The sequence below is a fragment of the Meles meles genome, chromosome 9, assembly GCF_922984935.1.
Source record: "Meles meles chromosome 9, mMelMel3.1 paternal haplotype, whole genome shotgun sequence".
Taxonomy (NCBI): Eukaryota; Metazoa; Chordata; class Mammalia; order Carnivora; family Mustelidae; genus Meles; species Meles meles.
In genome coordinates this window covers 76,935,747-77,066,871 of record NC_060074.1, presented here as the reverse complement: position 1 = coordinate 77,066,871, position 131,125 = coordinate 76,935,747, and the positions used below count along the sequence as shown (strand labels likewise).

General features: G+C 37.7%; 1 protein-coding gene and 1 pseudogene across 3 annotated transcripts; one reads left to right on the top strand and one right to left on the bottom strand.

Moving 5' to 3' along the window:
* The first annotated feature begins 9,175 nt into the window (after positions 1 to 9,175).
* On the top strand, positions 9,176 to 12,513 carry LOC123950432 (annotated as a pseudogene).
* A 26,577-nt stretch (positions 12,514 to 39,090) lies between these two features.
* UBE2E3 (ubiquitin conjugating enzyme E2 E3) lies at positions 39,091 to 127,283 on the bottom strand. 3 transcript variants are annotated; one of them, XM_046019848.1, is made up of 6 exons: positions 126,906 to 127,283; positions 125,636 to 125,854; positions 123,793 to 123,843; positions 45,359 to 45,491; positions 40,921 to 41,068; positions 39,091 to 39,727 (listed from the first exon to the last, which is right to left on the bottom strand). In XM_046019848.1, exons 2-6 carry the CDS (start codon positions 125,827 to 125,829, stop codon positions 39,630 to 39,632), a joined length of 624 nt encoding a protein of 207 aa, XP_045875804.1. In that variant the 5' UTR covers positions 125,830 to 125,854; positions 126,906 to 127,283; the 3' UTR covers positions 39,091 to 39,629. The 3 variants fall into 3 exon arrangements, with proteins under 3 accessions (XP_045875804.1, XP_045875805.1, XP_045875806.1); XM_046019849.1 differs by lacking the exon at positions 126,906 to 127,283 and adding an exon at positions 126,490 to 126,595; XM_046019850.1 differs by lacking the exon at positions 126,906 to 127,283 and adding an exon at positions 126,300 to 126,448.
* Between the last annotated feature and the right edge of the window lie 3,842 nt (positions 127,284 to 131,125).

Genomic DNA, 131,125 nt, shown 5'->3' with positions numbered 1-131,125 from the left:
GTGGGTAAATTTCTAGAGAATTGTCCCACACTATAGAAACTACAGATATACTGGCCTAAGATGATACAATTATTTGTGAGAGCATCACCGTTGATCAGTAGAGTTGCTTGCATAACTTATGGCACAGACATAAAGAATAAAATAGATCTTTATCTTGTTATGGAACAATCTCAAGTATTGGGTAAGTGGAGGAAAAGCAACATGTAGAACAATGTGTTTTGAATACTACCACTTGTATAAAAATATAGGCCTTCGTTAACGAGTATACAGTCTCTCTGGAAGAACAGAAAAGAAGCCAGAAAAATTACATCCACAGAGGGGAACTGGGTGAAATGGAAACCAAGGTGGAAAGGAGACATTTTGTAGTTTAAACCGTGTGGATATATTCCCCATTCAAAACTACATAAATTTTAAACATCAAAAATAATAAATTATTAAAAGAAACTATTACACGTGGCTTTTTTTTTTTAAATCAATGAAACCACCTGTGAAATTTTTTATTTGGAGAAATATTTGTCACATTGAATGTGAATGTAAATTTAGTGTATCGGTGACAAAAACTGGCTGTTTTCTTCTATAAAAGGAAAAGACTACTATAGTTCAGAGGGGAGAAATTATCTGTAAAGGGCATAAAATTAAAGTAATGAAATACTAGAACCATCTCATTCACAGTTTGACAAGCTCTGCAAAGCTGAGTTGAGGCCTACTCTTGCCAGGAGAGTCAGGAAGTTTGGGGGCCTCCATGCTCTGGGCTGAACTGCATGGCTGGTTAGGAAGCTATGCTGGAGGAGCCCTAATGGCTCGTCAGATGTCTCAAGGTAGAAAAGTGGCGAGCGATTAGGAAGTAGGGAAGTAGGGAAGGTGTATGAAACCTTAAGTAGAGGAGAACTGAGACCAGGCCCATTTGGACTCAGCTCAACCTCCCCCAGGAACTGTGCTCTTTGAGGTCAGCCATTATCCTCCCAATGGGACGATGCCCTTAGCGGCAGAGAGAGGTGGATGTAACTGGCAGAAGAATAAGGTCCATGGTAAGCTGCTGTGTTAAAATAGTCATTCGTTAAATAGACACATGAACGTATATCATTTCTGTGCTCCTGACTTAGTTCTGTTGTCTTTATTATTCTGGTTGCCTCACAAAAAGAAAATCTCGAAGAAGTCCTGGAGAAGATCCTGAGTACTCAGGAGAAGCTGGAAATTAGATTTAGAAAAGGCAAAAACCACAGGTTTCAGATGAGATCAGAGAAACTGAGGTCACAGGCCGAGAGAAGGGCGGGCTTATGGGAACACCAAAGGAAGGAAGCCCAGCGCAGGCCAGGGAGAGGAGAGGACATGCTGCTTCTGCCCACTGCCCTCCTAAAAGCAAAATGCATCAGAATGCCTGACTTTTCTTTCATGACCCATTAAAAACTTTCTACTCTTGATTTGCCTCTTTTGTTTATATTCATCGTATTCACTAGATTTGAAAGGTCACTATCGGCCTAATTTTATGTGCCAACTGGACAGGGCTGTGGGGTACCCAGATATTTGGTTTGATATTATTCTGTGTAGGTCTGTGAAGGTGTTTCTAGATGCGATTAATGAGTAAAGCAAATTTCCCTCCTAGTGTGGGTGGCCCTCATCTAATCACTTGAAGGCCTGATAGAATAAAAGGCTGAATAAGAAAGAATTTTCTGTGCCTGTCTTTGAGCTGGGACATCAGCTTTCTGCCTCCAGACCCAAATTCAGAATGTACATTACTGGGAGAAACTTGGCATATCTGATTCCACATTGCTCCTATTTCATCTGCTGCTGTGACTTTTAGTTTAAAAACTTTTTAGCCCTGCATGTAGTCATGTTACAGATGAGATTTACAAAAAAACATTCTTTACCCAAAACCTACCTTGCCCAAGGAGAAAAGGAAGTACGTCCAGAAATGACTACACCATGTTAAGATTTACAGGAACAACAAGACCAGACTTCCACATGCAAAGGTCACCAAGGACAAAGTTGCACGACATTCCTCAGATGTCTACAGACATCAGTCACCTTTTCACTCCAACCCCTTCCCTCTTTCCCCCTTTTCAGACATAAAAGCAACTTGGATTTCCTGCCCAAGGCAGGTGCTTCTTTGGGACAACAGTCAGCCATCCCCTCGGTTTGCTGGCTTTCAGAATAAAGTTGTTTTTTGTTTGTTTGTTTGTTTGTTTTGGCCTCTCAGCTCATTGGACCATCGTGCAGTGAGCAGAATAAGTCTGGGGTCTGGGTCAGTTACATTATACCCTGGGCTCTCCTGGGTCATAGCCCTGCAATTTCAGACCATAACTACACAAGGCCCTGGACTTCTCAGCCTCCATAATCACATGAATCAATTCCTTATAATAAACAAACACCTACATACCCACCTACAAACACACACACATGCGTGCGTCCTATTTCTGTTTTTCTGGAGAACTCTAATCAGGTACTTTTGCACGTGTTAAATTCTATAGAAAATTCTTAAATAAGTAAACATGTAAAATACTTGGACTTTGAACTACAAATAGTTTCTGGGACTTGGCATGAAATAGGTACTATATCCCATTGAAGGTAAAAAATATCCTGCATTAATGCATTCTGTAAACCTAACATTTGAAATACTGAAATACTGAAAAGTATTACTGAATGTTTTAGAATTCAATAATCAGAAGGGACAGGTTCTGTTCAGGCAAAAGTATGGGGAAAAAGAAGATGTGTTAAAGAAACAATACCACAAAGCGAGACATTCTCACCAGTCTAGTACAGCCTCAAAGCTTTTGGACAGAAATGCATCAGAAAAAAAAAAAGCATCACTGCTCACTACCACACGTAATGAAAATTTGAAAACAACATAACAAATGTAGTTCTCCATTAAATTTACACTCTTTTCAACATGGTTTTTTAATTTTAAAAAAATCACGTTTTTATTTTGAGATTTTTATACATTAAAGCACAGTTGTGAGAAATAATACAGGAGATTCTGTGTACCCGTTATCGAGTTTCCCCTAATAGCAACATACTACAAAACTGTAGCACAAAATCACAATCAAGATAGTGACATAGAGTTGAAATAGAGACTATTTTCGTCAAGAAAAACACCACTCAGGCTACCCTTTCATGGCCACAACCAGGGCTCTCCAACCCCCACTACCTTCTTAACCCCTGGCAACCACTAATTTGTCCTTGATTTCTTAATTTTATCATTTCAAGAAGGTTATATAAATGGAATCACGCACTATGTAACTTTGGAGGACTGGTTCTTTTCACTTGGCACAATTCTCTGGAGATCCATCCAAGCTGTTGTCCATACTCATAGTTCATTCCTTTTAATTGCTAAGTAATATCCCTTCATACGGATGGCCCATGGCTTGTTTAAACACACACTGCACGACCTCTAGGTTGCTTCTAGCTTGAGGCTGTTACCAATAAAATTTCTCTAATTATGTGTGTACAAGCTTTTGCACGAATATAACTCTTCCTTTCTCTGAGATTAATACCCAGGAGTTCAATTGCTGGGTTGTATTGTAGTTGCACACTTGTTTTTTTTGAGTTTTGTTAACAAAATGTGAACTGCTTTCCAGAGTGGCTGTACCATTTTACATTCTCCCCAGCAATGCATGCATGATTCAGTTTCTCTGACTCCTTGCCATCATTTGATATGGTCACTGTTTTATTTTAGCTGACCTACTACTGTGTCTAGTGACATCTCACTGTGGTCTTAATTTGCATTTCCCAACTAACTAGAACATCTTTCCCTGTGCTTATTCGCCATTGGTATATCCTCTTCAGTGAAATGATTCTTCGCACCTTCTGTTCATTTTCATTTTGGATTGTTTTAAAGGTTGACTTTTGAGGGTTCTTTATGTATTCTACATATCAGTTATTTGTCAGTTATGTTTGTAAATACTTTTTCCCAGTTTGTACTTGTCTTTTATCCTCTTCGCAGAGTCTTTCCCAGATTGAAAGATTTATTTTTTAATTTTGATGAAATCTAATTCCATTTAGGGATTGGGATTGCCGAGTTTAAGAACACTTTGCCTAGGGGCGCCTGGGTGGCTCAGTGGGTTAAGCCTCTGCCTTCATCTCAGATCATGATCTCTGGGTCCTGGGATCGGGCCCCACGTCAGGCTCTCTGCCAGGCTCTCTGCTCAGCGGGAGGGACTGCTTCCCCCTCTCCCCGTCTGTCTCTCTGCCTACTTGTGATCTATCTCTGTCAAATAAATAAATAAAATATTAAAAAAAAACACACACACACTTTGCTTAGCCCTGTATTCCAAATTTTCTTGCATTTTTTTTTAACCTGTAAGTTTTAGGGGCGCCTGGGTGGCTCAGTGAGTTAAAGACTCTGCCTTCGTCTCGGGTCATGATCTCAGGGTCCTAGGATCGAGCCCCCAATCAGGCTCTCTGCTCAACGGGGAGCCTGCTTTCCTCTCTCTCTGCCTGCCTCTCTGCCTACTTGTGATCTCTGTCTGTCAAATAAATAAATAAAATCCTTAAAAAAAACAAACCTGGGGTGCCTGGGTGGCTCAGTGGGTTAAAGCCTCTGCCTTTGGTTCGGTCATGATCCCAGAGTCCTGGGATCAAGCCCCACATCAGGCTCTCTGCTCAGCGGGGAGCCTGCTTCCCCCCTCTCTGTGCCTGCCTCTCTGCCTACTTGTGATCTCTGTCTGTCAAATAAATAAATAAAATCTTAAAAAAAAACACCTATAAGTTCTAGAGGTTTATGGTTTAAGTACATTCTCCAATTTAATTTTTCTGTAAAGTGTTTTTTGTAAAAATATTTAATTCAAATTTTAATTTTTGGCCTACAGATAGATGTTCAGTTGTTCTAGCATCCTTTGTTTTTTTTTAACATTATCTTTCCTCCATTGAACTGCTTGTGCCCATTTGTCCAAAACTAGTTGGGCATATTTCTGTGAATCTATTTCTAGGTTCTGTTCCTCAGCCAGTACTGCAGTATTGATTACCATAGCTATATAATGTCTTGAAACAGGGTACACAAATTCCTCTCACTTTATTCTCCTTTTCCAAAATGGTTTTAGCTTGGAGCACCTGGGTGTCTCAGTTGGTTAAGCAACTGACTTCAGCTCAGGTCATGATTCTAGAGTACCAGGATCAAGTCCCACATTGGGCTCCCTGCTCAGTGGTGAGTCTGCTTCTCCCTCTGACTTCTCCCCTTTCATGTTTTCTTTCATTCTCTCTCTCTCTCTCTCAAATAAATAAATAAATAAATATAAAATAAAATGGTTTTAGCTATTTTAGTTCCTTTGCTTTTCCGTATTTATTCTAGAATACTATTTCTTATGTCTACAAATAACCTTGCTGGGATTTCGATAATTGAATTAAAACACAAATATCAATTTGGAGAGACTGGACGTTTGCTCATTAAGTCTGCCAATCTGTTAATATGGTGTGTCTCTGCATTTATATAGATCTTTGATTTCTTCCATCAGTGTGTAGTTTTCACCATAGAGATCCCCCGTGTTTGGTTAGATTTTTGCTTTTGAAGACACATCTTGAAAAAAGTTGCTGTGGCCAATGTCAAAGAGGCTACTGCCTATGTTCTCCTCTAAGAGTCTGATGGATTCCTGCCTCAACAAAGAGGCAACCCATGGAATGGGAAAAGATATTCGCAAATGACAGTACATACAAAGGGCTGATATCCAAGATCTATAAAGAACTCCTCAAACTCAACAACACAAAACAGATAATCACATCAAAAAATGGGCAGAAGACATGAACAGACACTTCTACAAAGAAGACATACAAATGGCTAACAGACACATGAAAAAATGTTCATCATCGTTAGCCATCAGGGAGATTCAAATCAAAACCACATTGAGATACCATCTTACACCAGTTAGAATGACCAAAATTAACAAGACAGTAAACAACATGTGTTGGAGAGGATGTGGAAAAAGGGGAACCCTCTTACATTGCCGGTGGGAATGCAAGTTGGTGCAGCCACTTTGGAGAATAGTGTGGAGATTCCTTAAGAAATTAAAAATAGAGGGCGCCTGGGTGGCTCAGTGGATTAAGCCGCTGCCTTCGGCTCAGGTCATGATCTCAGGGTCCTGGGATCGAGCCCCGCATCGGGCTCTCTGCTCCGCAGGGAGCCTGCTTCCTCCTCTCTCTCTGCCTGCCTCTCTGCCTACTTGTGATCTCTCTCTGTCAAATAAATAAATAAAATCTTAAAAAAAAAAAAGAAAGAAATTAAAAATAGAGCTTCCCTATGACCCTGCAATTGCACTACTGAGTATTTACCCCAGAGATACAGATGTAGTGAAAAGAATAACAATCTCAGGGTGCCTGGGTGGCTTAGTGCGTTAAAGCCTCTGCCTTCGGCTCAGGTCATGATCCCAGGGTCCTGGGATCGAGCCCCGCATTGGGCTATCTGCTCAGTGGGGAGCCTGCTTCCCCTTCTCTCTCTGCCTGCCTCTCTGCCTACTTGTGATCTCTCTCTCTCTCTGTCAAATAAATAAATAAAATCTTTAAAAGAAAAAAAAAAAGAAGAAGGACCATCTCTACCCCAATGTTCATAGCAGCAATGGCCACAGTCGCCAGACAAATGGATAAAGACAATGTGGTCCATATATACTATGGAGTATTATGCTTCCATCAGAAAAGATGAATACCCAATATTTGTATCAACATGGATGGGACTGGAAGAGATTATGCTAAGTGAAATAAGTCAAGCAGAGAGAGCCAGTTATCATATGGTTTCGCTTACTTGTGGAGTATAAGAAATAGCATGGAAGACATGAGGAGATAGAGAGGAGAAGGGAAGCTGGGGGAAATTGGACGGGGAGATGAACCATGAGAGAATGTGGACTCTGAGAAACAAACTGAGGGTTTTGGTGGGGAGCAAGATGGGAGGTTGAGTGAGTCTGGTGGTGGGTATTAAGAAGGGCACGTATTGCATGGAGCACTGGGTGTGGTGCATAAACAATGAATTCTGGAACACTGAAAATAAATTAAAAAAAAAATAAAGGCTTCTGGGCCAGGAGATTTCTTTTTTGGAAGTATTTTAATTATGAATTAAATTTTCTTAATAGTCATAGGGCTACTCAAGTTATCTATTTCTAATTGAGTTGTAATTTTTTTTTCCTAAATTTTTCCAAATCTTCTAAATTTTTCTAAATTTGTTCATTTCATTTTCATCCAACTTGGAAAATTTATGTCTGTAGTGTTACTGATAGTGTTCTCTTTTGAGATCTGTAGGGTGCGTAGTGGTATCTCTCATTCCATTCCACCTGACATTGAGCATTTGTGTCTTTTCTCTTTGGGGAGGGTGGTCAGTCTTGCTCGAGGTTTGTAAATGTTATTGAACCTTCCAAGGAACCAGCTATTTTATTTGTATTGATTTCTCTCTTTTCAATACTATTGATTTCTGCTCTTTATTATTTCCTTTCTTCTTGCTTGGGTTTATTTTGCTTTTCTTTGGTTTCTTGACACTTATATCACTAATTTATCATCGTTATATCCTTATATCACTAATTTAATACTTTTCCTTTTTTCTAATATATTCGAATATAAATATTTAACGCTATAAACTTTCCTTTCAGCATTGCTTCAGCTGTGTCCCAGAAGTTGTTACGTATTTATATTCACACAGTTTGATGAATTTTTTGAAATCCCTCCTAAGACTTCCTCTTTGATGCGTGCACTATTTAGAGGTGTATTGTTTAGTTTCTGAGTATTTTGAAATGTTCCTGTATCTCTTTTGTTCATGAGGATACTTGCTATAGACTTAACTGTTCACGACCCTGAGATCATGACCTGAGCTGAAATCAAGAGGCAGTTGCTTAACTGACTGAGCCATCCAGGTGTCCCTTGGGTCATGTTTTTTAATCTACTCTGCCAATCTTTGCCTTTAAATTGGTATAGTGGTTTTATTTAGTGTATTTATGGATATGACAAGGTGTAAGTCTGTCATTTTATTTTTTGTTCTGTTTCCAATTTCTTACTTTTCCTTTTCTTGCCTTCCTGTGAGTTACTTGAACATTTTTTTAGAATTTTATTTTGATTCATCTATTGTGTTTTTGGGTTTCTCTCTTAGCACATCATTTTAGTGATTGTTTTATATCAGCTACACATAACATCACAGTTTACCAGTGTCAACCTCTTACCAGCTCAAGTGAAATATAAAAAACTTATCTCCCTAAAACATCACTTTCTCTTCCTGTTTATAATTGCTTTAAACATTTTCTCTGCATACATTTAAAACCACACCAAATGGTGTTATCATTTTCACATTAATCATCAAACATAAATTAGAAAACATAATAGGAAAACGAAATTATATATATGCATATATACATATATATACACATATATATATATATATTTTGGCCTATGGGAAGGCCTCAGAACTAAAAGCATCTGGTACCTCTGAAGGCAGAAGCCTGGTCATGTAGCATTGAAAGTTAAGTTTGTCCAACTGGCAATTAAACACCTAGACTCCCACCACTACCCTGTGCAAACCTTCCACTATTCGCATACTGTAAGTACATCCAGGACAACCACAACTAAAGAAAGGGTAAGATATCGATGGAAAATAGGGATACTAAATAAAGTATTTGCCTATCAACAGTAGCAATAGTCCATTCCTCACCCCACCCCAACATCACCATGCTCCACTCTGTACTCAGATGCTGGCAAGCAAGATTATCCTCCTACTGAACTGGAAGGTTCTTTGGATTAGTAAACTAAACCCAAAAGAAAAATCCTACATATACCGGCCCTTTCACCAGTTTTTACCATTGAAAATCCTGATCATCCTCTAGTGAAATCCACACCGTCAAGAAGCACAACCACACACGAAAAAATTTCCTATCAGCTTTTTAGTGACTGACTCTTAAATATGAACAGTCAAGAAGCACGAGGCATTTAAGGGAAGCTTCTGATGTGAAAGACAGAAACCAAAGCAAATAAGCGGGAATGGTAGAGTTTTGAAGAATCAGAACGAGGCAGTAAGCACTGCAGTAAGAAGAATGCAAGGAGAGAGAGAAGACAGTGCAGTCATGAAGAGGATACCAGAAAAAGAAAGGAACATACAGAGAGTAATAAGGAGCTCCTGAAAACTAAAAAATATAACAGATATAAAAGATTCAACAAAAGCCAGGAGGTAATGTGGAAGACTCCTGGAAAATAAAAACAGCTTTGCCTCTGAGATCCCGACATGCCATCCCGACTGAGGAAGACCTGGAAACATCGGGGCAACGTGAGCTAGGGACTCGTTGGCAAACACAGGAAGTACCAAGCAGGCTGGGGTAATGTTGGTGGCAGGTGTCACCACAGGGTCAACTTCGATGACTATCACCTGGGTTACTCTGGAAAAGCCAGTATGAGTCATTACCACTGAAAGAGGAACCAGAGCATCTGCCCAACTGCCAACCTTGATAAACTGTGGCCCACAGTCAGCAAAGAGATGCGGGCAAATGCTGCCAAAACCAAGACTGGAGCTGCACCTATCACCGAGGTAGTGTGATCAGGCTACTGCAGAGTTTTAGGGAAGAGATAGCTCCCCAAACAGCCTGTAGTCACGAAGACCACATTCTTCAGTAGAAGAGCTGAGAAGATTAGGGGTGTGTGTTTGTGTGGAGGGGAGGGTGCGCTGTGTCCTGGTAGCTCCAAGCCCCAAGGAGGGAGATTCATTAAATGGTAACAAGTGCATTTCGAAAAAAAGGAAAAAAAGAAAAGAAAAAAACAAACAGAAAACCCCTGAAATTAACAGAGAAGAAATAACAAAACAAAACAAACAAGAGAGGAGTTCCCATATCCATTAATAAGAGTTCCAGAAAACTAATTCAGATAAAATGAACGAGGAAGAAATTATTAAATGATAAGTACTATATGATTCAGACGGGAATGGAAGACAGAGTCCAGGAGTGTGGATTTTGAAGGGAGAATGGAAACTGATCCATTAGCTACGTGCTAAATTCTAGAAAGAGTTTTAGAGAGCTACCGAACAGTTCAAAAATGAGTTAACAGTAAGAACGTAGAAAAGTAAACCATATACAATTAGGGAATTCTCAGGGAGAAAAGTTGTATAAGAAAGGAAATGTAATCATACACTATTATAGAGCTTTGCTGTGGAAACTGCCATAATACTTTAACACTGAAGAGATAGTTAAGCCAAATGTGATATGGTCTGGGGAGAATGAAATGAGGGAAACCCGGAGAGGGCCTGCGGGAGGGTGATGGTAAACTCCATGTTCCACGATAGAACGTCCTGTCAGGAGATAATGTCTCAAACTGGAAAGCCAAGAAATAGCAGTATAAATGTGCTATTGGAAACAGAGTTCAAAACCAGAATGAAAGAGTTAAAAGTCAACGTCTATGGGAACCGGGAATCGGGGGTGGGGAGGGGTAGAACAGAGGCCTATGAAATTCCCCATTAGCTTTGTAGTATTATTTTACCTTAACGATATGTATGCGTTATTTTGACTCAAAACTAATTTGAAAATATAACTAATGTTAATCCCAATGCATTCTTAAAAAAAATCGAGCAATGCAGAATGGTACTACCAAAAAAGTAAGTCTCTCCCCCTTCCCCCCTGCCCAGGGTGACAAATCCTCTCTCGTTGCAATGAATCTGGTGTGGATGTTTCAGGACTTTTTTTTTTCTTTTTTCTACTTTTTTTCTTTTTTTTTTTTTTTTCCTGTAACCTGAGTAAAAGCAACAGCTCAGGGGTAAGTAGCTGTTGTGGTTAATTTTATGTGTCAACTTTGTGAGGCCACAGTACTCAGCTAATTGGTTCAACGGTATTCTAGATGCTTCTGTAAAGAAATTTGTTGGATGGGCCTAATATTTAAGTCAGTAGACTTTGAGTCAAGCAAATAACCCTCCAAAATGTAGGTTAAAAATCTTTTTTTTTTTTTAAGATTATTTATTTATTTGATAGAGATCACAAGTAGGCAGCGAGGCAGGCAGAGAGAGAGTAGGAAGCAGGCTCCCCACTGAGCAGAGAGCTGGATGCGGGGCTCGATCCCAGGACCCTGAGATTATGACCTGAACTGAAGGCAGAGGCTTTAACCCACTGAGCCATCCAGATGCCCCGTAGGTTGAAAATCTTAAGAGAAAACATTCAATCAGTTGAAGATCTTAAGAGAAAACAGGATGAGATCCCCAGAAAAGGCACTTCCTCCCTGGGTCTCCAGCCTGCCAGCCTCCTTGGCAGATTTTGCCTTTGCTACCCTCCCGAAAATCATGTGAGCTAATTCCTTAATATAAACCTTTCTTGTTTTTGATCTATCTGTGTGTTTCCCTACATCATATTGGTTCTGTTTCTCTGGAGGACCTAATACTATAGTGTTTTAAAAGATATACTGAGAATAGATGTGAAAGCTGAGAGGAAGAAGTCTGAACTGAATAACAGAAGATACACTCTAGGAAAGCCTTAGAAAAGGGAAAAGCAAAGATAAACTGGTTAGGTGCTTTGTGTGATTTTGGTGCAGAAAAATGCATAAAAAGGATCATTAATATGAGGCATGTTTGTACAAGGATTTAAATTTTAATAGTAATTCCAGAATGACATGCTGGTGGTTATACTCGCATTCACACAGCTACAGTTCTTCTTTCACTCGGGCAAAAGACTGAGGAAAAAAATTGGAAGAGAAGTTGAAATAGTAGAAAATCGTTAGGAATCATATGAACTTACTTCCAAATGCCTGGAGACAGTGGGTTTCAAATCCTTATTTTGCCTTGATTTTGCTGTACTGTCTTAGACCCGTTTTCCCATTTGGGTTCCATCTTATATTCTCACATATATTCAGATGGGGATAATTACACCTCTCTTGCATGATTATAGAAATGATTAAATAAGAGGATGCTTGTGAATATAAAACTCACATCATGTTGGGCAAGAAGTCATTAACAAGTAATGAATATTAGCTGCTTCCAGGGACCACTTTAAAGGACATCAAGTCTTAAGTGACTTTCGCTGGCAGGGGGAATTTCATAGCTCTCTTCTCAGCACCACACAGACAGAAGGGAGACAGGAAAGGGGAAGAGGAGAGAAAGAAGAAGGAGGGAGACAGAGGACCCCAATCACCCAAAATAAAATGACTGCTGCCTAGAAAAAGAAAGTAGGAAGAGTGTACAAGTTAGTGGAGGCAGAGAGCTTGAGGTACAGGAAAAGGTGAGGAGGAAGAAGAGAAAATACATTTTGTTATAATCCTTGTTTGACATTATAGGTATAATGAGGTTAATTTTTTTGTAGGACTTTAATAGCAGGCATCAGAATTTCTCCTCAGGAGAGACTGTCTTTATTCAGGAAAATGTGCTTGTGTGGTTATTCCCGCCTTGGCACAGAGCACGGTGTTAGCCGGCAACACCGCGTGAGGACAGGGAAGCTCAAAGAGAAAGATTTCTTGTTTTTTTCCCCTCTAGGTGGAATGAGGAAAGGTCAGAGTGAAGGAGGATGGGGAAATCAGCAAGATGGGAAAACCTGGGAGGAGGTGAGAGGAGTCAGCAAAGCCCTCGGATGGTGGCGTGACCAGAGAGGGAATGCCTGATAGGGACCATGCAACTTTAGGGGATTTGCTTTGCTGCTATAGACAGCAAGATGGTGTCACTCATGTCAGGCAGCGGTGCAGGCCGCCAAGGGCATTGCGGCTAAGACCAGCTATCTCCAAAACCAGCCCAGGCTGAAGATACCCAGAACAACGCACAGAACCACAGAGGCCTGCAAAGGCCCAAGACTGACAAAGCTCCTTCAAAGAGGGAGAACTTCTGCAGCACACTGTCAGACTCTCCAGATACAGATCCTTTCACTTCCGACCACATCAGAAAGGCAACTGCCACTGGGGGCTCCGCCCAAGTGATCTCTGAGCAGAAGAGACCCTCCACGGCTTGAACAGAAGCAGCTGTAAGTGCCAAGAGCCGTCCAGGACACAGAAACCAGGCCTCACCTCCACCATGCATGCAGGGACCCACTTCACATTTGGTTAACTTCCTAGCCCTTGCTCTACCCTGTTTGTTATGCGACTTTGTATTGACCTTTGCTTTGTGTGATGGGTAGGAAGCCAATTTAGATGTGTAGTGAGGGGGGCTCACGCAGAAGAGCGTCGACTCTTGACCTTGGGGTTTTAAGTCTGATCCCACAATGGGTGTACAGGTTACTTGCTTATTTACTAAATAAATAGCCACACTGAAATGTCACTGAGTTGGAAATACTGAAACTGCTTTACAATTACGTTAACGTTGCCTTGCGATCGAATAAAGTTGATACTGTAAGAAGACACAACAAACACGTGTGCCTTCGTAGCATGCTGGAGACCGGGGTACTGCAAGTCCCTACTGGCACTGTGGCCCCTCTCAACCTTTGTGGGAGGAACATAAGCTCATGGACGTTGAGAGGGACTTCCCTCTGTACACTGGTACTTTTATTCTCAGGAGCATGTATTTTGAAGACCCTGGGGTAGAAGGAGTTGGATGTGCCCCATAAGTCTCAAGGAAACTACTGGTTTTTAAGAATGCACTTTTCCCGAGGAACTTGGGTGGCTCAGTTGGTTAAGCGTCTGACTCTTGATTTTGGCTCAGGTCATGATATCAAGGTCATGAGATCAAGCCCCTCATTGGGCTCCATGCTAGGTGAGGAGTCAGCTTTAGATCCTCTCATTCCCTCTCCCTCTGTCCTTCCTCCTACTCAGGTGCTCTCTTTCTAATTTAAAAAAAAAAATTCACTTTTTCAGACTTATATCTCACTCCTTCTCAATGCAACTGTTCTCCTACAACTATTTCTCAGTACATCACCTACCAAATGCACCTTTTCTATTGTTATAAGTCTTACCACTCATTGTCTTCTCCTTATTTAATTTTTAAGCTAGTTTCAGCTCAATGGCCCCTTCTTCACTTCAGCCTTCTTGGTACTCCAACAGAGCCCCTATCGCCACTCCTACCCCTCACTTTACTGTCTTCAGTACTTCTGTGCATATCATTCATTTGATGACCAATCCTTGTCTTTTCATAATCATATACCTTAGTCTCTAGACCACTGCAGAGATGGGGCAGGAAATCCAGTAAAAATAACCCATAACAGGTAACCTGTAATTGTTTAATGTTGTAGAGACAAACGTCAACTTGTCTAAGTTTTTCCAATTTTCAGCTGTATGTTTTAAGCAAAAACTATTCATGAAGCATAAAATCAGGTTAGCTCTCATTTGAGATTTTATACCAATTCCATGTCACATGCTTTGGCTAATACTTCCAAATTAACCACCATAATCACAAAGAACAAAATGTACTATTTGGGAAAAGCAGGACTTGGGCTCCCCTGGTGAGTAGAATGAATCTACTGTATGTACTGATTAGATGCTCAGTGAAGTACCTCTTGGAAAGGACTCCCTACTAGTACTAAGTATAGTTCTCTGTGCACAACATGTTTTTGGCTGAGGGTCCTCAATCAACATCTCACACCTATAACAACATGGATAGGTGCATCAAATTGTTTTATTGATCACTCTATAAATACAGAAATAATGAAATTCTGGAGCCACAAAGCTGTTCACAGAAACACTTTGCTTTGCTTTTTCTTGGTCGCTTTTGGTGCCCTATGATACTGTTCAAGAAATCAGAGTGCTGGTGGCACTCTGTGTTCCCTAGAGACATATTTTTGCTTCCAGGGGCACTGGCTGAACATTGTATTGGGGTACCACTGCACAGCACTGTAATAGAGCATTAATTGGGGGGAAAATATTCTTGGCTAACTCCAACAAAAACCACTGCAGATTACAACTACAGAAATTAAATCATACCATGAAAATTCAACACAATATGATACATCCCCTCACTAAAATACATAACCCTTTAACCAGCGTATTAAATGTATTAAAATGCATTAAAATGTATTTTAATTTTTTTTTTTAAGATTTATTTATTTGAGAGAAAGAGTGAATGAGAGAGAGAGAGAGCATAAGCAGGGGTGGAGAGGTGGGGGTGGGGGGAGAGAAGGAGACTCCCTGCTGAGCAGGGAGCCAGACCTGGGGCTTGATCCCAGGCAGACACTTAAGTGACTGAGCCACCCAGGCACCTCAAGACATCTTTTTAGAAACTGTTGCTATACTGTAGGTATCTTGACTGCAGCAATGATCATAAACAAATAAAAAGGAGGACTTTTTGTGTTCCAATCTATCTCAGGATGTTTATAAGAAAATGAATGAGGGGTGTCTGGGTGACCTAGTCAGTTAAGCATCTCTCTTCAGCTTAGATCACGATCTCAGGGTCCTGGGATCAAGCCCCACATGGGGCTCCCTGCTCAGCAGGGAGTCTGCTTCTCTCTCTCTCTCTCTAACCCATCAACGACCCTCACGTTCTCTCTCTCAAATAAACAAAATCTTAAAAAAAAAAAATGAATGATAGGTGGTCATAGAAAAACATTTCTATAGGCATGTTCTCTTCTGTTACCCTAGGAGGAATGCATCCAGTCAATGACACTATACTCCAACAATGGCCTATCTACAAACTTCTTGACCAGTGGTTTTAAATGTTAGTGTACATGAAAATCATATTGGACATTATTAAAATGCAGATTCTTGGGCCACTCAGCAGTAATTTCTGTTAGAGTACCTTTGGAGTGGGGCCCAAGCACCCACAGATCAGCTCTCCAGCCAGATGAGTTGTGGGACCACACTTTAAAGAAACACTGCTTTGGATCTTGGATAACATAGGTCCTATGCTCTCTATAATGAGAAATGGAAATAATGTTGCTGGGTCTCCCCTCTCCATCCCAGTATCATTCTGGACCTGAGCCAATCTGGGCTCTGAGGCAGTTCATCAGGTCAGAGACCGAGTGCTGCACTAGCAAAGGAAGGATGTCGGTGCCGTATTTTTAGTGATTTGACTGTATGGGTAAGTTTCTCTTCAATTAAATAGTTAGCATTTGATGCAAATTGAGGAAGTATGATAGGTTTCCTGGCATTTCAGTCCATAGGATCATTCTTAGAATTGGGGCTCGGTACAAGAAGCATAAGAAGCGTCCTCTCTAAGATAGGGTAGCTTGTGTTCCTTTTTGTTATGGTATTACAAAAGGCCATGCCTTAGCAGTTATAGGGCCCTGAATATGAATCCGGATTCTGTCACTTTAGCATTGCCACCTTGAGCAAATTCAGCTCAATAAGATCTCTTGCACTGTGTTTTTTTTAAGGAATCATAGAAATCTCATATGGACAAGGCACGGAAGTAGTGAGCGCTCACTTTCTCTCACTCCCTTTCTTAGTAGCATTTCCTTTCTTGACTGGCAGTATGACTATGTAGTAAGTCTTCCAAACTAGCAGGTTCAGGGTCATTTTTAAAAATCCACCCTTTCCTCAAGTTTCTTTTTTTTTTTTTTTTTTTTTTAAAGATTTTATTTATTTATTTGACAGAGAGAGATACAAGTAGGCAGAGAGGCAGGCAGAGAGAGTGAGAGGGAACCAGGCTCCCTGCCGAGCAGAGAGCCCGATGCGGGACTCGATCCCAGGACCCCGAGATCATGACCTGAGCCGAAGGCAGCGGCTTAAACCACTGAGCCACCCAGGCGCCCCTTTCCTCAAGTTTCTTATCCAATTAGTCACCAGGTCTCTCAGCTCTGGTCCTGAAAACCTCATCAAATGCCACCTGTTCTAGCAGGCCTTTATACTTGACACCTCCTTTATCTAGAATGTTCTGCCCCTTCTATTCCTCTGTAGGAGAGGGGTGTCTCATGCTGTCAGAATGTCACAATGCCTTTGATCACTCAGGGCTGCATGGGCTTTCCAAGGGTCACAAGGCAGCTGAGCGCCACACAGTGCTACAGTCAAAGCTGTGATTCTCTCTCTCTACACGTGGATTCGTCCCTAAGATGGAGCTCCTTCCTCATCTGGATCCCTTCTGGAGGGGTTACAGAGTGACCTTTTCACATAAACTCTGGTGGAGTACTGAAGATAAATGTCATCCTTAATGTCTGTCACCAGTAACTGCATCTGCCCTCTTGAGGCTCCTAGGGCTGCCTATGCAAAACAATGCACACTACCTGCTTACCCCGGGCTCACCTCTTAGGAAAGACACCTGAATCTCCCCTTGCACAGATCTCTTGGGTCAGATAAACGAAGTCATTGTTTCAATTTGAGTAAGGGGCTTTTCCTTTGAGTGTATGTTAACAAAAGGAATTGAGATATAAAGATCATCTATGCTAATAAGAAACAGACACACCCAGACAACAAGAAATCAAGAGACATTTCCAGAGAAAAATATTTCTTTCTAATACCTGAATTATGTATTTAAGAATGAAAGGGGCGCCTGGGTGGCTCAGTGGGTTAAAGCCTCTGCCTTCAGTTCGAGTCATGATCCCAGGGTCTTGGGATGGAGTCCCACATCAGGCTCTCTGTTCAGCAGGGAGCCTGCTTCCTCCTCTCTCTCTCTCTCTCTGCCTGCCTCTCTGCCTACTTGTGATCTCTGTCAATAAATAAATAAAAATCTTAAAAAAAAAAGAATGAAAAACATTTCAAATGATTTATCTTGAAGCACAGCTACTCTACCACCCTTCCTGGGTTTCTGCAAATAGTTACTCAAAGCTGAATGCCAAGAACCATTGTTAGGAAACCAATAAATCCATAAACATTTGTTAAATAAGTGAAGTTCAGAAATCAATATATAGATGATAGAACTAGGTATTTAAGAGTACAATTACATAAAATATAAAGTGATGGTAAAAAACAAAAACAAAACCCAAGAAGAATTTTTTTGCCTTGGTCTTGCTGCTGCCTGTTCCACGAACCAAGTTTTGAAGGCTCCAATGTCCATGACTGACAGCATAGTCATACAACCAGCAATGGCCAACTTGAAACTAGCAGGGAAAGAAAAGCAGCAGGTGTAAACCCCAGGGACTGGTCCATCATGTGCAGTCCAGAAGAGCAGTCTTCAACTGGGTTAAACACTTTCAGGACTTTATAATGACTAAGATACTTATTCAAGCATTTGCCTAATAAAAGACAGCTTCATGAGGTTACTACAAGAATGTGTTCTGGGACTTTGGTGGAAGCATTGGTGCTTCTGCAAATTCATAAGGAGGATTTTGTAGGACACAAGTTACCTACTGCTTTATTATCCTTTGTCGTATTTTTTTAAGTTCATTTATGGTTGGAAATGCTTATGGGAACTAAAGAAACGAGCCTCCTATGAGGGGGTGAAGTAGGTACAGTTAATCATGAGAGCAAGGCTAGTCAGGATGTCTGGGAAATAGGGTGTCTTTTCTGCAAATAAGACTCTCAGAAGCCATTTGATATTGTGTACATTCAAAACCCATAACGGGGGGCGCCTGGGTGGCTCAGTGGGTTAAAGCCTCTGACTTCGGCTCGGGTCATGATCCTAGGGTCCTGGGATCGAGCCCCGCATTGGGCTTTCTGCTCGGCAGAGAGCCTGCTTCCCTTCCTCTCTCTCTCTGCCTCTCTCTCTGCCTACTTGTGATCTCTGTCTGTCAAATAAATAAATAAAATCTTTAAAAACAACAACAACAACAACAACAAAAAAAAACCATAACGGACATTGACGGAAAACCTGCCATGTGCCGAGTGAATGGTAGCTCATTTGATCCTTACAGAGTAAGTATTACTGTTATATACATTTTACAGATGAAATATTTAAACCACAGAGAGGTCAAGTAATTTACCAAAGGTTAAACAGCTAGCATGAGGTAGAGAGGCCATTTGTTAACTGCCACACTATATGGCCAGTCTTACCATGTAATACTGAAATTCCTTTTAACTAATCACCTTTGTCTTCTTCTCAAAGTAGCTAAATGAGACACAATCTTGTTAAAAGCTTTAAGGTAACTATCAACTCATTCTTTCTCCTGAACATAAAACTAAGGATATAATTATCCAGATAAGTGAATTATAGTGTGAAAAATATACCAGAAGAATAGAGAAAAGGGAAGTGCTTTCTTGATGAAAATGAGGGTATGAGCCAACAATGTTCCTAAGGTCTAAAATAAAGTTGTCCTACTAAAAACAAAAAGAAATTAATCCTAAGCAAATGGACCAGGATAGTACAAATGTAAGACCTAGTTAACATCTTTTTATTTTAAACTCATAAAACTCTTAGAACACTTTATATCTACAACCCTTGCCAAATAGCAACAATACTAAATGCAGAAATAAATTTGATGCAAAACGTTTGCTTCTATCTATTTCCTTAATGTCACATTTTAAGATATGAAAGAGCACCTTTGTAATCAAAAATCTCCACCCCCTGTCCCACAGGAAACTATGCCAGGGAATGAGAGACACGTGGCCGGCCCGGGAGAGGATTTGGGACACACTAGGCAGGACACAGCCTGACTGAGAACACCTCCCTGGAAGGGGAAGAAGAAAATGCTCAGGCTGGGTTGGGTTGAGAATGGTAAGAAACAACTCCTCAAACAGCTTCAGAAGCACCGTGAATACTGTGCCTCATTAGCTAGCCTCTCTGAAGACTGGCTCTCGGGGGTGCAGGGGGTGTTCAGTTTTACCAGAAGGAACAAAGCCAAAGCCTCAAGTTCCTAGCACTGAAGTAGAAAATACACCCCCCTCAATTATGCTTCATCCACAAGCATTTATTAAAGGTACAAAAATATGACAGTCATCAGGTTAGACACAGTCCAGAAAAATGACAAGTCTGTTTCCTAGGAGCCTATTTATCGTCTAGGAGGAGACCAACATGATTTTTAACAGTCCCCAGCACCAGGGGACTGCTGAGTTCACCAGGAATGGAAACAGAAAAGTATGGTTTCATGATATGCCAGAGAAAGCTGGCTCTGCACGCCTCGAGAGCTCCCACCTCCATGGAGGAGGCAGCCTTTGTGGGAAGGGCCGGCACCCAGGGCACAGGGGCAGGTGCTGGGGGGACGGGGCAGCGGCAGCCATGGCTCTGGGAGGTGAGGTAGAGAAAGCCAAAGGAGTCACATTTTAACAAAAGTCTGTTGGGAGACTTCCCAAGCAATCATCTCTCCTTTACTAACTAGAGAGAAATCTGAGGAACCAAGAGACAAAGTAACTATTAACACACATTTTGATTGGCCCCCAATGCCAAGGACCTTGGGAAATAATACCTGTTACACAGGAGTGGAGAGGCACTTTGAATAGCAAATAACTGGTAAGTATTTCTTGAGCTATCACCATGCTAGGCCCCAAGCACGCCATGAAGATAAAGAAGGCCAGTCCTTGTGCTCACGGGCTTCAGATGCTCAGGTGGGGAAGATCTACAGCCACACAGATGCACGTGGGAATACAGCCTAACTACGGACTGAAGTGATTTCTGCTAAGGAAAGAGCCTGGTTATAGGAGAGAATATAACAGAGAAAATTGGCCTAAGTGGGTTGGTGTGGTGATGAGGGTTTCCCATGTGAAAATCTTTTATGGTAATAGGACAGTACATAAGTAACTGAACTATTAGCATTGAAAGTTATTTAAGAAATCCATCCACTACAGTTGATGACCTATAGGTTTCTGTAAGGAAGGAAGGAAAAGAAATGTGATTTGGATTTGTTCTGATTAGCACTGCTAAGCACCAGCGTCTCACAATATTTGATGAATCTTATTATTATAGTTTCATATAGAAGTTGTTATGAAACCAGGGTTTCTTAACTATTTCCAATTGTAATACCCAGCTGCAGCTCGGGATACTTTATTATTTATCAGTTGTCTCACAAATTACTGATGAGGAAAGCTATATGTTCTTAAATTCATGCCCACTGAGATTTCACAAATCGCAGCACACTGTATAGTTCAGTGGCTATGTATAAACGAAAGGAGTAAATTTCCCTTAACGTTTTATAATGTATTTTTGAACATTATATTTACCATATTTACCATATTTAATCTTTGAAACAAATTAACAAATTTGTTAAAAACAAATTAAATTTTGATGACCCTTAAGCTGAAGCAATTATTATCAAATACTGCTATGTAAAGTTTAAAGAACTGTAACCATATTTCTCGTGATGATGGTGATAGCACATTCAAAGACAGTGAAGAAAAGAGCTGATTAAAATGGAAAGGGAAATGCTACTTAGAAAATAAAAATCTGAGTAACCGTTTAGTGTTTTAAGTCGTCCCAATAATGATTAAGACTGAAATTCCTTTCAAGGTAACTTATTTAATAAGTTACAATACTTTTATATTTAGCCTCATCCTTATCCTTTAACTTTAGAATAAGCCTTGTTCCAAGAAGATACAAACTTCTCAGCAGCTTCTCTACGGATCTTTTTTTCCCCAGTACTTTCAAAATGTTGAATTCTTAAAACATTTCTATCGAAGTTTCGAAGAGATTTTGCCATGAAAAGCCTGAAATATTTAAAACAGTATCATTCATAACTCCTGCCGAATATCCTGAAGCAAGGTGTGGATTTTAACCAATTCGCACCACCACGGTCAGGCAACCGCGACTGACGTAGCTTTGAGGTCCTGTGCCTACTGAAATTCTATTCTTTATCCTCCTATAACTCAGTATGCAAGGCAATAATACAAAACCGTGACCTTACTGCGTGTGGCTAAGCTTACAAAGAAAAAAACCAAAAACCAAAACCATCATGAGCGTTTGAACGATGAGCTCTCCTCGCTGGTATTTTTTTGGCAAAAACACGAAAGCTGGGCTCACCTCGGCAGCATGTCTAGAAACACCCAGAACCCGGAAGGTTGGCACATGGTGGGGTATCAGGCGCTCTCCCAGAGTCGCAGACACGGCTTGTGAGCGCGTGAGCCCGAGCATGGCGGCTCCAAGTCTGTTCTGGGCCTCAGAAGCTACACCGACTAGTTCCTGGTCCTCACTCACGCCGAGTCTCTGTGGGAGGGGCCAGCAACCTCCCCACGTGATTCCTGGTCTTGCCCAAGCGCAGGAACTTCCGGTCTAGCGGAACGCTGAGGGCCAAGGCATAGGTCTCCCTTACAGACACGCAGGTGAAGGAGTTTGGGAGCGTGTTAGACAGGTGGAATCTCTGGCCCCCGCCCTGGGGAATCAGATTCTGCGTTGTAGTTGACAGTCCATCTCCTCCGTTCTCCTGGAGGTTCCAGTCAGCCATGCTGGCTCTTGAGCAGTAGCGGGGGTGGGGGGGTCTCTGGGCTTGTTTCATGCTCTCCTGTCAAAAAACTCCATTTACCCAACAGCTTGCTTAGCCAGTGTGGACGGGGATAGGGGGTGATTCTTCTGAGCTCATGAGCTTTAATGTATAGTCACTGATAAACTCAATGTGCTACTGATTCCTGTAGTATCAGTAGTAAAAAGAAAAGATTTCTGAGATGATTATAAGTTAAGCCAAAGAATGAACTTCTAATGGTGGGATTCAAAGCACAGTGAGAGACCAGTAGAGAAAATAAAGGTTTTGTGGAAGTTACAGTTTTGATATGCCACAGATCAGACTGGAGGTAGGCTGAGCGGGTCTTAGTCTTCCTTGCATTCTTTTCCTTTATGTCAAACAAAGAATTCACCCCCATTGGGAATCCAGTCACCTCTACTAACCTACCACCTAGATATATTCCAACGATCTCCTAACTCCAGACGACTGTGAGCCCCATATTCACAGTGTTTTAGGCCAGTAACATTCTAGTGGCTCCCAGGGCCCAAGAATTAATTTAAACTGAGCATACACCTGGGGTGGGGTGATTTTGCACGAATAAATGCGTATACTACCTGCACCAGTACTTGGCAGCACCCTGAAAAGTCCTGGAATTGCACATTCTTGCTTCCTCCATCTACCTACCCCAGCACCACATCTGGAAATCCAGGTTTCCAAATGTCCGGGTTATAGGATGGGGCTGGTGGCAGGGAAATACATAAAGTTTAAATTTTCTAGGTGATTCGGATACACATGCCCCAGTTCTCCAACTGATAATCACTGATCATTTGTGTAAGTTTTACTATTGTCCATGAAATCTTCATACATAATTCAATGGTGACTACTGTTATTACTTGAAATGAGATGTACCATAAGAGTACAAGTTTTCTTTCACATCTGTCAAGTTACTTTATATTTCAATCTGAAATCCATGTATGGTCTGATATATACAAATTCTAAATCAGAACATAGGTCCAAGCATGTAAAATCAGCAGCTATTGTGATTTTTAATTTTGAAAATTTTTCTAACCTTACTGTAACTCTTCTTGCACCTTTCAAAATGAAAACAGACTGAGGAGAGCTACATTTATTCAACACGTCTTCACTGCTATTTAGTTAACATTGAAAGCACACTAAATACTACAGCAAACAGCCTGCTGGGATTTGAACAGTCATTTATTTTCAATTAAAATTCATAGTTAGGTTTAAAAACATGACCCTGTACTTCTGCCAGTTTAAGCTTGATTTCTGATTTAACTGACACAGTTGAAGTAAACCAAATCAAATCTTGTTGAATTTTGTTTGTTTACAATGTACCTCATCGATATGAAATAAGCCTTTCTAAAATTGAGATCACAAGAAATCTTTACAAGATGGACAAGAAAGGAGAAATCATTGTTTCTCTATTTTTATTTATTATAAAAACAATATTACCACATAAAGGGAAAGATTAAATTTACCCACAATTCCACCACCCTAACATCTCTTCTGTGGATTTTTAAAATCTTTATCCACAAACATAATTTTTACATAGTTATAACCTGCGTATTTACACAATTTAGGGAAAATCACTATTTAAATATTAATATACAGGATTATATGTAGATCTTTGAGGAAATTATACAGTGTAAAACCTACACTATGCCTTGTAATCCCCAAATACCCAAGGGCTTAAAACTTGATGACCAAATTACAACTGCCTTTCTTTCCTTCTCCACTTGCCTACATGAATGAAGATGAGGCTCACATTAATCTGAGTTCATCCTCTCTAAAACAGGATATGTAAAATAAAGCTGTTAACGTCTTGGTTATTGAGCACATTGCCTTTGTACAATCTTGCCACAATCGTAAAATTACATCTCTGATATCCCCATACTAACCTAACCAATAACCACAATGATCATTTTTCCACTCTTTTCGAACTCGCTTTAGAGGCAAGGTAGTGAATACAACCAACAGACAAAGGGAATCTGCAGCTAAATACACTTTCACACCTAACCACTACTTAGGTAGACTGGGTGAGATGACAACTACGTGATCTCGGGCCAATCATTCTGTCTGTCCTCATGTACTTCAGCTTATGCTACTGGAAAACGTGAAACAAATATTTGCATTCTATCGCTTTGAGGATATGATGGCAAAACGAGAATACAAGGGAAGAAATCCTCAGATAAAAGGTACTGGATTTTTTTAAATAAAAGAATTCACTTATTAATATTGACTAAGACAAATATAACTTATTACTAACCTGTATACTAAAAGTTCTCTGTATCATTCTGATTACAAATCATAAAGGAGTTCCTTTCTGATGTGTTTCAAGAACAGATCTGGAAAGCATGCCGAACCAGTTTCATTTAGTGACACACTGACATCTAGTGGAGATTTATGGTGCACGATGGGATGGGATGCACACCCCAAATTAACTTCACAGTCCTAGTGGGGCCAGAGAGAAACCAAAAGCTCTTTTTGGCCTTTATGCAAAGCATCAAGAAAAAATATAAATGAATTTAAAAATAAAGGTACAGCTCTTATATATTTATATTTTGCTTGTTACCAAATTAAAAACACTGTCCAGTTCACAAGATACTGAAAAGTTAGGGGATGATAGGAGAGGGTGGCAAAGAGCTGGTTAGCATTGCAGTCGTGAGATATCCCCAAAACCCTTCCTCTGACTCAGTTTGAAAGAGCAAGTGTGTGTTCGCCTGCACTTTTCTTTCTATAGTGAGTGCAGGGAAGGGTTAGGGAGAAGAAGTGATGGGAAGGGAAACATGGAAGAAGTTAAGTTTTCCAGGTTTTTCATTACATCCCTTCAATTAATTTCTGTACCTCTCTGTGGTGAGAATTTTATTAAATCCAGAGGTAAATTTCCTTTAGCAAATACATGTGTAAGCTTTTTCACCTAACACTAAGAATTTATCTAAACAGGGGCACTTCATGGCTCAGTGGGTTAAGACGCTGCCTTCAGCTCAGGTCATGATCTCGGGGTCCTGGAATCGAGTCCTGCATCGGGCTCTCTGCTCAGCAGGGAGTCTGCTTCACTTTCTCTCTGCCTGCCTCTCTGCCTACTTGTGATCTCTGTGTCAAATAAATAAAATATTTTTCTAAAAAAGAATTTATCTAAACATGCTCATTTAAATATATTGCATTTACTTTGTAGTAAGTATACAAAATGTTTCTATTGCCCTGGGCTTTCACAAATGTCTAGCATCATCAGTGAAGTTACCTTGTGCTATTGATAATTTCCAGAGGCAAATAACTCAGTTCCTCAAGCCCTCCCCTCCATACACAAAACTGAAGGAGGCGGAGGTAGAAGGAAATGTAAATATAGTTAAATCTCTTCTGAACCTAAATCTCACTAACAAAGACGCTTGATAGCAGAATTATGACATCCCACCAGGAATCTCCCAACTATCTTGATGTTAATAGCTTGCCAAAAGACAACATTGAGCAAGCCGGAAGACCTCTGGGATACTCCCGGCACCTTGTAGACCCTCTTTAGCATATGAAAACTCCGTTAAAACCTCCTTTTCCCTCACCTTCCCCCAACCGCAGGGTACAGAACCTGCCATCCCTCACAACCTGGGGCAGCAGCTCTTTCTGCCCACGGGTCCTGTCCCCATGCTTTAATAAACCACCATTTTGCACCAAAGGTGTCTCAAGAATTCTTTCTTGGTCATCGGCTCCGGACCTCAGCCCACCGAACCTCACCTAAGTTCTAGAACTTCATCATTAGCACAAGCAAAAACGATGTTCTGATAGTGAAGCTTAATGCTGCACTCAAACATATAATTATTCATACAATTTGCAATTGTCTTTACTGCTTAAAAAGTTTTTACAGGGGCACCTGGATGGCTCAGCCTCTGCCTTCAGCTCAGGTCATGATCACAGGGTCCTAGGATCGAGCCCCGCATCGGGCTCTTTGCTCAGCAGGGAGTCTGCTTCCCCCTCTCTCTCTGCCTGCCTCTCTGCCTACTTGTGATCTCTCTGTGTCAAATAAATAAAATCTTAAAAAAAAAAGTCTTTCCAGATTCCTTATAATGCTGTGTTTTACCAATTTTTTTCCATCACTATAATACTTCCACAGTGTTGTTCATTATTTTTTGCTCAATCATATAATTGAGAAAACTCAGGCCCAGAGAAGTAAAAAAAAAAAAAAAAAAAAAAAAAATCCTCCTTAGAGAACAAGACAGTAAGAAAGGAATTTGAAAGCTTACTCTCCTGCAGGCTGGTGGTTAATTAAACTTATGACTCTAGAGTTCAGTATCCTAAAGACCCACAAGTTGCAACTGAAATTATTATTATTTTTAAAGATTTTATTTATTTATTTGAGAGACAGAGAGCACAAGCAGACAGAGAGGCAGGCAAAGAGAGAGGAGGAAGCAGGCTCCCTGAGGTGAAGAGAACCCGATGCGGGGCTCGATCCCAGGACACTGGGATCATGACCTGAGCAGAAGACAGAGGCTTTAACCCACTGAGCCACCCAGGCGCCCCGCAACTGAAATTATTATTGGGTGTTTTACTCACACACAAACTGTTGTGATAAATCACTGACTTCTATTTACTGTAAGTGATAATACAACTAAAATTTGAAAGTTGTGATCTCCATATTCATTTCTTTCAAGAGAAAGTGTCAAAATATGTCAGGCTCCAACCCTTGGTAATTCACTCTCGTATATGTGTAATACAGATTTCATTTGATGATATTTGAAATTATTTTAAAGATTCCTGGGCAGGACCCCAATTTTGGAGCTAAGGTCACTAACCCTACTGTACTGTGTAAGCAGAGTCCAGTGATTTTCAGAGAAGTCATTGGTCATTTTGCGTGTTTCGGGGGGAGGGGTGTCCTCATCAGTCACTCTTCTAGTTCCGTGCTCCCAAAGTATGCATATGCCAGTATGTAATAGATAGGAACGGAATCTTCCAGACATGCGCAATGCTGTAGCTGCTCAAGAACAGGCAATTTACTAGATCAGTCCATGGGTATGTAATGTGACACAAATCTTAAGGAATGGCCAGTGTATAATGTGTGCACAATACACTTCATGTTAAAAAAAGAACTTACAGTAACACTATAGAACCAATACTAATATTCCCACCGCCAGGATCCACCAGTCTTTGTGGGCTTGACTTCTCAGGAAATGTAGAGAAAACAGAGACAAGTCTGATGTACAGAATCTGAAGAAATTTTTATTGATCTCATTATCCTTCCAGTGTTATGAGAGCAGGCAATACAATATTTTTGACCCAATCTCAAAAGAGTATGTTTTTTCCCAAAGCTTAAACGGTCTGGCGTTTTCTTCACCGTACAGGACCTTCTCCTAAGTCAACTATTATTGCTCTCCATCAACATCATAACCCACAACCACGTGCAGAATAGGGGTGCTTTGGCTCTTTTTCTTCAGAGATCCCCACTGGTGTGTCATCTTGTGGGCTTCTGGCATCCTATATTTAACACCCAGTGTTCCCCAAAGGATAACCAGTTACATAAGTCCTACTTTGAAAACACATGAAGAAGAAAAAGTACATTTCTAGCTAATCACCAAGAAGGCTCTAACAAGCTGCACATCAAAAGGAATACAAAATGATTTCTAATTTTAAGTAACAAAATATAGGGCTTTAGAGACGTTTCTCATTCCAGTCTTCCAGCCGGGACTTAAATAAGGAAATGCCATCTCTGCAAGGGGCCTGAGAAGAGGTGTTAACCAGGGGACAATGAAACCGGGGACAATGACCAACAGGAGACTTCAAAACCTCTGCTCCTTTAAACTCGTGTCCCTATCCTTTGGGAAGCTTCCCTTTAGATCTTCACTAACATTAGCCTAGCTAACAGTTAACTTTAAATCTGCAAAGTTTGATATGCCTGTGTTTAAATGTGGCCAAATACTTGTTAATCTTACTGGAAACAAATCACTGTAATGAAAATAAAAACAAGCGGTGCCATATGCCAAACTGACACACAGCGCTTATCCTTTGGTTATGTACTTACCTGCACCTGTAACGTCATCTGAGGAAGCCGCTTACCGTTAATATATAAGCTAAAACACTTCCAAATATTCAAATCCAGCAGAAAAAAAATGTACAAAGTTGCCCACTCATCACTGAATTATTCTGGACCGAACAGAAGGCTCAATTTCAGCACTGCCAAATGCTCTTAGCACAGAAGCAATGCACCATCTGTCTTGAAGCACCAAGTGTATCAATTCAGATTTAAAATACTGGTGCGCCCAGCAATGTCTCTTAAGCAATCCCTTTTCTGAGGCTTGAAACTTAATATGGCCCGCAACAAGGTTACAGGCATCCATACTCTGAACTGCTAGTTGTAGAAGAAATTATAAAAATGTCAGAGCATCAAGCGTTGCAGTTCTAGGAGCAGAAAGCCTTGAAGAGGAAGAGGATTAAGGAAGAGTTCTCAATGAGTCACTATTGCTATTTCTCTGAGAAAATATTTTTAAGTGGGAGATAGCACCGCTGCTGTTGGCCAGAGTAGCTCTGGGATTTCACTACGAAAAGCTGGGACTGAAAGTGGACCCGGCTTCATCACAGGAGCATACTGCTGTCCGGGACCGAAAAGCAAGGCTTCTAGGAGTTTGCACTTTGTAAACAATAGGCAACCATTTGAACTAGTCTTAGTAGCAAGGCGTGTCCTGATAAAGCGCTTACTCTGGGAAGATTAAAGTGTTAGGGGTGTGAAGGAAACCACGGAGTCCTTTGTATGGGCAGGAGGGTAACTTAAAAGGCTCCTAGAGATAAGGGATGACTGTGAGAGCCTGAATAAAACAAGGACAGGGACAAATGGCTATCTAAATTTAAATAATACATTAAGATAATAGGGGCACCTGGGGGCAGGGGCACAGTCCGTTGAGCATCTGACTCCTGATCTCAGCTCAAGTCTTTCTCTCGGGGTTGAGAGTTCAAGCCTCACACTGAGCTCCACACTGAGTGTGGAGCTTCCTTTAAACAAATAAAATAGACATTAGAACTGGAAAGGAGAACAGAACATGAAAACATGTCCTCCAGAAACAAGGAGAAGTGACAGCAACCACTAGCCCGTATAGGATATGTGAAATACTCTAAAAGACATTGAGAAAGAAAAGTCATGCCCTATTTAATTTCAGATCGTTAAGTATAGCTAGGTTTAAATGTGCAATAATCACAGCAAAGGTACTGTCCCAGAAAGACTCAATCAGGAAAAAAACCTGCAACTTGTAACAATTTGTTGACTCTAAGAAAATTAAGTGGTTGAACCAGTGATGAATCAGGCCTGACTAGGTTTTCAGAGAAAATAAGCTAAGCTGCGCCCCGTCTTAGGTATGGATCCTTGGGAAGCAGGAAGTCAGAAGAGCAGCAGGAAGGTGGGAGTCCTAGTTCACTGCCCCTTTGGTTCTCTAGAAATGAAACCTGCTCTTCAAATTCTCTAGTTCCTGGGCAAGGGAAGGCTTCATCCAAAGGGATGCAGCTGGAACTGAGAGTGTCTTACCACGAGACTAGCGTAGAAGTGAGGGTAATAGGAGCTGGTGTTACTATGTCTTTCTCTGACCATCACATCCACAAAGCTGACCTGGGGTAATGCTCAGTTTCTTAGAATCATCTGAATGGTCAAGAAGGGATCTCTGGTAAACCATTCTGCTGTACCAATTAAGAAAAGTCTTTTGCAAAACAAAATGTTTAAAAAAAAAAAAAAAAAAGTGGGGGGGGCGTCTGCCTTCAGCTTAGGTCATGATCCTGGGGTCCTGGGATGCGATGGAGTCCCACATAGGGCTCCCTGCTCAGCGGGAAACCTTTCCCTCTTCAGCTGCCCCTCTCCACCTCACCCTGCCCATGCTTATTTGCTTACTCTTTCTCAAAAATCAAATCTTTTAAAAAAAAAAAAAGAAAGAAAAAAAAGTCTTCTGCCCCATCATCTCTCCAAAGCTCTCTGTACTTACCTAAGACATCCCTTTTCCTGATTGAACTATGATGAGCTCTTTAAGACACCTAAGTTTCTTCCGCTTCCAACATGTATAGCAGTATTAGTTTGCAATAAACACTAAAATTCCTCTAGTTAAACGGGATGTCAAAGTAGATTCTTCAGTGACACAGGGAAAATCACTCGAAGGAAAGAAAATATTAAGGTGCTTAAGACTGAAACCAACTAAGTTGCTGAGCATACTTGGTGGATAAAAAGAGCTGTTCCAAATGCTATTGGAATTTTAAAATACTTCATTCTTATCATGTTAACCATGAAATTAAAGGCCCATCTAGATAAACAAAAATCACTTAGTCATACATTGATTCTCCAGGGCACAGAGGAGTCACACAAACACATGAGCTCTCGTCCTCACATCCCGGTTTTGGTCAATAACCACCTCTTAGTCCAGGGAGGCGTGGGAATAACGCAAAAGCTTGGCGGCTGCATCTCCTCTCCAACCTGGCCCTATCCTCGTGTCCTCTGCCTCCTCTCCAGATGGGATGAGATGTCTGAATTCCCAGCAAAGGACAACTGTTTCACTTGTGTCTTAGATCTCATCCCCTCCTGCCTACCCAGGAGAATTCAAGAATTTTGTGAAGGCTTTGACTGCTGTACGTGGGGATACTGTTCCCCAAGGGGTTCTTCAGTCAGAAAGAGAGGAATGTTCAAGGCAAGTACAGAGAGCTTTGGAAACACTCGCAGGGAAGAGTGGAGCGGACGTTTGTCTCCAGGATATTGCTTCTCTGCCCCACTCACTCATTTCTTCCTATTTAATCTTTCCCATTAACAATCAGTCGTTTTTTCCTAAAACAACCACCCTCCAGAAAACTCCAATTATTCCCTATTTCTCAACTTCACTACAAAATTGTCAGGTGTTTCCAGTTTCTCTCTTTCCATTATCTTTGGCATCCACTCCAGTGCAGCTTTGGTTCTCCCCACTCCACAAGTCACAAATAAAAGTCACAAATGTCCACTACCCACCAGTCACTAAATAAAATGGACAGTCCTTATCTTAGCTGACTTACCAGTTGGCACTAGATCCAGAAGATCATTCCCACCTCCTCCACGAGATTCCTCACTCCCTTTCCAGGTACCCACAAGCCCCGGGGTTTTCCTCTTACTTCTCTGATTGCTCTCTCCCAGGTTCCTTGACTGATTCATCATCTCCTGGCTTCCAAAGTTGGAGGGCCCAGACTTCTTTCTTCTCTAGCCCTCATTTCCTTGATGAATCTCATACAGTCTCATAATTGAATCACCTATGCACGCAGGAGTCCCAGAACTACTCCTAGCCCAGAACTACTCCTGAATTCCAGATTTGCTTATCTACTGCTCTGACACCTGCATTTGCACACTGAATAGGTATTTCAAACTTCACCTGTCAAAAACTGAGCTCTCAATTTTCCCTATTCCTGCTCCACCTCCAGGTTCCTCATTTTGTTAATTACAACTCCAGACTTCTAATTTGCTCTGGTGCCAAATGGATTTCTTTTCCACACCACGCAGTTAAATGCATCATCAGCCAATCTTGTTAGCCCCACCTTCAGCCAGCATCTGTTCATTTCTCACCACCTACTATTACTAGCACCTGCTACTGCTACCCAGGTAGATGTCATCACGTATCTTTTACCCTGCTCCCTCCTCTTTCTCCCCTCCACCAATTCTCTTCCCTAACAGTAATCAGAGATTTTAATAAAACACACCATGTCCTATCACTCTGGCTAAAAAACCTTCCAATGGCTTCCTCTCTTACTTAGAAATCTACCCAACTCCCTACGATGGATTACAAGACCCTATGGAGTCTGTCCAGCTGTCACAGTCCTGACCTTGCCTTCCACTTTCCCTAGCTGCTCACTCTTGTCCACCTTCCACAGCCCTTGCTGGTTTTTGCATGCACTGGGCATGATCTCACCGCAGGGTTTTACATTTGCTATTCCCTTTGCCTGGAATACTCTTCCCCCATGCAGCTTCCCTCTCCCCATCTTCAGCTCCTGACTCACCTTTTTGGTCAGATCTTCTCGGACTACCCATTTTATAACCACAACGCAATCTCCCCTTCCTCCCGCTCAGCACACTGCCTCTTTTCCTTCCCTGCTTTAGTTTTCTCCACAGCACTTAACCATCTAATACATACACACTTTTTTTTTCTTTTTTTACTTTTTAAAAACTTTTGTCTGGGGGAGCCTGGCTGGCTCAGTTGGTTAAGCTTCTGCTTTCAGCTCACACAGTGACCCCAGGGTGCTGGATGGAGCCCCGTTATCAGGCTCCCTGCTTTTCGGAGAGCCTATTTCTTCCTCTCCCTCTACTGCTCCCCCTGCTTATGTGCTCACTGTCAAATAAATAAAATCTTTAAAAAACAAACAAAAAAACCCCCACAAACTTTTGTCTGTTTCCTTCCAATGGCAAATAAACACCATAAAGAAAGGGATTTTCATGTGCTTTGTTCACTATTTCTAAGCGCCTACAATATTTAGGTGAGTATATAACTAGTAACTTATTGACTAAGTGAAGTGCATTGGATCCTTGATCTCTAGGAGCTCATGATCAAAAAAGATGACACATAAACACAAATAAAATGTGTCATTAAAAAGAACATCAAGGTGCCTGGGTGGCTCAGTCGTTAAGCATCTGCCTTCAGCTCAGGACATGATCCCAGGGTCCTGGGATCGAGCCCCACATCAAGCTCCCTGCTCAGCAGGAGGCCTGCTCTCCCTCTTCCACTCTCCCTGCCTGTGTTCCCTCTCTCACTGTGTCTCTCTTTCTGCCACATAAATAAAATAAAAATTAAAAAAAAAAATCGCCTTGGGGCACCTGGGTGGGCTTAGTTGGTTGGGCATCCGACTCTTGGGTTTCAGCTTAGGTCATGATCTCAGGGTCCTGGATCGAGTCCCACATCAAGCTCTGGGGCTCTGTACGGTATCTGCTTAAGACTCTCTGACCTTTTTGCCCTCCCCCGACACATTCTCTCTCCTCATCTTTCCAAAATAAATAAATCTTTAAAAAAAAAAAAATCATCTCACATGTGTATTTTAAATGACTTTTACCATCTGGGAGTTGAGTGGCCAGAGAGTTTAGCAGAGGGGGAAAGTGCTCGAAAAACATGATAAAGGAAATCAGGGAAGGGGTGCCAGTGATCCACTGACATAGAACTTTATTTTTCACTGCCTTGTGTTCCTAAGTTACTTTTCTTCATCACTTTGTAGATGAAAACATGAAATGTTTATATAAAGACCTGTCAAAACACTGAACTTTACCTACTAAGGAATCTAATTTTCCTTACAGCCCTGGCCCCATAATTGTCAGGATTTCTCTTGGTGTCAATATCCCCTTGGTCTGAGCTGGGTCTGGAGTAATGGGCAGCTAGCCTACCTGAGCTTACTCAGCTGACCTACGAAATACTCTTGTTACAATGAGTGAGAAGTTGCTGGAATTACATTTCTGGATTCGGGGAGCTTCTACCCACTCACCTTTCAATTATACCTACTGACCTTACATGTTACTCAATGACATACGGCAACAAAGGAAAAAAATAGCCTCTTTGATTCTTTATCCTATTCCCTTTCTCACAGAAGCTAGAAGTGGGGAAGACAAATAAATGAGAAGACAGAGATAATATTTCAAAAACCAACTTGCAACACTCCTCAAGGACTGCCCCTCCATACTACTGTATAGTATACTAGTTCCTTTCCCCTGAAATATTTATCTTAACAGATTTTTTTCCAAAGGCCGTAACTTTTCATTTTTTTCTTAGATTTTCCTAAAAGAATACTGTAAACAGATACATGTATTCATTTGTGTCTTTTTTCTTTTTACCAATAAAAAATACATCAATTCAGGAAGAGAGTAGTAACATGGAAAATTATGTAAACTCTATAGGACAATGCATTTTGGTATATTTAAGGACTATAAAATTATAAGATTAAGTTATTCTCCATTTTAAACAAGCAGACATCAAGTAGGTTATTGGAACAACCCATTGCTACTTCAGATATTTCGAGTTAACAGGACTATATCCAACACAAACTACATATTAAGCACTGAATCAGTACGACAGGGAATTAAAGAAGACATAACTGATTTGTTTCATATGGTCTCTGGATAACCTTCTGGAAAACTTATACCTATGACATAATATTAATTCATTCAGCAAACAAGTATCATGTTAGATATTACACTGAGATACAGAGACAAGGAGTATAGATATTATCCTCCAAAAGCTCATGTACAGAAATATGTGGAAGGTATTAAACTGAATGTAATAAAATGCCAAAATGCACGCTATAGACACTGGGTACTAAGAGTAGCCTGAAAGAAAATTAATTATTTTAAAAGTGCCAAATAGTATTAAGTATGTTTAATATCATATAGATTGGGTAAAACTTACAAAATTATTATACCAATATTTTCATAACTAAATCAGCAGGGACATCTGCTCAATCTCTTATTCAACAGAAAATAGATACACATTAGCAAAGATGTGTTCTCCTCGGCTAAGATGAGGGAAAAATCTCATCTGGAGAGGAAAATGATAAACTATTTAAGGATGTGACAATGTATTCATCTCTGTATGCATCACTGTGCCTGAAAGGATCTTCAATTAGCAAGCACCTAAAATGTGTAGAACGAACTGGAGGTCAGTTAAGGGTTTCTACAGCATAACCAACCTAGACCCCCTCCAACAGAAAAAAGATAAAGAGAAAGAAGAAAGTATTCTTGCTAAGAAAGTCTCCTGGCTTGTTCCTGGCACTTGGAAATACACACATGCTTAAATTCTTTCTATTATATCTGAGGTTTGTGCACATGGTTTCGCAGGGAAACAGACAGACTAAAAGTACATGATAGTAAAATGCAAGGGTTTCATGGAAGGATCTGGACTTGAGATAAACTTTAGGGATTGGAGGATTTAGGGGAAAAACTGCTTTTAATGTTCTGTATTGGGATGACTGGCATAATCGGCTTTAGCCTTAGTGGATTTCAACAAGGTAACCAATAGCTGTGGAAGACTTAAAGTGAATTTAAATTATCTCCAAATATACTCATTGGTAATATCTAGATTTGTTGACCAATTCCTTTCCTCTGCCATAGTTCTGTTTATTTCTGAATATATCCAGGGCTAGGACCCAGAACTCTGCTGCCTAATCAGAGTTAAATCACTCTTTCTCATAGACAATGAAATTAATGATAATACTGTCAAATGATAAATGTTTAAAAATGTCTAATACTGTTTGTGTACTTCAATCTGGATAATCTTTTTTTTTTTTTTTAATTTTAAAACTTAGCATCTGAACGTTTGATATTGCTAATAAGATACTATCACTAAACAATCACCTAGGGCTTCTTGTTATATGAGCACAAGAAACCACAAGAAGCTGAGAGCACAGATGGCAAACTAAAACAAGAGACCCTGCTCAAAATCCAGGATATCCGCTTCAGAGAAGTGCTGATGAGTGTATGGAGAGCATCAGGGAGAAAAAGAGGTCAGTGAGGACAGGTGGCAATATGCATGCACCTCAGAGGATCATTTCTCATTCCTAATTAACAAGGTTTATTCTGTCCGACAAGGCTCTAACACTAGCCATCACTGCTGGCAATTTGGTTTACAAACTAGTCTCAGAAATTCTTTTTTTTAGAAATTCACTTTATAACATCATTTTGAAAGGCCTATGTAAAACCATGGACAAACTCTACTCCCAAAAAAGTTGACAAATTAGTTATAAAAAATTAATGTTTCAGGGACGCCTGGGTGGCTCAGTTGGTTAAGCGGCTGCCTTCGGCTCAGGTCATGATCCCGGTGTCCTGGGATGGAGTCCCACATCAGGTTCCTTGCTGTGCAGGGAGCCTGATTCTCCCTCTGCCTCTGCCTGCCACTCTGTCTGCCTGTGCTCACTCTCTCTCTGTGTCTCTCTGACAAATAAATAAATAAAATCTTTAAAAAAAAATTGATGTTTCAAATAATGCCTATATATCAAAATGTAATTGTGAATTCTTTTCTATTTTTTGTGAATTACCTGAAAAACCTAGTAATGTATTTAGACATGAAACAAATCTATTTATTTATATACTCTACTCATTTAAAATAAAGAACACTAACTGAAATATGTGGATAATGTAATCATTGTAGATTAATTATCTCAGCCTCTTAAAATTATTTGCATTGGTTTTATAAAAATAATATTTTCATATCATGCCATAATTCTTTCCAAAGACCACAATGTAAATGTCAAGTGAAAATGTGTTAATGCACTGCATTAACATAACTACAACACAAGTTAATATATGAAGTCATAGGATGGACATTGAATTAAATTTTATAATATAGTCATTCTTGTATTGTTATAATACATTTAGACAAATTAGTGGGCTGACTCTAAGTCCAACACCTCAAAGTTCTTATTAGAACTCTTAGGGTCAATCCAAACCACAAATGCCTACACAATTTTATCCCTGTGATTACTTAAGATTTCCTGCTTAAAAACAAAAAACAAAAAACAAAAAAAGCCTCCTCTAGATAACTAATACATCTTGTTAGCTTGAAAAAGGTAGTTATTAAATGCTTGATACAAATTTATCAATATAAATTTCCTGATGGGGTTATGTGATGTATAACTAAAAAAAAAAATTAAGATAACATTTATCTCATTTTCCCAATTAACAAAGGGAAATTACTGACGTTAAAAGTATTCTTAAGTATCTAAGGCAGAAGTTAAATAAACATATCTCATCTTCATTGGAATCAATTAATAAAGCCTTATTTTGTAAGGTTACATTTGAGACTTTAATTCAGATTTTAAAATAAGAATTTACTAAGATGCAAATTGTACTTTATTCTAGAGAGTCATTTTCAGAAGTTATCAATCTATGAATATCTGCTGTTACATAGATACAGTCAATATTAACTGCGATGTTACAAATCACAACCTGGTGAAGAATGGAGACTGTACCTCCCCCCACCATACTGGCCATGTAATCTGGCAAGTTACTGAACCCACCTGTGCATCAGTTTCACTCTGTCAACCAAACATGGTCAGAGGGTCTCCTCTCATGAGCTCTGCAGGGGACATTCAGTAGCTAAGCAGTGGCTGGAACGCAGTGGCTGCGTGGCCCTGCATGGCACACTGCAGGGCTCCTCTGGGAGCACAGGACCAGAATTTGAGCACGGCAGGCTCAATGCGATCAATGCTCAAGGCCATGACTACTCTTGAACACCTACAAAGTGATATTTGGACTTTCACTTATACAATTTGTTCTTAACGGGTAAGAAAAAAAATCCAGTTTCTGAAATACCACAATTTATATCCAGAGCAAAGTTTTATTGGGGGGGGGGAACCCCCACCCTATTTGCAGATGAATACCTATATAACTGAAAAGCGGACCTACAGTTTTTCAGAAATAGAAAACAAGGTAAAAAGAATATTCAGGATTTTAAGGGAAACTAATAGTAAAAACCAAATGACAATTGTTATTTTTCAGTCCCTTTGAAATTGTAGCCTGTTTCCTGAAAGAGAAAGCAGAACAAGGATAACAGCATTAGACCTACTGAGTTTGAAGGCTAATAGAGAATATGGAGATAATCAGAATCAACTTTTGTTTCATACATGAATAAACTAAAACTCAAAGAAGTTAAAGTGTCTTACTCAAGGCCATAAAGGTAGTTTGTGAAAGAGCCAGGAACATTTTTAAGTAACCAGGTCCTTCTTCTCTGTCTCAAGTAAGCATGGGGTATAGCCTACAAAGCAGCAAAAAGGTTGGTGGTAGTAATTAGGGGGTAACAAATAAAGAAAGTCTAATGATAGCATCCCAAACACCCTAATACTCATTGTGATGAAAGCTTTTCTGACATCAAGAGAGAGGTTCACTACTTTAGGATGCAGAATATACGATACTGGAAGTGGGGAAAAAACACCTTTTGCAGCTCACCTACACGGAAATCCTTACAGATTACATAAAAGGTCCTCACTCTCATCACATTGACTTGAACTCCATTATCGATTATTACCACCTAAAATAGTCAAGGCTCAGAGGTTTTCATAGACCTAAGCCTAAATTCTTCAAAATACTACCTATTTGCTTAGAGTTCCTCTGTAATATGGAGAGATGGAGCAAGACAATTTAAGACTTCCACCGAAAATTCTCAAGTAGGAGGCCCATTACTCTTAGGGTATGCGCAACTATAAATATTTTACTTTATTAGCTTATTAAAGCAATGTATTTTTATACTAATAACTCCACTCTATAAATTTTAAGATGGTACACTAAACTCCATATTTAGGACTAGAGAAGACATCTGCACTGCATTCCACAACCTTGGCTACAGGACCGGAAAATTACCTCAACAATTATCATAGTCATAGAAAAAAATTAAGCACATTTATAACATTTACCAAACCTGAACATTGCAAAGTAACTCTCCTATAAGAAATCTAATATTTGGTAACTATAACCAAAAAGAAGTAACCTGTAAAACCCTTAAAATTTAGTTATTTTTTCAAATGAGAAATAAATGTCACATCTGTACATTAATCCAGAGTTCTGTCCCATCTCAAGGCCAGACAACGGTTTCTGTGTTCAACTCTGCTTCTCAGATTCTTATCTGCTGGCTAAGGGCCCAAGAAGAATGGTAATACACACAATACACCATGAAAATTCAAGACCAGGATTAGTAGCAAAGTAAAAAATGTACCAATGACATAGAAGTACTATCAGATTAAAGTTATCTGATAACACTGTCCAATGGTGGATGGAAATCACCACTTGGGAAACAAAATGTTCCATAAGTTAATACCAGATTCCTGAGTTAGTCACAATTTACATTATCTTTTGCTTAAATATCATCTTATCGAAGTAGAGTGCTGTGTGTTTCGAGATCAATGATTTAAAATCCAGTTTTACATATTTAAGCTCATTATATGCTCTCATTATTAAGTACTTCAAGGAAAAAAAACTACACATTTAACAAGATTTCAAATGTTTTCAATTTAACAATTCCTTTATTTGTACTGGTCCTTAGTAGTCAATCTTCATATCCGCATTTTTGTTTCATCAACAATCATCTCAGACACACCTTCTAACAAGATTTACTTAAAATATTACGACAGGAAACTATGCCTTCAGGAGCATGTTTATTGTGTTTGAGATGATACATCAGGTGCTCTCTGAGCTACAAAGGGTAAAAGGAAATCCTCTCATTACAAACTGACAAAGGTAAAAGGTAAAACATTTTTCACAACAGCATGAACCACATACTCAGAAATAGATCTGGGTTTAATACAAATGACATAATTCCTAGTCATCTACGGCTACTTTTATAACTTCATACAGATAATGAATTAGGCTAAAATGCACTATAATATTTGGTAGACTTCAGGACCAGTATCCTTAGTACATCACAAAATACATTTTGATATCCCAAAGAAGCAAGACTTGCAAGTAGGCGTTTTAAACATAACTAATCTACAGCTACAAAGTTCTACTCTTGATAGCATTTACCTTTTTGGGGAGTCTCCCAGTCTCCAAAGGATAAAAGCAGAGAGTAGAATCAGTATAACATATACACAGAAGTCCGTGTTGTAAAGGCTATAAAGATTTGCAGCACAGTGGGAAGGGGCCCTCTGCTCCTTCACACCGCATACAAATTCTGTGAATTATGTGGCGTATCTCTTGGTCCACTGTCTGGCTATCCTGTCATGTTCTGCTCTGTTGGTCAAATACTGAGTGGCTATGCTTCCAACCAGAGGATCCGCTGGAAAAATAGAAAGAATAGTAAGAGATATTACACAGTGTCTTATTACAGTTTTAATACTCTATTAAATTAAAACACTTATTTTTCAGCAGCACCTTTTTATTTAATGGCTAAATTTTCAAGATTAAAATGCTTCAAATAACATAACCATCTGTATATTTTAATATTCAAATTAGAAAAGCCCTTTTAACTAAAAAATACATGTTGACTTAATAAACTTGATTTTTTTAATGCTACTACTCTGCATTTTATTCAGCAATGGAAGTGTGGCTGGTGATTATATTTCTACCTTCTTTTGGATGTTTAAAAATGTGATTTTTTAAATAAAAATGCAAAGCTTACAATATAGTTTACTGCATTTCTATCTAGATATTATGCACATTCACAAGCATTTAAAATATTATTAAGCATATGTACTTTCCTTGAGTGCCTTGCTCTTTCCCTATCAGTTCACTTAGAGCTGCCTCACCTTTTTTAATTCTCTTGGGCATAGGTAAAACTGCTGGGCTTACAATAAAAGTAAAAGCCTTTGGTGATTAGTCCAATACATAGAAAAAGTAATTCGACTTTTTAAAAAATGACCACTTAGTAAGATAACATATGTAAAGTCCCAGGCTTACACATCACTCTTTCAAGTCAACTATACATGTTAATATGTGGTAATTACGCATTTCTTGAAAATGTTAGAACTATGTTATTAATGACTTTATCTGAGTTAATACAATCATAATCTAGTCCAACACATCAACTATCATTTTAATATCCACTATTACTACTTATAAAACCTAACTATAATCCAAGAAAGGAGAACAAGAAGCCATACATTAATTACTAAGTAAGCAGTTGCTTTAGAGCACACGACAGCAGGGAAGGAGCTAGAAAAGGAGGCACTGGTGCCAGTCACGGCTTTCTTCCTATCAAACAGGGTTTGTACCACTACGTAATTTAGAAAAAAGTCCATCAATGACAGAAAGAAAGTAATTACAGGTAGCATGCCATTAATAAACCTAAAGAAAGTTACTGTGAGACTTTTGGTCTATTCTAAATGAAATGGCTTTGATAATTTCTTTGCAAAATGATTTATGCTTATCTTTCCACCAACAGCATTTACTTTCTCAAATCCATAGTTAAGGCAACCAAGAACACAATGGTTTCTCTAGCTCCACTGCATGTGTTAATAGAGGTTTGCTTACCAGGGTTGCAATCTGTCAAAAGAGAACAAATCGACAGCAAAACCTTTGAAATAGTCAAAGCAGGACTCCAGTTGTCTTTAAGGATGTCCAGACAGATGACTCCCTGACTGTTGATGTTGCAGTGATAGATTCTGGTGCGGAAAGTAACCTAAGGGCAATTCCATTAAAAACAAAGAAAAGGAATGCTTTATTACCAACGAAAACTCTCACCAGCAAAAGTAAAGTACAATACATCATGGATACTAAATAGAAAATAATTTACTGAAGAGCTAATAAATATCGGATTTAAGTAATATCAAAAGTAAATGATTCTAGGGGCGCCTGGGTGGCTCAGTTGGTTAAGCCACTGCCTTCGGCTCAGGTCATGATCCTGGAGTCCCGGGATCGAGTCATGCATCAGGCTCCCTGCTCAGCAGGGAGTCTGCTTCTCCCACTGACCTCTCTCCTCTTATGCTCTCTCTCTCTCATTCTTTCTGTCTCACTCTCAAATAAATAAATAAAATCTTTAAAAAAAAAAAAAGTAAATTATTTTATTTGGGACGCCTGGGTTAAGCATCCAACTCGATCTCAGCTCACATCTTAATCTCAGGGTAGTGAGTTCAAGCCCCACATTGAGCATGGAGCCTAGTTTAAAAAGGAAAAAAAAAAAAGGAAATGGGAAATGGGAAATGGGAAATGGTTTTATTCAGTTCAGTTGAGATACCCAGCAGATTAGGTACTATATCAGTTTTACACCAAAGTAAGCGGCTGATTTGGCTGGTTTGCTGTAAATGAATGACACAAAATAATTTTGTGTATGTATGACCATATATATATACCATATACACATGCACACATGTGCACGCACAGCTCTGTTTAAAGCAGGTAAGAGAGAACAGAAGTGTTTTTTGTTTTTTTGTTTGTTTGTTTGTTTGTTTTTTAAACATTTTATTTATTTATTTGACAGAGAGAGAGATCACAAGCAGGTAGAGAGGCAGGCAGAGAGAGAGGAGGAAGCAGGCTCCCCACGGAGCAGAGAGCCCGATGCGGGGCTCAATCCCAGGACCCTGAGATCATGACCCGAGCCGAAGGCAGCGGCTTAATCCACTGAGCCACCCAGGCGCCCCGAGAACAGAAGTGTTTTAGCGTCAAAGGTAAGAAGGAACTTAAGAAGAATTCATTTTACCATAAAACAAAAGTTACATTAGTTTCTTAGTAGAAAAGATCAGTATCAACTCAGCTAATGTCCTGTCATGTATCAGAAAGTATTGGACAAGGATTTAGAGGAAGTTTGATGAAACCACCAGTCTATTTTTTAGTCTTTTGTTTCTGTAACTGGTTCAGTGCCCTGTTAGACTAAGACAGTAAAATGAAATAAAAGCAAGGTCGTAAGGTAATGAATAAAGGAAACTATTTATCTCTTAGATATATGTAAAAAGGGGGTAAATCGTAGGAAAAAATACCAGCAAGTTTCAAAACAGTCACAGATACTAATGGGGTGGCTAATTCTTAATTTAGAGTAGCTGAGAAAAAAGAAAAAAACACCTCCCGATCTCTTGGAACTACCAGTGTACTATATGATCTCCCAGGTAGAATCTAGAAAGAAAATATTAAAAGCCCTCTAAAGGGCATCTGGGTGGCTCGTTGGTAAGGTAACTGCCTTCGGCTCAGGTCATGACACCAGAGTCCTGAAACTGAGTCCCTCATCAGCTTCCCAGCTCCACGGGGAGTCTGCTTCTCCCTCTGACCTCCCCTCTCATGCTCTCTCTCACTCTCAAATAAATAAAATCTTAAAAAAATAAATAAATAAAAAATAAAAGCCCTCAAAAATATATTTCTGATAAGGATGTATAATTAAAAACAAGAAGGAAACCAATTGTCTAGCAAGGGAGAAAAAGGGAAGAATCTGTACCTCCAGAACCTCTGGGTAACAGAGTGGACATATTACCTTTATAGCTCTTAAAATAAGGCTCGTTGAAGTGAGATTGGCTAAAAATATACAATATATACCCACATTTCAAAGTACCAAAAAGAGAATGAAACCTTGACATTAATCATATTTTTTCATTGATTTTATGTTCAAAAGACAATATTTTGGATATACTGGATGTTATTAAAATTAATTTCACTTTTTCTACTTTTTATAATGTAGCTCATAGAAAATTTAAAATTACACATGTAGCTTGCATTAGATTTCTGTCCAGATGCTTCTGCTCTAGAATATGGGAATAATACATGTTTAGATCACCGAAAGCTGACTACTCAACAGACATGCATGTTTTATAAACACAATTAATAATATGAAACCTTTTGGGGCACCTGGGTGGCTCAGCAGGTTAAGCGTGTGTCTTTGGCTCTGGTCATGATCCCAGGGTTCTGGGATCAAGTACTGAGTTGGGCTCCCTGCTCAGTAGGGAGTGTCTTCTCCCTCTTCCCCTGCTGGCGCTTGACAGGTGCGTGCGTGCGCGCTCTCTCTCTCAAATAAATTTTAGAAAATCTTAAAAAAATACTTCGAATCCATTCAGCTATTAACAGTTAGTGAACAGAAGAGAATTACATTTTCATTATTCCTCAAGAAGTTCAACACCTTACCTGAACTTTAAAAATAAGCAGAATTGTATAGAAATAATTGCATCTAACACCAAAATAACAGCAGTATTCTTTCTTTCTCACTTGTTCAACCACAGATCTGGATAGTGCTTCATAATACTGTATCAGATATCTTAGGCAAGAGGAATGATTCACCATGGAAGGATTAGAAAATTAAAATACTGAGACTTCAGCAAAAAAATTAAATGCTAAATTAAAACATAACCACTATATTAACCAAAACAACTAATAAATCATATCCAGAATTTACGGTTTGAAAGGTTTAAGTTAGTCATTTTCTATTTTACATTAAAAAATGTATTTTACATTACATTCTATTTTACATTAAAATAGTCATTTTCTATTTTACATTTGCATAAAAATGTACATGTATTTTACATTTACAAGAAAAATAGGAAAGCCCTTTAACAAATATTCCCTCATAAAAATAATTTTGTAAAAAATAAATCTTGCAAACTTTTTTCTAATTTTGCTGCCACATTAAAACCAATTTCAAGAAAAATGAGGCATCTAGAAATAAGTATCACTATTTATCAAAGACAGTTATGATTTTGTTTTCTGTAATACCGGAAACTTAACCAACGAATACAAATTGAGCAGTTAGTGATACACCAGCACTTAACATGTGTCATTCTGAATGCTAATACAATTTGTAATATTATTCACATGAAGGCTTTGTTCCTTTATTTGAACTAGCAAGATATACTCTACATAAGTGAGCACATTCAATAAGACAATCATTTAAAAATCTTAAATTCTAATGGGATCACATAATACAGTACTCAAAAAATACTGATAACTCTAGTTCACAGTTCTAGCTCACACCTCTAGGTGACAGGGAACCTTGGTGTCTGTACTTTGAGGTAAATACCACTAGGTGGAACTGTTATCTTATTCGATAATGGGAGAAATAATCCCAGGTCTAAAAACAAACAAAAAACCTTAATTTTTACTCTCCAGGCACCCCAACCCAAGCATGCAAGTGAGCACAGGCATTAAATTGCCACGCAGGCATTAAATTGCTACATGTATTTTAAATAGTGTAGGGAACATAAGAAACTATGTTGAAAAGAAAAACATTTCATCATAGTTCAAGGCTTGATAACAACATACTTTTCCCCTGACATATCAGAAGTCTCTGTAACTAGACCATAATTACGTTCAGGCTTAATACTGGCGGTTTTTACCTGTTGGCTTGACCACTTTATAATGAGAAGTGAGAGGAGGAAACCATCCAGGTAATTGTTATGTTTAAGACTTGAAAAATAATTGCCAGTTATTACAAGGTACAACTCAACCCTTCTGTTATCCATCTAGTTCATATTGCGAGCCAGCTGAGACAGAAGCCACCCAGCCACCCTCACTCCCATTACTACATCATATCTACAGAGGTCACAGAGTAAGCTGATTAAATAATAGTAGTTTCCCTCTTCGTTTTTCTAGTTTTTGCTGATCTGTAAAGATAAGGTATTTAGCATAAAATTCAAGTTATTTAATTCTTATTTCTGCAAGTTGTCCAACAGGTTTACTTTTTTTTTTTTAAACCCCAATATGTTTCTCAAAGAAAGATACTTTCCCTATAACATAAATCTAAAATGTACCTGCTTTACTGGTATGCAAAGTGGCATACTTTCATTTACAATTAACAAACCCTCTTCCTGCTGATTATAAAGTTATTTGTATAAGGCAATAATCAATTTCTTTCAGTTTTAAAATTCTTGGTTACATGAGAGCTTCCACATCAATTCATGAAAAACAATGAAATAAAAATGATTACATCAATACACATTTAACCTCTCGAATTTTGGAAAAGGATAAATATTAAAGAATGGACTTCTAAGGTTCTTACCTTTGGTGGCTTAAATGGATAATCAGATGAAAAAGTGATATCCAGAAAAAACACACCACCTTCATATACAGAACCTGGTGGACCAAGTATAGTTGATCTCCATTCATAAATGTTATCTCCTTTAGGCCCAGCACTATTTAAAAGAAATTAAAAATCAATGTGTATATCTGTAAGTAATGAATGTTAACATCTAAAACCAATTAAGTATTAAGAGTAAATTAGCAATCTAGAGCAATGAGATAAATATAAGTCCCAGTGTGTGCATACATATATGTATAAAATTATTTGCAAATATTTCAAATTTACAGAAAAACTGCAAGAACCAGTATAATCTTACCCAGACTGCTCCTGTTAGCATTTGGACCCATCAACTCTTTCATCTTCTCCGTCCCTCCCCCACTTTCTCTCTATGTACGTGTGTATGTACACACACACACACACACACACACACACACACACACGGACACCCACAGTGCTTTTTTTGAGCCATGTGAGAATAAGCTGAATGAATACATCTGGCCCCCTCCCCATAAATACTTAAGTGTGCGCATTTCCTAAATTAACCTCCAATATAATCACAACACAGCTACAACTTCAGTAAATATATCAATAAAACACTTTAAATTATAATCTGCAAAATAATGTCTTTTTAAAAATTTGGGGCGCCTGGGTGGCTCAGTGGGTTAAGCTGCTGCCTTCGGCTCAGGTCATCATCTCAGGGTCCTGGGATTGAGTCCCGCATCAGGCTCTCCGCTCAGCGGGGAGCCTGCTTCCCTCTCTCTCTCTTTGCCTGCCTCTCTGTCTACTTGTGGTCTCTCTCTGTCAAATAAGTAAATAAAATCTTTGAAAAAAAAAAAAAGAAAAGAAAAAAAAGAAAAAGAAAAAAGAAGAAAAAGACGAAAAAAAAAGAAAAATAAAATAAAAATTTAATTTTCCTCCAGATACAGAATCTACTCTTTTGATCATCTTGTGATCATATATGTTCTATGTCTTTTGTTTCCTTTAATATGGCACTTTTCTACCTTTGACTTTTATAACAAACATTATTAACATTTTGGAAGAATACAGTCATCTTCCTCCCCATCACCTCCTTCTTCTTTTAATAGAATGCTCATCTTTTTGGAGTTATCTGGTTTCCTCATAATTAGATGCAGACAGTGCATTCCTGGCCAAATAGTACATAAGTGATGTGTTCTCAAGCTACCATGGTATTCATTTACTTATCCCTAATTGGTGATGTTAATTTTTATCACCTAGATCAAGTGCCGTCTGATTTTCCTACTGCTTACTATTTTTTCCCTGCAACCAATAAATAACATTTGGATAGACACTTTAAGACCATGCAAACATTCTGCTCTTCATCAAAATTTCTCCCCTAGATTTAACATCCAAGCTATAAAATATAAACTATATATAGTCACAGTATATAAACTATACTGTGATGGTGATAAAATCATGGTTTTTCCAACTTCAGTATTTCTTCTACATTTACCAGCTAGCCCTTGATCCCTCTCTTTTCCCATTTGTATGAATCTGTGTATTACTGGTGTGGTTTTCACGGATTTTTTTTCCTGATGATTTATATAATTCATTACTACCTTTACCTGTTTTTGATGACAAATTTGGCCAGTGAGAGCCCCTTCCCAATTGCCCCTCTATTCTTGTGACAGGCTGCTGTGATATTAGGAGTACTTCCTTACTTTCTGCCATAACTAGATGTCCCAGGATTCCAGCCTTGGAATCAGCCATTTCCTCGGGGAGCCCTGGTTCCTTTTAGTCTCACATTTAGGGAATGTTAGAAACCAAAGTCTGAATGCTAGATGCTATTAGGTCCCAGGTACATTACATTGTGCTTAACAATATATCGTTTCACTTATAAAATTCGAAACAAGAGAAATAATTCAAATACAATCTAGCCTCACAATTATTTGCTGGTAAGGTCACATCCATTACTCCTTAAATTCTCTTCCAATTTACCCTCAGACTTCCCTTCTTCCCTAATCTTTGCCATCATGAGTTAGCTTGACTTTCTGAACTAACGTATAATACATACACAGCATTTCTTCTTTAAAAGTAAGCACCAGTTTAGAAATTCACCTGCAATGTTTAATTTAAAATAAGGGTAAACCAGCATTGATGAATCACCCACATTAATCACAACAGGATTTTCAAGTATAGTTACAATAATTTAACTGTATCTTATTAATCCTGTAAAGTAAGCTGTGAATTGTAAACATGATGGTAAGTGATGCTATCAATAATCAAATGTGTGCTCTGAAAAAATAGTTCATACAGAAGGGGTGTAGAAAACTTGATGGTATAATCAAAAGGTTTATAGCATGTTTTCCATACCTATCTTTAAGGTACTTAAATAAAACCCTTACTATTTTGGCCTATTTAGGGAAAAACATTTTTCAAAATAAATACTGTTTTATGTTTCAAGTATACACAGAAACAAACTAATTACAATAATGGCTCACTGTTCTGTCATCATTTGAGAATCAGGTATATTCCCTAAGTGAATTTTTACTGTAACTAAAAACATCAGACTGAGTCCTAATTTTGTAAACAAACAAAAAAGGTTTGACCTGATTCAAAAGCATTTTCCTTTCCAAGTTAATTTTTCCCTTGGTGACTTAAGGTAATCATTGTATGATTAAATTATACTGTCAAAGACATCTATGGTGTGGCCGTCTTACTAAAATGTTTCTAAACTGCATGTGTCACACAGTGGTGGTGGTGGTAGTAACAACATTAGTTAAGGTTTAGCCCATCCTTATTACATGCCAGGCATTGTTCAAAGCTATCATAGTGTATAACTTATCTAATTCTCCTTAAAAATCCATGAAGTAGGTACTATTAGTACATTCCTATTTTTAGATGAGGAAACAAAGGTTCAGAGAGTTAAATAATTTTCCATGTGTCCCATGGCCAGAAAATGACTCAGACAGAACTTAGACAAAGTCTGTGAACTAGTCTGTATTGTCCTCAATGGTTTGCTATATTTCCTCTTATTAATTTCAGTGCTACTACACCTAATTTAATCTCCAAATTCTGCTGATACTTACTTGTATAAGAATCCAAGGGGCGCTGTTATCCAAACAAAACAAAACAAAAACCCCAAAACAAACTTCCTCGGTGATATTAGTTCTTAGTAGAACTATGCTATGCTTCAGGGGATACATTCAAATTAAGTTGGGGATTACTATATTTTAATGAATCATAGAATTTCAGACTGAAAAGAATCTGGTAGAAGCCAACCGCCCCCGCCCCTTAGACTTGAAAAAGCCAAGGCGGAGACAGTAAATGATGAATCTTAAATCCCCTCTGCCAGTTGGCAGAACTGGGATTCCTAAACCAAATTCGTACTGGTTCTTAAGTTTGCTTTCTTCTCACTTATGCTGTTTTGTCATAGGACAAAGGTTATGTTTATTATAGCAGAATATTAAATGTGACTTTCTTTGTTGTCTTAGGGTAGACTGAGCAAGGCAGAAGCTTGTGGCAGTATGATTCTTTTACTGTTCCAAGAATACTAAGCCTAGGGTGAGTGAAGCTAAAATCCAGCCCTTGTTTTAGCTGCATTGTTTAGAATAAGGAGCCCTTTTTCTTCTCACAAAGGTGCCATCTGCAAATCAAGACATTCTTGGTGGTGGGGTGGGGGCGGTGAGATGTTGGATGCAAAAGTTGACTCCATTCAAATTCAAGCAAAGGATTTTACAGGCTTGCATCTGACCTGCCACTGAGGCTTCACAGCTGAGTAGAAAATGAGTGTATATGCTAACAATCTCAAGACAGGTACTATTCATACCTTTTCACTAGTTAACTTTTCTCTTTTACACAAGCAGTTCCACATGCCATCCTAGATCATTTGTTTTTTCCCTCTCTGGTGAATCATGTTCAGAATATCACAATACTATTTTCCCAACCTTTTTTAAAAAACAAACCTCTATTACTCTATGCCTTCCAGGTCCCATCTCAATGATCTCTTAGCAAGCTTTTACTCCTCTTCATTACACTGAAACAGCATTCATCAAAGGTCACCAATGACTTCACAGGAGACCCAATGCTTATTTCTCAATCTTCATCTTCTTTGGTCCAGCAACATTAGACCACAGTTGATCACTTATTCCTCCTTGATATAACTTGTCTGTTTTGTTCCTAGAATAACATACTTATGTGTTTTCCTCCTAACTTTTCTGATCCTTCCTTCTCAACCATTAAATACAGCTCCTTAACTCCCTAAGCTATCAATACAGCCAGTCCTTGAGAACTCAGTGCTTGGACCTCTTCTCTTTTGTACTCACAACCGTTCTTTTGCAGACCTCATGCCGTTTTATGGCTTCCAACAGCACCAGTAGGCTCTCAATTCCCAAATCTCTATCTCCAGACCAGATTTTTTTTATCCTGAGTTCCAGAGCTATACATCTAAATGCTCACTAAACAGTTTTTATTTTGAAATCTAATATTTCAAAACCTATTAATTTTGAAAAGTGCCTCATTTTTAACATGTTTCAAACTAAGTTCCTGGACTCCTCCTATAATCTTCCCTGTTTCAGTTAATGCCAACTCCATTCTTCTAGTTCCTCAGAACAAAAACAAAGACCTCACCTTTGACAACACTTTCCCGCATCCAGTATCTCAACAAATTCTGTTGATTTTTTATCTCCAAAACAAACTCAAAATTCTACTGCTTCTCTCTACTCCTACCATCTTGACCTTGATTCGAAACACTAGAATCCTCTCCTGGTTAGTTACAATAGCTCTCTGCTTCCACTTTTGGCCCTATTTCCACCGTGGTAGTCTATTTGCAAAAGACAATTAGGCAAAGCGATAGTAAATCAGATCATATAAGTCTGGTCAAAACTTTCCAACGGCTTACCCTATTCTGTATTCAAGTCAAAGCCTTATGAGACCCACAATGCAATGTTGAGACCCAGCAATTAGTTGCCACCACCACTACCAATATCCTTCTTATCTGTTCCTCTCCTCCTTGTTCAACTAGGTGTAGCAACCTGTTTCTCCAATACACAATGGTACACTTCCACTGAAGGGCTTCTGCAGGGATGTAGCTCTGCCTGGAATGTTTTTCTTCGTGATGGCAACATGGTTTGGGTTCATCACCTTCTGCAGGTCTTGACAAAAAAGTCACCTTTTCAGTGAGGCCTTTCTTGGACACTCTATCTAAAAATGTTACACATGAGCTCCACACATTTTATGTATTCCTTTCAATTTTTTTCTCCGTATTATTTATCACTCTCTAACATATTATATAGTTCACCCATTTATCTTACTTATCACCTGTCTGTCTCACTAGAATGTAAGCTTCAAGAGGTTATAAGATATAGGCTGGGCTCTGCAATTCACAGTGGATTGTGCTTTTTATGCCCTGAAAGTTAAAAGTATTTGAGTAACTCAAAGTGACAGAAGAGCTCCAGGACCTGCCCAAGATGAGAAGAAAAGGAGATGCCACAGAGGTAATTTAATAGCAGGGGAAAGGAAAGGGAGGGAGGGGGATGGAAGGGGAAGGGAATGTTTTCTTATATTACCTTCACGAAGATCTCATTTACTTAATTTACTTCATCAACACAGCAAAAGTAAAATTTATTCCAGTTCTGAGTCAAGTTATGGGGAAATAGAGACAAAATTAGCAGGAGCTTTGTTTACTGAAGCCTCAATATGCACAAATGAAAAAAAAATCAATTATTAAGTTCCATAATTGAGGATGCAATTTTTGGTTTAAATGTTATTAAGAAAATGACAAGTAGCTTTACTCTATTGTTTTTTGCCCTACAAACATTCACCCCTTCTTTTAAATATCATGTTTCCTATAAGCTATTATTGTATGTTCTACACAGAACAACAAAAGTAAAAAGCAGGTAAAAACTTTAGATAGCGACAAAATTAACCTAAAAATTTTCTGTTACTAGTTTCTCTTATTGTTAACCAGTGACATAACTTTAAACATTAGCAGCATGAGGACTCATATCTTAGCAAAATCCATTTTCTCATTGTTTGAATATTAATTCATTCAATTAATTCATTGAATATTAATTCAATGATCCACTTCAAGGGTCATTAACACTATCCTTTTCCAGCACTGGAATGATTCTCAATACAAGGTTTCAAGTGCTCAATTTAATAATCGATTCATTCTATAAATAAGCATTTGTTTAAACAATGCTTTTACACACACAACTTTTTAGTCCCCCACCAAGATAAATGAAAAGATTTATAACTAAAATTCTATGTTTTTTCATCCCTGTGGAAAAAAGTTTTATCTTAAAATGAGCTAAACTAAGTTCAAAGAGAAAAGGACATAACAACTACTTAAGTCAAGATTTGACATAACTGCGAAAATTGTGGTATAATGCTAAGTGTTCCATTTTAAATCATTACAGTGTTAAAATGGATATTCCTATGTATATTGCATATGTGTGAATATATACAATGTAGGATGCATTTGAAATTAAAAAAAAAAAAACAACTAACACAAAGTTCTTTTTGAAACATGGGTTACATAATGGAAGAGCCTGAATTAAGATGCCGTATTGATTTAACTTGGATAGGACTTATCCACCCCTTCCTGAGTTTTAACATACTATGTAGTAATACAAAACCTATTAAAAATACCAATAAAACAAACAAACAAAAAAAACTAAATACAGGCAGAGATACTTTATCTAGGTTTATGGGTAAGATGACTCAAGTGTCAAGATGTCAGTTCCTCCCAACTTCAGGGTTCAGTACAATCCTAATCAAAATCCCACCAAGTTAGTTTGTGGCTAGCAGCAAACTGATTGGGAAGTTTATATGGAGAGGCAAAAGAATAGCTGACACAATACTGAAGAAGAATCAAGCTAGACACTACCCAACAACTCTAAGACTTAGTATAAAAGCAGCAGTAATCAAGTCAGTGTGGTATTGACAAAAGAACAGAAAAACAGATCAATGGAACAGAATAGAGAGCCCAGAAATAGACCCACATAGATAAAGTCAAGTGACCTTTGACAAAGGAGCAAAGGAAAGAGAATGGAGCAAAGATAAAGACAGTCTCAAAAAATGGTGCTGAAACAACCAGACATCCTCATGTGAAAAAATAAAAGTTAGAGACCTTTTATCTCCCACAAGTATTAACTCAAAATGGATCACGGAACTACTATAAAATCCAAAACTTTAAGAACTCCTAGAAGAGAACATAGGAAAAAACCTATATGAGTTTGGGTATGGCAGTAAATTTTTAGCTAAAACAGCAAAGATACAGTCCATTAAAAAAAAACTGATAAGCTGGACGACTTTAAAATTAAAATCTTCTGGGGCGCCTGGGTGGCTCAGTGGGTTAAAGCCTCTGCCTTTCGCTCAGGTCATGATCCCAGGGTCCTGGGATCGAGCCCCGCATCGGGCTCTCTGCTTGGCAGGGAGCCTGCTTCCTCCTCTCTCTCTCTGCCTGCCTCTCTCCCTACTTGTGATCTCTATCTGTCAAATAAATAAAATAAAATCTTAAAAAAAAAAAAAAAAATTAAAATCTTCTGCTCTGTAAAAGACAATGTCAAGAGGATGAAAGAGAAGTCACTATAACTATTCCAGCTTCACAGATAAGAAAACCAAAGCTCACTGCAGCTAAGCAGCTTCCCCTAAAGTCTTCTGGCTAGCAGTAGGAAGGCAGATGATTCTACCCAGAGAGGGATGGAAGGATGAATGTTTGTAGGGCAAAAAACAACACAATAAAGCTACTTCTCATCCACAGTGATTCTATCCAGAGAGAATATAAGCCTAACCACATCTACACATTTCCTTCCAGACTTCAGGCAATTTGTTTTACATAAACAAGTGCTATTCCTAAGTGCTTTGGAAACAGTCATAGTTCTCTAGTTTGAATGTAATTAGAAGTTCACGACTTATTAGGGAGAGATACAAGACAATGGGAAAGGGGAGATGGTTTAGGAGACAATTCAAGGAAATAATTCTACTAACTAAAGAGAGACCTAGCTATCTGCTACCAGATTACAAATATTTTATCTTCCTATTCCCCCCCCCCCCAGAATGACTTCTTTCCAGTAAATATAAGACCTGTGAAGTCTGCTGAAAAATGTGGTATTTATTGCTTATTAAATCCATAGTGTACCTTGTGCAGCATATGAATTCACTCTGAATCTGAAAAACGTATTTGAGCTTTTACGATATGCAAAGTACAGCACTTTGCATACTTTCCACAGTAGATTCAATGGAAAAAATAAAAATAAATTCATTCATTCACTAAAGATTTAACTGTCTGCTCTTTTGTGCTGGGCTCCTATGCTGGAAACGAAAGATATAATGGCCATTGCCTTCAGGGAGATTACCATCTAGTGGGGGATATAAATATTATTCAAATATAAGTGTACACACAAAAAAAGCAAAATAGAAAATTTGCTACGAAGGAGGGTTATACCTTGCTCAGTGCCAGGGGAAGTGACCTAGTTAGGAATATCAGGGGAAGTTTCACAAAGGAAGCAATGCTTGAGATGATATTTGAAACACCCAATGGAGTTAACTAGGAGAAGGTAAAAGGGAAGAGCTGGGGAAGATATGCAAATGCCTTGAGGCAGTATGGTGGTGTAGCAGGGACTAGAAATAAAGCCAATGTGGCAAGAACAAAGAGAACAAGGGGAGAGTGCACTAGGAGATCACGAAAGAGAGAAGTAGTTATGGATGTCCGTGCAGGACCTTGTCAGACTATATTAAAAATATTTGGCTTCATCCTAAAAGCAATAGAAAGTCAGTAAACACTTTCAGCATGGGGGGAGGGGTCACACAATATTTCCATTTTGAAAGCTTCCTCAGATTGCTATGTGGAGAATGGTCTGGAAGAGGACCAGAGGGGCTATGGGTGGACTACTGTGGCAATCCAGGGGAAGATGGTAGGCTAGACTAAGACGGTATTAGAGGCAAACGAAAGAGGATGGATTTGAGAGGGATACAGGAGATAAAAATCAACCAAAGTTATATTTTTGCTACATGGTACATGAGAAGGGGCTATCAAAAGTAGCTCATAGTTTTCTGGAATATACAACTGAGATGGATATAGATGCCATTTACTAAGAAAGGGACACTGAATAAGGAGCTGATTTTGGACATTTGGGGGTTATGAGGTCTCAGAGATATACAAGAAATAGATATGTCAAGGATGCATATTGACAACTCGGTAATTGGGGCCTAGGCTGTATATATGTATTTGTGAAACCTCAGTACTAAGGTACTAAGTTGGGGATGAAGTCCTGAAGGTGGGATGAGCCAGACTGAGATAAGGGACACCTGGGATGAGAGAATCATATAGAAGTCATGAAAGGGCAGACCTGTGAAAAGTGTGTAAGAGAAAGATGAAGAAAGTAAATGGAAGCAAAGCAGAGGAGAGATTAACCACGTGAAGACATGTAAGAAGAAGCTGGTTTGAAAGGGATGTTAGAAAAAGTAGGGAAGACTTCACCTGGTAAAGATACAGAGATCATACCAATTCGCAATGAGGAAAATTAAAAAGTAATCTAGCAAGATCTCTAAGACATATTAAATTTTTAAAAAAGGAAGTGTAAAACAGTGGGTATCAATGCTTCTATTATAGTATAAACTACAAAGGCTATCTACATGTGTATTCTGGCCATAAGAATGGACTTTCTCTGGAAAGATAAACAAGAAAATCCTAATAGTGGTTTCCTCTAAGAAGGATCTGATACTCTGGGATAGAAAGGAACCCACTTTTCACTGAATTCTTTCAACCCACTTTTCTGAATTATTTACTTGTCCAAAAAAGTTTTTTTGTTTGTTTGTTTTAGCTTCTTTTTTTTTTTTAAAAAAAAGGGGGGAAAATTCCCAGTGAGTTTTATATCACAGAAGAAAATCTAAACCATAAAGGATTTTAAATATGCAGAGCGAATTTATATGACATATTCTGTTATCCTCAATTCTAGAACTGGAGAATTCTGGCGCCAGAGATTCCTTAATTCTGAAATAATGTAGATTTAAGAAGAGCTTTTAGATATGCTGGCTAGAGCTACTTAGACTTTCTTTGGTACCTTCACCCCATTCTTTACACTGTAAAATTAAGGGCTCATCCAGAATTTAAGCCATTTGCCAATATGCTGTAAATCTGTATCACAAATCAAGTACATTTGACAGGATCACCTCATTTTTAATTTCCACCTTATACAAGACAGACTATGACTGGGTAAAATACAACTAACAGGCTGATATATGTGCCTAGACTCTAGTCTAGTTTATCATGCAGTTTAAACTAAGCATAGACTCTAAGAGTACCTGTTTGTTCACTAGCTTTTCTATACATTTTAGTTTGACAGTTGATATGAGGGTGTCAAATATGCAAATGCATACTTCTACCAGGAAATGTTTGTATTGCAAGCTCGATCCTATTCAAACCTTAATAATGTCCACATAGAATCCCTGACCTGAAAAGGACTTTCAAAATTTAATAAATCTATTTCCTGTTTATGTTCTGCTTTATAGATCTTTTTCCTCAGTGGAAATTTAATTATAAAGCTTAATAATATAGGTAGTGCATATAGACATAAAATAGTGAGGTATTCCCAAAACTCGTGATTCATTCTTGTAACATTTACTGAGTACCCACTATGTGTTGGGCACTGTTAGGTACTGAAAATAGAGTGAACAGAACAGATATGAGAATATGCAAATAGTGAACAAACAAATCATTAATATGTGGATAAATGCAAAGTCACTTATATAAGCAGAATATCTACCAAAAAGAGTAGGAAAACAGTACTTAACGTATTGATTCTTTGGTTTTTTGGTCCTAACTCATCAAAGGCACAGGCTATACTCCCATCAGTTAACACTGATTCACTCAAGTAGTAAGGGGAAAGGGGAGGGAAGGAACACTGTGGAGAAATCTTCCAGGTGATTTGAATAAGCAACCCGCAACCCCCTTAAGAACTACGAAGTTCACTGATGGCATTACTACATCTAAAATCATAAATCAAAACCCTGGCTGGCCACGGAGCTTTAAAAATTACTGATTCCTAGGTCCTACACCTAGGAGATTCTGATTTACTCAGAACAGGTGTGATCCAAACTTAGTGAGGTTTAAAAACTCTCAGGTGCAGTTGAGATTCAAAACAACTGTGGGAAAGAAGAGATCTGACATGCAGAAGGATGGGGAATGACAGAATGGAAAACACGAGAAAATATTCCAGTTCTCATATATGGCATAACTACCTGGGCTCTGTAACTGTTACTCCTACTGGGTAGACAGATGTTAAGAGACTATAGTAACTTTTTGCCAAAACTCATTATCATCTTTGGACTACAGTGAATTTACTAAAGTAATGCTGCTGCTCTGCTGGGCTCAGCCAGGTGCATGCCAGCCTTCCTGGACAACTTCCCTATCATCTCAAAAATTTGCAATGATAACCAGCAGAATACAACAACTTTTTTCAAAACATTGGTCAAATGAGGAAAGGTCTCAAAAATACTCTTATTCACATAATGCGCAAGTAGTTTTGCCTATAATGTTTATCATTACAAAGTAAAATGCTGTTATCACAGTTTAAGATCCTTGCTCTTTCTGCTCTATGCTTTCTTGCCTTTCCCTCCCTTTCTGCTACAAAGTAGAAAGAATTAAAAGCATAAACACAAAGCAGAGCTATCAGAAACAGGTAAAATCTTACTTTAAAATCCTACTTAAACATTTATTAAATCCTCTCACTTTACAGTCGACATTTAGAAAATGTTACATAATGGGAAAATATATTAATTATATATAGTATATAATTATTAAGTCCAGAATACGCACCAGTAACACCACTAGTTACTGTATGACCGTTGTGTTATAAAATACTTTTACACAGAATTGAACAGTTTAAGGCCTGTAACTGCCATTCAAGAACTTCAGTAATACCGTACCATCTAAAAGAATTTAAGAAGCAAAGATGCACTAGAAAGATCAAGAATATATTAATCCATGTGACATAAAAGTATTTTATTGGTTTAACAGTAGAATATGGAGATTGGGTCAGAAATCTGAATTATAAAAGCAGTCGCTATACAGTAAGCTAAAACCAAATACTCCTTAGGATAGGCCTTAGAGAAGATATAACCTGCTGCTAATATAAACCCACATTCTATATCATCTCCTGCATTGTCTTTCACCTTGAAAGACCCTTTTCTCCACTTCCATCCCACCTGGGCTTTCCCTGAATTTCAGTCTTTAGCTTCCCCTTTTTGCCACATGTAATGCCACAGATATAATTACCCATACTATATATCTTTATTGCTTAGAAATATCCTATTTCATAAAACTATAGAGTTTCTGAATCTTCGGTTGTAGCATTATATATTTGCATTTATTGCTTTGCTTCTTCTAGTACTATTTACTAAACATTGTACTTGTCTGTTCAATTGTCACCTGAAACTCCACAAAGTCAAAATAATCTTCAAAACAAACCTGGCCCTTCTGAAGTCCAACAATTATAGTATTTGATGGCCAAAGTGTGAGAGGGACAATGATACTTATACACTACCAGTGGGAGGAGAAAGGAGCACATTTTAAAGGTTCCTTAGCCATGTGTATAAAACCCATTTGATAAGTAATCCCACCCCTAGGAAACTGTCCTAAGAGAATAAATACAGATGTGGATAAAGACTTTTCTATAAGAAGGCTAAAAGCAATATTATCAGCAATAAGAATCAAAATAACTTCAATGTCCAACAAAAAGGAAATAGTTAAATCACTTCTGGTTTTCAACAAACTATGATGTAGCCACAAAAAATCAAGTTTTTGAAGGCTATTTAATGGTGTGGAAAAATATGATGGATTAAGGTGAGAAAGGTTACAGGAACTGTATATCCGGGGTGCCTGGGTGGTTCAGTAGGTTAGAGCCTCCGCCTTCAGCTCAGGTCATGATCTCAGGGTCCTGGGATTAAGCCCTGCATCGGGCTCTCTGCTCAGCAGAGAGCCTACTTCTTCCTCTCTCTCTCTCTCTGCCTGTCTCTCTGCCTACTTGTGATCTCTGTCAAATAAATAAACACAATCTTAAAAAAAAAAAGAACTGTATATCAGTAATAATCTAAATGTGTAAAATATGTATATGTATAAAAACATCAACAGTGGTTTTAACTACAGTAAACTCAGTTGCTTTTATTATGTATTTTTTTGCCTTTGTGTCTTACCAAACATTTATGATAATTATACTTTCATAATAAAAAAAAAAGTTGTTGTTATTTTTTTAATGGCACTTTCATTTATGATTCCAGTGCAGACACAAAACTTTAGTTTTAAGCCTCCTTCCTCACCAGGCCCCACATCCAATCATTCAGGAAGTGCTTTTGTGCCATCCTTCTTATATCCCAAGAATGGTAGTAGCAAACTAACTGTACTGGAAAGGCACGGAAGTCCTTCAGAGTCCTTGCAAAAATTCTCAAGCCTCTGTTCATGTCATTTCTTCTACCTCTGTAATTACCCTGCTTCTCTCAATACTCTATCTGAATTCATTAATAAACAGAAGACCTTCCATAATGCCACAATACTCTTCCCTCTTTTTCAACTTCTTTGGTACATACTGCTGTTTGGCTTTTTGGTTAGGACACAATGACAAAAGGCCAACTAGAAGAAAAGCAAGGTGGCTTGAGGTCAAGGCAAAAAATATGAAACATGTAAACGACCGCTGAAAGCACAGAATAGTAACCTGTTTCAAAATACAGCCTTGAGTTAACAAGAAAAGACTGAGTGATATTCAGCACATATTCTGTTTCCTAACACAGGCAAACATTAATTTTCAGACATCTATAAAACTTAAAAAGCACTTGAAAATTACTATGTTAGACCAAGGAGACGTAACAACCAAATTCAATGTGGTATCCTTGAATAGATCCTGGAATCTAAAAAGGATATTAGTGAAAAATGGTAATATATGAATAAAGCTTAGAGTTAAGCTAATAGTAACTTACCAATATTAATTTCTAATCATCTAGTATTAATTAGTTTTGACATATGTAGCAGAAGCCTTCAAAAAGGCTTTCTCATTTACAATTGCTTTCTATTGCCTAAGGGAGGCATCAGTACAGTACTAAGTCAACAGTATTAAGGAATACCGAGATGACCCTCCACTTTATGACGGTAGAGAGGAGGTCTTCCGCATGGTCACTCCAGCGCTCTTCTGGACCACACACCTTATGTCCAAGGCTTGGTTTTCATTTAATCCTCTGAGTGAATGCATCAGCCATGAATAATTCTATTTGACATCAGCTTATTACAATTTGCAGTATTAAGAATCCTTATGTTTAATTAAAAAAAAAAGAATCCTTATGTTTCACAACATTCACAGAAAACTCTGACATCCATTTTAACAATTAGTTTGGAGCTATAATGGTCATTTACATAAAAAATACTTCATACTAAGCTATTTCCTGTTAAATGCCCCCAGGAGGAGAGGTAAAGGTTTTGTCTCATAGCTATTTGACACCCTATATGAAGACTGATATCTACTTAAAAGGGTAAAAAAACAATCAACGGTGAATCTTAGAGGCACCATTCTTTCTTGTACTTCTTTAGAGGAAAGGAAATATGCTGAAGCATTAAAAGGAAACTCTAAGAGCCTACTTATGAAAATTCAAGTCTTCTGCTCTTCTAAGGTTAAGAGTATTTCATTTACTGCACAGTCCAACTTTTTTGATCAACCTAACAATATGACAGTAAGGAGAATGGTTTTATAAAAATCCCAGGAAGAGTTTTGTTAAATGACATTTAACCTGTGAATATTTTGATTTTATGGCTGAAGTGATTTCTTCTGTCATCAAACTAAACAGTTTTTCCAGTTTTTTAAAACTTTTATCTACCTAAAAGCTCTAGTGATTACCTACCCTCATCCCTTTTCTTATACCTTTTCACTAAATAGAGATTACATTTTATTCTAACCTTAAAAGTTTAGCTATTACAGCATTTTTATATGTCCCAAAGCAGCTGGTATAATGTTTTCCACATAACACTCAATAAGTGCTTGCTGAATAAATACCAAACACTATACAAGGCATGATGGCACAAGACTGATTCTTCGTAAAAATTGTTCTGTCCTATCCAAGTTTTAACTTTATGTGTACCAGTAGCCAGGTACTACAGACTGTGGTAGGGATAAATAAGATATCACCTAACTAAATTTACAGATATGGAAATGTTAGACCCAATACAGTGTAACAGGTGCAGAACTAGACACAGTTCAATGACCCATGCAAGGAAGAAAGAGGATTTAATCAACTCTCTTTAACTGGGTATAACAGGAAGCTCTATGCGTGCCTGAATATACAGCAATCCTCCATTTTCCTTGTAATAAAGAAAAAAAGCCCCCCCTTTAAATGTATGATTTTTAGAATGCCAAGGAAATACTTCAAATAACTAGTTCAGCTACAGATACTTAAAATCACCCAACATAATAATAAATTAACTTGCAAACAATGCTTTCCTACACTGTTTCATTAAAATCTTATTCAACTCCTTGAGATTAGTGTCATTATCATCATTAGAATCCTTTTCCAGATTACATTATCTTCACTTCTAAGTTACTGAGATGCAGCACTTTTTCACTGTGCAATTGATGCCGTTATCAAAAATTTTATCAGTCAGAAGTATCATTTGTACAATGTTAAGATCAATGTTTTTCTCCACTCAACCTAAAAGTATATTCATTAAATACTCAATATAACCATTTATTACATTCTTTTAACTGCTTTAATCAGCTTTGTTGAGGTAGAATTTATTTATAATAAAATTCACCATTTTGAGGTAAATAATTTGACAGGTTTTGACAAACATATACGATCTTACATCATTGCCACAATCGTGATATAGAACATTTCTACAATCTGAAGAGCTCCCTGGTGTTCCTTTGCAGTTAATCTCCTCTTTCCACCCTTGGCTCCTGGGAACTACTGACCTACTTTGCCATTACAGTCTTGTCTTTTCTAGAAGGTCCTATCACTAGCAGCATACAGTATATAGAATTGTGTAACTGAGTCCATTCATTGAGCATAATCCCTTTACACTCATCCATGTTGTGGTGTGTATCAGTTCATTCAATCACACAGGTATGTCACAATTTGTTTATTCATTCAACTACCAGTAGCCACTGGTAGATTGCTTTCAACTTTTGGCTACTAGGACTAAACAACCACTACAAACATTCAAGCACATATTTGTGAACGTATGCTTTCATTTCTCTTAAGTAAATGCCTGTAAGTGATTATTACTGAGTGTATTAGCTTCCTAAGGCTACTACAACAAAGTATCACAATATATGGGTGGCTTTAAACAAAAATGTATTCCTTTACAAGTGTGTAGGCTAGAAGTGTGAGATCAAGGTGTAAGGTAGAGTCGTGTTCTCTTCAAGCCTCTAGGAACAAATCTGGTCTATGTTTTGTTTTGTTTTTTTCTTAGCTTCTCCTACAGTAGTGACACCGGCAGCCCTTGGTTTAAAGCTGTACAACTCTAACCTCTGCTTCCATCCTTATATGGCATTCTCTTTTTATGTCTCTATCTGTATGAGGCTATCTCTCGTTTGTGTGTCTTCTGTGTCTCTCTCTTTTTGTAAGAACACAAATCATACTGTATTAAGAACTCCCTACTCTAATATGATCTTACTTTAAGCTGCAATGACCCTATTTCCAAATAAGGTCATATTCTAGGGTACTGAGGGGTAGAGAACTTAAATAAACCCTTTTGGAGGGACACAACTTAACCCCCTGTACTGGTCATAAGGTAAGTGCATGTTTACAATAACAAAATGCTAACCTATTATTCAAAGGGATGATATCATTTTGCCTTTTCAAAAGCGATGTGTGGCAACTCCACATCCTCCCCAACCCTTGGTATGATATGTTTTTTCTTTTTAAAATGTTAAAGTTCATGTGTAGTTGTACCTCACTGTGGTTTTAATTTGCATTTCCTTCATTACTAATGATATTGAGCATCACTAAAATTTATAAAGTTTTGTAGGTGACCTGTCTATTCAATCTTTTGCCCATTTTGGATTTTTCTCACAATTAAGATGTAAGAATTTTTTGAATGTTCTGGATACAAGTCTTTTATCTGATACAGGTTTTGCAAATATTTTCTCCCTGTCTATAACTTGACTTTTCATTTTCTCAACAGAATCTTCTACTTTGATGAGGTCAATTTACCCTTTTTTTTTTTTTTTTGCATCCTAAGAAATCTTTGCACTAAGGTCATGAAAACTTTCTCATGTTTTATTCTTGAAGTTCTATCATGTTAGCTTCTACATGTAAATCTATGACCCACTGAGTTAATTTTTGTGTACAATGAGAGGCAAAAGTTAAAGCTCATTGTTCGACAAATAGAAATAGGAAATTCAGTTATTTTAGCACTGTCTGTTGAAATCCTTTCCCTACTGAAGTACTTTGGCACTTCTGTCAAAAGTCAACTGACCATTTATGTGTAGATCTATTTTGGGGCTCTCTACTCTGTTCCACTGATCTATAAGTCTTTCCTCTTACCAATACCACACTATCTTGATTACTGCAGCTTTATATGGTATGTCTTAGAATCAGGTAGGGCAAGTCCTCCTATTTTTTTGTTTTCAAAAGTTATAATGTCCAAAATGGTACCAGACACGACCCAGTCCCTTCAACCTGTCCATTTCAATTAAAAAATTGGTACTTTAGGGGTGCCTGAGTGGCTCAGTCAGTTAAGCATCTGACTCTTGATTTTGGCTCAGGTCATGATCTCAAGGCCCTGGGATCAAGTCCCATGTCTGGCTCTGAGCTTATTAGCAGGGAATCTGCTTTAGGGGTTTCTCTCCCTCTCCCCCTGCCCCTCCACCTGCTCACCCTCTCTAAAATAAATACATAAATCTAAATAAATTCTATTTCAAAAATACCACTCAAGAAGATGAGACATATCTCTGCTGTTTAAAGAATGTATTTTATTGACTTCACACTGGAGGCTTACTTTAACATATAACAAGAACTCAATTTCACATAAAATCAATCCTGCACCCTAAGACAGCAGACTACTAAAAGAGCAAAAGAATGCATTACAAGCTTACACTGCCTATTAGGTAACCCTCCTCTTGCCCCTACTCCCCCAGGGCAAGAACCCTGAGAACATATGGAGTAAGATTTGTATTAGCAATAATAATTATTTAAAAACTAATTCATACTCTTTAAAAACACATTTAGAACTCAATAAAATAATTCTTGTATATGAAAAAGTAAAGTCACTATCTATAAGGACTGTTACAATGCCCAAAATACCTCAGGAAAGGGATTATATATATATATATATATATATATATATATATCACTGTATAGCCCCTTTATATACTCTTACATATCTATTATATCTATTTACATACCTACCTATCTACATACATTTCCATATATGTCCCTGCATTATACGAATCACAGAACAATATGTACCCCAGAAATTTTTTAAAGATTTCACTTTCACTATTGAAAATGGTGTTGTTCCTTAAAGAGAATGCATACAAATACTGGAAAAAAAATTATTTTCCCTTAATACACACAAATTAATTATGAATATAACTCTAAAAGTTTATGATTTTTTAAAAAAAGATTTTATTTTATTTATTTGACAGACAGAGATGACAAGTAGGCAGAGAAGCAGGCAGAGAGAGAGTGGGGGGAGGCAGGATCCCTGCTGAGCAGAGTCCGATATGGGGCTTGATCCCGGGACCCTAGGATCATGACCTGAGCCGAGGACAGAGGCTTTAACCCACTGAGTCACCCAGGCGCCCAAAGTTTATGATTTTTATATTATAGATATTACATAGCTTTTCCAAATGAGAGTTTGCCATTTATCTAAGTAGAATTTATCTACCTAAAATAATTTACATACTAGTGCTTTACCTTTCTTTTTTTCCTCTACCTTTCATAAATCCCAAGGGTCAAAATTTCTTCCCTGAATATGTTATCACATATCCTTTAAAAATGTTAACTTTAGAAAAATTTCCATGACAATGATAAAGTTGTGTTTAAATGCAAATTCTCATTTTTTCTAATACTCAAACCATTTTACCTAGTGAAAACCACATTTTATTATTTTCAATACCTCTTCTGTACCATCAATATAAATAGAAATGAAGTACAGTTGATATACATACTATAATTGGAGTGGGGCATAAAATAATACTGCAATATGATAGTTGCAACAAATTTCAGATAGTGTTAGATAAACAAAATTATTTCAAATGTCTGCTCATAAATTTCAGTGGTTCTGAATCATAGAAGGGAATAAGTAAGCAGGTTTAAAAATTGTATTTTTTCAGTCTCATTTTCTTTGTATGTCCAAATTATGATGATACACTTAAAACTTTATTTTATTTTTCAGACGGAATTTTTCTTATTTAGAAAAATACCAGCTGAAAAGAAAAGCTTTAGAGTTAACAAAACAAAGTGTACAAATGAGAGAGTGCTAAGATACAAAGAATATATTCAAACACGGAATGATTTGCTCTAATAATACTTTTGAAACTTCATTATTCCATCCACATATCTACATTAGAGATTCCTTTCGATAGGGACCATATGAATAAATTAGCCAAATGGTTTTACTGTAGTCTCTATATAATACACATTTTTATCACATAGCAGAAGCTGATTTCCAGAAAAATAAATGCCACCACTTAAATATTAATGTTGAATAATATGTGTTATTTCATACAATTGTTACTAGATGAATAAGTAAGGCCAAGTTCTATTCTCTTCTCTGAAATAATGATGTTCACTTTAGCTTTCATAAGATATTACTTCAACATAAAGCTTCATTTTGTCAGAGACGTCTCCCCACAAAAGCTGGGCATAGAACCTGCTCCAAGTAGCAATGGAAGCTTCTGCTTCTTCAAAGAATAAAAACCTCAGAAGAGTGATTATTGGCAATTTTTGGTTTCCAGGTTTGGTTAATGGAGTATCTCCCTGACAAAGGATCCCCATTGTAGAAAATAACTTCTGGAAGTTAAGAACAGGTTACTTGGCATTTCCAAGTTCGCATCTGTGGGCCTGGCTAAGTTTGAGTTAGACTGAAACAACAGCATTTAAAAAGTCATTAGTCTGGAATGATTTAAATCAGGGAAGAAGCTGACCAGAATTAAACTGTTCCACATCCCTGTATTATATGAGAAGGCATTAAGATACCATTAGGATTTAAGTAGGCAGGGTAAAATTCCAAAAGAATCATAAGAAAACTGAAATAGTGTTTATCTTCCAAAATGGATGTGGAAAAAATATGAAATAAAAAAAAAAAAAACCCAAACAACTAGTAAACAAGTAAAAAGCCTTCAAATTTGTAACAGGAGGAAGAAAAAGTATAAGAAAAGGGGGGGAGGAGGTAGTAAGATAAAGACAGAAAAGATAAAGTAATAAGTAGATGGCAGAAATAAGCCCCAACCACAATAAATATAAGTAGATCATTTTCCAGAGACTGTCAAACTGAATGCACAGACAGACACATACACCCACCCACATACCACAGTAATATGGTATTTTTAAAAGATAAAAAACAAAAGCTATGAAGATAAATGTTTTAATTTATTGAGACATATCATTCTCAACTTGCTTTACCTAATAAAATAACCTCAAGATACAGGAAAGATTAGACAAATGCATATATTCCCAAACTTCTTGTTTTATTTTTGGTAAGTCAAGCAGGGGAAAAAAATTTGAAAAAATAAAATATTTAAACCACACAGTTAATACAATGGAGACATACAGAGCTTTATATAATGGAGACACACAGAACCTTATACAGCTAACAGTTAGAAAAGACAGATTTTTCTCAAAAAACACTAACAATATTTATAAAATCCAACCATGTATTAAGCCAAAAAACAAATTTCATCAAATATTTAAAATCACCACAAAAACAGTAATTACAGGTAAAGTTATAGTTTAGAGGCTTAAAGTAAAAAAGCTGAAGATCACCACGCTGGATGCCCAACCTAAAAAACTACAAAAAGAACAACAGTATTAAGTTACATAAAAGAAAGGAAGTTATAGAGGTAAGAGTACAAATTAGTGAAATAGAACACAAACACAAAATACAGAATCAAGAAAGATTAAGTGTTTTTTTTTTTCTTTTTTCCTTTTTTGTAAAATATCTTGTCTCTGACAAGACCGAATGAGAGGGCACAGACATGAATAAATCTTAGACAAATGATCCTATTCTTAGAAAAATGTAAGTTATCAAAAGGAAAGGACTATGAGAATACTGCTATAATAAAAATGTAATGGATTGGTAGTTATTCTCTATGTTGTCCCTACCTCAAACCACCCCAAATGCAAAACTTCCAGATCCAAATATTACTTTACAGAAGAGTTCTAACAAATTTTAAGCAATAGATCATTCCATTCCCAGAAAATTTCTTCTGAGCCCAATATAAATTTGGTATTAAAAAAAGGCTTTAAAAGTACAATTCAAACAGAGTTAAAAGCTAATCTCATTAATGAATGAACACAGATGCAAACTCATAATAACAAACCATATCCAAGAGTGTTTTTATTAAAAAGAATAAAATATAGGTCACGTGGGTGGCTCAGTTGGTTAAGCATCTGGCTTCAGTTCAGGTCATGATCTTGGGGTCCTGGGATTCAGTCATGCATCAGGTTCCCTGCTCAGTGGGGAGTCAGCTTCTCCCTTTGCCCCTCCCCCTGCTCGTGTTCTCTCTCTCTCTTCTCAAATAAAAATTAAATAAGTTTTAAAGAAGATAATATACCATAACCAAATTGTGATGCAAGTTAGTTTGACATTAGAAAAATATGCAAATGAAAGAAAAAGAAAAATATACAAATGTCATTGCTCATATTAACAAAGGAAAACCATGATTATTTTTTTTTAAAGATTTTATTTATTTATTTGACAGAGATCACAGGTAGGCAGAGAAGGGCGGGGGGGGGGGGGCGGTTTGGCAGGATCCCTGCTGAGCAGAGAGACCCATGGAGGCTTGATCCCAGGACTCTGGGATCATGACCTGAGCCGAAGGCAGAGGCTTTAACCCACTGAGCCACCCAGGCGCCCCATCATGATTATTTCTTGATGGCAGATGAACATTTGATAAAATTTAATAACCAATGTAAATGTTTTACATAAGAACACCACTAACAAAAACCACCAAAATATTTTCTTAGAAAGTTAGGGGAAAAAAAAAAAAGGCAGGGGGACTTTCATTAACTGATAAAGACCAATAAGCAACAATAAGCAACATCATATTCAAAAATGAAAATGTTTATCATTCTTATTTAAAAGCTGGAGCAAGACAGGAAGCACACTTATGACCCTGTAGACCTGAACATTACAGTAAGAAAAAGAATGAAAGGAAAAGGTCTTCAAAAAAATAAAACTGACATTCACAGATAATAGGACTGTCTATGCAGAAAGTTCAAATATATATATAAGCAATTAGATCTGGTAAGAGTTTAAGTAAGGGTGTTAGATATAGATACAATAACAGAAAAAAAGTCAAGTTAATTCCTACACAGCATAACAGGAACTGAAATTTTTAGCTGATGTAATTTATAATATCATCAAAAATATTAAGCACCTAGGCATAAACCTAACAAAATATATGTGATGTTTACATAGATAAATTTTAACTTGGTAATCAAAGAAATCCTAAATTAGTGGGGTGATGCACTATGTACATGTACAATGAGAGTCAACATTTTTAAGAATTTTACTTCTCCCTAATTTGATAAGTAAATTTAACAAAATTTTAATCAACATTACAAAAAGAAATTTTCAAGGATTTGATAAGCTGATTCTCAAATTATATGGATAAGTCAAGCAGCTCTTGAAGGGAGATGTGGATTCTTGCCCCACCAGATACCAAGACTCATTAGAATTACGGTAATTAAAACAGTATAATGTAGTATTTGTACATGACAGACAACTTGATCAGTAAAACAGAAGAACCCAACATAGAAACAAATACAAATCAGGAAATGACAGAGATGGCACTCCAGGCACTGGAAAGACTATTCAATAAAAGGTACTACAACAAATAGTCACTCCTATGATGAAAATGCAATTGGACCCCTAAGTTACACTGAGCAAAGAATCAATATTACTGATAGACTTAAAATAAATATGAGGAGCAAACCTTTAAAAATAAAATACTGATATTATCTTCAAGTCCTTATAGCAGGTAAATAGTTCTTAACCATGACATTAAAAAAAAGGGAGGGGGGGGCGTGCTGACTACACAAGAGGCTGATAGAACAAAATGCAGAAATAAAAGTTAGAATGGAAGATAAAGATAAAAAGATGTTCAACCTCATTATCATTCAGGAAAATGCAAAACTAAACCATGACAAGATACCATTTTTACACACACGGATTAGGATAAAAAATCAAAAGGTCTGAAAACTGTCCCTGCTGAAAAGCATACAAAGCAAAAGGAGTTACACTCTGCTGGTGGGACTGTACAATGATGTATCACCGATTTAGCATTATCTTGCATGGATGAACTTGTACAGACCCTGTGACCTCCCCCCTCCCACCTATTCCATTCCTAGATACACAACTAAAGAATCTACTCACATATACCAAAACTCGTTAACTTGTTCATGACAAAATAAACGTTGAACACCCAATATTCCCTACTGCAGTAGATAATATCAAGGTATATTCACATAATAAAATGATATTACTATAGCCACACGTCATGACTTAAATCTTGAACAAGATTTAAGAGAAAAAGAGGTTTTGCCTCATGGTGGCAATGTAGGAGGATCCTCAACTCACTTCCTCCCTCGGACACACTGAGTCTACAGCTACATACTGGACAATGCTCTGTGAAAGAAACCTAAACACCAGTGAAGTTACTCCTATGCATTGTGTGAACAAGAAAAACCCCACACTGAAATGGGCAGAGGAGGCTGAGACATGATCTCACCACACCCCTGATGTGGGGACCCACATCAAGAGAAAATTCACAAGTCTTGAGTTTCTCCCTGAGAAACAAAGGGTGGCTTCTCTCTAAAGAGCATAGGTTTGACCCCATATCTGGAACCACAACATTTAAGACCTGCACCTAAGAGAAGAGCCCACAAAACATCCACTTCAAAAGCCAACAGGGAATATGCCCGCAATATCCACAAGGCTACCACAAACTGAGAACCAGGTCTTAAGGGGCGCACCCATATTCATGGAAGCTATGCCACAGAACCCAGAACAAGAGCAGCTGACTGAAACACCCAGTCCTTCCATTAAAGAGGCCTACGCGCTTATTTTGAAACTGTCTACCTACGGGGTAGGCATCTTATTTAACACACATCTAGAAGCCTACAGAAACACTCTCCAAAAAACTGCAAAGGTCAGTGGGCATCATCTTCAATCTCTGTTTACTTCATTCTAGGTCACTGGTATCTCCTAGAAAGGAGCTTATGAACATGTCTGGCACCTCCTTGATAGCCCACCTCTGACAGCCAGCAGGGCTTGTGCTGACAGGTTCAACAGATGGCAGCAAACAGTTCTTAATCGGCTATCACCAGGGCTCAGTACAGAGAGAGCAGAGAGAATACCCACCTCCCAGTTGTTCTCTAGAAGAGGTATAACTGCATACTTTAAAAGACACTACCTGGGGCGCCTGGGTGGCTCAGAGGGTTAAGTTTCTGCCTTTGGCTCAGGTCAGATGTCAGGGTCCTTGGATCGAGCCCCACATCTCTGCTAAGCAGAGAGCCTGCTTCCCACCCCCCCAACCCCCCGCCTGCTGCTCTGCCTACCTGTGATCTCTCTCTCTGTGTGTCAAATAAATAAATAAAAATCTTTTTAAAAAAATAAATAGGGGCTCCTGGGTGGCTTAGTGGGTTAAAGCCTCTGCCTTCGGCTCAGGTCATGATCCCAGGGTGCTGGGATCGAGCCCCACATCGGGCTCTCTGCTCAGCAGGGAGCCTGCTTCCCTTCCTCTCTCTCTGCCTGCCTCTCTGCCTACTTGTGATCTCTGTCAAAAAAAAAAAATCTTTAAAAATTAAAAATATAAATAAATAAATAAATAAATGATACTACCTAAAAGCTTACTTTCTAATGAGCCTGAATCTATGTGCTGACTGAGATCCTCTTCTCTGGAACACTGACAAATGTTGACATACCCTGAATTACTGGGAGCACCTAAGAACAAAGGAAGCTGAACGGACAATCACAAGGTTTGAAAGACAACTAAGAGCTGGAGCAAGGTTTAACAATGAGTTTCATCTAAACTAGGCCACTCCTTTAAAACTGGGAGAAGTGGCATTTTATCTAATATATAAAAACCAACACAGAGTGTCAAGGAAAATGAAGAAACAGAGGAATCTATTTCAAATGAACGAAGATAAGCCTTCAGAAAGAGAGCATAATTAAACAGAAATAAGTGATTTACTTGATTAAAAGTTCAAAATAGCAGTCATAAAGATACTGAGGTGCAGAGAACAATACAGAAAGAAAGTGAGACTTTCAACAGAGATAGAAAATATAAGAAAATACCAAAGAAAAATCACAGAGCGTAAGAATACAATAAGTGAAAAATACAAGAGAGGGCTTCAACAGACTAAATGAAGTAACAGAAAGGATCAATGACTTAAAGACAAGGCAGTGGGATTCATCCAATCAGAGCAGTCACACTCATTACCAAAAAAAGAAAAAAAAAAAGACTAAATGAAGAAAAGAAGTGGAGATTGCTTAAGGGACTTATTGGACAACATCAAGTGAACTAACATTTGCATTATAGTGTCCCAGAAAGAGAAGAGAGAAATAAAGGAGAAGAAAACTTTTTTGAAGAAATAATGGCTGAAAACTTCACTAATTGGAAGAAGGAAACAGATATCCAGATCTAGGAATCCCAGAGAGACACAAATAAGAGGACTCCAAAGAGATCCACATCAAAACACATTATAATTAAAATGTCAAAAGTAAAAGACAAGGAGAAAATCTTAAAAGCAGTACGAGAAAGAAAACTCGTAACATATTCCAAAGACTATAAAAAGATTTTTTTAGCAGACACTTTGTAGACCAGAAGGGATTGGAAAGATATATTAAAGTGCTGAAAGAAAAATAAAATGCCAAATGAGAATACCTGACCAGCAAAGTTGTTCTTCAGAATTTAATGAGAGAGTTCCCCAGGAAAGCAAAAGCTGAAAGAGTTCATCACCACCAGACTGGCCTTACAAAGAATGTTAAAGGGACTTCTTTAATTGAAATGAAAGGGTGCTAATTAGTAAAAGAAACACATATGAAAGTACAAATCTCTCTAGTAAATACATAGTAAAATTCAGAACATTCCAATGTTGTAAAGGTGGTAGATTAATCACTTATGAATCTAGTATGAATGTTAAAACACAAAAATATCAAAAATAACTGTAACTACAATACTTTGTTAATGGATACACAAGATAAAAAGACATAGGAGGTGGTAATATATACTTGAAACATAGGAAAGGAGAGTAAAAATGTAGACACTCAGAATGAATTCATTCAGAGTTAAGTTGCTATCAACTTAAAATGGATTGTTAGAGGCTGTTTAACATAAACTTCATGGTAACCATAATGCAAAATCGTATAGTATATACACAAAAAATAAAGTGAAAAAGAATGTAAGCATATCACCACAGGAAATAAATCACAAAGAGAGCAAGAAAAGAAAGGAAAAAAGGAATTCCAAATAGCGAGAAAACAATTAAAAGGGTTTTAGAGCAAAAATAAATGTCATAGGGACTAAAAAGACAAAGAAAAGATTACTGAAATGAAGAGCTGGTTTTTTTGAAAAGACAAAACAGACAAACCTTTAGCCAGACTCACCAAGAAAGAAAGCATACTCAAATAAATAAAATTAGAAATGAAACAGCAGATATAACAACCGAAACCACAGAAACACAAAGGATCCTCAGACACTACTAACAATTATGCACCAACAAACTGAACAAAGAAAAGAAGAAGATAAATTTCTAGAAACGCACAATCTACCCAAGATTTAATCATGAAGAAATAAAAAGTCTGAACAGACCAATTACTGCCAAGGAGATTGGATTAGTAATCAAAAACCTCCCAATAAACACAAGTCCAGGACCAGATGAGTTCACTGGTGACTAGTACCAAACATTTATAAGAAGAATATGTACTAATCCTTCTATCCAAAACAAAGAAAAGAAAGTAACATGTCCAAACTCAATTTTATGAGGCCAGCATTACTGATATCAAAACCAGACAAGGACACCACAAGAAAAGAAAATTACAATAATCCTCATGAATATAGATGTAAAAATCCTCAACAAGATATGAACAAACAAAATTCAATAATACATTAAAAAGATCATACAACATGATCAGGTCAGATTTACTGCAGGAATGCAAGGATGGTTCAATATATGCAAATCAATCAACAGGATACACCAATTTAACGAAATGAAGGAGAAAAATCATGATCATCTCAAGAGATAAAGAATTTGATATGACCAAAACTCTCAACAAAGTGAGAGTTCTCTACAAAGGTAGAGATTGTACCTCAGAATAAAGCTAATAATAACAAGCCCACAGCTAACATCATACTCAATCTTGATGAAGAAAAGCTAAAAGCTTTCTTCTATGATCAGAAACAAGACAATGGTTAACTACCCTCACCACACTTTTATTCAACACCATATTGAAAATCCTAGCTGCAACAAGTAGGCAAGATAAATAAAAGGGATCCAAAACAGAAAGGAAGAAGTTAAATTGTCCCTGTGTGCAGATGGCATGATATATACAGATAACCCCAAAGACTATATATACCAAAAAACCGTTTGAAATAAGTAAATTCAATTGCAGAAAACAAAATCAATATACAAAATCAACTGAGTTTCTATATTCAATAATAAAGTAGCAGAAAGAAAAATTAAGAAAATAATTCCATTTGTAACAGCATCAAAAAGAATAAAATACCTAGGAATAAATTTAACCAAGAAGATGAAAGACCTATACAATAAAAACTTTTAAGACATGCTGAAAGAGGGGCGCCTGGATGGCTCAGTGGGTTAAAGCCTCTGCCTTCGGTTCAGGTCATGATCCCAGGGTGCTGGGATCGAGTCCCACATCGGGCTCTCTGCTCACCCGGAGCCTGCTTCCTCCTCTCTCTGTCTGTCTCTCTGCCTACTTGTGATCTCTGCCTGTCAAATAAATAAAAATCTTAAAAAAAAAAAAGACATGCTGAAAGAAACAGAAAAAACAAATTAATATAAAGATAATACGTGCTCATGGAGAAGACTCAAAATGTCCACACTGCCCAATGCAATCTACAGATTCAATGAAACCTCAATCAAAATTCCAATGACATTTTTCATAGAAACAGAACAAACAATCCTGAAATTTGTATGTAGTAACTACAGAAGATTCCAAGTAGCCAAAGCAATCTTGAGAAAAATGAACAAATCTGGAGGCATCACACTTCCTGATTTCAAACTTTATTAGAAAGCTACAGTAATCAAAATAGTACAGTATTGGCATAGAAACAGACACATGAAATGACTGGAACAGGAGTCCAGAAATAAACCCATGCATATTTAGTCTACTAATTTACAACAAAGGAGACAAGCATATATATTGGGGGAAAGGACAGCCTCTTTAATAAATGGTGTTGGAAAAACTGGACAAACACATGCAAAAAAAAAAAAATGAAATCATGCCATTATCTTACACCACTCACAAAAATTAACTCAAAATGGATTAAAGACTTGAAGGTAAGACCAGAAACCATTAAACTTCTAAAAGAAAACACAGGCAGTAAACTCCTTGACACCAAGCACAATAACAAGGGCAATGAAAGGAAAAATAAAGAAGTGGGACTAAAATTTAAAAGCTTCCAGAGGGCAAAGGAAACCATCGGCAAAATGAAAAGACAAACTACTAAATGGGAGAGGATATTTGCAAATCACTCCTCTGATTAAGAGGTTAATATCCAAAATATATAAAGAACTCATACAACTCAAAAGCCCCCCTCCCCCCAAAATTTCTTTTTTAAATTAAAAATGGGCAGAGGTACCTGGGTGGCTCAGTTGGTTGAGTGCCCAACCTGATTTCAGCTCAGTTCATTGTCTCAGGGTCCTGAGATCTAGCCACACATCTGGCTCTGCACTCAGCAGGTAGTCTGTTTTTTACCCTCTCCCTTTGCCCCTCCTCCCACTCATGTTCTCTCTCTCTCTCTAAAATAAGTAAATAAAGTCCAAGAAAGAGGGGGGACAGAGAGAGAGAGAGAATGAAGGGAGGGAGGAAGGGGGGAGGGAAGGAGGAAGGAAAAATAGGGCAGAGGATCTGAATATATAGTTTTTCAAAAACAGGCAAATGGCCAATAGGCATATGAAAACATGCCCAACATACTAATCAGAGAAATGCAAATGAAAACAATGGTGATACCATTACACTTGTTAGATTGGTTATTATCAAAAAGACAAAACAACAACAACGGGGATGTGGAGAAAAGGAAACCCTTGTGCACCACTGGTGGTAATGTAAAATTACTAGAGCCACTATAAGAAACAGTACAGAAGTTTCTCAAAAATTAAAAATACAACTACCACACGAGCCAGCAATTCCACTTCTAGGTATTTATCTGTAGGAAATGAAAACACTAACTTGAGTAGATATATCCAACTTCATGTTCATTACAGCATTATTTACAAGAGCCAAAACATGTAAGCAAACTAACTGTCCACTGATGGATGAAGAAAGTAAATGTGATTTATATATGCAACAGAATATTATTTATTAGTAAATAATGAAATCTTGCCATGTGGAACAACATGGATGGCCTGGGCACATAATATACAGTTATATATTATAATATTGGTGACTATAGTTACCAATATTATATTTCATACTTGAAAGTTAACAAAGGAAATCTTAGAGGTGAGTGAAGTCAAGGAGAGAGAGTCAATTATATGGTTTCACTTACTTGTGGAGCATAAGGAATAACACGGAGGACATTGGGAAATGGAAAGGAGAAGTGAGTCGGGAGAAATCGGAGGGGGAGATAAACCACGAGAGACTGTGGACTCTGAGAAACAAACTGAGGGTTTTTTGGTTTTTTTTTTTTAAATATTTTATTTATTTGACAGAGAGAAATCACAACTAGGCAGAGAGGCAGGCAGAGAGAGAGGAGGAAGCACGCTCCCCGCGGAGCAGAGAGCCCGATGTGGGGCTCGAGGCTCGATCCCAGGACCCTGAGATCATGACCTGAGCCGAAGGCAGAGGCTTTAACCCACTGAGCCACCCAGGCGCCCCTCAAACTGAGGGTTTTAGAGGGGATGGGTGTGAAGAGTTGGGTGAGCCTGGTGGTGGGTATTAAGGAGGGCATGCGTTGCATGGAGCACTGGGTGTGGTGCATAAACAATGGATTACCAATCACTGAAAAAATTTTTAATTTAATTTAAAAAAGGAAATCTTAAAGGTTCTCATCAGAGAAAAATAAAATTTTTAATTATCTGTAATTATCGATGTTAACTAGACTTACTGCGGTGTTCATTTTGCAATATATACATTTAATGAATCACTATGTTATAAATTTGAAACTAATACAAGGTTACACATCAATTATATCTCATTAACTTTTAAAAAAAAAACGACAAGACAACGACTGTAGAAATCTAGTTACGTTATGATACCAAATATACAATGCTTAAAAATAAGCAAAAGATTTACTGTTCCGGAATATACATAGAACCTGTATTTTAAAAATAGTAAGGAAATAATTTTTAAAAATCTCATCTGGGTGGGGGGAAGCAGAGGCCTGGATAAGGATGAACATTATAGATAGATTCAATGATTTATTCCAATTCTTAAGTGAGGAGTCATTAAAGTTTATTTTATTATTATGTTCATAGTATGTCACACTTATTCTTTTTTATGCATTATGTGCTGCATGAATATTTAAAAGTATACTTAAATACAAAATAAAAGAGTACATTTTTCTGTAGAATGAAATGACTAGGAAAGTAGAGCTACAGTGATATTAAAGTGGGAGACAAAAAATAAAACCTAGCCGAACTACATTCAACTTCAACACTGTATTTAAAAACGATACTAGGAGAGAACTTTTTTCTGTCAGTCTAAAAGACATCTGAAAAAGATACAATATGCTCTAGTTCCTCTGCTTCTCATAATTACATATAAGGTTTTTTTTTTCTCAGACCTTCAAATAAAAGAAAGAAAATCTCTAGTCTTAGTGATGTGCAACTAATAAAACTTTTACCCATAGAAGAATTCTTATTTTTCAAATTCTTAAATTTTTAAGTTAGATCCCCGAATTAAATGACTTGACATCTAGGAATTGCTGGTGAGATCTTTCCATTTAACAGGTCAAACAGTTCTCCTTTCAAGTTTACTTGGCATTTTTAATTATGGCTAACCATGTCTCTTATTTCAAAGAAGAGGTTTATCTGGCCATGATATAGTTACTAATATATTACCCAGAAAAGCCAAAAGGATACCATGACTATAATCCCACACTTTTTATTATAGTCTGCCTTTCATTTTAAAATTTAATTTATACACACAAGCATGTATGTTACAAATCTGAAATTCATATGTTACAGAATACATAACCTTTAATTTTAAAAGTTGCATATACCATGTTAAAGTAGTACTGATGACCAAAAAAATTACAAATAATTTTTTAACAAAAATATTAAGAACATTCCTAAATGTAGTGAAAATCAGGAAGAGATAAAATCAGAAGTCTGAGTATTCTATACAAATCTCATTCACAAATCTTCTTACTAACAAATAATTAGCTTCATGGACAAAGACATTTGATTGATTAGTGAAATTCAAATCAAAACATTTAAAATTTCAATTGCCTGGGTAACTGTTAATAAACTTTATCTTTATAGTAACCAAAAAAGAATATAAAATGTAATATAGTCCACAGACTAAAGTTATACATGAATTTCAATCAGCATCAAACTAATATAAGTTTGCTGACAATATATGTACAATACATCCAGCATTGCCATTGCCACAGGTTTAATTAAACACAACTACAGTGCTGACACAAAAGACATATATATCTCATCTACCAAAAGGTCAGAGCCAAACATTGAAATTAATGGCATTATTGCAACTTGAAGAACCCTAATTATTCTATCTAATGTTCATTACATGCAGCTTTTCCCCTTTTTTTCTCAACTTTTAGAGGACATATTCCCCCAGAATTATCAAAAAAATGGCTGAAAGATCTAATAACTGGCTGATAGAAAACACACGTGTACACACACCCCTCTTCTTCCTATCTTCAGACAAAAAAGATAGAGAAACCAAAGGAATCCAAATACTCCATGAGAGGCTGCAGTTGTCTCTTGAGGGAATTTAACTGAAAGAGTTACCTAAGGCTTATTCTTATATTTAAAAAAATTAAAAATTAAATTTAAATTTAAAAATTAAAATAAGAAAATGCCAAAAACAATCTATAGAATGTATACTCTGCATCTGCAATATTCAAAAACCTGTTTTTCTGTTTAAATGAAAATATCTAAAATATTAACCTCAAATCACTATATTCCAAATTTTTAAATCTTCCATGAATTTGTTTGCTTTTTCCAGTTTTTCCTGCTGTTTTAATTAGAACTATTTAAGTATTCATTCCCCCAACACATTTGAGCCTATGAAAAAAATCTCTTCAGTTCTATCACCATTTTAATAACTGTTCTATGGACATCCTTAATGAAATAAAATTGCTTCTTGGTATTATTCATATTTTAATTTTTTTTAAAGATTTTATTTATTTGACAGACAGAGATCACAAGTAGGTGGAGAGGCAGGCAGAGAGAAAGAGAGGAAGCAGGCTCCCCACTGAGCAGAGAGCCTGATAAGGGACTCAATCCCAGAACCCTGGGATCATGACCCGAGGCAAAGCAGAGGTTTTAACCCACTGAGCCACCTAGGAGCCCCTCATATTTTAACATTTTTTTAACACTAAAAATAACCTGTACACTTTTAGATAAAATGTGAGTGAAAGTTTATGTGCCAATTTCCATAAATCTATTTCCTGTTCCTTTGAAAACTGTTTCCATATAAAACTGAACAATCTTACAGGCGCCTGGGTGGCTCAGATGGTTGAGCATCTCCTTTTGGCTCAGGTCATGATCCCAGGGTTCTGGGATCGAGCCCGAGTCATTGGGCCCCCTGTTCAGTGGGGAGCCTGCCTCTTCCTCTTCCTCTGCTGTTCCCCCTACTTGTACTCTCTCTCCCTGACAAATAAATAAAATCTTAAAAAAACAAACAAACAAACTATTTTAGAATGTCTTAAAAATAAAAAAGAAAGGGCTATACATTGACATTAGACTTGCTCTTACAGAAGACAAGGTGTAAACTCAAATTTTTCTTTTTTCTTTTCTATTAAGTCTAACAGATTGTCACTAAAATGATTCTTTCCTGCTAATATATGTGGATTTGATTCTGGAAGATTATTAATAGCCAACAATATGATTCAAATCCAGAATTAATTTAATATAATGACCATGTATTTCCATTATTTCTGAGACAAGTTCAATAACACAACATGGTAGTTGCTTAAATCCAGAAAGTGACATGTACTATTTAATAACTATGATTAAAAGTATCTCTTAGTTCTTTAAAAAAATAAAATAAAATAAAAAATAAAAAAAGGGACACCTGGGTGGCTCAGTGGGTTAAAGCCTCTGCCTTCAGCTCAGGTCATGATCCCAGGGTCCTGGGATCGAGCCCCACATCGGGCTCTCTGCTTGGTGGGGAGTCTGCTTCCCCCTCTCTCTCTCTGCCTGCTTCTCTGCCTACTTGTGGTCACTCTCTGTCAAAATAAATAAATAAATAATTTTTAAAAAAAAAGTATCTCTTAGATAACCGTTCTAAGGAACACCTTTAAACGCATACATTCCAGGCAATTATACCCATTTTCACAATAAATACTGGAGAAAGATATTAAAGTTATCTTGCTTACCAATCTGAACAGATATTAATATCAAACAATAGGTAAAATTTTCATTGAGAAAATCAACAAAATGCCACTCAAAAGTGCATTCATTTGTAAATAAAAAGTTGGTAATGAAAAGGAAAATACATTCAGAAAACAAATTCACTTCACTTCACTATCTTTATCAAGAGCAGGATTTCTGCTCTATTTAGGAGTGTCTAGGCTAGTTAAAACAGTTAGGAATTCAAGTACATTGGGCAAAGTGGTCTGGTTTGTGGACTACTGCCCAGACCCTAACTAAATCCAAAACTGTACCTCTAAACACAGTTGTCCCCCAAAATTATTTGTTATTTTTAACTCTCCAAGAATACTTCAACTTTGGTCCCACAACCCACCCATGTGTGACTAAAACCATCAGAAATGGTTATGCAGGATTCTAAAACTCTTTATTAACAAATTTTTTCAAAGTAAGCTCCACATCCAGCATGGAGCCCAATGAATATCTTGAACTCATGATCCTGAGATTAAGACCTTGAGATGAGATCAAGAGTCAGAGGCTTAAACAACTTAGCCACCCAGATACCCAAACAATTTTTTTTTTTTTTTAAATTGGCCATCCTGCCAGTGGGAACATGACAATTATTCTATGACTTGACTTCTATTAATGGAGCTAACATGAAACAATATGGAAATATATTTTCAGAAAAGCCCATTTTTGAAATTACATTTGAACTACGATTCAAGCAAATTATGTAAGTTAAAAAAAAATCAAATGACCTTTCATTTCTACTGAAGATTTTGTAATCAGATATTTTTTTCTTTCTTTCCTTTTTAGAGATTTATTTATTGGGTGGCTCAATCATTGTTTAATTTGTGTAAATAAATAGATTTATTATTTGATAGAGTGTGCACACATGCTCACAGGCGGGCCGTGGGGAGGGAAAGGTAAAGAGGAACCCAAGCCAACTCTGCACTGAGCGTGGAGTCTGATCTCGGACCCTGAGATCTCAGATCATGAAATCACAACTTGAGCCAAAACCAAGGGTCGGGAGCTCAAACAACTGCGCCACTGAGGCGCCCCTCACATATTTGCTTTTTAGAGGGCATGGTTTTTCATTTATAATACTGCCACACCAAATTACCTTTATAAAAATAAATTACTCAACGACAGAATCTAGGTGGTGGGCATACAGGTAGTCACTGTAAAATTTTTAGCTTTGCTGTATGTTTAAACATTTTCATAATAAAATTCTGAGAGAAAAACAGATTACACTAACTCTTATCTACATAGCAGAACACTGCAAATTCCATCTTTACAAAATCATTATATACAAAATGTAAAGTTTGAAATTAAATTTTAAAAAACTTCAAAGTGTAATTTGTAGTTTTAGAATTCTTTTTTATTGGAGCTTTACCTAACCTACTTATTGCTTGTTCACTGCATGATGACTGAAACTCAGTTTTTAAAATACATTATTAAATCTTCCTTCCTTTTTGAAACACGTCTCTGGATTATTTTTCATACAAGGTAAGTGGACAGTATGACAGGATCGAAGGACAGTCTCACTTTTTCCTAATGAAGTCTTAACATAATCCATAATTCACTTTAAGAATCAATCTTCCATATACACTCTCAACCATTTTCTGAGAACAAGTCAGTCAAAGACGAATCTTGGAAGAAGACAGAAGAAGATATTAGCACGTATTTTAAAAAATCCTTCATTGATCCATTACTAAAGTCCTGTATTCACTTTTGGCTCATAATGGAGGACTAAACATACATGTTTATCTTTTCTCTTAGGTGACCTCCTGCAATGACAGTAAAAATGGGAAGCAGGAGCATAACCAATCAGATCAATGATAAACATGAGTGCTGGGAGAGGCACTAAAACTGAGCACTAAAACTTAAATGGTGGGCATTATTTTAAGTATGTTCTATGTGTCAGTTCACTGAATTCTCCCACCAAAATCACGAGGCAGATACTATTATTTCCCTCACCATATAAAAGAACCTGTGGCACAAAGAACTTAACAGACCTAAATTCATACATCAAGTAAGTGATGGTATCAAGATAGAGGCCATGCACTTAATCCCTTTACTATAATGAATGTCCCTGATTTTTATGCCCAGAAATACCTGGAGTGGGGGCGCCTGGGTGGCTCAGTGGATTAAGCCACTGCCTTCGGCTCAGGTCATGATCTCAGGGTCCTGGGATCGAGCCCCGCATCGGGCTCTCTCCTCTGCAGGGAGCCTGCTTCCTCCTCTCTCTCTGCCTGCCTCTCTGCCTACTTGTGGTCTCTCTGTCAAATAAATAAATAAAATCCTTAAAAAAAAAAAAAAAATTAAAAAAAAAAAAAAAAGAAATACCTGGCGTGTGAGAGTAGAGTTACTTAAAGAGCAGGGCTATTACTGAATGAGGTAGTGTAAGGATGTTACACCTTCACTACAATGATCAAAGTCCTCTATGCTCCTTCTGGTACCATGGAGCAATTCAGGATTCTTTTAAGTCGCAGATTCCTTATCATCAAATAAAAGGGCAAGGTACTGCATTATTTTTTACAAATATCAGTGATAATGGAGCTTTTGTGGCTATAGTGTCTGAGAAATTAGAAGCCAAAAGACAGAGGATGTACTGTTTATTGCAAACATAAATTTAGGAAATTAAGATAAAAGTATCTGAATCCAACCATAACAACTTAATAACTCATTTTTTCACTGTTCCATATACAGTATCCTCATTCATCCCCAGATTTTGAAATTGTGAGTTCACCTACCCCTGAATGTATTTACATAACCCAAATGAGTATCAGCAGTATATAGTGCAGTCATTGGAGGCATATGCAGAGTGGCGGAAAATTTGAGTCCCCGCTGAGATCGAATAAGGCAATACTCTGCCTTCTTGTTTCAGCTCTCCACACTGTAAACAACTGCTCTTTTCATGATCTATTTAGTACCACGTTTTTACATTTTTTGTGCTTTTCACTGTTTGAAATGCCCCCAAGCTGAGGACTTAAGTGCTATGTAGTGTCCCTAAAAGTGCAAGAAAGCTCTTGTGTGCTTTACAAGAAAATACATGTGTTCTGTAAGAAAGCTTCATTCAGCCATGAGTTATATAGTGTCACTTGCCACATATTCAGTATTAATGAGTTAACAATATTTAGTAAATAAGGTGTTTTTAAACAGAAACATCATGTACTGACTTGATGAAATGTAACCAGAAGCTCACAGGAACATGACCCTGTATTTCTCTTAGGAGCAATGGTTCGGCGTTCACTAATTCAGGGTTCAGAGCAACATAACCACTGCAAATAGTTAAAATCAAATGAATTTCCTTTTCTAATCATCTAATAAATCTTCCTGAAATGAACGGAGCTAGCAAAATTAATCATATTTTCAAGAGTCTTACCAAAAAGTTTGTATTGCCTATCAGATAACTATGAAACATTCATTTTTAAAAAGTGGTCCCTGATTCCTAGATTTATAGTATATTTACCATAACAAACATTAATTGGAAAATATCAATACAGATCGCCATTTAGATTCTAATACTATTTTTTTTTTTTAAGATTTTATCCATTCACTTGAGAGAGAAAGAGCATGAGAAGGGGGAGGGTCAGAGGGAGAAGGAGACTTCCCGCCAAGCAGGGAGCCCTATGCGGGACTCAATCCTGGGAGTCCAGGATCATGACCCGAGCCGAAGACAGTCACCCAACCAACTGAGCCACCCAGGTACCCCGAAATAATTAATCTAAAAGAGTATTAAGAAATATATCAATTCAAATACCACCAAATCACTTTACTTGGTACCATGACCACAGATTTAATACATTACACATCTAAAAGAAAAGTTCTAAGAACAATTTACAATTACTTGAATAATTAATTTTTAAAAACTTGGATAAGAACAGGAAAGTAGAATTTAAATGAATATATAATACCAAGAAAAAAAACAACATTCCACTGGGATTAGTATCTTGTTTGCCAGTAAAAGCACTACAATCCTGACTAAGCTCATGTTTTTTAGTTTTAACTATGTTATTATATATGCAAGTCCACAAAGACTGGTATATTGCTGTAGCAATTATCTACTCCATATTTCTGCACCCGTTAAGCAACCTTTCTCAACATAATTACTGTTTTTTATGCACAGTAGTCTATAAAATTGTTGACAAAGTATGCAATAACCCTTTCATTAATTTCAAATGCATTAATTTTTTTTAAAGATTTTTATTTATTTATTTGACAGAGAGACACAGTGAGAAAGGGAACAGAAGCAGGGGGGTGGGAGAGGAAGAAGCAGGCTTCTTGGCAAGCAGGGAGCCTAATATGGGGCTTGATCCTAGGACCCTGACCTGAGGCAAAGGCAGATACTTAACAACTGAGCCACCCAGGGGCCCCTCAAATGCATTAAAATACCGAAACATTTCCAAATAAAATACTATGAAACAGGAAAAATAAAACTCCCCCTTTGTTTTTCTGACTCTATCATTCTCTAAATCAAAAAATTTAATAAAAATTTTAATCTACCGATCAGCTACAACCATGTCACTAGATTTTACACTATCAACAAGGAATTCCTGGATATGTTAAGATGAATTTAAAATTTTCTAGTTCTTATGGCTACCTAATTTTTTTTTTATTATTATTACATATGAAACCCACTTCTAACTGTTCACCTTCTTTCTCTCAGCTTTATATGAAAACTAGTTTAAACATTTCCTCTAAATCTATACTAGGGCTTCTATCTGATCTTAGATGCCAGAAACAAAAGAGTTCAGTAACATTTGCTCAGCAGACGGAAAGGTAGTAGAAGCAGTGTTGAAAGAATTTGGAAATGGGAGAGTAAAAGGACAATAATCTGGGTTTAGTACATTATTATTTAGGAACACAACCTTAACAGTTGTTATGGGTTAAAATATATCAAGTTCCAGGCCCCGCCCCCTACCACAGATGTTTTGAAGTCCTAACTTACAGTGCCTCAAAGTGAGACAACGTTTAAAAACAATCACTGAAGAAGTTGAGATCCTAAGTAAGGTTGGCCCTTAATCTAATATGGCTTCTATCTTTATAAGAGAGAAGAGACACAATTACCTTCAAGAAGATGGCCATGTGACAAAGGAGAAAAAGACTGGAATGATGAATATACAAGCCAAGGAAATGTCAGCAAAGACCAGAAGTTAGAAGAGGCAAGGAATGATTCTTCCCTACAGGTTTCAGAGGAAGTGTGACCCTGCCCATACCTTGCCTCTGAGAACTTTTAGCCCCCAGAACCATGAGACAATAAATTTATATTTAAAGCCATCCAGTTCAGGGTACATTGTTACTGGAGCCCAAGAAGCTAATACATCAACCTTCAAAACAAAACAGAACAAAACAGGGGCGCCTGGGTGGCTCAGTGGATTAAGCCGCTGCCTTCGGCTCAGGTCATGATCTCAGGGTCCTGGGATGGAGCCCCGCATCGGGCTCTCTGCTCCGCGGGGAGCCTGCTTCCTCCTCTCTCTCTGCCTGCCTCTCTGCCTACTTGTGATCTCTCTCTCTGTCAAATAAATAAATAAAATCTTTAAAAAAAAACAGAACAAAACAAAAAAATTACTAGTAAAAAGACTTAAGAAAAATTCTGGTACAATATGACCTACAATAAAAATAAATTGTGCTATAATTACAATGAAGCTCCCAACTCCTGAGAGTTCTGTAGTTGCTATTATTCCTTCAAAAAGGAAATTAAACAAAATCTAGGCTGTTTTCAGAAGTAACAACCTGAAACAGTAAGTTAAAATGCCACTGTGCACTGTATTTTCAAAGTCTGAAAGTTTATATTGGTAGGAAGGAAAGAGATTAAGGCAAAGTTAATATGCTTCTGAGTGACATTTATGGGCAGAAAATTTTGAGCACTGGCTGAACATGCTCCATGATTTAATGTTTGTCAACCAAGACTTCACAGACCCAAACTGTTATCAATTTTAGAGCAGCAAGGAACTTCAGAATTTTAGTTTCCAACTTCCTCATTTTACAATGAAAAATCTGAGACCAGGGGATTTAGATCTCTTCTGCTCCTAGCCTAAATAACTATTTACCAGGATAGTAATTCTCTCCTATACAAAAGGCATGAGCTTTTCTAGATAATTTATTGAGATATTAACATTGTATCAAATCAAATACAAAGAATCCTGGTAGAATGAAAAACAAGGACTAACTAACTCCTACAATTGAACTAACTCCTACAATTAAAATTACTTCCTTCTTCAAGCTTTTCAGAACCTGCTTATTAAAAGGTCTAGTAAAAGAACAAACATTAGAAATTGAAACAAAATTCAGAGGTGTCAGCAGTAAGAAAGGCACACAGTTTTAACTACCTACATTCTACAGGTCCTTTGAGCCAAAATCTAACAATGAATGAATCCTCTGCATTGAAATATGTACTTATGTATATGTATATATACACAGAACACCCTTGTAGATATATATTACACACTACGTCTTCCTATAGGCCAAATATTTTATGTATACAGATCAAAATATTAACCACATGTGTAAATATGGGTGTTTATATGTGATATGTGTGTATTTATGTATATATGAACATCACTGAAATACATTCTTCTGAGAGGCAGAAGTTTTAAACATAAATTGTATTCTTTAGATTTTAGTGGCATAAGGTACTACTGTAACATACATTTTTTTAATTAGTTGTTCAAGAATACCCATTTTAGAAAAGATGGCGGACAAAATACCAAGGGCAAAGAAAATCAAAGTCCAGCAGGAATGAATGAGCCCAAAGCACAGTCAACATGGTAGTCTCATTATGTAGAACTAAGTGAAGACTGTAATAACAACAAAATCAACTAAGGTGAACATATATGTAGAAAGAAAAAGCAGAAAGTAAAAATACTATTGAAAGACAATGGAGAAAAAAGTAAACCAAACTCAGAGGGAACTGGAAGATGATGGTTGACAACAGTAAAGATGGGATTCCTGTAACCCAGAAAACCCAAAGTAGGACACTCAGTCTCTGAGATCAATTCCTCTCTTTAGAAAGACTAATTCCCCTCCTACCCTCTGCTTACAAAAGTCCCCTTTTTAGTTGGGAACTGAAAGACAAAAAGCAAGCTATAACAGTATTCTAGATATAAGTATTATTTAAATTTTAAAAATGTTTAAACCTTTTATTTAGCACTGTTTTTAAATAAACATGTAACAGAAGAGAGTAAGTACTTGACAAAATAGGTCAAGGGACAGCCCAGAGCTAGAAGGGACAGAGGAATCAAATCTAGAAGTAATCATATTTACCAAAAGTGCGGTGTACTTACTACCATATACAAAGAGTCTCCTGGAGAAAATTTCCCAGAACTGGGGCACTCATGCATGACCCAATCTCTAGAGTCCCAACTTCAGATGTACCCATCTTTAAGCTTCCATTTCTGAGCCTCCCACTAGGACCTCAGCCTTCACTTGAGTATTCCTTCGATTTTTGGAGAGCTCTGACTACTGTCCTGCTTTAATCTGAGCTCCCAGTCCTTATGCCCCTCCTTCAAGCTCTACCCTTCTCCCCTCTCCCAGGAAGTGTTCCAACCTCTTGGTTCCAGACCCTCTGATAATCCAGATTCCATTCCTGGCCTAACTCTCTCTCCTAACCCCAAGCTGTTTTAAATCAAATGCAGGTGTTCCTGACGTATTCCCATCTTCTTATCTGTGGTAACAGTTCTCAAATGGGATTGAAATTGCCAGTCCCAAATCCACTTTTCTGAAATGTTCTGGCATGTCCAGCCCCTGGCCTCTAACCAAAGAGATTTCTTTCTCTCTGGGGGCTTGGTTCTTCCTATTTTTCATTCATCTTCTCTTTCACCTTTCTTTCTTTTATTTCTTCCCTATGGAAGGAGGGAGAGCTCTTGTCTTTTCAGTCTTTCGTATCAGTTTGTTTAGTGTTGATTTTATTCTGGCAGTTTTCTTCTGAAATAAATTTGAGTAAAATATGTGAATACAGGGTCACCTGGGCAGCTCAGTCAGTTAAGTGTCTGCCTTCAGCTCAGGTCATGATCCCAGAGTCCTCCGGGATCAAGTCCCACTTTGGGCTCCCTACAGCCTGTTTCTCCTTCTCCTTCTGCCAGCAGCATCCCCTGCTTGTGCGCTCGCTCCCCCCCCCCCCAGGATAAATAAATATTTTAAAAATATATGTGAATACAGATTTAAAGAAAAATATCAAATAAATAACAGCAGTAGTGACACACTGATAATGCAACAGTTTTTTAAAAAATGGTACAAAAAAGGGGCACCGGGGTGGCTCAATCAGTTAAGTTTCTGACTTCTGATTTTGGCTTAGATCATGACCTCAGTGTTGTGAGATCAAGACCTGTGTCAGGCTCTACACTGGGCATGGAGCCTGCTCAAGGTTTTCTCTCTTTCTTTCCTGACCCTCTCCCTCTTTAAAAAAAAAAAAAAAGGTATAAAAATGAATGAAGTTTGTGACACACTGATGCTGTTTTAAAAGTATTAGTTTGGGAGTCAACAGACTTGGGTGGGTATTCTACCTTTATCACTTTTCAAGTTACCTAGCCTCATCTGTAAAATGGAGCTAATGTGGGAAGCCTCATGGGATGGCTGTAAGGATTAAATGAGAAAGTTTTAAGAAAATGACACTATGCTTGTCACACAGATGCTGCTTAATAATTTGAGTTTTTTCATAGCCCTGTCTCCAACTCCACCATTTTACTGACAAACAGAAAATTTATAGGTCTTACCCAGGTTTGTGCAGCTAAATTGGTAGCAAAGTGAGGATTAAAATTCAGTTCCTCTAACACTAAACCCGTTACACAGTTCACTATCATTTATTTCAAAGCCTGCATATGAATGCCACAGGCAGCATGCAGGTATTTTTTACCTTCCTAATAATTCCTGCAACTTGATAAAACTAGGTTAATTAGACATATTTTAATCTTCACTGACAATTACCCCAATCCAATTTTCATAGTTCTAACATGCTGCATGGTATTATACAACATTCTCAACAGAGTGAGAAGAGGACCCAATTCCTACCTGGGCTCTTACAGTATATAGTTAGCTATAATTTCTCTAAGTCTCATCTCTAGTACATGGGGCAAGGACCAAGTGATTGCTTAGTGATTATACCCATTTCAGACTACTTTGCATTCTTTTAAGTACTTGCCAATTTTTCGTTACCATTCACTGTTGATGGAAATTGTAGCATCTGTTTTTTAAATGTCTGTTATTTCTTGGGGACTTCCTAAGCCAAGCAGCTTGTTTTTACCAGTTCTTATCCTGTTGAAATGATAAATTCAAAGTAAAAAGTAGTTTTGCCTTTATCTTTTAATGGAAATTGTTCATTTTTCCAAGCAATGCAGACATCGTCATTTAACACTGCCACTAGTTTGTTTCCACAAGATTATACTTTATCATTTACTTCACAACTTGGTTTTCCAAAAAATAAAATCCTTTACCTTTATTCATATTTATTGCAAAAGCCCACAAAGTATCATCTATTCCTGATTTATTTCAATAAATACTGAAGTTATTGACAAATGTTCCAGATTTACTGGAAACAAACAAACAAATAAAAAACCAAATTTAGTGTGTGAAGAACACATACAAGCTACATGCTAAAATAAAGCTAAGTAAAAATCTGATTTTGAAAATGGCTAACTGTGGCCATAGGCAGGAGTGGCTCCATAAATACCTTATTTCAATTTTTAAGTATCCTTTTGTATGCCCCTTTAAACTAAGTTGACAACATATATATACTTCTGCTCTGATTTTTCTCTCCCTCTTGATCCTTAAACATTTAAAGGATGTTTTAAAAGCCCGCTTCTTCCATTTTAAAAAAGGAATTTTTTTTTGCTCTTGTTCACACACACAAAAAAGGCATCTGCTTTCAGCTCAGGTCATGATCTCAGGGTCCTGGGTTCAAGCTTCATGTTGGACTCTGCTCAGCAGGAGCCTGCTTCTCCCTCTTGCTCCCTGCTCCCCCCTGCTTGTGCTCTCTCTCCCTTTCTCTGCCAAATAAAATAAAAGTATCACAAATGAAAATTATATGAAAATATAATAAATAAATAAATAAATATATAAATAAATAAGGAAAATTTTCATATAAAAAAATCTCTGTACTTGTTTTTCCTCTGCAGCTACTGGCCTCAGTCCCTCTTCTCCCAACAGTGACTCAACTTAAAGAGTTGCCTCACCTAGCACCTCGATTGCCTTCTTTCCCACCCAACTTTTCATGCTATTCCAATTTTTTCTCACCAAAACATTCTTCAAAAACAATTTTGCTAAAGTCACCTCCAAGAGCCAAACCCAATAAACATTATTCAATCCTCAATTTACTTGACTTTGATACACCCTTGAAAGATGATGCTCCTTAGGTTTCTTTGACACATATCTTCTTGTTTTTCCTCCTACTTCTCAGGCCACCCTTTCTCAGCCTCACTTGCTGATTACCCTCCTCTAATCAACCATTAAAAGATGGTATTCCTTAGAGCTCTTTTTAAAATTTATCTTCTCAGTCTACATTCACCTAAGTAAACTTTATCAATACCTACACACCTAAAATTGCCATCTATATACCTGAAATTCTCACATAATTATGTTCAGCCCAGACTGTTTCTCTGAGCTAGACTAGCAACTTTCCATTTCCACTGAATGTTTCTCATGTAACTCAAACTCAGTTTATTCAGAAATGAACTAAGAATCTTCTCAGTAACTTAACCCACCACAACCACAACCACTAAAAACAAAAACCAAACCCAAACTCCATACCAACAATTTGGCCTTTATCCAGGCTTCCCTACCCAGATATAGCACAACCTTCACTTGATTGCTCCTATCAGAAACATGGGAGTCATACCTCCCATCCCATCTCCTTCACTATACACACCTTTCCAGTCACAAGTTTCTTTCCATCTTCTGGCATATCTCCCCTACAGGTCTCCACTTCTTTCCATCTCTCCTGGCACCATCATCAGTTCTCCTGAACCACCTCTCCTGAAGCCATGTTAACAGATCTGCTAACATCTCCTCTTGTTCTCCCTTCCACAGCAGATAATATTTTCTAAAAATAACCACATCAATACTTTGGTGCAAATGCTTTTCTAGGATCTTGCCATTCCCCATAAAAAGGCATGGTCTATCTCTCCTCTTTTGAATTTAGGTGGGACTCTAGAACTAACTTGATAAACAGAATACAGAAGTGATGCTGTATGAGTTCCAAGGCTAGATCACAAAAGGGACGGAGGCTTCCACCAGTCCTCTCTCTCTCTCTCTCTCTCTCTCAGAATGCTTGCCCCAGTGCTTTTCTGAGGCAGTTAGCTCTATATTATGAAGACATTTGTGCAACCTATGAAGAGGCTTATGTGGCGAAAAACTAAGGCTTCCTGCCAACAAACAGTGAGGAACTGAGACCTCCTGCCAATAGCTATGTGAGTGAGCCATGGAGAAAATGGATCCTCTAATCTAATCAAGACTGCAGATAACTATAGCCTGCTGATACCATGATGGCAACGTGGTGGAAGATCTTGAAGCAGAATCACTCAGTTAATCCTGTCCCAAATTCCTGACTCATACAAAGTATAAGATAATATGGTTTCCTATATTTTGGCCTACTAAGTTAGGGGCAACTTATTGAGTAGCAATATTTAATTAACACAACCTTCTGGTACACTATCATAACATTTAGTATTTTTTCTTTGTTACATTTAACATATTTGCAATTTAAACAAGAATAATGCATATGGCTTCCTAAATAGAAGAGAATATGCATTGAGACAAAGCCTCATTTGTTCACTGTTACATGCTGGACACCAAGTAATGTCTAATGCATAGTAAGTACTCCACAAATACTCAATGAAAAATGTCAGTGTTTACCAATATCTCTAAATTACCAATATCTCTAAATAATATAAATGTTATAATGATAAACCTTTAATGTGTGATGCCATCAAATACCTCAATTTAAAACAAAGACTTACAAATAAATAAATATATATAAAAATATGACAAATAGAAAGAGGGGTGTGTGTTTGCATGTGTGTTTATCAAAGTATTAGTATACATAAAATATACTGCACTCATTTTACTATCTAGATCTTCCAAACTGGCTTCAGGCAGGCATAAAAAAGAGATTATTTTGAGACATTAAATCTTAAATTTCTGTGTGCTTATCTCACAATGTTTGGTTGTTGTATAAATAACTTACATCAATTACACACACAGACATGAATCCATGAAAATGCACATACGTATGCATGTGTGTACAGATACATACAGAGAGACAGACACACACCCCCTAACCATGTTTGATTTTTAAGGTCTAGCAAGGTACCGAAAATATACAGCAAACTACCTAAGAAATAATGTAAATCATAAGACAATACTGATTTCAAATGACAAGTGTAAATGATAAACCCTCTTGACTTTTTATCAACTAAGACAAAATAAAATTTGTCTGAGCTATGTTGCAAATTTACAGCGTACACTTATATATACTAGATTTGTTAAAACTCATCTAACTGGTGTTGCTAACACTAATGCTGAATAAAAAAGGAATATGCATACTATTAAAAAATGTCGTACTTGGCAGGGAGCAAAACAAATCTGCAGCTAGTGACCAATCACAATGTTTTCTCTCAAAAGTAAATAATTAATTTTTCCAGCTCCCAACTAGTAACTGAGTCCTCTATACCTTGCAGGGAAGCAAAACAGAGCTGCCTTTCCACATAAAATGAGAGTTTAATTCTAGAAACACAAAAGTGACAGGAAAACATGATATATTCTGTTGAGTCCACTTTGCCTAACACACCTTACTCAAATCTAATCTAAAAGAAAATAAAAATTACTGTCCTTAAAGTGAAATGGAATAACCAGAAAAAATATTAATCTTTATCATTTGTTCTTCCTAAAAGCAGTTAAAAGGAGGACATATGGTTTGTTCATTTCAAAAGCTAAAATAAGAACAATAAATAATGGTATGATCCAATTTTTATAACACTACTTACCAGAGGATCTCAGTGATTAAACTGTTATAGCTTATACAATGCTGACATTAAGATGAAAGCTGAAAAATGGAAGAACATTACCTGGCAGCCAATATAGTTAGAAATGACACTTCTATATCATGGCTCCTTTGCTGTCTCTGGATTATCTTTTTAAAAGAAAATTTTGTTTGAACAGCACTAGAAACTACACGGGACTGGAGCCCAGAGATCTGGACTTTTGTTCTGGCTCTGATCTAAAATGAATCAAGATCTTGTGGCCAAGTCACTAAGTCACTCCTTGATTTTACTAACAAAACGAGGGGCTTATAGTTGGTTAAGTCCATAATGGTCCTGCCTGTCCTATGATGGGCAGCTAAAAGCTAGTAAGTCTTAAGTAGGAAATTTTAACTCACAACACTCACTAATAAGGAAGTGAGTAGGTTCATTTTTGTAGAGGTACTCAAAACACACATAAAAGTCTGAGACATACTTGAATATTGCCAGTAAGCACATCCATGTAAGAATAAAAGGCAAAAAAGAAGAGGATGTAACACCAACTACCAGCAGGAGGCATATATTTTCAATAATCTAAAACATCATACTTCTTTTTATCAAAAAAGATTTTTTTCCTTAATGTCAAAGGCTGTTTTAGTTATTCTGAAGTCCCACTAGAAAATGTTGTTTATCCAAATACAAGAAAGGGAAAGTATAATATGATATTGAGAGAAATTCTACTCGCTACTGCTTTCCTTTTATATCTAACTGTAAAACCAACTTCACATGTAACTTCTGAATCTGTTTTTGGCAGCTACAAAACAATTGCCAAAATCTAACCAAAACAATGCCAATCCTACTAGAACTATTATACCATGGCAAGGAGAATTTTCAGTCTTACAGAAATATTAAAAACCTGCATAGTATCTGCAAACAAAAACAAAAACAAAAACAAAAAAAACCTCCCTTTCTATTAAAGAGCACCTAAAAAGATTAAGGCAGAGAGGCAAACTGAATACATGACTACCCCTTTGACTTCTACAGCTAAGAAAATCAACCACTACTCTTATTTTAAAAAGGAATCAGTTAAAAGCAACCACCTCAAAAAAGAACCCTCCAATATTACAAGAAACAGTAGTTCCATAACATGTTAACAACCAGTTCTAACATACCTGAAACTGCACCTACTACTTACTGATTTCTCTGAATGAACACAGGAACCATACAGAGACACACAGTAATGCAAAAGAATACAGTCTACCTACCACAAATAGGTTATCTTCTAATTATTACACCAGTACTACAGCAGAGGTAATAACTCTGGGCACCTTTATTCTTACTCTGTTTCTAATTTGTAAAACATTACCACAGTCCGGGAAGTGTTTCTGGTTTTGATTTTTTTAAAAAAAAAGGATGAGGGCACCTGGGTGGCTCAGTTGTTAAGTGTGTGCCTCAGGCTCAGGTCCTGATGCCGGGGTCCTGGGATCTATCTAGCCCCACATGGGGCTCCCTGCTCAGCAGGAAGCTTGCTTCTCCCTCTCCCACTCCTCCTGCTTGTGTTCCTGTTCTCACTATCTTTTTCTCTGTCAAATAAATAAATAAAATCTTTTAAAAAAAAAAAAAAAAAAAGGATGTGACCGGGATCTTATTACAACCACATATCTGGCTAGAATAGGAAATAGTAACAGCATTTACAGTATCAAAATATACATATATTGGAGGACAATTAATGAAGAATAAACAAATGTATTAAACTGGAATGGTTAATCAAGAAAAATAATAATAGACTGTACCTTTATGAGAAGAAAAATTTATAAAGTAGCTAAGTGTCAATGTGCTTTTAATATCACCTTGAAATTCTAGATTATCAACAAAATCTTAAAACAGTGCTTTGTACATTTCTTGAAGGAATTAGTATTAGCATGTACTTTAGAGTAGAGGAGGCATAAGAAATTTTTACAACAGGCACTTAAGAAGAAAATAAATACTGAAAGGAAGAAAATTATATTTGTTCACTGACTCTAAGCAGGTCTATACACTACAACAAACAAGTATGACAATTTAGTAATTTATAGATAATGAAAAAAAGTCATTTACTTTTGTTCTGTAACATGCCCAATCTCTCAACATCAAAAATATTACATGGCCAGGAAAAACATCACACTGGCATTAAGTTAACCATTACTGAAGACAATCAGGGATTAGTCAGGATATTCTTTTAAAAGGGGCAGGCAGGTGACAAAATGTCAGTTGGCTTACAAAAATAACTACATCCTTTGCCTTTTTGCTATTTTATGCAAATAGTATAAAATACGCTGTTTTAGGATAATCATCTTTAGCATTCCTAAAGTATTTAATGCATCAAGACCCAATGTTATTCTGTTAAAAAGAAATTAAAGCCCAGTCTGATGAGGAAAGAATAATACGAGACTGACTGACTTTGTCAAAGACTACCAGGGACAATCATGGCCATAATCTATCGATTATTTCGAACTTAGATCTCAAGAAATTAAACCATCACCTCTCAGTAACTGTTTAATGTTTGCTTTTTTTAAAAAGCTGACCTGCCTTAAGCATGTCCAGCGCTGTCTGACCCACTTACAGTATGCCCTTTGCCCAGTCTAAAGCCACTGAGGAATTCCCTTCAGTCTCCATTACCCTCCCTTTATCACCGTCCACTGTGTCAGAGCCAGGTCCAATATATCACTGCTAGAATCCAGGGTGCCTATAAAACTGCTCTCAATGGCTTAGGCATTACGCAATCAGGGCTGTAATATATATCCCTGGACCTTAGCTGGAACAAAGAATGCCTTTTCCACCACTGGAGTCAACTTCTGTGCATACAAACAAAATGTCCACAGCCACTTCAACAACTTGCTAGACCAGTCCAGTGCAGCAGTTAAAAGCATGAACTCAGGAACCTGAGTTCAAATCCTAGTACCCCTTTTACCAATAATATGATATTAGGTAATTACTTTAACTCCCTGTACCTGTTTTCTCATTTCAAAGTGAAAATAACATTCATAAGACTGCTACAGACTTGCAACAATGCCTGGCATATAGTAATTATTCAGTGAATATTAACAGAATTATTTGCAAAGTGTCCAGCCAAACCTTAGGTTATGCATTTATGCAAAACAACTGCTTGGCTGACATGGCAATCATATTTGTTTGTACTGTAGAGACCCCATGATGTCATAACTGGTTATTTCATCACTAAGGCAAAAGCTTAAATGGATTATCTTGATATCTGTCAAGTCCTACTTTTAAAAAAGCCAGGTTACATGGGGTGCCTGGGTGGCTCAGTGGGTTAAGCCTCTGCCTTCAGCTTGGGTCATGGTCTCAGGGCCCTGGAATCCAGCCCTGCATCCTGCTCTCTGCTCAGCAAGGGGCCTGCTTCCCCTCACCACCCCCACCCGGCCTGCCTCTCTGCCTACTTGTGATCTCTCTATGTCAAATAAATAAAATCTTTAAAAAATAAATAAATAAAATAAATTTTTAAAAGGCCAGGTTACAGAATATTCAGAATACAAAATACTGTAGTTATTATATGATTTTATTTTCAGTGTATGCTTGGGGTATAAGCACAAAATGAAGTTTTCATACCTGCAGAAGTCTTGATACAGGTTCCAGACTCCATTCACAGTATGACAGCCACTAGCCACATGCAGTTAATACATGTTTAAATAAGTAAAATTAAATTACAAATTCAGTTATTTAATGGTACTAGCCACATTTGAAGTGCTCAATTCCCACATATGGCAGATACCAAACTCTGCTACCATTGTAGAAAGTTCTTTTGGATAACATCGGTATAGACAAAGCCCTCCAGCACTAACCACCTGCTCTACTGGCCTCCATTCACTGTCTTGACATCCAGTGAGCAGTGGCAGAAAGAATACTAGATGCGGTGCTCCTCCAGAGGAAGTAAAGCTGGAGACCAAAACTGATCCAATGGAAGGTCTGATGGCCTAATTAAATGCAGCTCCAATTTCCACCTCCCCATTAGAAAATAATGTTCTATAGCTATTCACCCAGGTTATTTCCAAGCATAAAGGAAAAAAGAGATAATCAATTTTTACTTAATTCAGTTTTACTTAGTTCCACTTCCTCTTCTTTTCCCAGTTTAGTTTACTTGCTTAGTAAAACAAAAAAAAGTACTAACCAGGTCCGTTTACCAATGGAGAGTAACAGCTGCAACAGACTAACTTGCTGTGTGGGAAACAAACTGGCCATGTTTCTTCCTAGGCCCTACCACCCACTGTCCAGATGAGGAAAAGGATAAGGAAGCAAGCTGTTCTACTTTGACTCAACAGCTCTGAAAACCTCAAGGATCACTTCTTTTCTTTTTCTCATCTTATTCAAAGGAGTGGTTGGCAGAGAGGATCTGACTTATTCAAATTATAATTCCAGCCTGAAATCACCACGAACTGCAGGAAAAGATAGGATTATAACCCTTACAAATCTGGGTCAAGAGAGTTGGAACAACTTTGAAAGACTAAGGGATGAAAGAGACCTGAGTCTGGCTCAAAATATTACATGCTCAGGGATGCCACAAGCTACATTAGTTCATGGTTACATAATATTTCCAATGTATTACATCTTGCTAGAAAGGAGATCGAATCACAGAGCATCCTAAACCCCGCATGGCTTTTAAAGTAATTTTATTCTGAAATTTATAAGTGTTTAAGTACTTTTGGTAGTATCTTTCCTCAGAGAGTATTCGTTCAAATATCAGTCTCCCCTGAAGTGTTAGAGGGCCCCAAAAGGTTTCTAACAGGTATTTATTTTTTGCAAAGCACAATCGTTTTGAGGTTGGGTTACCTTACGATGAAAAGACCCAGACAGAGTTTAGCAAATAAAAATATGGGATGATCTCTGTGAATTACTTCTTACACCTGTACATAAATCTACAATTATTTCAAGATAAAAAGTTTAATTAAAGAAAAACAAAGAATAACAGGTAAATTTGAAATTTAAGATAAACAAAGAATATTTAGCATAAATATATCCTGTGTCTATTTGGGACATACTTATACTAACACGTTATTTGTTATTTACTTGAAATTCAGCTTAAATGAGGTGTACTGTATTTTATCTGGCCTCTCTAGACCCAAAAGTATTAGCTTTCCACAGAAGGGAAAGAGTGGAAGTCGACAAAATCTGAAATCACAATTTATATGGATAGAGTAAACAGAGATACTACAGAGGTGTGCTTTTAAAACAAGTAAAGACATGCATATGAGCAAACCCTAAGCCTCTGAATCAAAAGCCAGTTCATGAGAATCTTGTTGGAGAAATTTTTTCTCATTAGTTGTGCTCAATTCGAGCTCCCACTCTGTTAATGTCATTCTGTTGACACAAATCCCAAATAGTAGTACAGATTTGTGCCTCTCTACCCTCTTCAGTTCAGGCTTGTACTCAGAGTGAAGCACTCTGGAAATGTCTCCTGATTTTGTTCCTACAGAAGATCTAGGCCTGGACCCTCTCCATTCCAGCTATGACAGCCACCTGACCCTCAGCCCATCCACTGGGTGTTTAGATCAGTAGCTCTTGGTTAGATGTAACTATACATACAAACCCACTCTGGCTACAGGCTCTTCTAAAAACTTGCCAGAAGCCAAAACAAGACATCCAGCTGAGATGTAACCAACAAGTAAACTTGTCTTGGCAAATTCACTCTAAAAAACTAATTTATTTAACTCCTCACACAGGCATACCTCAGTTCATTGTGCTTTGCTTTACTGCACTTCACTTTATTGTGCTTCACAGATGCTGTGTTTTTACAAAATTGAAGGTTTGTGGTAACCCTGCCTCAAGAGGTCTGTCAGGGCCGTTTTTCCGACAGCATCTGCTTACATTGTGTCTTTGAGCTACATTTTGGTAATTCTTGTACTATTTCAACTTTTTTCATTATTATTATATTTATTATAGTGATCTGTAATCAGAGATTTTGATGTCACTACTGTAATTATTTGGGGACACCACAAAGAGCATCCATAATACGAGGAACTTAATAAATGTTGTGTGTTTTGACTGCTCTAGTGACCATTCCCCTGTCTCTCCCTCTCCTCAGGCCGTCCTATTCCCTGGGACACAACAATACTGAAATTAGGCCAGTTAATAATGCTACACTGGCCTCTAAGTGCCCAGGTGAAAGGAAGAGTCACAGGTTTCTCACTACTCTAGTAAACACACTAATGATAACTAAGTGCAAACAGTCTTACTGCTTATATGGATAAAGATTTTGTGGTCCGGACAAAAGATCAAAACAGCTACAACATTCCCGAAAGTCAAAGCCTAATCTAGAGCAAGGCCCTCACTCTCTTCAATTCTATGAAGGCTGAGAGAGGTGAGGAAGCTGCAAGAGAAAAGTCTGAAGCTAGCAGATGTGGTTCATGAGGTTCAAGGACAGAAGCTGTCCCTCTTAGATAAAAGTAGAAAGCGAGTCAGCAAGTGCTGATGTAGAAGTTGCAGCCTGTTATCCAGAAGATGCAGCTAGGATAATTAAAGAAAATGAGAACATGTAGCTAAAGTAATTAATGACAGTGGCTACAGTAAAGAACAGATTTTCAATGTAGATCAAACAGCCTTCTATTGTAAAATGATGCCATCTAGTACCTTCATAGCTAGAGAGGAGAAGTCAATGCCTGGCTTCAAAATTTCAAAGGCTGACTCTCTTGTTAGGGGTTAACTCAGCTGGTGACCTTAAGTTGAAGCCAGGGCTCATTTATCATTCAGAAAATCCTAGAGCTCTAAAGAATTTTGCTAAATATACCGTGTCTGTGCTCTGTAAATGAAATAACAAAGTCTAGATAACAGCACATCTGTTTACAACATGGTTTACTAAATATTTTAAGCCCACTGTTGGGACCTATTGCTCAGAAAAAAAAAGATTCTTTTCTAAAATATTACTGCTCATTGACAATGCACTTGGTCACACAAGAGCTCTGCTGGAGATGTACAATGAGATTAATGTGTTTCCATGGCTGCTAACTCAACATCCATTCTGCAGCCCATGGATCAAAGAGTCATTTCAAATTTCAGGTCTTATTATTTAAGAAATACCTTCTGTAAGGCTATAGGTTGCTATAGAAAGAGATTCCTCTGATGGATCTGGACAAAGTAAATTGAAAACCTCCTAGAGAGGATTCACCATTCTAACTGCCGTGACTCATGGGACGAGGTCAAAATATCAACATTAACAGGAGTTTGGATGTTGATTCCAATCATCATTGATAACCCTGAAGGGTTCAAGATTTCAACAGAGGAAGTTAACTGGAGATGTGGTAAAAACAGCAAAAAGAATTAGAAATGGAGCCTGAAGACGTGACTGAATTGCTGCAATCTCATGGTAAAAGCTGAGGGGATGAGGAGTTGCTTCTTATGGTTGAGCAAAGTGATTTCTTGAGATGGAATTTACTCCTGGTGAAGATGCTGCGAAGATTGTGAAAAAAACAGGAGGTTTAAAGTATTACATAAACTTAGTTGATAAAGCAGAGTCAAGGTTTAAGAAAACTGACTCTAACTTTGAAAGAAGTTCTGCTCTGGGTACAATGCTATCAAACAGCATCACATGCTACACAGAAAATGCTTGTGAAAGAGAGTCAATCGATGTGGCAAACTTCATTATTGTCTGTCTTTAAGAAACTACCATGGCTACCCCTACCCTCATCAACCATCACCCAGATCAGTCAGTACTCATCAACATCAAGTCAAGACCCACCAGCAGCAAAAAGATTAGGGCTTGCTTAAAGCGTATATAGATAATTAGGGTTTTTAAGCAATAAGGCATTTTTTTAAAATATTTTATTTATTTGACAGAGAGAAATCACAACTAGGCAGAGAGGCAGGCAGAGAGAGAGGAGGAAGCAGGCTCCCTGCGGAGCAGAGCCGGACGTGGGGCTCGATCCCAGGACCCTGGGATCATGACCTGAGCCGAAGGCAGAGGCTTTAACCCACTGAGCCACCCAGGCGCCCCAGCAATAAGGCATTTTTAAATTAAGGTATGACATTTTAATATGATACTGCACACAATAGACTGCCGCAATAGTGCAAACAGAACTTTTATATGCACTGGGAAACCAAAACATTCATTTGGCCCACTTCTTGTGATATTTACTTTATTGCAAGAGTCTGGAACTGAACCCCCACCCCCAAAATCTCAGAGGTATGCCTATAAACATCTTTGCTGCTTCACAACTCAAACAAATATACTTATGAGAACATCTAAGACACAGATATCCAAAGATTAAAACTATAAAAAGAAATCTGTTAAATTGAGGAAAATACACATTTATATAACCACAAGTTCTCCAACAGTCCTTGTAATGGGAAGCTATAAGCCAGGGGAATCAAACTCAAATGCTCTAAAGTGCTAATGCGTATTAGTTATGTAAGCCGGTATACTGGGAAGAGTGAGGACTATGGTGAAACAGAAAATGCCTGCCACCCCAAAAGAGATGCATACTGCATTTGCTATTCAGCTCTACACGCTTGACCTGCGGTAACTCATTTCACATCTGCAGCCCTTCTCGGCACCTACACACCCCTCCAGTGGAATTGATGCTACCCCAATCTCAGGGACAGAGCAGTCACCTAGGCATGAACCACATGTACAGAACCCTTCACTCCACTCCACTCACCCCATTGTGACTGATTCAATGGTGAATCCAATTAGTGTTAATAAGATGCAATTAGACTTCTGATGAAAATACTGGAGCCAGGATTCTCACAATATTTTCATATTGCATCTGAGCCTAAAGGATGTAGCTGGGTGACACCAGCAGTTATCCTGTCATCACAACAAGAAAACCTGTCTCATGATGGAGTCAACTAAATGGAAGCAGAGCTAGCAGATGCTGATGACATACCTAATGGCCAACTCTCCCCTGAGCTTTTCAGTTATGTGAAACAACTTTTTTAGTTGTGCCATTATTCAGTTATGCCAACAAACATGTTCTTCTTAAGCTAGTTTGTTTTGAGTTTTCTACTAATGCAACCAAATGAGTCTTGATACATGCATTCAAAGTCAATATTTAAAAATAACTCATAAACAGTGCTGAGTTTGGCTTATAGGCTGCCAAAATGCAAGTAAGTATATGCAAATAGAAGTCCTTGGGTTTTAGTTAAAATTCTTTCAAAACATATTCTATATGAGTCTCCCTTAAGATTTAACATACAAACACTAGCCTTTAAAACTAAGTTTGGCAAAAGGCCAAGAAGCAACAATGGTCTTGCTTATCACTTACTATGTAATATACATTACTTTTTTTTCATAGTAGATTATACCACCTTCACCTCTTTAAAAAGAAACAAGCTCTACGCATGTGCATACAACATAAACATAAACTGACAAGTTTCCTTGTCACAGAGTACAGTCCAAACTGATTATCCTTACTCTTCACCTCCTACCCTGCCCACAAACACCTGATATCATGAGAGCATCAAGACAGTGTGAAGAAAAGCATAACCTCTGGGATCAGACAGACTCTGAGTTTGAATCTTGTTTCCATCATTAATTAGTATGTCTTCAGACAAGTTACATAATCCCTCAAAGATTTATTCTTATTTCTAAAAGATGATAATACCTCCTGGAAAGAACTGAAGAATAATATATGTAAATTATGTGACAAAATTACCTAAGCATAGTCAATAAGTGATAGCTACTGTTTCAAATGGGCATGCACAGCTGCAATTAACTAACACTTGTCATAATTCAACACAGACAAAAAAAAGTAGATGGCAATAAAAATGCACAAGGCTAAACATCTTGGAAAATACAGTTTGGTTCTATTAGGTATTACGTGAAAAGTTTCTAATATTAAAATTTAGTGTTCAAAAACAGTAAATTGCCTTATGGCATTCGGGTAGTAAATAGAAACCACAATCCAAAAAATGGAACTCTATCTTATTTAAACTTTATCAAATAAAGTCCAACAAACTATAGTTAGATTAAGTCAACTTTAAGTCCTGAAGCAATGTTATCCCTCCTAGAAGTAAGTTCTTAGAAAGACATAAATCATTTCAATTAAAACTATTTACAAAAATTAAAGAAGTTCAGAGTGAGACGACTAAATCTGCTCATTACAGGTTGTCTGAAATATGAGTATTGTTAATGGCAAGATTATCTCTAACAAGGATAGAACATTTAAAATATGTTAGCTCATGTTTGTTGAGAAAGTGTTACTTCAAAAAAAAAATCAAACTCACAACAAATGACATTTCAGCTTATAAAACCAATGAAACCAATAAAAAAAGAACAGAGAGACTCCCTCTCATTTATGCACATACTACCATAAGATACCAATAATGAAGAAGCATTGGCAGAGAGACATATGTTTCAAAACAAAATCCTTTAGAAAACAGCCTGCATTTCAGTACTGACTGTTGAACTTTTGGACCTTTCACATCTAATTACCTCTAGCCAAAAAGGATTATAAACCTTGTTTTTACAAACAGGGGCGTGCCCCAGTTTTTGATATCTATGCACAATAAAAAGAGGTAAAGGGGGTAACAAGTTAATCCATAGTATGTGGAAGGACACAGGGCAAACATTCTAATAAATTCATGCTGTCCAATACAGTAGCTCCTAGTTACCTGTGCTTAATATTAAGCACTTACAGAGTAGCTGGTGTGAATCAAAGTATGTTATAAGTGTAAAATGTACACCAGATTTCATAACATCGTACCAAAACAAAGTTAAAATAGCTCATCAAGGGTGCCTGGGTAGCTCAGTGGGTTAAGCCTCTGCCTTTGGCTCGGGTCATGATCTCAGGGTCCTGGGATCAAGTCCCACGTCGGGCTCTCTGCTCGGCGGGAAGCCTGCTTCCTCCTCTCTCTGCCTGCCTCTCTGCCTACTTGTGATCTCTCTGTCAAATAAATAAATAAAATCTTTAAAAAAAAAATAGCTCATCAATAATTTCATGTTGATTACATGTTGAAATAATAATTTTGGTTATTTGAATTAATAAAAATATTAAAAATTAATTTCATAGATTTCTTAATTTTTAATGTAGCTATTAGGGAAAAAGTTACATAGGTGGCATGCATTATATTTTTATTAAATAGCACTATTTTAAATAATGCCACCTGAACTTAAGAGTTTAGAAAATTTTCTTTTGTAATCCTTCCTAAATTTGTTTTCAACAACAAAAAGAGGTAAGTACCTGCTGCTTTACACAATCTACATTTCCTATACTCCATCCACACATTTTTCACACAACCACTTAGCACGCCTTGCTAAAAGCGGTGAATATGAAATAAACATATTAATATATGATACAGATTACACTTGAAAACAGAACAGAGAACATTATGCTCTGACTAGCAAACTAGTGTTTTTTTTTTTTAAAGATTTTATTTATTTGACAGACAGAGAGCACAGGTAGGCAGAGAGGCAGGCAGAGAGAGAGGAAGGAAAGCAGGCTCCTTGCTGAGCAGAGAGCCCGATGCGGGGCTCGATCCCAGGACCCTGGGACCATGACCTGAGCTGAAGGCAGAGGCTTTAACCCACTGAGCCACCCAGGCGCCCCCAAACTAGTGTTTTTATCATGCAGCCAATAACTTATACACATTTTCATTAAAACAAATCCATGAAAATGAATCCATTCCAAGAGGTAGGTAGTAGGCCAACCATAGGTCGACCTACTTCCTAGAATTCCATCTGCAAGTGAGGTGTAGAAGGCCACATACACTTCTGGGCTTCCACTGTATTGCCTGTTGTTTATGATATTCAGGCCTTGGAATCTTCATGTGTAACAACTAGAAAAGCACAACTTCCTTGTAAACTTCCATTACTAAAACACAGACATGGACAAGCATCACATCTTTTTCTTTAGCCACTAAATATTTCATAGTGAGGAGAGCACTGTCTTACGGGAGGATTAATAGGATTAAAAAAATAAAATTATAAAATCTCCTTATCCCTATTTGAAGAGAGTATTTTTTAACAGATTTCAAGTTGAACTGCGTCTGGACCATTCTTTCCCCAGAATCATCCATTTGTCAATGAGTTACCCAAGTCTGTTTAACCACCACAATTCAAGTTGCAGGCTAATCTGCTACTTCTTTTTTTGTTTTTAAAGATTTTATTTATTTATTGGACAGAGAGAGAGATCAGAAGTAGGCAGAGAGGCAGGCAGAGAGAGAGGGGGAAGCAGGCTCCCTGCTGAGCAGAGAGCACGATGCGGGCCTCGATCCCAGGACTCTGAGATCATAACCCAAGCCGAAAGCAGAGGCTTAACCCACTGAGCCACCCAGGCACCCTAATCCATTACTTCTAAATCCCAACTCCTATTTCAATACCCTCCAAAGACTTCCTACTGCCCTTCATGTCAGGATGCTTACCTTCAGTTGTGAGAGGACCCATCAGGCTACTTTTGGCCTTTTTTCTACTTCTCTGCCTATTCCTCCCATTGTATTTGAGGTATTCTCTCAACCTACCCTGTCTCCAAATCATCTCCTTTGTTCTATTTCCACGTCTTGTTTCCTTACACATTCATCAGGTGGATTTCCAGAACTCAAGGCAAAACATAATTTTATTTATGGGTATTTAAGGAAGCTCCTTAAATTCTACTTTCAACACGCAAGCTCTCAATTTTCTGGAGGCGATCTAGTTATTTCTCTCCCACCTATCTTTCTTGAATAAATGACAGACATATTTTACTTTGTTTCTTTGCACTAATGGACATTAAATGTAATCATTATTTATAAAACTCCAGAACTCAGAAAGAACTTTGTGGTCCCCTAAACTTCCTGAAATGTTATGGGCAAGTATTTTTCTGAAGAGCTGGTTCATAACTTTCAAAGGTTTTTGAAGCAGTCCAAGTAGTGTTACCCACTCCTCTCATGTTGTTTCCAGTTTGTGCCTCTCTAAGAGCTTGTGTGAATTCATATCCTTCATCTAGTCATTATGAATCTTGATATTTTTATTATTGATATAAGTGCCTTATAATACATATTCTTTGCAATGCTGCTGCGAATATTTTTCCTGTGTTTAAATTTTGTTCTTTTCATAGCACAAGAGCTTACTTTTACACATATATATTAGAATTTCAATCACCTCCTTTATGATTTTGCTTATGGATTAAAAATTAAAGTTAATTTTCAGGTCTGATCACAGCCACCATACTGCACAGCTCCAGGGTGCCCCATCTACTACACTCTATGCTATGCTCAACAGACTATAGTATAAATGATACCCCCTGCAGTCATTCGATGTGGATGTTCCAGAACAACCAGCGGTACAGATGCCCATTTCCCAAAGGTTTCCAACAGTTCGACTTTTTACAATATACTTAAGAATTTCATCCATCTGGAGCTTATATTATAACAGTTGCGATTAACAAATTTTTAAAACATTATTTGTTTATTCCAATTTCACATAACAAGTAATCTTAACCCCATGTTTTGGAAAGTCACTTTAACAGAGTATTTTTAAAAGTATTAGTTTAATATACTAAGTCTCAATATGAATCTATTCAGCAAAACTTTAAAACACAGATAATATATCGTCGGTGTGCCAGAAACTGTGCTAAATGCTGACAATAAAAATGCCAAAGATGGTTCCCTAACACAGAATTCCTAGTCTTACCACAGAGTAAGTCAATTACCATAGTTATCGTATTTTTTTTAAACTTTATCCCACTCATCACTGGCTCTTTGTGAACTAGAATTATTCCGTTAGTCTTTATTTATTTTTTTTAAGAATATTTATTTATTTGACAGAGAGAAGTCACAAGTAGGTAGAGAGGAAGGCAGAAAGAGAGGGGGAAGCAGGTTCCCTGCTGAGCTGAGAGCCGGATGTGGGCCTTGATCCCAGGACCCTGAGATCATGACCTGAGCCAAAGGCAAAGGCTTAACCCACTGAGCCATCCAGGCTCCCTATTTCGTAAGTCTTTATACATAATGACTCTAATACCTTATTTTCAAAATCCTCTTTCATAAACTTGCTGATTTATTTTTCCATATAACAACTGCTATTTAATATTACGTGTAACATACTCCAGGTATACAATTAAACACAGTAAAAGACAGATGAAACAGGATTATTATCCACATTTATGAGAGGGAAATTAAGTAACTTGCTAAAAATCTCACAGTTACCTTGTGGAGCTGGGACTTGAACTTCTATTTGTCTAGTCAGTTGGAGTTCTTAGATATATTAAATATATTTGGATATATTAGATATATTAAAAAAGACATTTGGGGGATAGTGGGGAGGTTCTGTCTGCCTCTGCCTTCCCAATATTTACAGTCTTTGTTCTCTGTTCTTTATATTATAGTCACAGTTATTATATAACCACAATGGGAGGAGCATCCCTGGCTTTTCTCCCCACAAATTTAAAAGAACTGTTCACAGTATTTTCAATAAGCAAAATATTGGCTTTTTCAAAGAAAAGTATATTTTACATACTAAAAAAAAAAAAAAAAAAAAAAAAGGAAAGTATATTTTATTATTTTAAGGGAAAATTCTACTTCCATGTTTAAATTGGGAGTCAGTTAAAATATACCAAATGACGCACAGTATTACAAGTGACGAGGCAAATGCAAATATGAACCACAAGGAGATACCACTTCACACTGACTAGGATGCTTATAGTCAAAAGCCAGAAAATAGGTGTGATAAGGGTATAAAGAAATTGGACCCCTCATACATTTATTGGTGGGAAATTAAAATGCTATATACAGCATTGCACAAAGCGATTTGGCAGTTTCTCAAAAAGTTAAACAGAGAACTACCACATGACACAGCAATTCCACTCCTAGAAATATACCCCCAAAGAACCGAAAACAGTTATTCAAACAAATGCTTTTACACAAATGTTCATAGCAGCACCATTCACAGCAGCCAAATGCTAGAAATGACCCACATGTCCATAAATGACGAATGGGTTAAAATATACCAAATGCTTTTATTTTGTATTCTACATCTCAAAATGCTCCGTAATTTTCTTCTGTGGCCTATGGTAAGTACTATGTCACAGGACTAGAAACGGCCACTCTACACGGTCTTCTAACAGACATCCTTTGATAGTAGGCTTAATAGTCTAATAAATGAATTCTACTTGTTTTTACAATTTTAATACTGCTGGTCTTCAGTGAGATTATAGAACTGTCATGTTCGGCAGTGTTGGGGTTATGCTTGGGGATTTAGACTATACTTGCCTCGAAACATGTTTAAGGTAGTTTTTCATTTCTGGAATATAAGATAAGAAAATATCTATGCTCTAGAATAACAGATAAGAAAATATCGCTTAGAAGTTTAACACATCCATAAATCTACAGAGAAAACTATTTAGCAGAAGTATAAGATTTTTAAAGTTATTCTACAAATAATCTAATTGATGTTTTTGACTGAATCAACTTCTGTTAATAACCTGAAGACACTGCTGTTGACATTGTTTCATTTTGTTTTTTTAAATAGAAACAAATGAATGAGATTTAGAGATGTCTCTGGCATAATTAGCTCAGCCATCTTCCTCCAAAGTTGCATCTACTAAGTACTGATTTACTTCTATTTTCAGCTGTTTGCACTAAAATTTCATGTCCTCAATTAAGTCATTAGTTACATACACACACAAAGCCTTTAGGTTTTGTAGACTCATCCCACACACACTTTTACTAATACTTTTGTATTATGATACCAGCATTCAAAGTATAGGTGATGCTTAAAATATCTAGCCATTACAATCAAGTAAAAAACATGAGCTTAACTGTTCTTCTCTACCGAAAATAAATGGCATTTTATTATCTCCTCTGCCCCTTCCCCACTAGGCCTATCCCAACAAAGACCTTGAGTCTCAAGAGTGCTAGTTCTCCAAAAATTATTAGAGGGCCACCAGTATCTGAATCCTAAGACATGCCCTTAAAATGCACATTCTCAGGCCACTCTTAAAACTACTAAATCAGAATCTCTGCTCTGGATAACTGATTATGAGAATCTTTTTTTTTTTTTTTTTAATTTATTTGACACAGAATGAGAGAGAGAGAGAGGTCACAAGCAGGCAGAGAGGCAGGCAGAGAGAGAGGGGGAAGCAGGTTCCCCGCTGAGCAGGGAGCCCGATGTGGGGCTCGATCCTAGGACCCTGGGATCATGACCTGAGCCAAAGGCAGAGGGGATTAACCCACTGAGCCACTCAGGTGCCCCTGATTATGAGAATCTTAATTCACCAAGCCAAACCAGAGCACTGCCCACATATAGCACCAGAGTAAGATGACTTAGCATACTGACTGGGAAATTTCTGAAAGTGAAAAAAATGCTACTAATAATTATAAGCCAGGATGTATGGTCAAAGAAGGGTTCCTATAGCATGCTCCATACTTTGAGAATTTGGCAAGTTTCAGAACCACTTTCAACTAACAAGTTTATTAAAATTATTCTAAAATGTAATGCAAGAACATTACACTAAGAGATGAAAATATAAACAAACATGAGACCCATACCCAAGTCTGGTACCCAGTCTAGCTGGGAAGAAAGGGCAAATGACAAGAGGCAGTAAGTAGCAGAGAATAAATGATACATAAGCCTCTCAAAAAGGAGATGTGCAGGAAAGGCTTCACAACATGCAAGATTTGAAATGGGCCTTAAAAGATCACTACTGCTTGGATGAAAGCCACTCTGGGCAATGAGAGGAGGTAAACACAGATGCAGAGCCTAAAAACCCATGTTTTGCCCAGAAGTGGGATAAACACCCATTTTCATTGAAGCACAGGACTTTTGTATACATTAACAGGAAAAAAAAGGAGCCAAATGCACAAAAGTTTGATCACTGAGATTGCTAAGATTTTTAAAATTTATTTGAGAGAGAGAAAGAGAATGAGCACACAAACATGTAAGAAGGGGGAGGGGAGGGGCTGACGGAGGAAAGAGAAGCTGAAGCAAACTCCCTACTGAGCATGGAGCTGCATGGCGGGGGGGGTTCAATTTGAGGACCCTGAGCATCATGACCTAAGCCGAAACCAGAAGTCCAATGCTTAACCTACTGAGCCGAGCCACTCAAGTGCTCTGCAACCACTGAGACTTCTGAGAAATTCTGTAATCAAAGGCTCCTCCAACACAATGTGACATGAGTGCCCAGAGGAGATAAGAGATAAAAGATACGCAAGTGGGGCCACTGGGTGGCTCAGTCAGTTAAGCATCTGCCTTCAGCTCAGATCATCCTGGGATTAAGTCCCAGGTAGAGTTCCCTGCTCAGTGGGGAGGCTGCTTCTCCCTCTGCCCCACCTCTCCACCTGTGCGCTCTTTCAAATAAATCTTAAAAAAAAAAAAAAAAAGATACACAAGTGAAGAAAGGACAGTATCACGTGTAGAAAGAAATACTAAATACTAAAGAAGAGTAATTAGGAGAAAAAAAATTCATGAAAAACAGAAAAGAAGTTGAAAAGTAAAGAGACATTAACAAGGTGAGCACTTAAAACAAAAAAAAAAAGAAAGAAATTACAAGTAAGTCGTATGAAGAAAACACTGACAGCTAAGATTGCCAAATGACATTTCCTAAATAAAATAGAAGACAAAAAAGCCAGATTACAAAAAGATGAAAGAAATACATACAAGACAGAAAAGTAGGGAAGTAACTATATACATGGCTCAATAAAGATAAATGAGAAGCCAGAGAGGAGATAATAAGGAGAGAAAAGAGGACAGAATTAAATGGGCTTTTAAATAATCTCTGAAAAACAGGAGAGGTTAACATAAATTAGAAATAAAAGAAAGCAGAACAACGCAGTTTGAGGCAATGGGCCAGCATAAAAATCCCATTAGGTATACAGGTTTTCCACTAAATAAAATAAAATTCACTAAATAATAAAAAGACCAAAAGAATATTCAAAGATACATATCTGCAAGAGAGTGTGTATATACGAATGTTAAGCTCATGCACAAAGTTCAAGTTTAGTATGATAGTTCAGAATCTGGCAGAGGTATAAAAAGTAAAATGCTAGAGGAAGAAAATATCTATATTTTTGCATGGAAGATAATTACATAGGCAGTAAATTCGCACACATTTAGTCAGGACAGATTTTACATTAGAAATTTACTAAAAATTATTATACATTATTTGAAGCAATGCTACCCAATTTTATTACAATGTTATGATTAGCTATCATTACAACGTGGAATCTAGACCAGTAATTTGTAACTGGAAGTGATTAACCCCTTTTCCCTCCTTAAGACATTTAGAAATGGAGGAGAAGGTAGTTTCTGGTGCCCATTATACTGGGACAGGCACTATTAGCATTTAGGCAGCAGAATCCAAGGATGTTCAAGGTCTTCCAAGGAAAAGCACAATCCAGCCCCAAATACGAAGGGGGGGCCCTAATGAGAAACACTGTAAGTAGACAGGAAGGTTGCTTATCTTGTATATTTACATTACAACAGGGTTGATTTTTAAATTCATTTCCTGTGATAAATTAATTTGATTCTGATAAAGGGCTTTATATTCCACCAGATCTATTTTAATTCGGAACTTAAAAACAGACCTGTAGTTCCAATAAAGGTATTTCAGTAATCCTAATGCTAAGACTTACTAATTATCCCTTGACAAATGATGAAGAGGTGGCTAGGAGAATATGTTTAAAACAATAGCTTAAGTATTCAGTTTTTTAAATAATATCTAAGGCAATAGTTAAGTTGAATGTATGTATTTGCCTTTGCATTATTTTTTACCATGAAGTATGCCCAGGCACTTTTTATACATCTAAAGTTCCCTAAGGTAAAGCAATTTAAGCTGAAGTTTATTTAAAATTAATAAGGTCTATAAGGATTATAATGGCAATATACAGAAGTACTGCAACAGACTGAAACACAACAGATTTGAGTTCACAATGATTCTAAAAAGGATACTAGGAAACTATTATTTTGAAAAAGCACTAAAAATAAAACTGGTAAACAAGAAAAAGAATTAAACACTTAACTCTGCCTTCACTAGGTAACTCACCCAATTGGGTAAACAAACGCAGTTAACAGATGTGTAGTTAAGTTTCTCTTTAGAGAACTATTCCAATAGTTGCTAATAGCACAAAAAGAAAATCAGATCTTACAAGTCTCCTGATAGAAAAGCACACTATCTATGAGGCACTTGTGTCAAAAAAAAAGAAAGAAAGAAAATCAAACCTGAATCTGATCAAACCTCTCAACCTAACTCCCAAATTTAAAGGAAATACTGAACACAAATATATTAAAACTACACCATAGGAATGCAATATCCAGACTCTCAGAAACACCACCCAGTTCTTTCATTAAATTGCAAAAATGGGTGGGGGGGGAGAATTTACAGAAGAGATATAAAAGACATACCAACCAATATCTATGTCTACTTTATTTGGATACTGATTCAAGTAAGTTTTGAGGGGGCGCCTGTCTAGGACATCCACAAGACATCTGTAAATTTGAACAATTAAGGAACTTAGATCTAAAAAATGTAGGTATGTTAATAACACTGCAGTTAAGTTACAAGAGTCCCTATTTTTTGAAAATACATAGCCAAATATCTGCTCTTCAAAAATGTAGATGAAATGATGTCTGAGATTTGCTGATTCAGTGTAATATGGGAGGGTGAAACGGATGGACTTACAGATGAAACAAAACTGGTCAACGGTTGGTAACTACTGAAACTGGATTTAAAGGCTACATGAGGATTCGTCATAATAGTCTGTTTACTTTCGTAGATGTTCAAATCGTCCATAATAAAAAGTTAATTTTAAAAAACTAAGAAACCTCAGCAGGAGGGGAAAGCAATCATGTGTAACATATTTATTTTAGGGTTTTAAAAAAGAACAAAATGAATACTTGGCATAGTCCTCTAATGGATATGGGGATATTAAGCATCTGGGAAGATATAACAGAAATGTCTTTTAAAATTTTAAACAGACACTGGTGTAAATAAAATAAAGAAAATCTAAAGGTATACTAGTTAAAACTGCCACTGAATTCCACATGGAACACATGCATCTAAGTTTGTGTTCCAACCCATCAAATGCCAGCTTTTTCCTCATTGTGATAGCAGGTAAATTTAGCAGAAGCATATATATCACAAATCCAACAAATATTACCAATACCCTTAGAAGCAAGCGTGAAACAAAAATAAAACCATAAAGCCAAGGCTTTATGGTGCCCTCTATATTTTGTTGTTGCTACTGTTTAAATTGAGAAGACTACAGAAAGCAAAAGGAAGCCATAAAAAATATGTAGCCACAATCTTCTGAGATCGATTCTCTTGGGGGACCCTGAATAAATGGATTCTTGACCTACTAAAATTTAATGTGAAAAAATGATCCATTTGTAAAGGACCTATAAGATTGTAAATGGCAAAACGAACTACAAATAACCACCCTCAGAAAGGGAATGAATGTTGTTTATAAAAAGTGAGAGGCATGGATGTAAAGGGAGGATCATTGTGATGATTTAGAAGTAAAGAAAAATAAAATAAAAAGGTAACAAAATTCATGTTTCCCTAGGCCTTTCATTCAGACCAAAACATGTGGAGCTATACTCCCAAAAGCAATTTCAGACAAGAGATGTCTTTATTTTTCCCCAGACAAGCTAGAAGTTGAACAGAATGACAAAGTGTATTTGCTCTGGGACAGTGAAGTAGCAAAAAAACTTTGGAAGGGCATAACTGGTCCAAATCCTTCCAAATCAGACAGACTAAACCACAGAGAATGAATGAAGATGGGAATACTGCAATTCCTTTCAGTTTTGTTTGCTGCAAATAACCAATAAATTAATTATAACATATACTCAGGACCAAGAAGGGACTATAAAGTTTTTTAAATGTAATGATCCTAGAAATTTGGCCCTATTGTTGTTATTCTTGAGGTTAATCGCTTCCTACTGACCATCACATCTGAAACAGGTGTTATTAATAAGCTTGTGCTGTTTATCCACACACCCTTATAAAACCAATGAAATGTCAACAAACAGAAAAATGTCAAAGCTTTAGAATCCAACTTTAAGACTGCCTTTAGACAAAATGCAAGGCACAGACTGATTCATAAAACTCAGTTTCATTAATATAAAACAAACCATATAAACCTAGCAGGTCACTCTGAGAACATTTGTAGGTCTGTTTTGCCAAGTGGACCAGCTCCTTTTCCAAAGAGACTCATAAGAAGAAAGCAAATCCCCATACTACTGTCTGGGAATAATTTCTGTACAAATTCACAAATTTTGGAAAAACAGTGATTAAATGAACTATGAAACTATAAAAAACAAGACAAAATTAAGAGAACTCAACATGAAGCCAAATTTGTTAAAAAGTGATATCTAGTGCCAGTATCAAAAAACAGTAAGTGCACATGGTGTTGTGAAATCAGCATTCAAATTCTCCTAAAATCCTATGTGATTGGGACTCTTCTCCATAAAGCCAGGAATTCTTATCTGCAGAGTGATTTTTTCCAACTTCAAAGCAATTCATAAACATGGACTGCTTCACAATACCCCAGAGAAAAAAGCAGAGGTAGATTTAAAGATATTCCTTTGCCCACAGGAAAGTCATACACAAAGAACTACAAGGCAGAGAACAAAGATTTGCCTTTTCCGTTATGATTATACTCAGTCCCTGACCTTCTTTCTTACAGGGGAAGAGAATAAGGCAAGAGAGCTGACAACTGGGGAATGCTCCCGGGGCGGGGCGGGGGGGGGGGGACTTAAATTATTTTTAAAAATGCTTAAATGATTTAAAAAAAAAAAAAAAACAATGGTAAGAAAGCCTAGCACCCCCAAGCCAAAGAAGGAAACACTTTTCTTTCTCCAACTCACCATCTGGACCGTATATACCAGGTCCTAAAACCCTACAACGAGCAGTATTTTTGGATCCTTCAAGGAACTATAAACAAACAAATGGGAGATATACTTAAACTAAGCATGCACCTACAGACCCATAATCAACTCTGAATGTTTTTGCCAGATCTCTTAAGCAGTTCTGTACAAAAGCAGAAGTCCTTACTTTTATGTCAAAAAGTAAACCTAGATTTTATGTATATGCACTACATATGTGACATTTGGCAATCTTCTCAACTACTCTAAGATTCAGATTTGAAATCTTAACAAGAATGATTTTTTAGAGGGTTCTTCTGGGAGTGAAACAAGTTAGTGGGTTAATATGTACTATACTATGGAATCCAGTCCAGTGTCAGGCTGGATGCTCAATTATTATTTCCTCTTTTGAAGTAAGAGTGAAAGTCATCTATTAATGGACGTATATATCCTTTGCGGCAGAAAAACTGATTTCTCACTGAATATCCATATGCTCCCCCACATTTTCCAGCCACCTTGCAGTAAGCGGAGGCCAGGAGATTAACTCAGGTCTGCTTCCAGACCAAAGCTCTTAAAAGCTGGCACATGGCCCTTTACCTCTCTTGCTTAGACACATGCTTCAAATGGCAGAGCTACAAGATGCAAGAAGCACAATCCGAGCCCACAAGTGGAAGAGCTACCCAGGAGAGCTCCTGGACCTACAGCAGACTTCATATGAGCAAGAGAAATAAACCTTTGTATGTTTATGCTTATGAGCCTTCTAGGTTGATTTGTTAGCACAGCAAAATTTAATGTATCCTTTTATTGCCCAATTGTACTCAAATGCTGCAGGACAAAATGCATACATAAAAATGGTAAGTCCTATGTTTAAGTATTAAAGGATGTCTTGCTTTTGGTATAATTCTTTATAGAAAAAAATGGAATGATTAAAAGATAATATTTAATAACCAAGTGGAAAAATAATCCAATATACACAACTTAAAAAGAAACCGATACTTACAGTTTCACCTTAAAAGGAAAGAATTCTAAAATCGAGTCTAAAATTTTTTCCTAATTAAACATATGAGTCATATAACAACAACAACAAAAGCAATTATCCAAAAATAAAAAGTAAGAAATTGAAAACTGCTATTAGGAAACAGGTAAAAGAAAGGAAAGCAGACCAACTTCAAAACACTCTTGTGTAAGTGGCTGTAGTCAACTGATCCACAATTCTGGAATCCCAAAAGCTCTAAAAATCAAAGGTTTTTAAAATAAGTTTGGAGAAAAATAATCTGGCAGAAACACCAAACATGAACTAACCTGAAACTACCTGTATTCTCTGTTTATCCACTTAATATAAATATTCCTATATTTTTTGGTGTAGATATATTATGTGTTTGAAGATCCCACTGGAGTTGTGACATAAGGTACAGTAAACATATCATATTCCCTTTCTAAAATCTAAAATTTTCTGTATTCTGAAACACAACTGGCCCCAAGGGTTGTAAATAAAAGATTGTGGACTTAGAACAATAACAGAAGTGAATAATCTCTGTACTGTCTTAATGATGAAACTAAAAACCAAATCAAGAGCATGGCTTTCTAACTTGTTTATAATTCAATGTAAAGCTGAATTTTAATGATTTTTCCTATGGTATTTCTCCTTGATGCACCATACTTCAAGAACACAGATACAACTGCCTAAAGCTAGATCATGCAGAGGTATAATTAAATGGTAGAAGACAAAAAAGAAATGAAAATACTGCCAAAAGCATTTCTGGCTTCAACAGACCATAATTTAACAGGTATTCAAGATAGCCATTCCTGTGCTTTCACACATATCAAAAAATATACAATAAATAGTAAAACATAGCATGGGAGAAAAGGAAGGTGTATGAGAATGTACTAAGCAGTCATCACTAATAAGACAGGAAAATGGGGGGCATCTGGGTGGCTCAGTGGGTTAAAGCCTCTGCCTTCAGCTCAGGTCATGGTCTCAGGGTCCTGGGATCAAGCCCCGTATCGGGCTCTCTGCTCAGTGGGAAGCCTGCTTCCCCCCCAACCCCCTCCCTGCTTCTCTTGCTTGTGATCTCTGTCAAATAAATAAATAAAATCTTAAAACAAACAAACAAATAAAAGACAGGAAAATGGTAAAAAGAAAACTATGCAACAATTCAGGTGGCAAGGTATCAAAGTAACTAACTACAGCAGGATTTCTCAACCTGACCACTAGGGACATTTTAGCCCAGATGATTCTTCATTGTAGAGGGGTTGTCCTACACACTGCAGGGCATGTAGCAGCATCCTTGACCTCTACTCACTAAGTATCAGTAGCAACTCCTCTTCCCTCAGCTGAGAAAGCAAAAAAAAAAAAAAAAAAAAAAAAAAAAAAAAAAAAGTCTCCAGGCACTGGGCACTGACAACTGTTCCTTAGACTTTTTTTTTTTTTTTGAGGGGGGTGGAGCTCATAGGGAGGAGTATGGAGGCAAAAATCACCCTCAGTTGAGAACCACTGATCTAGAGGCAAAAGAAAGAATAAGTTTAAAGAGACCTTCTTCTTCTAGAGTCTAATAAAATGTCAAATATACTTCCCTGTCAAAAGCAGTATAAGAAGAAAAAAAATCATTTCTATTTCTCTCAATCTACAAGTGGTTTTATCATGTTTTTAAACTCTATTTTGTAGTGAAGATGAAAATGGCAAATCAAGCTCTCCATTCTCAATCCGAATGCCCCTGCACTCAAAGCAAGAAAAATTTGCTGATTTTCTTGTAATTAAACATATCCATCTGTCGTTAGAGCAACATTTTTCAAGGAGGGAATAAGGTACCAATTGGTTAACTATAGAAAGTGACAAAACAATTGGTAGTAAATGCATAGACGGTTTTCACCTACTTTCTAACTATATTAGATGCTTTGAACATAATAGGTTCCTAATAAAAACGTGACCTTTTGGGGTTAAAATATTGTTTCAATCATGCCATTCTTTTGGAAAAAATTTTTGGTCACAACAGCACTGGGTCCTCCTGCTATGCTGGCACATATGAGCCAAATAATTAAGCTTACTGTAATTATCAATTTCCTTTTATAATAGAAACAGGAGCTAAATGCTTCAAATAGTTATACTACTAAAAATCATAACTATGAAAAAAAAGAAAAGAATATATGGGATTTTTAAAACGATCTTATTTATTTATTTGAGAGAGATTACAGAGAGGGAGAAGCAGACTCCCTGCTGAGCAGGAAGCCTGAAGCAAGACTCCAATCCCAGGACCCTGGGATCATGACCTGAGCCTAAGGCAACCACTCAACTGACTGAGCCACCCAGGTGCTCCTATATGGAACTTTTAGTAGACCGTCTCCAATCCAAAGTCAGTTTTGCCTGGAATTTCTATTCCTGTCATTTTGACAGACTTCAATTTATCTACTAAAATAACAAATTTCAAATGCAAAACACTGTAAAAGCAAGAGTTACAAAAATGTGTATGACCATCCTTCTTTCAAAGGAATGCTTTACTATTGCAGGAGGTAGACAAGCAAGTAAATAATTATAGTATACAGCATCAACATAAGGTATTACATATTTCATGTGTAGAAGCTCCTATTAGCTTAATGAAACATAAAACATCATTTAAAATTATCAGTAATGCCCAAGTCTCCAAAAAAAAAAAAAAAATCCTCATGATTTTTGAGAGTCTGTGCAGATGTCAGTATTTAATTAATAAAATAATAACTATCCATCAGTGGATGACCACAGAGGGGTGGTATGGAAAACATCTTCAGTCAGAGTAGTTCCATATTTATCTGTTTAAGAAAATGAGCTGTCGGGGCAACTGGGTGGCTCAGTGGGTTAAGCCTCTGCCTTAGGCTCAGGTCATGATCTCAGGGTCCTGGGATCAAGGCCGGCATCAGCATCCGGCTCTCTGCTCAGCAGGAAACCTGCTTCCCCCTCTCTCTCTGCCTGCCTCTCTGCCTACTTCTGATCTCTGTCTGTCAAATAAACAAAATCTTTAAAAAAATGAGCTTCCAATTAAGATTTAATTTTTATAAAAAAGAGTTCTAAAATTTTTTTAAGATTTCAAAATAAAAGAATTAGATAACTAAAGATACAATTTCATTTTACAAAAGAGGTATCTTCCTTCACATAGCATACACTACCTAATATCAACAATAACAACAATCAGGAAAAAAGATATATATATATATATATATATATATACATGGAAGGTTTTAAAATCAAGCACTGTAGAGACAAGGGGGTGGCTCAGTCAGTTAAGCATACAGATTATTGATTTCATCTCCGGTCATGAGCTAAGGGTTTTGAGTTTGAACCCCAAGCTGGGCTCTGATCTGGGTATGGAGCTGCTTATTAAGATTCTCTCTCTCTCTCCCTCTCCCATTCCTCCCTCAAAATAAAGTAAAAGGGGCACCTGGGTGGCTCAGTGGGTTAAAGCCTCTGCCTTCGGCTCGGGTCATGATCCCAGGGTCCTGGGATCGAGCCCCACATCAGGCTCTCTGCTCCGCAGGGAGCCTGCTTCCTCCTCTCTCTCTGCCTGTCTCTCTGCCTAGTTGTGATTTCTCTCTGTCAAATAAATAAAATATTTAAAAAAAAAAAATAAAGTAAAATAGAATTAAAATAAAAGGATGTATAAGCAACTAAGTTATGTAGATATCACACGTTATTTTGATTATTACCGTTTCATTATTACAAAAAGCTTCCAGAATTACAGACAAGGAAAAAATTGCTCTGTTTGGATAACTGGCAAACTATATCAATTCAGAATCTTAATTTTACAAATATTGATATAATCTTACTCTCAGTAAAACTGCAAATTTTTATAACGGTATTCAAAAGGGAAAACATAACTGTCACCCTTATTTTAAAATTTTTCATTACAATTTACTTCAGAGAGAGTCAGAGCATTCCCTGTTGAATTAAGTATCATTAACCTTATGCATATTCCTTTAAAAGGGATATACTATTTCTTCATCTTTGCCCAATGTCCTTAGATTTTCTTTTTTACTGACGTTCCAAGGAATATATATATTCCAAGGTATATATATATATATTATACATATATACACACACACACATACACACACACAATATTTTGTTTGATATGTTCTCAAATAGACACTAAACTGCTTAAAGTAAAATTACTCCTATAGTATGATGCTGACCCACTAGAGAAAATGCTAGCAAGAGTGAGGGCATGTGTTTAAACTGCCTCTCTCCCTTTAATTATGCTGTGGTCACTTTACTGACCCAATTTACACCATTACTAAACTTTAAAACACACTAACTCATTTAATCCTCACAATAAACCTTTTGCGGGGGATTATTTTAATCCCCATTTTACATTCAGGAAAACTGAAAGACAGAAATATATCCTAACTGATCTAAAATAATACAACTAATAAGAGGCAGACCAGGTATTTGAACCCAGACCAATGTTTTGAAACCTTAACATACATACAATTCACTTGGGAATCTTGCTTCAATTCAGTTTGATTCAATATTTCTGCAGCAGAGGCAAGATTCTGCATTTCTAACAATCTTACCTGTGATGTAGTCACTGCTGATCTGAAGAGCACCCTATGAGCAGCAAAGTTCTAGTCTACCCTAGAAAACAGTGGCAAGCGGCGGTAACCCACACAAGGGAGAGTTCACCCACAGTTAGACAATGAGAAGTTTATGAGGAAACAAGAGTTGCCAGCTTCTGGTTTAGGACTTAATTGTTTCTTGTATTAATTTTATTTTTAAAAAAAGGATGTTAGCAAAATTTACAAGTATTATAGTATCTTTCAGCTCTACAAGCACACACATTATTAATACTGTTAATAACCTGATACTACATCTCCCTCCAATGAGAAGGCCTTTCCCACATCCAAAAACTATGTACAAATGCTCCTGAATATCTAACTTTAACACAGATTCTTTAATCTCAATATACTGAAGAATAGTTTAAGAAGTGTAAATTTGTGCCTTTTCATATATGGAAAGAATTAAAGGTAGAGTTAAAAATCCAACAATTTCCTAAACATTTGCCACTTGTATAAGTGGTTACTGTGAGAGGACAGAGGCACCCTCTGGGAAACAGTGGGAATGTAAATGTCTTAATAGATTACTCAACAATTCTAGTCAATCACTTTCTCCAAAAACATATAAGGAAATGCCCATAACACAACTTTCCTTCATTCTCAATGATGTACGAAATATTTATACCATACTTTACAATACAATATGTAAACAATATAAGGCCACTACATAAATATTAAATTCCTATGCTGAGAATGCTCTGGCCCTGGGGCACCTGGGTGACTCAGTGGGTGAAAGCCTCTGCCTTCAGCTCAGGTGATGATCCCAGGGTCCTGGGATGGAGCCGCAGGTCAGGCTCTCTGCTCAGCAGCACCCCACCCCCGCCTCTCTGCCTATTTGTGATCTCTGTCTGTCAAATAGACAAATAAAATCTTAAAAAAAAAAAAAGTTAGTAAAAAAACAGAATGCTCTGGCCTAATAAGGAACTCTAAGACCTAAAAACTGAAATGCCATCAAATCATTGGAAATAACATTTTATCAAATTTTATACTATCGGGAAAAGAAGTATCATTACTATCAAAATATATTCAAACCTGTTTAAGCCACACACTTAATTCAAAGTTAAGTCTATCCTAAGATCATTCATGGTGTATACATAATAGATGCAGCTATATAATAATAAGAAAATACATAACATAAGAAAAAGGGTATTTTATTAATAAACCACAGGAAGGGAGTAAGGGATCTAAGAGAATTCTTAATCTCATCTGAGTAATTTTGGTTTTTCTGAGTTTTGTTGTATTTCAATCAACTTTCTCCTGAATGTACAGACATATACTTTACATTTCTTCCCTAAGGAAGAATTAAATCTGTCACATTGATGAGCTTGTAAAAATTATTTTCAAAACCATAATGGAATTCTGATTCATTAGCTACATATGGAAGTCAAACATCAAAGTCAAAAAAGTATTAGGTTTCACAGATTCAAACAATATGAATTCACACATTTTAACAAATTAATAAACTTAAACTGTACAATCACTGTAAAGCTAAAATTCTCACCCATGCACCCGTGAATTACAAGAATACCACAATCTATCACATATCTGATATGAAGGTAAAAATACAACACAAATTCAGATTTAGCTCTCAAAATCCTAAAATGCTTCCACTAAACCATATTCCAAATTCCTGTTCAAGGACAAGAACTAGATCATCTTCCACCCCAAAAAATTTCTTGACACTTATAATAAAAGACACAAAAGTACCTGGCTATTTCACAAATCAGACATATGAAAACGACCATCCCCAAACTAGTAAGACAAAACTTCTCCCAGTTCCCTATTAAAACTCATAATTTTCTGTTTATTTTTTCTTTAGTCACACAGCCACAATGAAATTTAAATATTAAAAGAACTAGAGAACTGAAATATGTTAATTCTGTTTTTTTTGTTTTGTTTTGTTTTTTAAGATTTTCTTCATTTACTTGACAGAGATCACAAGAAGGCAGAGAGGCAGGTGGGCGGGGGGGGGGGGGGGGGGGGGGGGGGGACGACGGGGGACAGGCTCCCCACCAAGCAGAGAGCCCAGTGCCGGGCTAGATCCCAGGACCCTGAGATCATGACCTGAGCCCAAGGCAGAGGCTAACTCATTGAGCCACCCGGGTGCCCCTGAAATATGTAATTTGAAAAAGTTTGCAATCATCCCAAGTTGTGACCAGGGGAAAGCACAGATGATCCAGTCCATGTTATTGTTCCCAAGCCCACAGGTTCGCTATTGCACTGATCACTAAATTTGAAGCATTACTTCATGCACTGAAATGAAATATGGCATACAAACAGAAAAACAAGTTAAACTTTCTGCCTCCTAGAAACATTCGACTTCGTCTACAGGATGAATCCTCAGTGACCTTGTGGAACCACTCCTGGTTTAAACATATAAAGCATACTTCTTCAGCAACTACCAACACTACACTACTGCTCCAAGGGCATTCAACACATTGTCTATTGGGCTCTCTAGATTTATGCATGTACACTAGTTTTTGCCATTTGCAAAAAAACAACAGCAACCTTTAAAAATGATTGACCTTACATGCAATTCTGAAACATTAAAGAGTACTGAATTGACAGATCTTTATATCTTTTATAAAGGGAAATATCAGAATACACTCTGCAAGTTAAGTGATTCTTCCAGAGAGCAAATTTAACTTGACCTCACTAAATGGCTACAGATTTGACACACCAATGAGAAGGCTGGAAGGAATATTTTGATTTATTTATTCTCTGAAGCAGCACCGTTCAAAAGAAATGTAATACAAGTCACACACATAATTTTAAATTTTCTAATAACCACATTAAAATGGTAAAAAAAGTAAATTTTTAAAACATTCTATATAAAAACATATCCAACATATTATCATTTAAACACGTAACACATACTTTTAAAAATCAATAAGGTGTTTTACATTTTTTTCTTCATACTAAATTTTAAAAATTCAATGTGTATTTTACCTTTAGAGAATATCTCATTTTGGACAACTAAAGTGTGGTCAGTCAATGCCACAAGTGGCTAGTCTCGGCATTACTGGACAACACAGCTCTTAATCCTTTGAGATCTGACATACCACTACCTGTTTAAAATTAGTTTACATTCATGTTTGCCTTTTCAACTGAAATAGCTGATCATAAATATGAGCAAAACTGTTAATTCACTGAATAAATCAGAATCAGATCACCTTATCTAAGGATCTGGTTAATACACACAAGAAGCAATTGAATTAAACCCAATTATATCTCAAGTAGACTGCAGAGATAGGTCTGATCATCACAAGTGAATACTACTCAGAGCAAAAACAGGTAAGACAAGAAAACATCTTCATATCAAACATTAACTCTGCCTTATTTCTAGCCGGCATTATCGCTCTTGAGCACATATCTGTATGTAAATTATCTACAAAACTATTTTTCTAAGTTTGATGAATTTTGGAAGCCATAAAGTCACTGTTAAAAAATAAAGCACTAAGGATGACAACTGAAAAAACATTAACAAAATTGTCAACCAGTTACTTTTAATGCACATTACACCAACCAACAATTTTAAATTATTCTACATGAGTTTCATTGAAATGAACTGCTCCTACAAATTCCAATTCATTTACTCCTTTTCATAGACATATTTCAAGAACCAAAATTATTAAGAATTTTCCCAAGTAATTAAGACATTTGATTAAAATGTAAATAATTTCAACTATGTATTCTCTAGAAAACAACTAAAAGCATTAGCTTAGCACATAAAATTTGTCCTTAAGGCACATTACTGAATAAATCAAACAGAAACTATACTCTTGTTTACTGCATTTACATTTTGTAACACCACATTCAGCAATTTCTAAATTTGGAAGGTCAGTTCAGATTGCACACAAGCAGTAACTTTAAAGCTTAGCAAAATTTTAGAAGTTTCTGCAATGTACTTCTGAGAAAACACTCTACAGAAATGTTACAACAGAACAAAAATCAGCACCATTCACACTAATCTCAGTAAGAAGCACAAAATCAGTATATTCAAAAATCTAAAATGTATGATACATGCTAAGGAGTATTTTCCCCCAAACTTGTTTAATTCACCTTAGACAATTTCTATTTAATCCACTTGCAAAGCTGAAGAGAATCAAATGTCGCTTCTTCTGCAGCACACATATCCAAAGCCGATACATTAATCTTTTGATATTTTCCCACATTTTGTCATCAAAACAACAAAACTTGTTTCTTACCTGCAGTTAGGAGGAGGATCAAGAGTTATTTCAGCTAGCTCCTTCTGAATTCTGTTAGTGAAATGAGAACAGACAAAAAGGATTTGAGATAGTCTACAGAATAACCGGGGAATTACACTGCCCTCTACCACCATGCAGTTAAATGCAAGGCTGGCTTTGCCTTCAGTAATGCTAACATGGCTGCTTCCTCTTTGTTCTCAGAGGCATAACCCAAATCCCTTAACAGAAACTTTGCAGCTTTTTTCTCACTTGCTACTGTAAATAAGTATGACATTAACACCTGATCTGAGAAATAGTCCTCTACTAGTACTCAATAAAGGATATAAAATCTATTTTAAAACACTTTTTACCAAAGAAATTCTCTTTTCAAGCTTATATGCAAATGAGACAAAAAGGGAGGAGGGAAAGCAGTAGAATATTTGACAATGACTTCAAGTCACTTTTACATAGGTAAGAATGAACAAGTTATTACATGAGTACATTAACAGTTTTGACAATATTTTATGTCAAAAAAAGTTTAAAACTTACAAACATCTTTACCAGTGAAAAACTTCTAAAGGACTCTGACATTCTTATTTAACCAATTCTGTTTCCTTAATGTTAAGTATAGCCCTAAAATTGAATAAATTTGGGAGGAAAGAAATAATAAGATAGATAGCCTATTTAAGGGGGAAAAAAGCAGTTCTCTGATTTTATTCAAATTTAAAATGCTTTCAAAACTTAAGATGTGTTTAACATGTTCCTCAACAAGATTACAGCAAATCGAGGACTCTAAATTATTTAAGACTGCTGCTATTTAATAAAACATTCTCAAATTATTAATACGTGGTTATTGATAGAGGTGAAAATCCATAGAAAAATAAGATTACTTCTAAATCACTACAGAATGCAATATTTGAACAGTTTTTGTATTTTCTTTTTCCTTTAGTTGTGATCAATAAAAATCAACAGAATGTCAATATTGGTGAATGCTATAGACATATTTGATATATAATTAATAGATTTCATGAATATTCCCCCACTGCTACAGTGGAGGCCCCTTGACAGAATCTTTTTTTTTTTTTTTTTTGCCATCAAAGATAATAGAAATCAACAGGAAACAAATGACCTTTCATATATACCCAACAAAATGTTTCTTCAGCTGTTGAGTGTTAACATGTCAGCATATCCACAAGTTTCAGAGTGAAGAGTCACAAATATAATGAAGTTTTCAAAAGCCAAGTGCCACCCAAAATCATAAATGGCTACTTTTCTGTTTTATTTGCATTCACAAGAATACAAGCCATAACCATAAGTTAACTACAAAAAAGTAGTACCTGGGATGCATGACTTCAAGTCATGTTTATAAAACTGAAAGCAAATTTGGAGCACAATTTTAAATCTGCTTTCAAATATAGCCAAGGCCTTGAATTTACAAATTTTCTAGCAAACGTAATCATTTCTAATCGTTAAGTTTCATGGAGAAGCGCTGCTGATCTCTGGAAGTGTCAATTTCAATGAAGAAGAGTATGACTCATAAAAAGGAACATCCTCAATGTACCAGCTAATTTGGGCTCACCAAATCTTCCTTGCCAACTCCTAAAACAATCTGTCAGAATGTTAGTCCAAGCTCTACTCAAGGACACTCTTACTGAAGTTACCGAAGTACAGAGTAAGTTCACTTAAAAGTACAATTCCAGGGAGGTGGCTTATATACCATCTAAAGAATGACAACTCATTCAAGTGCAAATAAAAGTGATCACGAAGTATTTCTGAACCAATGCCACTGCTTTGTAAAACCAACAAAAGTGTCCAACCATTTGGAAGACAACCTGATAATGTGCTTTATCCTTTGACACATTACCTTTTAGCACTAGTGGATAACTTAGCAGTGGTTTTGCTAGAGAGTTTGGTGTTTTTCTTCTGCTGGGTGGCAGAAGGTTTTCTTTCTTCCTGTTCTTCAGGCTCTGGAGCGGCTGGGTCTCGCTGGTCCGCATCTGAACTACCACTGCTGGTGCTGGGGCTCTCATCATCGGACCTTTGCCTATCACTGGACATCTTGGTGAAGTTATTTCTTGGAAAACTTTTAAAGAGAAAAGGAGGGGGGAGAAAGGAAATATTAAGTCTAAGAAATAAACCAATAGCATTTTCTTCTCTCGATATTCACCTGAAGTCGTATTTTAATGAAAAACACTTCAAAGTGTTCACACTTATCTCATCACACAGCAAGGTTACAGGGGAGGTGATGTGTCTCGCAACGCCAGCGTTCAAGGATTTACCGAACTCAAGTTAGAAAACCCACTCACATTTTTTTTCCATCCCTTGGACAATCTATCAATTGTCTACTTTCTCAGAAGGCATGAAAGAGATTTGCCAGGGAACTTAGGCAACGAGCATTAATAACATATGACACACTGTAAATAACAGATCTCGCTGAAAAATGTTAAAAAGTCACTAATAACGTCTAAATATTTACACACTGACATTGGTCAAAGCTACCAAATTCCCTTTCCGAGAGGAAAACATACCCTGTTAATCGCCCATATGCTTATTTAAGGTGGCGATTCCTCCTCTGTGCACGTTAAGCCTTTAAATACAACACTTAGGAATTTAAAAATCAACTAACAAGCTGCTCTAGCCGTTTCCACGGCCAGCAGCGAAGATTCATCCGGCCAAGACCGAGCTGCCACCCTGGGAAAAGCAGAATCCAAACTGCACCTTCTGCAAAGCTCCCAATGCCATCAAGGTTCCTGGCTCAATTTTTACATCACGGACCGACATTTTGTCCAAAATAACGAAAAAAAAAAATCAGAGGCAAAACAAACAAACAAAGCCCCAAGAAGTGCAACAAATTTCCGCGCCCGCGGAGGCGAGCCGCGGCCGGCGGCGGCGGCCACGCAGCTCCGCGGCCCTTTGTGGGGAGGGCCGCGCGGGGGCCGGGGGCAGCGCTTGCCGCGCCGGGCGCCAAGTGATGCGAGCAGCCCGGCCGGCCCCGCCGCGGCTCGCGGACACCGGCGGCGCGGGCGCCCGGCGCGAACAAAGCTGCCCGCCCCCGCCCCCTCCCCCACCGCCGCCGCCGCCGCCGCCGCCGCCCCGGCCGCCCCCCACGCGGCCCCCCGGCCCCGCCGCCTTACCTCGGCCGCCCGCCCGGCCCGCTCGCGCGCCGCTACGGTGTGGGGGAGGGAGAGAGAAAAAAACCCTTCCTTAAGGAAATGGAGGCAGCTGGGGGGGGGAAAGGGGGGGGAGGGAAAAAAAGAAGCCGAGGAGGCTCTGGCCGGGGAGTGTGGAACATTGAAAGTCGGAGGGGGTTGTGCAGTGCCGGGCTCCGGCCGGAGGGTGGCGCCGCCCAGCGCCTTCGGAAAAAAGGGGGGGGTAGGAGCTCGGCTGGGCGAGGGCGCGAGCTCTCGGCGAGGCGAGGGGACGCGGGAGACCCCCGCGCACTGTGGCCTCCCGCCGCCGCCGCCCGGCTCGGCTCCTCCCGGCCGCGCAGTCAGCAAGTTCCGAGGCGAGCGCGGGGGGAGGGGCGGGCGCGGCGGCAGCGCGCGTGCTCGCTGCTTGCCTGGCGGAGGGGCGCGCGCCCCCGGCGCCCAGCGGGCGCGAGCTCTCCCTGCGCGCTCCCGCGCGCGCTCTCCGCGCCTCCTTTCACCCGGGGGGCGCACGCGTCCGCCCGCGCGCGGCCAGGACAAAGAGCGCGGCGGGGACCCAGCGGGCTGGCCCCTGCCGCCCTTGGCCGTGGAGCCCGTGCCGGAGAGGGCGGGGGTGCGGGCGCCGTCTCTTTGGGCCGCTGTGCCGCGGGTGGCTTCCGGCCTGAGCCCGCCTCCGGAGCGAGGCTGCCCATTGGGCTACCCGCCCCGCAGGCTGTGGCCTGGGTGCTTTAGGGGCGAGCTGGCCGATGTCATCCCCAGGGCTGGCCACATCCTTTCTGTCTGCGCTGGGGACGGCGTGGACCCCGAGGCCCCTACGCCTGGGCAAGGACCGTGGACGCGTGGTGGGGAGTCCCCCAATGCCCTGGAAGGCTGGAAACTAATGGGTGTCGTGGACGAGGCCAGGCACGCCCGTGGAGGGAAGGTGCCTCTTGTCCCCTTGGGGTCAAAGGACCAAGATGGGGTCTAGGGCACTGAAGGAGGAAAAAGGATTTAGAGACGGGGGGGGGGGGGGGGGGGGACCAATCTCTGCTTCTCTTTGGCCCTCAGCCTCCAAAGGGAAGTCCTTCAGAATGCTTTAAAAACTTAAAAATCCAAAACATTATTTTAAAGGTCTTGCTCAAGGTTTTTTAAAGTGAAGGAAGGGAGTTATGGGGTGGGGGGGCGGAGGGGCGGTGCTCAAACCTGCTTTCCTGCGGGGCTATTCTGATGGGCATGCTAGACAATAGTTCTGGTAAAAGAAGCCCTGAGTGATACTGGGTCAGAATGTCCACACAGAAAAAACTTCAGATGAGGATAATGAAGGTTACTTTTGTTCTGTCATTCTCTTTTACGGTGTCCAGGTGGACTCTGCAGTTTTTGCCCCAGGCACAAAGTAGCCAGAAGTACGAAGACTTCCTGTTGCAACCCAGATCTCCTCCAGCTACTGAGAACTTGTTCCACTGATGGAGCCCCAGAGGAATTTGTGGATTCCTCTCCCACAAGTGTCCAGGGGCAGGGGTGCTGGGAGAATGTACAGTTCACAGAGGGAGTAAGAATGGCAGCCATAACAGATGAAGCAGACTAAAAGGAAGAAAGAAGATGACTGAATGAGCCAACATATTTACTTATTTTTCCTCTAATCAGAAAAGTTTAGCTTAACAGTTGCTTACAACCCTGAAGAGTAAGTTAGATTTCTGTAACTTTCCAAACAGAATCACGCAGTGAACTTTATTGGGGACTATGCTGCTAGGTGCTGGACACAAAATCCACCCAAATCCTGTGTGAAGCTAAAGCCAGTTCTCTCTGTTCTGTGCCAGAAGCTCCCGGTCCAGAGGGGGAACAGATCATTAAAGTTCACCAGGCTGATAAGAAGGAAGGATACTCTAGTCAGAAGGAACATCGAACATGGTCTCAAGAGATGGGGAGGAAAGAGCATGGTGTGTGTGTTGAAAGCATTCTGATTTGTGTGAATCAAAGGGTGCTTGTGGAAAGAGCTTGTTAGTAGAAGTATAGACAGAAGCCTTTCCCTTTCAACTTTTACAATGATGCTACAGTCCAAGCCAACCAATTTGGAATTTGGGCTTTGTTTGGAATGGGGAGCTTCAAAAGAAAAGCTGTATTTAAAAGTGGGTTCTTTTAGAAAATATATGTCACCGAAATAGCTTGAAGGTCCAAAGGCCAATCGCTGATAGGACTTGAGTGGGGCCAGGAGATTGGGAAATAAAGATACTTAGTTGTGTTTCCTTAGCATCTGTACTGGGCTGAAAAGCAAGGGAACTGTATTCTAATGTCATTCCACCAGGTTTCTGTCACCTCAGGCAAGTTCCTTGTTCTAACTTAATTCTTACATGTGAAAGAAGCTTGTAGCTAGCAAAGGTTCCAAGTGCCCTCCTGCTCAGCAGTTCCATGATTCTTCAATGAGTTTGAAGTCATGAAGTTCCACTTAACGTTCATTCAACAGAATATGGTACTTAGGAACTACCAGATGCTGGAAAATTGGAATAAAACATGGGCACTGGTCTTATCAAGTTCAGTAGGTAGTGGAATAATTAGAAATGTAGGCTATGGAAAGAAGTGTTGCATTAAAGGCGTGAACAGGATGAGTAGAATGTTATTAATAATCAGTTAATCAAAAAATCAGTTAATCAGTAATGGCATTATTAATTCAACTTGGGGTATGAGTCATGGGTGGGGTAAAAGAACAGAGAACTAGGCCTGGAGGAATGCATAGGTGACAATATAGTTAATGCTTTTGGCAAAGTACCTGACATAATAGATGTCCAATAAATTGTACTTGCCATATTGTTAAAGTCACCATAAAGAGAATGAATAGCTCCTTAAGGTTAGGGAGAGTAGTGGCCTGCCCCCCAAATATTAGGTACACAGCTGCCTTTATTCACCTAACCAAAGGTATCATTCAAGTGATTCTTTCCAGCCTACATATCTCCAAGGTAAGATCACATCACCATCTTCATCGGAAATAACTTGTAAATTATGGGTTCTTTTTAACATGAAGTTTTTCCTCACAAGACAACCTTTTTTTGTAATTATTTTATCTCTTTGTTTTTGCGATGTCTATCCTTGAAATTAGGGATCGTGTTTTATAGACACTCCTGAGGGCATATAAATTTGACCTAATGCAAATTATTCCATAAAGTATGTAATAAAAACTTTCCCATATGACCCCTCAAAATAGTACCACAAAGCAGATACCAGCTACCACAAGAAGGCTGTTTCCTCTCAGTCTTCATTTTTTTCATGCTGGTATGGGGTCCTGCCAGCTTCTCTCTCACAACTCTGAGAGAGGCAGGAGTAAAGAAAGATTCTAAATCCAGTGGCAACAGATAGTGCCGTAATTACCTTCTCTCCCTTTTCCCTCCAGACTTTGTGACTAAAAGGGACCTGTCACTATAAGGGCAGAGAAGGCAGGCCCCAGAATTCTTTAGTTTGGGAGATTGCTCTCCTGAACCTTCCAGTGAGTCTTAGTGTTATATGTGTACTTAAGTATATGTGTGATAACCAATAATTTTACAGGAATATATCATTTGAGTTGCCTACGAAGTTTCTGAATTGATGAATTACATAAACTTTGGTGAGGCTCCCGATCTTTTTAAAAAACCCACCGTAATAACATATCTCACAACATAATGGATATAGAATCAACACTTAATTTGTTTTGTTGATTTCTGAATGCTTTTGTTTCTTTCCGTTCACTAGCCTTTCATTTTACCCCTTTCTTTTTCTCATGCCGCTTTAGATGCCACCCAGTTACTTGTAACCTTTTGCCCTCTGGCTATAGATTTTTTTCTTTCCAGTGATAAAAATGGAGGGTTTAATAGGAAATCATTTCTTGGTCCAGGCTTAGTTTAAGAAGCCATGTTTACCATTGTCGGTCTCAGCGTCTCTGGACCCCCAGAATCCAATGTACCACACTTCACATCTGTGTGTTCCTCCCTTGAGTCATGGATGGAAAGCCTGCTGTTTGCCAGACCCTAGGTTGGGCCCTGAAAATGGAAAGGTGTGTAAGCCTCCATTTGACTTCAAGTACTTCAGGACCCCAAACTCAGAGATCATTTTGCTTTACTCCTTTGAGATAACTCTGAAGGAGGGTAAATACCAAAAAGTCTCGTGTCTTTATTCCATAAAGAGCTCATATGCATGAAAATAAAACATAAGCATCTTAGAGTGAAAGCACGATCAGAAAAATTTTCAAAGAACTACATTTGTTT

Bases quoted from the DNA above. Each gene is read 5' to 3' on its own strand.
- UBE2E3 (XM_046019848.1), bottom strand. From the start codon at position 125,829: ATGTCCAGTGATAGGCAAAGGTCCGATGATGAGAGCCCCAGCACCAGC. The intron at 45,492-123,792 runs GTAAGAAACAAG...TCTTTTAAATAG, and splicing joins GATCCTCCTCCTAACTGCAG to TGCTGGGCCTAAAGGAGATA. The intron at 39,728-40,920 runs GTAAGCAAACCT...CTATTTTTCCAG, and splicing joins TTTGACAGATTGCAACCCTG to CGGATCCTCTGGTTGGAAGC.